Here is a 144,179-nt window from a genome sequence, read left to right on the forward strand (position 1 = left end):
GGACAGACTCATAGCTCCCTTCTGTGTGTGTCACCCTGCAGTGGGAGGGACAGACTCATAGCTCCCTTCTGTCTATGTCACCCTGCAGTGGGAGGGACAGACTCATAGCTCCCTTCTGTCTGTGTCACCCTGTAGTGGGAGGGACAGACTTATAGCTCCATTCTGTGTGTGTCACCCTGCAGTAGGAGGGACAGACTTATAGCTCCCTTCTGTCTGTGTCACCCTGCAGTAGGAGGGACAGACTTATAGCTCCCTTCTGTCTGTATCACCCTGCAGTGGGAGGGATAGACTTATAGCTCCCTTCTGTCTTTGTCACCCTGCAGTGGGAGGGGCAGACTTATAGCTCCCTTCTGTCTGTGTCACCCTGCAGTGGGAGGGACAGACTTATACTTCCCTTCTGTCTGTGTCACCCTGCAGTGGGAGGGACAGACTCATAGCTCCCTTCTGTCTGTGTCACCCTACGGTAGAAGGGACAGACTCATAACTCCCTTCTGTGTGTGTCACCCTGTAGTGCGAGGGACAGACTTATACTTCCCTTCTGTCTGTGTCACCCTGCAGTGGGAGGGACAGACTTATAGTTCCCTTCTGTCTGTGTCACCCTGCAATGGGAGGGACAGACTTATAGCTCCCTTCTGTCTGTGTCACCCTGCAATGGGAGGGACAGACTTATAGTTCCCTTCTGTGTGTCACCCTGCAGTGGGAGGGGCAGACTTATAGCTCCCTTCTGTCTGTGTCACCCTGCAGTGGGAGGGACAGACTTATACTTCCCTTCTGTCTGTGTCACCCTGCAGTGGGAGGGACAGACTCATAGCTCCCTTCTGTCTGTGTCACCCTACGGTAGAAGGGACAGACTCATAACTCCCTTCTGTGTGTGTCACCCTGTAGTGCGAGGGACAGACTTATACTTCCCTTCTGTCTGTGTCACCCTGCAGTGGGAGGGACAGACTTATACTTCCCTTCTGTCTGTGTCACCCTGCAATGGGAGGGACAGACTTATAGCTCCCTTCTGTCTGTGTCACCCTGCAATGGGAGGGACAGACTTATACTTCCCTTCTGTCTGTGTCACCCTGCAGTGGGAGGGACAGACTTATAGTTCCCTTCTGTCTGTGTCACCCTGCAATGGGAGGGACAGACTTATAGCTCCCTTCTGTCTGTGTCACCCTGCAATGGGAGGGACAGACTTATAGTTCCCTTCTGTGTGTCACCCTGCAGTGGGAGGGGCAGACTTATAGCTCCCTTCTGTCTGTGTCACCCTGCAGTGGGAGGGACAGACTTATACTTCCCTTCTGTCTGTGTCACCCTGCAGTGGGAGGGACAGACTCATAGCTCCCTTCTGTCTGTGTCACCCTACGGTAGAAGGGACAGACTCATAACTCCCTTCTGTGTGTGTCACCCTGTAGTGCGAGGGACAGACTTATACTTCCCTTCTGTCTGTGTCACCCTGCAGTGGGAGGGACAGACTTATACTTCCCTTCTGTCTGTGTCACCCTGCAATGGGAGGGACAGACTTATAGCTCCCTTCTGTCTGTGTCACCCTGCAATGGGAGGGACAGACTTATAGGTCCCTTCTGTGTGTCACCCTGCAGTGGGAGGGACAGACTTATATCTCCCTTCTGTTTGTGTCACCCTGCAGTAGGAGGGACAGACTTATAGTTCCCTTCTGTCTGTGTCACCCTGCAGTGGGAGGGACAGACTTATAGTTCCCTTCTGTCTGTGTCACCCTGCAGTGGGAGGGACAGACTCATAGCTCCCTTCTGTGTGTGTCACCCTGCAGTGGGAGGGACAGACTCATAGCTCCCTTCTGTCTGTGTCACCCTGCAGTGGGAGGGACAGACTCATAGCTCCCTTCTGTCTGTGTCACCCTGCAGTGGGAGGGACAGACTTATAGCTCCCTTCTGTCTGTGTCACCCTGCAGTGGGAGGGACAGACTTATAGCTCCCTTTATTATTATTATTGGTTATTTGTAGAGCGCCAACAGATTCCGCAGGGCTAAGCTGTCTGTGTTACTGTGCAGAGGGACAGACAGACAAACAGGACCTGATAATTAAAGCATCATATAAAGTTTCTTCAGCAGCACTGACGCACCGCACTATTATCTGTCTGAATGAGTCTCTCTCTTCTCTTCAGTGTCAGATCCCTCCCCTGCCTCACTCCCCCTTCTCTCCTTCTGCCTGTCTCTCAGATGGGGAAGTAATACGCGCTTCCTGAGGGAGGGACAGTCACTGCACTGACACAGACTGTCTCTTCTGTCACAGAGGGAGGGACAGGGAGTGCAGGGGGAGTCTGAAGTCTCAGGGGGAGAGAAAAACTCTGATAAAGGGGGAGATAGAAAGTGAAAGTCTGAGAGTAGAGGGGAGTTACTGGCAGCCTGTGTGCTGGTCTCCCTCCCTGCACTAATCCCAGTGTATGACCCCAGGGGAGGGAGGCGAAACGCTGACACTGTGACACAGCTGGAATGGAAGAGGAACATCCTGCAGGTGAGAGGTACAAGGGGTGTGTACACAGCAGCAGTAGTAGCCTAGGCAGTGAGTTGTAGGAATTACAGAGTGATTTGCCTGTGTGAGTAGGGAGAGCAGAGTAATGGGGCTGAGTGTGCAGGAATAATAGTGGTGTGCAGGAATAGGAGAGTGATGGGGCTGAGTGTGCAGGAATAGTAGAGTGATCGCACTGAGTGTGCAGGAATAGCAGTGGTGTGCATGAATAATAGAGTAATAGAGCTGAGTGTGCAGGAATAGTAGTGTGATGGGGCTGAGTGTGCAGGAATAGTAGAGTGATCGCACTAAGTGTGCAGGAATAGTAGTGGTGTGCATGAATAATAGAGTAATAGAGCTGAGTGTGCAGGAATAGTAGTGTGATGGGTCTGAGTGTGCAAGAATAGTAGTGAGATGGGTCTGAGTGTGCAGGAATAGTAGAGTAATACGGCTGAGTGTGCAGGAATAGTAGAGTGATCGCACTGAGTGTGCAGGAATAGTAGTGGTGTGCAGGAATAATAGAGTAATAGAGCTGAGTGTGCAGGGATAGTAGAGTGAGGGGACAGAGTGTGCAGGAATAGTAGTGTGAGGGGGCTGAGTGTGCAGGAATAGTAGAGTGAAGGGACTGAGTGTGCAGGAATAGTAGTGTGATGGGTCTGAGTGTGCAGGAATAGTAGAGTAATATGGCTGAGTGTGCAGGAATAGTAGAGTGATGGGGCTGAGTGTACAGGAATAGTAGTGTGATGGGTCTGAGTGTGCAGGAATAGTAAAGTAATACGACTGAGTGTGCAGGAATAGTAGAGTGAAGGGACTGAGTGTGCAGGAATAGTAGAGTGATGGGACTGAGTGTGCAGGAATAGTAGAGTGATGGGACTGTGTGTGCAGGAAGAGCAGAGTAATACGGCTGAGTATGCAGGAATAGTAGAGTGAAGGGACTGAGTGTGCAGGAATAGTAGAGTGATGGGACTGAGTGTGCAGGAATAGTAGAGTGATGGGTCTGAGTGTGCAGGAATAGCAGTGATATGTAGGAATAATAGAGTAATAGGGCTGAGTGTGCAGGAATAGTAGAGTTAGGGGGCTGACTGCAGGGATAGTAGAGTGATGGGGCTGAGTGTGCAGGAATAGCAGAGTAATATGGCTGAGAATGCAGGAATAGTAGAGTGAGGGGGCTGAGTGTGCAGGAATAGTAGTGTGAGGGGGCTGAGTGTGCAGGAATAGTAGAGTGAAGGGACTGAGTGTGCAGGAATAGTAGTGTGATTGGTCTGAGTGTGCAGGAATAGTAGAGTGATGGGGCTGAGTGTACAGGAATAGTAGAGTGATGGGACTGAGTGTGCAGGAATAGTAGAGTGATGGGACTGAGTGTGCAGGAAGAGCAGAGTAATACGGCTGAGTATGCAGGAATAGTAGAGTGATGGGACTGAGTGTGCAGGAATAGTAGAGTGATGGGACTGAGTGTGCAGGAATAGTAGAGTGATGGGACTGAGTGTGCAGGAAGAGCAGAATAATACGGCTGAGTATGCAGGAATAGTAGAGTGATGGGACTCAGTGTGCAGGAATAGTAGAGTGATGGGTCTGAGTGTGCAGGAATAGTAGAGTAATACGGCTGAGTGTGCAGGAATAGTAGAGTGATGGGACTGAGTGTGCAGGAATAGTAGCTTGATGGGACTGAGTGTGCAGGAATAGTAGATTGATGGGACTGAGTGTGCAGGAATAGTAGAGTGATGGGGCTGAGTGTGCAGGAATAGTACAGTGATGGGACTGAGTGTGCAGGAATAGTAGAGTAATAAGGATGAGTGTGCAGGAATAGTAGAGTGATGGGACTGAGTATGCAGGAATAGTAGAGTGATGGGGCTGAGTGTGCAGGAATAGTAGAGTGATGGGGCTGAGTGTGCAGGAATAGTAGAGTGATGGGACTGAGTGTGCAGGAAGAGCAGAGTAATACTGTTGAATGTGCCTGAATAGTAGTGGTGTGCAGGAATAGTAGAGTGATGGGGCTGAGTGTGCAGGAATAGTAGTGTGATTGTATTACGTGTACAGGAATAGTAGTGTGATTGTATTACGTGTGTAGGAATATTAGTGTGATTGTATTACGTGTGCAGGAATAGTAGTGTGATTGTATTAAGTGTGTAGGAATATTAGTGTGATTGTATTACGTGTGTAGGAATATTAGTGTGATTGTATTAAGTGTGTAGGAATAGTAGTGTGATTGTATTACGTGTGTAGGAATATTAGTGTGATTGTATTACGTGTGTAGGAATATTAGTGTGATTGTATTACGTGTGTAGGAATAGTAGTGTGATTGTATTACGTGTGTAGGAATAGTAGTGTGATTGTATTACGTGTGCAGGAATAGTAGTGTGATTGTATTACGTGTGTAGGAATATTAGTGTGATTGTATTACGTGTGTAGGAATATTAGTGTGATTGTATTACGTGTGTAGGAATATTAGTGTGATTGTATTAAGTGTGCAGGAATAGCAGATGATGGGACTGAGTGTGCAGGAATAGTAGTGTGATTGTATTAAGTGTGCAGGAATAGCAGATGATGGGACTGAGTGTGCAGGAATAGTAGTGTGATTGTATTAAGTGTGCAGGAATAGCAGATGATGGGACTGAGTGTGCAGGAATAGTAGTGTGATTGTATTAAGTGTGCAGGAATAGCAGATGATGGGACTGAGTGTGCAGGAATAGTAGTGTGATTGTATTAAGTGTGCAGGAATAGCAGATTGATGGGACTGAGTGTGTAGGAATAGTAGTGTGATTGTATTAAGTGTGCAGGAATAGCAGATTGATGGGACTGAGTGTGCAGGAATAGTAGAGGGATGGGGCTGAGTGTGCAGGAATAGCAGTGTGATTGTATTAAGTGTGCAGGAATAGTAGTGTGATTGTATTAAGTGTGCAGGAATAGTAGAGGGATGGGAATGAGTGTGCAGGAATAGCGGTGTGATTGTATTAAGTGTGCAGGAACAGCAGGGGGATGATGCTGAGTGTGCGTGCAGGAATAGTAGTGTGATTGTATTAAGTGTGCAGGAATAGCAGATTGATGGGACTGAGTGTGCAGGAATAGTAGTGTGATTGTATTAAGTGTGCAGGAATAGCAGATTGATGGGACTGAGTGTGCAGGAATAGTAGAGGGATGGGGCTGAGTGTGCAGGAATAGCAGTGTGATTGTATTAAGTGTGCAGGAATAGCGGTGTGATTGTATTAAGTGTGCAGGAACAGCAGGGGGATGATGCTGAGTGTGCAGGAATAGTAGTGTGATTGTATTAAGTGTGCAGGAACAACGGGGGGATGATGCTGAATGTGCAGGAATAGTAGTGATAATAATGTGGGTGCAATAATAACACAGAGTTTTGCTGCCCTCCCTATGCCAGGCCTAGGCCCTTCTCCCAGGTTGGAGGGCCAGTTAAAAGCGCAACAGGAGGAGATAATGCTGATAAAGTCAGCTCTGTGCGACATTCTGCAGAGGATCAGCCTGCTGGAGCAGAGACCACCTCCTGAATGCCGGTCATGTGAGTCTTGTCTTGACCTCTGACATTTGTCATGTGACCATGACTGCTAACATTTTGTAGCCCTGTCCATTTCTTTGTTTGCAACCTCTGTTGTGTGACCTTTGACCCAGACATCAGAACCCTATGACTTATATGAATCTTAAGGTGACCACTGGCCTCTGACCTTCAGTGTTCTCTGTCAGGCTTTGATCCAAAATGATTTTGTCCTCATTTCTTATAAGAGCTCCTTTTTTTTACATGACCTCTGACCTTTCACATAGTGTACTTAATAATGTACTTGTCTGTTTCAGCAGGTGACCAATCCTCTGTGGTGCCTATTGTGAGCAAAGTCGATGCGGGAACTGATGCCATCAAATACAGGTACTAGAACCACAGATAATCTGCATACGAGTTTTATACGCAACAGGTGTCTGGAAATTATTAAATAGGTCTGAAAGAATATACAACCATGTGATCAGTTTCAGGAATTTAAATTAATGTTGCTGCTCTTTCTGGCATACAAGAGGTTAACCCAAACACTAAAGGGAAAACTTTGCCAGACCCACCTAATGTGGCGAATTTGTTACTATGGCAGCCGGCGGTCTCACAGTTGAGAAAATGCATCCATATACCTTTCATACCTGTAAGAATGTTGTCCCTCGGTGTGTCTGAATCTCTCACAATCTCATTATACTGTTTAAGGATTTTACACCTGCAGGTTTCAATGATTTATTGAATTTGCATTTTTAAATGAAGACTACAATCGAACAAAACTGTAAATCGGTTCACACTGTATAGCAAAGGTTTACTTCTAATATTGAGGTTGAACGTTTGGTACAGTGCAATTGTAGTGGTTGAATAAATTCAATGTTAAAATAAAACACTCTTCTTTTAAAAACGTGATTTTTATATTGCTATGTTAAAAAAAAAAACACTATTGTAATTCGAAAAAATCCACTTTCTTCAGTGCAATTTTAAGATTATTAAAAATAAAAAAAATACCAAAATTAAAAACTAAATATATATAATGAAATATAAAATGAATCAACTGTATTTACAGTCATCCATTGGGGCCACTGAACGCCCTGCAATCGTCTCGCCCTTCCCAGGCCAGCATTGGAACTCAGACAGAATGGCCCTTGACGCACGCAATATCTGGGGACAGTATTGACCAATCAGATAGTCTTTCAGCTCGTGAGACTGAGTCACTGAATGGAGGAAGCACAGAGGGAATTCCAGATTGCGGGGAGATAAAGGAGGTGGAGCAGGAATTGCAATGCCCAGCACAAGAAGAGGGCGGAGCTAATGTGCGTTCAGTGCAGGCTCTGAGGCAGAGCAAGAAGGAGCTGTGAGTATATTTAAAGGGACAAAGTAATTTCAGTTTAGTTGAAACTCTTGGTTGACAATATACAAGGGCTCGATTTATCAATCAAGTGCGGACAGGGGCATACATATTCGCCCCTGTCCACCGAACACTCCACTGGCGGGCAGCAAAACGCTGCCGGAATTTAACATTGCACACAAGCGCTATTTTGCGCTCACATGCAGTCCTGCCCAATCACAGCCAATCACCCGTAGGCAGGAACTGTCAATCCCCCCGGTCGGGAGAGGGGTTGGGAAGCTGATGACCGCTGCTTGATAAATCGTGACTGCAGTCAAGGAAGGAGAAGCCTTGATAAATCGAAACGCAAAGTGAGGTGAGAGGCTCTGTATATTTCACAGTGATTAAACGTTCTTCTGGGCTGTGCCAGGAACAGAATCTATTTAACAGATGAAATGGTTTGGTATTTGTTTGTGAACGAGATACAAATACAGAGAGCGAAGCAGTCTCAGTACTTGTTCTATGGGCCGGTTACCACCTGGTTCTTTTTAGCCCAATTGTGCTTTCTCCTGAACTTTCCTGAAGTCTATCAGTCTGATCCCACATAGTAAGGTCAGTCCAGCCCTGAAACACCAGGCAAGGGAAATGGCAGCCTCAGTCAGAGAGATGCAATGTTCTGTAGTGTTACTAAGGGATGCAACACTCTGCAGGTCAGTGGTAAAAAACAAAGCACCAATATTGTTTTTCTTTTTTTTCCAGATTCCGCAGAAACAGCTCTTCTGATAAACTGGTGAAAGACGCAAAGGAAAAGGGCAAGAAACTGGAGAGGAAAACAGTGTCGTCTGTTAACCTACTGAGCGGTGAGTGAGGGGAGGCCTGGGAGGAAGAGAGAGTGCAGGGATTATAGATATAAAGTGTGAGCAAGAGGACAAGGCTGTGATAGCTGAAAGGGACAACAAGAGAGGAGAATCTCTTGGCCCAGAATTTGTACATTTTATAATATATCATTTCTAGTAATTTAACCCCTTTGTTGCCAGTAACACATGCAGTGATTTAACCCACTGATTGCCAGGAACATCAATGCAAGATTGATTTAGCACACACATCTCGGCTATAAAGTCAAAACATTGCTCAAATCAAAAATACATTTTAACTCCAATAACTGTGATTTCACAATATATAGATTTTGGTATTGCGTTATCTTCAGGTATAGAACTAATTGCTATGTAGCATGTTGCAGTGAGTCATTCACCCTGTTTTTTATTTATTTAAATATTTTATTGAAAATAGTAATTGAAAATACAGGTATTGAATGAGAGTTTCAATGACAAGACAATGGCATATACATGCTAACAGTATTGAAATACCTAGAACCCAACAAACATACGGACAACAACACAAAAACTTGGTAACCTGTGATATATCTTGCCCGTCATAGCCGGGTGTCATACTTGTGCCTCGAACTAAGGTAGTGGGAGTGAAAAGAGATATTGATCGAGGTGCCAGGACCCCCTACGAGGCCTTACTTATGGGGCTCAGGATTAGCCTTATGGGTTTAGAGTAAAGGGATTTGAAGGTAATTCGAAGGTACATTCCCTCTTAGGTTCACATATATTTATATTTATGGGAGGGAGGGGGATGGGAACATGAAGGTTGAGAGAGGGGGAATAAAGAGAGTGGGAGGGTGAATGGGGCTTAAACTAAGTTCCTTTGTGTAGGTCATTATTATCTACCAGGGCAAGGTCAATAGTTAGATATCATGAGAAGTTGTGTTGGGCTTCCAGTCAGTATCGTTTTGTTCCTTCCAGTCTGCCCAAACCAGCTCAAACATGTCAGAATTGTTTAATTTATAAAAGATGTCCTTCTCCATGGTATATATGTATGCCATGGTGTTGCAGACTGTAGACCAGCTAGGGGAAAATTCCTTTTTCCATGAACAAGCTATGGCGTGTTTGATAGTCATAAATAGGTATATGGAGATGTAGGAGTGGTGTTTAAGCAAAGCGTGAAGGTGTAGGTGTTGGAGATCTGAAGCAGGTGACTTAGGTAGGGGGACTCCGATGCGAGATAGGGTTGTGAAGCATTGCTGCCACAAAGGTTGAATCACAGGACACTCCCACCAGATATGGAACGCATTACCTCTATAACCACATTTCCTCCAACACTCGGGAGACACACTCGGGAACATCGTCTAGTAGGTACGTAGTACCAGTGGGATAAAAGTTTGAAGTATACTTCATACAGCGTTGTGCAGTGTATTGCCTTCTGAGTCAAAGAAAAGGCACGCTCCCACACTTCGGGAAGAACTTGCGTACTTAATAGTGTCTCCCAACGGGCCAGATGAGCGGGTGTTTCAGGGCCTTGCGAACCACTCAACAGCACATAATGTAGGGTGAGGGGCCTACACAACCTGGCCCCCTGGTCCCAAATGGATTCCCATAGGGTTAGCGGGCGGATAAGATTCAGTTTAAATCCCCAGCTATTTAGAAAGCTCTTAATTCTGTGGAACTCCTAGGGCAAGTAGGAAGGCACTCCAGTACCACCACTGATTTTGGAGAGCTGCTTGAAAGAATTCCGGGAGGTTGTGGACCACAAGTCCGACACTAGATTAACCCCCAGTTCCACCCATTTATTAGGGTGGGAGTCCTGTAGTCCCGAAAGTAGACCCGGAATGGAAGTGATAGGGGAGGGGTGTGGAGCGATATTAGGGTGGTGTCTAATTTTGTCCAAAAAGTCTAGGCATCCTGAGATAACTAGATTTATTAACTCTAACTCTCTACGACAGTGCAGTGGAGTCCAAATCAGGTCTCGTAGGCTAGTATGGTGAGGTAGGGAGGCTTGCTCAATTGACCTCCATTTGGAGTGGGATAATTTAACTCCCCATTGGGACACATGGGTGAGCATAGCACCTTCATAATATCGGGAGACCGATGGAGAGGCAATACCACCAGAAGTTCTAGAGAGTTGAAGCAGTTTGTGTGCTACTCTGGGAGGTTTGTCCTGCCAGATGAATTTCGTGAAACCGCTCTGAAATTGGAGCAGGAGATATTTGGGAATCTTGATGGGAAGGCAACGGAACAGGTAGGTGAGTCTAGGGAGGAAAGACATTTTCAAAGCGGTAATCCTGGCAAGCCAGGATACATGCTGCATGTTCCAATCCCTCCTCAAGGAGCGGAGCGAGGCGAGGAGGGGAAGGTAGTTGTCTTTGATAGTTTGGGGGAGGCTACTAGATAGTCTAACTCCTAAATGCAAGACAGAGTGATCTGTCCAAGTGAAATGAAAGCTTTTTTTCAAGGAGGCCAATTGCACACTTGTGAAGTCTTGTGTGTACACTTCCGTCTTTGAAAGGTTTAATTTGTAGTAAGAATGTGCGCCAAAGTAGGCAAGCGAATCCAATAGTCTGGGAATATTCTGCATGGGCTGAGCCAAAAATAGTGTGACATCATCTGAGTCGTATAGAGGGCTTTGATAGCCCCTATAAAATCCCTAGGGAGGAGGAAACGTTCAAGGACCGCCCAGAGGTACTGCCATCTGACTCGGTCAAAGGCCTTCTCAGCATCAAGAGAGATGACCGACAGTGGCTTCCGGAGCTGAGAAGAGAGAGTAAGAATGTTAAGGAGTCTTCTCGTGTTATCAGGGCCCTCTCGTTGGGGTACGAAGCCCACCTGGTCTGGGTCAATTAGGGAGGGTAGTAGCTTAGCAAGCCTGTTGGCCAAAATCTTGGAGTAAAATTTTATGTCAGTATTTATCAAAGAGATGGGCCTATAGCTGGCGCAAAGAGTTGGATCCTTGTTTGGTTTTAGATTGGTTACTATTCTGGCTTCTAGAAATTCTTTTTGAAAATGGCCTTCTTTTCTAGCTAAGTTGTAGAACTTGAGCAGTAAAGGGGAGAGCTCCCGAGCAAAAATTTTATAGAAATAAACCGGATAACCGTCTGGACCAGGTGACTTGAAAGATTTCGCATTTCTAATAACCGTCAGGATTTCCGAAAGTGAAAAAAGGGAACTCAAAAGCTTGCGCTGTTCGAGGGAGAGTGTGGGGAGTGACAGGGTCCCAAGGTAGGTTCGCAACACCTCTTGAGGAGTGGACCTAGGTGATTCAGATGTGGCTATATTATATCATTTAGCATAATAATCAGCAAATGCCTCCCCTATTTGGGATGGGACTTGAAGAAGGGATTCTGAGGTTCGTATGCAGTGGATTCGCGAAGCCCCTGCCCTATTTCTAATTTTATTAGCTAGTAAGGAGTCAGCCTTATTGCTTTTGTAATAGAACAGGTGTTTCAGTTTTGTGAGATTAATCTGAGTTCTGCGAAGCTCAAGCTGAGAAATGTGGTTCTTAACTGCAGTGATTTGAGATGAGATGTCTCTATTAATTGTGTTCCTATTTTGTTCTTCTAGCTGTCTCAATTTGATATGGGCCTGGGAGAGGGTGAGGCCAGCTTGCTTTCTGAGATGTGCTTGTTTAGTGATCAAAAGATTGTGGCTTTAGCTGCTCCCCACAAGGTGTCATCCCTAACAGAGGCATTGTCTTTGGTTTGTATGTAATGAGTAATATCCCTGCGGAGATCTTCCCTAAAGGGCACATCCTCAAGGATATGATGGGGTAGTCACCAGTTGGGCCTTGAGCGAGTAGCGTTGGTCGAGTTTATATCGGCCTGCACCAAATCATGATCAGACCAGGCGCAGAGGGAAATTCTGACCTGCGTAACTAGGTTGACAGAGTCTGCTGTAGAGAATATGTAGTCTAGTCTGGAGTACAGTCTGTGAGGATGTGAAAAGTGTGTGTAGTCGTAATCTTGTGGGTGAATGGCTCTCCAGATGTCGTAAAGGCCTGAGCAAGACAAGTGTCGAAACCTGCTGGATAATTGTTTGGCTGGAGAAGGCGCTATAGTCATAGAAGTGGTTTTTCTGTCGACTGTGTGATCCCAGACCATATTAAAGTCCCCGCTATAAGGACCCTACCCTGTTGGACCTGTGCGAGTACATGGAGAATGTGTTTGAGGTATCTTGGTTGGTTAGTATTTGGAAGATATATAGAGGCCAGGGTATAGATAACATGATTGAACTTACAGATTAGGATAATATATCTCGCTTGAGAGTCCTTAATGACTTGTATTGACTCAAAGGCGAGCCGCTTATGTAATAGGATCACCACCCCTCTGGCTTTTTTGGTGAAAGAGACTGTTTCAATGTGCGTATAAATCTTGGAAATAAGTTTGAGGGGTTCGCTATCTAACCAGTGGGTTTCTTGGACAAAGACCACATCAGGGTTGTGGTGTTTTAGGGATCTTAGTAACAGACTACGCTTATGAGGGGAATTGAGACCTCTAACATTATGAGTTAAAAGCCTAATAGTGGACATAGCAGGTAGTGGGAAAAGGAGAGTGAAGCTATGTCTATGGGGATAGGGCACGTAATGTAGAAGCAGAAGGGGGAATAAGGGTATAGGGAAAAAGATGGGGGTGTAGGACGGACACTAAGTTAGTGTCCCAAAATGTGGTGGAAATAATCCGCCTATCGGAGTCCTAGCACGGACTTCTAAGTGGGGACGGAGAATATTAAGTGACAAACCTAAATGTGTGAGGCTGAGAACATCATCAGCCCCGCTCTGTAACATACACATAGTGAACTACAAGTAAATAACAGTTAAAGGGACACTGAACCCAAATTTTTTATTTTGTGATTCAGATAGAGCATGCAATTTTAAGCAACTTTCTAATTTACTCCTATTATCAATTTTTCTTTGTTCTCTTGCTATCATTATTTGAAAAAGAAGGCATCTAAGCTTTTTTTTAGTTTCAGAACTCTGGTGTAATGTGATTTATTGTGTTGGATCTCAACTGCCGTAATATTAGTAGTATGAATGTTTCACTCTAAAATACAGACTATTATTTCAGCATAGGCTGTGATGATTCAGAGTGAGTTTTATTTTATGATGAATTGAAGTGTAGAAATATATATGTAAATATGGCTACTATTAATATGTAGCAATATTCCGCTCAGTAACTGCAAAGGAAGTTCAATAACTTTGAATTAGGAATCAGAATTGGCAATCAGTGGGTTTCAGTAAGGATACTTAGGTTTAGACAGACAGCATGTGAAATGTGGACTAGCCACTGTAAAGGCTGACAGCTATAGTATCCGTCTTGGATGTAGTGAGAGAGAACGCAGAACCAAGCAGCTGCTGACAGGGGCGTGTCAGATACACAGGAGTTTCCCCAGCTGGTGACGTCAGAGCTGTTCCGTAGCGTTATACTGAAACCGGCTTGTTACACTTATAAAATGAAACAAAAGTAGCGATATGCTAGTAATGCAGAAAATAGACCTGTTATCAGTATGGAAGTAACTTTAGATTTTATTTTACTTGTGGTTGCTCCTTGGTTGTTCCGGTTTGTCCTGGTTTGTAGCTGTCTAATAAAACAGATCCAATCCTCAGGGTAAGAGCTTGTGCTGGCTGTAGAGTAACAAATATGTAACTTAGATGATTTAACTCAGTTACACTGGAAAAGTTGTTTATAGGACCAGCTCCAGCTGGTATTTGTAAATCCAATAACTTTGGGTATCATATAACTTCAAATTCTTGATATAATACACAGAATCAGAAATGGATGCGTAGAGCTTAGCTGATATGAACTTAATAACTAAGCACTTGTTTGGGGCGGAGACATGACTTAAATACAGGTGGGAAGGTAAGCTGCAGTAAAAAAAAGGAAAACCAGGAGCGGATTCCTTACACGTCCCCCCCCTCAAGCAAGCCGACCACGGCTGGATGTTTAGGTCTGTGTGGAAAACGTCTATGGAAACGTGCAACAAGCCTCGTAGCATCAATATGGGTATGAGGTTCCCAGGAGTCTTCGTCAGATGAAAACCCTTTCCATCTCACAAGATACTGAAGTTCACCATTACAATATCTCGAATCCAGGAGATCCTGAACTTCATACATGTCTGTGTCCAGGCATACCGGATCAGGAGGAAGGAGAGGTGTAGGAGGGTGTTGACCTGTATAAGGCTTGAGCAAAGAGACGTGGAAGGTGGGGTGTATTATCAAAGAATCAGGTAGATCCAAGGTAACTGCATTCTCATTTACTACGTGAGTGATCTTGAATGGACCGATGAATAAACTAGCCAATTTCTTCTTGGGAAGATGTAGCTTGATATTTTTTGTTGACAACCACACTAAGTCCCCTATTTTATACTTTGGAGCAACTCTTCGTCGTAAGTCATAGTACTTTTTCTGAGTTGCTTGTGCATGCTGTATGTTTGTACATAGATGATGGAAGTTTTCTGCTAGGCGTTGTATCAATTCGTCAACAGATGGTGTATTTTCAGAAGAGGACTGGTGAAAATTGAATCTAGGATTGAAACCGTAGTTAGCAAATAAGGGAGAGTAATTGGTGGTACTGTTGATCGTGTTATTGTAGGAAAATTCGGCCATAGCAAGAAAGGATGACCATTTGTTTTGATGGTATGAACAGTAACAACGTAAGTATTGTTCGAGCCATTGGTTCAATCTTTCAGTTTGTCCGTTCGTTTGTGGGTGGAAGGCAGTACTTAGCCGTTGTTCAATTTGTAGAGTTGTAGTGAGTGTTTTCCAAAACCTTGAGGTAAATTGGCTACCTCTGTCAGTGAACAAAACAGTCGGTAAACCATGATACCGTACTACGTTGTTTAGAAACAAATGTGTGGTTTCCGAGGAAGTAGGTAACTTGTGGTAAGCAATGAAATGTGCCATTTTAGTAAAGTGGTCTGTAACGACTAATATGGTGATGAAACCAGAGCTTGGTGGTAGGTCTACAATAAAGTCCATGCCAATGTGAGCCCAGGGTGAATTGGGTATGTCCAAAGGCATGAGGAGTCCGTACGGAGGTCTTCTCTCGGGTTTGGATACTGAGCAAGTATTACACTGCTGGATATAATCCTTGATATAATTTTCCATGGATGGCCACCAGTAAGTTCTGCTTACTAATTCCTTGGTGCGTCTGATACCTACATGACCAAGTAAAGGAGGGTCATGGTGTTCTTTGATTATTTGTGCTCTGAGTGGTTCAGGTACATATATCTGAGAACCATGAAAATATAAGCCGTCTTTCTTAATCAGGGAGTTCAATAGTGTTTGTTTTTCCAAACCTAAGGCGGCTTCATAGTCTGGAACTGAGATAGAGAGTGAACCGAGAAATTTAGTAGGTGGGAGAATACAACTAGGAGTATATTCCGGAATGGGTCTAGGATCTCTGCGGGAGAGGGCATCTGCCTTTCCATTTTTTGATCCAGGTCTATACAAAATCTGGAAGTCAAAACGACTGAAGAAGAGGCTCCATCTAACCTGTCTTCCAGATAAAGTTTTGTTGTTTTGTAAAAATTCGAGGTTACGATGGTCTGTATATATTATGATGGGATGAGATGTACTTTCCAGGAGATGTCTCCAGAATTCCAAAGCTCTTTTGATGGCCAGTAATTCTTTATCCCCTATGGAGTAATTCATTTCTGCAGAGGAAATAATCTTTGAGAAGAACCCGATAGGGAATAGAGGTTCTTTGAGTGTCTTACGTTGTGATAAAACTGCACCGAGTGCATAGTCTGAAGAATCCACTTCCAATATATACTGCAGGTCGGGATCAGGATACCTTAGGATAGGAGCTGAGGAAAACGACTCCTTCAGGAAACTGAAGGCATCAGCAGCTTCTTTCGACCACCGGAACACGCAATTGGAGCTAGTAAGTTTGGTAAGGGGTTTCGAAATACTCAAAAAGTTTCGGATGAATTTCCTGTAATAATTACTGAATCCGAGGAATTTTTGTAGATCCTTTCTGTTCAGAGGAGTTGGCCATGATTTTACTGCCTCGACTTTGCCCTCTTGCATTTGAATGCCTTCAGGGCTGATGGAATAACCCAGGAATTCTATCGTTGTAGTATGAAAAATGCATTTTTCCAGTTTGGCATAGAGTCGGTGAACCTGGAGACGAGATAAAACCCAACTAACGTGTTTGATGTGGTCTGTTGTATTGGAGGAATATATCAAAATGTCATCTAAATAAACTATGACACAGATATCGAGTAAATCATGGAAAATGTCATTTATAAAGAATTGGAAGGTTGCTGGTGCGTTGGTGAGTCCGAAAGGCATAACTAGGTATTCATACAACCCATATCTTGTTCTAAAAGCAGTGAGCCATTCATCACCCTCTCTGATGCGTACAAGGTTGTATGCTCCCCTCAGATCCAGTTTAGTATAAATAGTAGCATGTCGTAGTCTCTCAATGAGTTCCGGAATGAGTGGAAGTGGGTAGCGATTTTTTATGGTGATCTTATTTAGTTGTCTAAAATCGATGATAGGGCGTAAAGAGTTGTCCTTGTTTCGGACAAAAAACATACCAGCACCGGCTGGTGAGACAGAAGGACGAATGAATCCTTTCTTCAAGTTCTCATCTAAGTAGCTTTTCAGGTGGTCTAATTCGGATTGACATAGAGGATATAAGTGTCCTATGGGTGGAGTTGTACCTGGTTTTAACTCTATGGGGCAGTCATAGGAACGATGGGGAGGAAGTGTTTCTGCCTCTTTTTTGCTGAAAACCTCAGCGAAGTGACTGTATTCAATTGGTACAAGAATGTCAGATGTGGGGGTCAGAGAAAGTAATGACTGCCTAATACAGGTTTGTTGGCAATATTGTGAGTTTAAATGTATGTTTAGAGATTTCCAACTGATCTGAGGTTCATGTAGTTGTAGCCAAGCCAACCCAAGAACAATTGGAAATAGGGGAGATGTAATCACATCAAAAGAGAGATGTTCATGGTGATTATTTAATGTAGTGACAGAAAGAGGGATGGTATGATGTGTAATAGGTCCAGAAGAAATCTCAGAGCCATCAACAACACGAAGTGAAATCGGAGACAATTTCTTAATCAGAGGTATTTTATTGATAGACACTAATGAGCTGTCAATGTAGTTCCCTTGAGCTCCGGTGTCAACGATAGCAGGGACGGACATCTGTTTACTTGCCCACTGTAAAGACAAAAGTAGAGAACAGTGAAGTGGTTTGTTAAGTACTACCTGAGAGGTGAAGTTAGTGCTACACTAACTGTTCTTTTTCTGAGGTATGGTAGGGCAGTCCTTAAGACTGTGAGCTGGGTCACCACAATACATGCAAAGGCCCCGGGTCTTTCTTCTCATACGTTCATCCGGCGATAGAGGCCCCCTGAAGATACTTATATCCATAGCTTCAGCTCCACTGGGACTAGGACTATTAGACCTACGAGTAGGTTGATTAGGACTGGAAACCTTTTTGTATGGCTGGTCTGAGTATTGTCGTTCGGATCTTCTCTCCCTTAATCTTCTATCAATATGGCTACTTAATTTCATAAGAGCCTCAAGTGTCTCTGGCAATTCTGTTCTGGCTAATTCATCCTTGACTGCATCAGAAAGGCCAAGCCTGAATTGATTTCTGAGGGCTATGGCATTCCATTGGGAGTCAATGGAGTACTGTTTGAACTCCGTTATGTAATATTCCACAGGTCTGGATCCTTGTTTCAATTTCCTCATTTTGCTCTCAGCGGTAATCTGGAGGTTGGCATCATTGTACAATTCATCCATGACGTCAAGAAATGCCGAGAAGGAGGATAGGACAGGATTGTTAGTCTCGAATAGTGTGTCAGCCCATATACGGGGTTCTCCCCTTAAGTAACTTATCATGGTGAGAACTTTCACCCTATCATTTGGATAGGTCCTAGGCTTGAGAGAGAAATTGAGAAGGCAAGCATTCTTAAAGTGGCGGTATTGATTTCTGTCTCCTTGAAAAAAATCTGGAGGGGCAACAAAGGGTTCAGGAGAGGTCTCTTGGGCTGGCAGTTTAGGAGTGATGGAATCTTTTATGACGTTTCTCAAAGTCTCATTCTCCAATTGTAATTCTCTTAGACCCTGGCTGAGTTGGTCTACCCTTTGTGACAAGTTAAAGACAATTTGTGGGAGCTCGGCTGGATCCATAATAATGGCTTAGTTATTCTGTAATGTGATTTATTGTGTTGGATCTCAACTGCCGTAATATTAGTAGTATGAATGTTTCACTCTAAAATACAGACTATTATTTCAGCATAGGCTGTGATGATTCAGAGTGAGTTTTATTTTATGATGAATTGAAGTGTAGAAATATATATGTAAATATGGCTACTATTAATATGTAGCAATATTCCGCTCAGTAACTGCAAAGGAAGTTCAATAACTTTGAATTAGGAATCAGAATTGGCAATCAGTGGGTTTCAGTAAGGATACTTAGGTTTAGACAGACAGCATGTGAAATGTGGACTAGCCACTGTAAAGGCTGACAGCTATAGTATCCGTCTTGGATGTAGTGAGAGAGAACGCAGAACCAAGCAGCTGCTGACAGGGGTGTGTCAGATACACAGGAGTTTCCCCAGCTGGTGACGTCAGAGCTGTTCCGTAGCGTTATACTGAAACCGGCTTGTTACACTTATAAAATGAAACAAAAGTAGCGATATGCTAGTAATGCAGAAAATAGACCTGTTATCAGTATGGAAGTAACTTTAGATTTTATTTTACTTGCGGTTGCTCCTTGGTTGTTCCGGTTTGTCCTGGTTTGTAGCTGTCTAATAAAACAGATCCAATCCTCAGGGTAAGAGCTTGTGCTGGCTGTAGAGTAACAAATATGTAACTTAGATGATTTAACTCAGTTACACTGGAAAAGTTGTTTATAGGACCAGCTCCAGCTGGTATTTGTAAATCCAATAACTTTGGGTATCATATAACTTCAAATTCTTGATATAATACACAGAATCAGAAATGGATGCGTAGAGCTTAGCTGATATGAACTTAATAACTAAGCACTTGTTTGGGGCGGAGACATGACTTAAATACAGGTGGGAAGGTAAGCTGCAGTAAAAAAAAGGAAAACCAGGAGCGGATTCCTTACATCTGGACAGCACTTTTTTATTGGTGGATGAATTTATACACCAATCAAAAAGGACAACCCAGGTTGTTCACCAAAAATGGGCCGGCATCTAAACTTACATTCTTGCATTTCAAATAAAGATACCAAGAGAATGAAGAAAATTTGATAATAGGAGTAAATTAGAAAGTTGCTTAAAATTTCATGCTCAATCTGAATCACAAAAGATTTTTTTTGGGTACAGTGTCCCTTTAACTTTAACTTAATCAGCGAAACATCAAGAAAAAATACAAACAGAATACATAGTGCAAATTTAGACCTATACCGGTATTGCAAATAGGGCAGACCTCCAGAAGAAGGTAGACGGTGGAGTTCCACTAAATTAACTAGTGTCTGTGAGTTGGAGCCATTCACCCTGTTTTACTGTATAAATGCATCTGTTTATAAGTTGTAAAATTCACGCCAATTAATCATAATTGTTGTGCAACACGTTTCGTGCAGGTTTTACATTTCAGACCATTTTAATTAATTACTTAAATCAGTGTCAATACAGTAATGGGAGGTGTCAGTGGAGAGTTAGGATCATTATGTTGTTTTTTTATTTCAGCTGAATGTCAATAAAGGTCATGGTGCCATATTATAGTAAAATATGTATTTATACATAATACACATTTTATTGGGCATTAATATTATCCTGTGGTGGTAGCAAACAATACTGTGGTGTTAATTGACAAATGAATGTACCATTCTATGTGATTATACCTGATGAAACAACCGTATGCAACTCCAGACCAAGAAATGTGTTGTATTTTTTTATGTAGCTTAATACTAGTTTATTCATATTTGAATGTAATAAATGAATTGGTATCAAACAAGTGGCTGAAATTGTTGTGTATGTTGGATATAAAGAGTTAAATTCTAGTTATTATTATTTATTATTATCAGGTATTTGTAGAGCGCCAACAGATTCCGCAGTGCTGTAAACATAGTCGGTGTACAGGATAGCTTTTGTAGGGGTCAAGTGGGTAGAGGGCCCTGCCGAGAGTTTCACTGTTGTAGTCGGCTCTTATGAAGCGATCTGTAAACAGCTGGGCCCATAGGCTTACATTCTAAGGGGTTCAAGGGGAAAGCAATGGAGTTAGGAAAGGTTAGTGTTGGTTGTATGCATCCCTGAATAGTAGAGTTTTTAGGGAGTGCTTGAAGCTGTTAAAACTAGGGGAGAGTCTTGTGGAGCGAGATGGGGGCCAGTCTGGAGAAGTCCTGTAAACGGGAATGTGAGGAAGTAACAAGAGAGGAGGAGAGGAGGAGACCCTGAGCTAATCGAAGGGGACGGGAGGGAGAGTATCTAGAGACAAGTTCTGAGATGTAGGGGGGAGCAGTGCAATTGAGAGCTTTATATGTCAGGGTGAGGATTTTAGGTTTAATCCTAGAGGCAAGAGGAAGCCAGTGAAGGGATTGGCAGAGAGGTGCAGCAGATGAAGAGCGACGTGTAAGGAAGATGAGCCTGGCAGAGGCATTCATAATGGATTGTAAAGGAGCTATGCGGCAGCTAGGTAGACCAGAGAGGACAGAGTTGCAGTAGTCAAGGCGGGAAAGGATGAGAGAGTGGATTAAAATCTTGGTTGTATCTTGTGTAAGGAAATATCTAATTTTAGCAATGTTTTTAAGTTGGAAGCGGCAGGCTTTAGCCAAGGACTGAATATGAGGAGTGAAGGAAAGAGTCAAGTGTGACCCCAAGACATCGGGCGTGCGGGGTAGGGGTAATGATGGAATTATCAACAGTTACAGAAATTTTGGGGGTGGAAACATTGGAAGAAGGGGGAAAAATAAGGAGTTCAGTTTTGGAGAGATTTAGCTTAAGGTAGTGAGAGGACATCCAAGATGAGATGTGAGAAAGACAGTTAGTGACACGGGTTAGTAAGGAAGGAGGTAAGTCTGGTGCAGAGAGGTATATGTGGGTGTCATCGGCATACAAATGGTATTGAAACCCATGGGACTTTATTAAGGAACCTAGTGATGACGTGTAGATTGAAAAGAGAAGGGGACCAAGGACAGAGCCTTGAGGTACCCCAACAGAAAGTGGTAACGGGGCAGAGGATGCTCCGGAGAAGGCTACACTAAATGTATGGTTAGTCAGGTAGGAAGAGAACCATGAGAGAGCTGTGTCACAGATGCCGAAGGATTAGAGGGTTTGGAGCAGAAGAGGGTGGTCAACAGTGTCAAAGGCTGCAGACAGGTCAAGGAGGATAAGCAGAGAGAAGTGGCCTTTGTATTTTGCTGTAAGTAGGTCATTGGTAACCTTGACAATTGCTGTCTCTGTAGAGTGATGGGAACGAAATCCATATTGCAGTGGGTCAAGAAGAGAGTTTTGTGTAAGGAAATGGGATAGACGTGCATAAACTAGCTTTTCGAGGAGCTTTGAGGCAAGAGGGAGTAGGGAAATAGGGCGGTAGTTGGAAGGGGAGGTTGGATCGAGGGAACGTTTTTGAGGATAGGTGTGACCAGTGCATGTTTTAGAGATGAGGGAAATATATCAGTGCTGAGGGAGAGGTTGAAAATGTGTGTGAGTATGGGGGTGAGGGTAGAAGAGAGGGAGGGGAGTAGCTGTGAGGGGATGGGGTCGAGGGGACAGGTAGTGAGGTGGGAGGACAGTATAATGGCAGAAACTTCATCCTCGTTAACAGGGGCAAAATAGCTGCATTTTTTGATATTTGGGTTTTGGGTGATCGTGAGTTTTTGAGGGGGTGGGAGATTGGAAGTATTTTGAGAGCTGATTTCACTTCTGATGGAGTCCATTTTGTTGTTGAAATGGCTTGCAAAATCTTGAGCTGAGAGAGAGGTTACAAAAAGAGCTCTTGTCACGGTTAAAAGGGACAGTCAACACCAAAATTGTTATTGTATAAAAAGATAGACAACACCTTTATTTCCCATTCCCCAACTTTGTACAACCAACACTGTTATATTAATATACTTTATAACATTTAAACCTCTACATTTCTGCCTGTTTCTAAGCCACTACAGACAGCCTCTTATCACATGCTTTTTTTTTTATACTGCTAGTTCATGTGTGCCATATAGATATCATTGTGCTCACTCCTGTGGAGTTGTGGCTGACACTGTACTTATTAGCTAAAATATCAATAGATAAAAAATAAATAAATATGTGATCATGGGGCTGTCAGAAGTTTATTAGATACAAGGTAACCACAGAGGTAAAAAGTATATTAATATAACTGTGTTGGTTATGCAAAACTAGGGAATGTGTAATAAAGGGATTATCTATCTTTTTAATTTATAAACATTTTGCAGTAGACCGTCCCTTTTAAATGAAAAAAAAAACGCTACATAAGTTAAAAATAATGATAGCATATTTATTTATGATTTAATTAAAGTGTTTACATGGTTTAAAAAATGTTAATGATAAATGATTCAAATTAATATGAAACTGTTAATCGTGCAAATGCTGTGATTTGATATTATTGGTTACGTAAAAATACTTTCACGCACACATATTAGCCAATCATCATAAATATTGAAATAATCAACACACAGGAATTCTGTCGACGTATCTATACCACTATGTGTCTGCAAGTTACTCACTGCTTTTTTATTTTTATTTGTTTCAGGCTCTTCTGGATCAAGACGGGGAAATTATAACGTAGGTTAGTAATTAGTATTTTGCAATGAGATTAACTGAGAAACTTGTAGCTTGTTATTCATTTGCCAGTTGGCAGCCATATGATATCTAGAGGGTCATGTGACAAAGTATGGTATCTAGAGGATCATGTGACAACTGTATGATATCTAGAGGGTCATGTGACAACTGTATATCTAGAGAGTCATGTGACACAGTATGGTATCTAGAGAGTCATGTGACACAGTATGATATCTAGAGGGTCATGTGACACAGTATGGTATCTAGAGGGTCATGTGACAACTGTATGATATCTAGAGGGTCATGTGACAAAGTATGGTATCTAGAGGATCATGTGACAACTGTATGATATCTAGAGGGTCATGTGACAACTGTATATCTAGAGAGTCATGTGACACAGTATGGTATCTAGAGAGTCATGTGACACAGTATGGTATCTAGAGAGTCATGTGACACAGTATGATATCTAGAGGGTCATGTGACACAGTATGGTATCTAGAGGGTCATGTGACAACTGTATATCTAGAGGGTCATGTGACAACTGTATATCTAGAGGGTCATGTGACAATTGTATGATATCTAGAGGGTCAAGTGACACAGTATGGTATTTAGAGGGTCATGTGACACAGTATGATATCTAGAGGGTCATGTGACACAGTATGGTATCTAGAGGGTCATGTGACAACTGTATGATATCTAGAGGGTCATGTGACAACTGTATGATATCTAGAGGGTCAAGTGACACAGTATGGTATCTAGAGGGTCAAGTGACAACCGTATGATATCTAGAAGGTCATGTGACACAGTATGGTATCTAGAGGGTCATGTGACAACTGCATGATATCTAGAGGGTCAAGTGACAACTGTATGATATCTAGAGGGTCAAGTGACAACTGTATGATATTAAGAGGGTCATGTGACAACTGTATGATATCTAGAGGGTCATGTGATAACTGTATGATATCTAAAGGGTGAAGTAACAACTGTATGATATCTAGATGGTCATGTGACACACTATGGTATCTAGAGAGTCAAGTGACAACCATATAATATCTAAAGGGTCAAGTGACAACTGCATGATATCTAGAGGGTCATATGACAACCGTATGATATCTAGAGGGTCATGTGATAACTGCATGATATCTAGATGGTCATGTAATAACTGTATGATATCTAGAGGGTCAAGTGACAACTGCATAATATCTAGAGGGTCATGTGATAACTGTATGATATCTAAAGGATGAAGTGACAACTGTATGATATCTTGAGGGTCAAGTGACAACCGTATGATATCTAGTGGGTCATGTGACACAGTATGATTTCTAGAGAGTCATGTGACAACCGTATGATATCTAGAGATTCATGTGACAACCGTATGATATCTAGAGGGTCAAGTGACAACCGTATGATATCTAGTGGGTCATGTGACACAGTATGATTTCTAGAGAGTCATGTGACAACCGTATGATATCTAGAGTCATGTGACAACCGTATGATATCTAGAGTCATGTGACAACCGTATGATATCTAGAGGGTCAAGTGACAACTGTATGATATCTAGAGGGTCAAGTGACAACTGCATAATATCTAGAGGGTCAAGTGACAACTGCATAATATCTAGAGGGTCAAGTGACAACTGCATGATATCTAGAGGGTCATGTGATAACTGCATGGTATATAGAGGGTCAAGTGACAACTGCATGATATCTAGAGGGTCAAGTGACAACTGTATGATATCTAGAGGGTCAAGTGACAACTGTATGATATCTAGAGGGTCATGTGATAACTGTATGATATCTAGAGGACCATGTGATAACTGTATGATATCTAGAGGACCATGTGATAACTGTATGATATCTAGAGGACCATGTGATAACTGTATGATATCTAGAGGGTCATGTGATAACTGCATGATATCTAGAGGGTGAAGTGACAACTGTATGATATCTAAAGGGTGAAGTGACAACTGTATGATATCTAGAGGGTGAAGTGACAACTGTATGATATCTAGAGGGTGAAGTGACAACTGTATGATATCTAAAGGGTCCTGTGACAACCGTATGATATCTAGAGGGTCCTGTGACAACCGCATGATATCTAGAGGGTCAAGTGACAACTGTATGATATCTAGAGGGTCCTGTGACAACTGTATGATATCTAGAGGGTCCTGTGACAACCGCATGATATCTAGAGGGTGAAGTGACAACTGTATGATATCTAGAGGGTGAAGTGACAACTGTATGATATCTAGATGGTCATGTGATAACTGCATGATATCTAGAGGGTGAAGTGACAACTGTATGATATCTAAAGGGTGAAGTAACAACTGTATGATATCTAGATGGTCATGTGACACACTATGGTATCTAGAGAGTCAAGTGACAACCATATAATATCTAAAGGGTCAAGTGACAACTGCATGATATCTAGAGGGTCATGTGACAACCGTATGATATCTAGAGGGTCATGTGATAACTGCATGATATCTAGATGGTCATGTAATAACTGTATGATATCTAGAGGGTCAAGTGACAACTGTATGATATCTAGAGGGTCATGTGATAACTGTATGATATCTAAAGGGTGAAGTAACAACTGTATGATATCTAGATGGTCATGTGACACACTATGGTATCTAGAGAGTCAAGTGACAACCATATAATATCTAAAGGGTCAAGTGACAACTGCATGATATCTAGAGGGTCATGTGACAACCGTATGATATCTAGAGGGTCATGTGATAACTGCATGATATCTAGATGGTCATGTAATAACTGTATGATATCTAGAGGGTCAAGTGACAACTGCATAATATCTAGAGGGTCATGTGATAACTGTATGATATCTAAAGGGTGAAGTGACAACTGTATGATATCTTGAGGGTCAAGTGACAACCGTATGATATCTAGTGGGTCATGTGACACAGTATGATTTCTAGAGAGTCATGTGACAACCGTATGATATCTAGAGAGTCATGTGACAACCGTATGATATCTAGAGGGTCAAGTGACAACCGTATGATATCTAGTGGGTCATGTGACACAGTATGATTTCTAGAGAGTCATGTGACAACCGTATGATATCTAGAGTCATGTGACAACCGTATGATATCTAGAGGGTCAAGTGACAACTGTATGATATCTAGAGGGTCAAGTGACAACTGCATAATATCTAGAGGGTCAAGTGACAACTGCATGATATCTAGAGGGTCATGTGATAACTGTATGATATCTAGAGGGTCATGTGATAACTGCATGGTATATAGAGGGTCAAGTGACAACTGTATGATATCTAGAGGGTCAAGTGACAACTGCATGATATCTAGAGGGACAAGTGACAACTGTATGATATCTAGAGGGTCACGTGACAACTGTATGATATCTAGAGGGTCAAGTGACAACTGTATGATATCTAGAGGGTCATGTGATAACTGTATGATATCTAGAGGACCATGTGATAACTGTATGATATCTAGAGGACCATGTGATAACTGTATGATATCTAGAGGGTCATGTGATAACTGCATGATATCTAGAGGGTGAAGTGACAACTGTATGATATCTAAAGGGTGAAGTGACAACTGTATGATATCTAGAGGGTGAAGTGACAACTGTATGATATCTAGAGGGTGAAGTGACAACTGTATGATATATAGAGGGTGAAGTGACAACTGTATGACATCTAAAGGGTCCTGTGACAACCGTATGATATCTAGAGGGTCCTGTGACAACCGCATGATATCTAGAGGGTCAAGTGACAACTGTATGATATCTAGAGGGTCCTGTGACAACCGTATGATATCTAGAGGGTCCTGTGACAACCGCATGATATCTAGAGGGTGAAGTGACAACTGTATGATATCTAGAGGGTGAAGTGACAACTGTATGATATCTAGATGGTCATGTGATAACTGCATGATATCTAGAGGGTGAAGTGACAACTGTATGATATCTAAAGGGTGAAGTGACAACTGTATGATATCTAAAGGGTCAAGTGACAACTGTATGATATCTAGAGGGTCAAGTGACAACTGTATGATATCTAAAGGGTCCTGTGACAACCGTATGATATCTAGAGGGTCCTGTGACAACCGCATGATATCTAGAGGGTCAAGTGACAACTGTATGATATCTAGAGGGTCCTGTGACAACCGTATGATATCTAGAGGGTCCTGTGACAACCGCATGATATCTAGAGGGTCAAGTGACAACTGTATGATATCTAGAGGGTCCTGTGACAACCGTATGATATCTAGAGGGTCCTGTGACAACCGCATGATATCTAGAGGGTCAAGTGACAACTGTATGATATCTAGAGGGTCCTGTGACAACCGTATGATATCTAGAGGGTCATGTGATAACCGCATGATATCTAGAGGGTCAAGTGACAACTGTATGATATCTAAAGGGTGAAGTGACAACTGTATGATATCTAGAGGGTCCTGTGACAACCGTGTGATATCTAGAGGGTCCTGTGACAACCGTATGATATCTAGTGGGTCATGTGACACAGTATGATATCTAGAGAGTCATGTGACAACCATATGATATCTAGAGGGTCAAGTGACAACCGTATGATATCTAGAGGATCATGTGACAACCAGATAATATATATAGAGGGTCATGTGACAAATGCATGATGTCATCCAACTATCAACGAATTAGAAAAAAGGGTGACGCTCTGATCACGTTGTTGAAGTGAGAAACACTGTACTTTTTCCTTTTTTGAGTTTGCACATGTTGAAGTACAGTTACCAAGAATCACTTTGGGTCCCATTTAAGTCAACATTAAATTTTGTGATTCAGATAGAGCGCACACTTTTAAACAACCTTTCAATTCACTTCCATTATCTAAATATGCACCATCTCTTTATATGCACACTTCTTAAAACACCAGCTCCTACTGAGCATGTGAAAGAATCCACAGGATATATGCATATGCATTTTGTGATTGGCTGATGGCTGTCACATGATGCAATAGGAAGGAAAATGTACCTAACTTTGTCAGAAAAAAATCTACTACTCATTTGAAATTCAAACTTAATGATTTTGCATTGTCTTTTTATTATGTATTTATTGATTATGCTTTTCTACTGTGGTCCTTTAACTATTCAATTTCATTCATCTCATGACTTTTGGTTACCCTAATGCAGAGGTTAATATGCAAGCAAATTACATCTACCTCGGCTCAAGGGAAATAATGCCCTTTACAACTAGTATTAACATATATATAAAAACCAGTTTATAAAACATGTAAAATACACACGTATGCAATACAATTCCTATGTATGTGTAAGAATGGTATTCACTGTAATATTTTATATTTCAAATGTACCTATAAATTTATATGCAAACTATATCAAATCCTAAAAATGAAAATAATAAAGATATTATATAAAACCACAAAGAAAGGGATATAAATTAAATACAGGAGTCTGACAGATTTAAATGGAATAGTTTATTATATTTATGTGGCTATTGTGTCTGAGCCAATCACAAGTGCAACATCAAATCTAGGCTATAAAGTTATTGTTGCTTAGCAACATTCTCGCAGATGCTAATTTTCCTCTTAAAGCTACTATGTTGCTGAATATTAAATGTAATGGTGGCTGGGTAACATTTAACATCTGATAAACATTGTTATGTGTTTGTAAAACAAATGACAACCAGTTAAGACAAAACCAGAAACGCGTTTCGACTCCATTTTAGCGTTTGTAATGTAAGCTCACCATTTCTCAGCTGAACCCTGTTTACTTATTGTATCTCTTTCCACAGATGGAGTCAGCGTGAAGGTTTTTCTCCGCGGCCGTCCCATTACTATGTATATTCCGTCCAATATGCAAAATCACGAGGACCAGAAACCGGAGCTGCCCAGTGAGAAATTGCACCTAGAATGGGTGTATCCTTTGCCATTATATATTACAGCTTGTGAACCCTCTCTTCTGTTTTTGTAAAAGTGTCATATTTTACCCCAAACTCTCTCATACTGACCGTTCCTTGACCACGCCTACAGTTACGGTTGCCGTGGGCGAGACTCCCGTTGTTTTCTTAGCGTGTTGCAGTCTGGTGAGGTCATTTACTTTACTGCCTGTGTCATCGTGCTCTATCATGTGACCAGCGGATCTCAGCGCCACTTTTTGCGTCACACGGATTGCGTGCGCTGGTGAGAGGGATGGAGGAAGAAGCTGAGGGTTTGAGGGACCTTTAGAACGTTAGGGGAACATATTATGTTGTGGGAGACTGTTTAGAGATTTCACGGGTGTAGATAATTAACTAGCTATATTTTCTTTTTTTTTATCGACCGTGCTTCACACTCACAGTTTAGCTGTCCATCCTGATGGTGTTCGAGTGGCGTCAGGACAAACGGCTGGCGTGGAAAAGGACGGTAAGGTGAGAAACGGACATGTTTATTTAAAATAAATAAGCCCATAAAACATGAAACCCAAAAATGTTTATTCATGAGTCAGATAGAACATACAATTTTAAACAATTTTCCAATTTACTTTTACTATCTCATTTGTTTAGTTCTATTTGTATCTTTTGATGAAAAGTATACCTAGGTAGGCTTAGGAGTTGGCTGCTGATTGGTGGCTGCACACATACGCCTCTTGTCATTGGCCTGCGAATGCATACAGCTAGCACCAAGTAGTGCACTGCTGCTCCTGCAGAGAATACCAAGGAAATGACGCAAAATTGATAATAGAAGTAAATTAGAAAGTTCTTTTAAAAGGTCTCTCTGAATCATGCTAGAAAAAATGGTTTCATATCCCTTTAATATTATCAGAACAATAGAGGTTTGTCCTAATGAGCCAATAAACAGTCAGTCCTTATGAATTCTAGACACACGTACTTGTTCTATATGAATTTAATACATTTAACTTTGTTTAAAGGGACATGAAACACAATTTTCTTTCATGATTCAGACAGAAAATACAATTTTAAATCACTTCCCAATTTACTTTCAAATGTGTTTCATATTCTTGGCATCCTTTGTTGAAGGAGCAGCAATGCGCTACTGGGCACTAGCTAAAACAAGAGGCAGATATGTGCAGCCACCAATCACCATATAGCTCCCAGTGGTGTATAGCAGCTTCTCAGCCTATTTAGATATGCTTTTTAACAAAGGATAGCAAGAAAATGAAGTAAATCGGAAAGCTGTTTAAATGATTTGCTCTGTCACAAATTTGGGGTTTTGTGTCTCTTTCTCTTTCAAATGCAGAGCAGATTTTTATTTTGTGTTTAATAAAATATTAGTATTAAATATGAAGGTTTGTCTGTATGAGTCGCAGGCAAATATAAAATGCATCATCTGTGCTAATAGCAAAAAATCTGAAGACAATTAGTGAATGTTTTTTCTGAGTAAATGATTAATTAATGCTGATAATCTCTCCCCTCCCCTGTAGCCCATGGTGTATATTTGGGACTCGAGCTCTCTGCACACGTTACATCAGATCGGTCTCGGCTTCTTTGAGAGAGGTGTGGGCTGTCTCGCCTTCTCTACCGCGGTAAGTCTCTCCCTGCGCTCATGTATCTATCTATATGTGTCTATCTATCTAATCTATCTATATGTGTCTATCTATCTAATCTATCTATATGTGTCTATCTATATATCTATCTGTCTATATCTATCTATCTATCTATCTATCTATATGTGTCTATCTATCTAATCTATCTATATGTGTCTATCTATCTAATCTATCTATATGTGTCTATCTATATATCTATCTGTCTATATCTATCTATCTATCTATATGTGTCTATCTATCTAATCTATCTATATGTGTCTATCTATATATCTATCTGTCTGTATCTATCTATCTATCTATCTATCTATCTATCTGTCTGTCTGTATCTGTCTATCTACCTGTCTGTCTGTCTGTCTGTCTGTGTCTGTCTGTGTCTGTCTGTCTATCTAATCTATCTATATGTGTCTATCTATATATCTATCTGTCTGTATCTGTCTGTCTGTCTCTATCTATTTATCTATCTGTCTGTCTGTCTGTCTGTATCTGTCTATCTACCTGTCTGTCTGCATCTGTCTGTCTGTGTCTGTCTGTCTGTCTGTCTATCTATATGTGTCTATCTATCTATATATCTATCTGTCTGTATCTGTCTGTCTGTATCTGTCTATCTACCTGTCTGTCTGTCTGTCTGTCTGTCTGTGTCTGTCTGTCTGTCTATCTATGTCTATCTATCTGTCTGTCTGTCTGTGTCTGCCTGTGTCTGCCTGTGTATCTATCTATGTCTATCTATATATCTATCTATCTGTCTGTATCTGTCTGTATCTATCTATCTATCTATCTGTGTGTCTGTATCTGTCTATCTGTATCTGTCTATCTATATATCTATCTAATCTATCTATATGTGTCTATCTATCTATCTGCCTATCTGTTTATCTGACTGTCTGTCTGTATCTATCTATTATATATTCATCGATACATCTGCATATCTGTCTGTCTATCTATATCTCTGTTTATCTGACTGTCTGTATCTATCTATCTATCTATCTGTATCTGTCTGTCTATCTATATCTCTATATGTTTGTCTATCTCACTGTCTGTCTGTATCTATCTATCTATACATTTGTATGTCTGTCTATCTGTATCTGTCTGTCTGTCTGTCTATATCTCTATCTGTTTGTCTAACTGACTGTCTGTCTGTCTGTATCTATCTACAGTATATATCTATCTATCATCTGTCTGCCTGTCTATCTATATTTCTATCAGTTTGTCTATCTATCCATCTATCTATCTATTTATCTATCTGTCTATCTGTCTGTATCTATCTATCTATCTATTTATCTGTGTCTATCACTCTAACACTCTGATGTTCTCTATCACCCTCTTCTCTCAACCTCTTTATGATCTCTTTTTATATTGTTCAAATCTGTCTGTCTGTATCTATCTATTATCTATTCATCTATCTATCTATACATCTGTCTAGCTATATCTCTATCTGTTTGTCTATCTGACTGTCTGTCTGTATCTGTCTGACTGTATCTATTTATTATCTATTCATCTGCCTATTGCTCTGTCTGTCTAGCTATATCTCTATCTGTTTGTCTATCTGACTCTCTGTATCTATCTATCGATCTGTCTGTCTGTCTGCCTGTCTGTATCTGTCTGCAGTGTCTATCTGTCTGTCTGTATCTGTCTGTCTATCTATATTTCTATCAGTTTGTCTATCTGTCTGTCTATCTATCTGTTTGTCTGTATTTGTCTATCTATATTTATATCAGTTTATCTGTCTGTATCTATCTATCTATACATCTGTCTATCTGTCTGTATATCTATATCTGTCTGCCTGTATCTATCTATCTATGTGTCTGTCTGTATCTGTCTATATGTCTGTCTATCTATCTATCTATCTATCTATCTATCTATCTATCTATCAGTTTGTCTGTCTGTCTATCTATCTATCTTTCTATCAGTTTGTCTATCTGTGTATCTATCTATCTATCTATCTATCTATCTATCTATCTATATATATATATATATATATGTCTATCTCTCTCTCTGTCTATCTGTCTGTCTATTTGTCTGTCTGACTGTCTATATCTATCTCTATCTCTTTGTTTATCTGTCTATCTATATCTGTGTGTCTTTTTCTTTCAATTCTCCTTCCTGGTTTCCTTTACTCCCTTAAAGTGCATTAAAGTGCATTTAAATAAAGTGATGGTTGTGTCCTGTAAAAAACACTTTTTTGTTACTAAGCTGGTGGATTTATACCCACCAATAGAGCTAAGCGACTTTTCCTTATCAGCCAATGAGCAACTGATCCCTAGAGACTAGGGTTCTGCCCTCCCCCTCTCATACTGCGCTTTTCCCATCTGCCCATCTCTTTCTTCTCAGGACTCTGGCTCGTTCCTCTGTGTGGTGGATGATTCAAATGAGCACGTTATGTCCGTCTGGGACACATCAAGAGGCAACAAAATAGCAGAAATCAAGGTAAAAGAGGAAACGCAGAGGTTGCAGCTTAGCATGCCAGCATCAGAGTAGTTTAGGAAGCAGCATGTGCTCTGAATAGTATTGGGTCTACTGGAATAGTAGTGTATGTAGTGTGGGAGTAGGTATTAGACGTGCTCTGAATAGTATTGGGTCTACTGGAATAGTAGTGGGTGTAGTGTGGGTGTAGGTATTAGACATGTGCTCTGAATAGTATTGGGTCTACAGGAATAGTAGTGGGTGTAGGCATTAGACATGTGCTCTGAATAGTATTGAGTCTACAGGAATAGCAGTGGGTGTAGGCATTAGACATGTGCTCTGAATAGTATTGAGTCTACTGGAATAGTAGTGGGTGTAGGCATTAGACATGTGCTCTGAATAGTATTGAGTCTACTGGAATAGTAGTGGGTGTAGGCATTAGACATGTGCTCTGAATAGTATTGGGTCTACTGGAATAGTAGTGGGTGTAGGCATTAGACATGTGCTCTGAATAGTATTGAGTCTACTGGAATAGCAGTGGGTGTAGGCATTAGACATGTGCTCTGAATAGTATTGCGTCTACTGGAATAGAAGTGGGTGTAGGCATTAGACATGTGCTCTGAATAGTATTGAGTCTACTGGAATAGTAGTGGGTGTAGGCATTAGACATGTGCTCTGAATAGTATTGAGTCTACTGGAATAGTAGTGGGTGTAGGCATTAGACATGTGCTCTGAATAGTATTGAGTCTACTGGAATAGTAGTGGGTGTAGGCATTAGACATGTGCTCTGAATAGTATTGAGTCTACTGGAATAGCAGTGGGTGTAGGCATTAGACATGTGCTCTGAATAGTATTGCGTCTACTGGAATAGAAGTGGGTGTAGGCATTAGACATGTGCTCTGAATAGTATTGAGTCTACTGGAATAGTAGTGGGTGTAGGCATTAGACATGTGCTCTGAATAGTATTGAGTCTACTGGAATAGTAGTGGGTGTAGGCATTAGACATGTGCTCTGAATAGTATTGAGTCTACTGGAATAGCAGTGGGTGTAGGCATTAGACATGTGCTCTGAATAGTATTGCGTCTACTGGAATAGAAGTGGGTGTAGGCATTAGACATGTGCTCTGAATAGTATTGAGTCTACTGGAATAGTAGTGGGTGTAGGCATTAGACATGTGCTCTGAATAGTATTGAGTCTACTGGAATAGTAGTGGATGTAGGCATTAGACATGTGCTCTGAATAGTATTGAGTCTACTGGAATAGTAGTGGGTGTAGGCATTAGACATGTGCTCTGAATAGTATTGAGTCTACTGGAATAGTAGTGGGTGTAGGCATTAGACATGTGCTCTGAATAGTATTGAGTCTACTGGAATAGTAGTGGGTGTAGGCATTAGACATGTGCTCTGAATAGTATTGAGTCTACTGGAATAGCAGTGGGTGTAGGCATTAGACATGTGCTCTGAATAGTATTGAGTCTACTGGAATAGTAGTGGGTGTAGGCATTAGACATGTGCTCTGAATAGTATTGAGTCTACTGGAATAGCAGTGGGTGTAGGCATTAGACATGTGCTCTGAATAGTATTGAGTCTACTGGAATAGTAGTGGGTGTAGGCATTAGACAGGTGCTCTAAATAGTATTGAGTCTACTGGAATAGCAGTGAGTGTAGGCATTAGACATGTGCTCTGAATAGTATTGAGTCTACTGGAATAGTAGTGGGTGTAGGCATTAGACATGTGCTCTGAATAGTATTGAGTCTACTGAAATAGTAGTGTATGTAGTGTAGGTGTAGGCATTAGACATGTATTATGAATAGTATTGAGTCTACTGGAATAGTATTATTATTATTATTATTATTGGTTATTTGTAGAGCGCCAACAGATTCCGCAGCGCTATTAACAAAGGCGGAGTACAACAAAACAATTATAGTGATCAAATGGGTAGAGGGCCCTGTCAAGAGTTGCACTGTTGTAGTCAGCTCTTGAGAAGGTGATCAACAAACAGCTGGACTCTTAAGCTTACATGCTAGGGGGGTTTAGGGGATAGCGATGGAGGAGAGGAACTGGTATAAAGTAAGGTTAGCATAGGTTGTACGCATCCCTAAACAGTAGAGTCTTTAGGGAGCACTTGAAGCTTTTAAAACTAGAAGAGAGTCTTGTGGAGCGAGGCAGAGAGTTCCACAAAATGGGAGCCAGTCTGGAGAAGTCCTGTAAACGGTAGTGTGATGAGGTGACAAGAGAGGGGGAAAGTAGGAGGTCATGAGCAGGGCGAGGGGACGGGAGGGAGAGTATCTGGAGACAAGATCTGAGATATAGGGGGGAGCAGTGCAGTTGAGGGCTTTGTATGTCAGAGTGAGAATTTTGTGTTTGATCCTAGAGGCAAGAGGAAGCCAGTGAAGAGATTGGCAGAGAGGTGCAGCAGATGAGTCTGGCAGAGGCATTCATTAAGGATTGTAAAGGAGCTAGGCGGTAGGTGGGGAGACCAGAGAGGACAGAGTTGCAGTAATCGAGGTGGGAGAGGATGAGAGAGTGGATTAAAATCTTAGTTGTGTCTTGTGTAAGGAAGTGTCTAATTTTAGAGATGTTTTTAAGGTGGAAGCGGCAGGCTTTAGCCAAAGACTGAATGTGAGGAGTGAAAGAAAGATCTGAGTCAAATGTGACCCCGAGACATCGGGCATGCAGGGTAGGGGTAATGATGGAGTTGTCGACAGTTATAGAGAGATTGGGGGTGGAGAGTTTTGAAGAAGGGGTGAAAATAAGGAGCTCAGTTTTGGAGAGATTTAGCTTGAGGTAGTGAGAGGACATCCAGTTGGAGATGTGAGAAAGACAGTTAGTGACACGGCTTAGCAAGGAAGGAGAAAGGTCTGGTGCAGAGAAGTAGATTTGGGTGTCGTCGGCATACAAATGATATTGTAAACCATGGGACTTTATTAGGGAACCTAGTGATGACGTGTAGATTGAGAAGAGAAGGGGACCGAGGACAGAGCCTTGCGGTACTCCGACAGAAAGTGGTGACGGGGCAGAGGAGGCCCCAGAGAAGGCTACACTAAAGGTACGGTTTGACAGGTAGGAAGAGAGCCACGAGAGGGCTGTGTCACATATGCCGAAGGATTGGAGGGTTTGGAGCAAGAGAGGGTGGTCAACAGTGTCAAAGGCTGCGGACAGATCAAGGAGAATAAGCAGAGAGAAGTGGCCTTTTGATTTTTCTGTAAGTAGGTCGTTGGTAACCTTAACAATTGCTGTTTCTGTGGAGTGATGGGGACGAAATCCAGATTGCAATGGGTCAAGGAGGAAGTTTATTTTAAGGAAATGGGATAGGTGTGCATAAGCTAGTTTTTCGAGAAGCTTTGATGCTAGAGGGAGGAGAGAAATAGGGCGGTAGTTGGATGGGGAGGTAGGATCAAGGGAAGGTTTTTTGAGGATAGGTGTGACCAGTGCATGTTTCAGCGATGAAGGAAATATACCGGTGCTGAAGGAGAGGTTGAAAGTGTGTGTGAGTATAGGGGTAAGGATGGCAGAGAGGGAGGGGAGTAGCTGTGAGGGGATAGGGTCAAGGGAACAGGTAGTGAGGTGAGAGTGCAGTATAAGTGCCGAAACTTCTTCCTCAGTAACAGGGGAGAATAAGCTAAGTTTAAGGTTATGTCGGTTGTGGTTGATTGAGAGCATTTGAGGGGGTGAGAGAATAGAATTATATTGAGAGCTGATTTAATTTCTGATGGAGTTGATTTTGTTATTGAAGTGGTTGGCAAAGTCTTGAGCTGACAGAGAAGTTGTATTAGGAGGTGGGGGAGGGCGAAGAAGAGTATTGAAAGTGGAGAACAAACGTTTTGGGTTTGAACAAAGATTAGAGATAAGAGTAGAGAAGTAGTGTTGCTTATGGAGATTAAGGGCAGAGTAGTAGGAGTTCAAGATAAATTTGTAGTGTTGAAAATCAGCTGAACTCCTAGATTTTCTCTAGTGCCGCTCATCAGTACGGGAACATCTGCGTAGGTATCGTGTCAGAAGAGTATGCCAGGGCTGAGGATGAGTGTTTGATTTCCGAGCTATGGTAAGAGGGGCGAGATTGTCAAGGACGGATGTAAGGGTGGAATTGTAGTGGCAGATAGATTGGTCAGGGCATGAAAGGAGGAGAAGGATGAGAGGAGAGGTTTGAGGGAATTAGAAAGCTGTTGTTGATCTAATGACGTAATGCTTCTGTGAAGTTTGGTGTGAGGAGCAGAAGGAGGGAAAGTTGTAGGGAGGGATGATATGTTGCAAGTAAGGAGATGGTGGTCAGAAAGAGGAAAGGGGGAGTTTGTGAAGTTTGAGAGGATGCATCGATAGCTAAAGATCAGGTCAAGGGAGTGACCATCTTTGTGAGTGGGAGAATCAGTCCATTGTGACAAACCAAAAGAGGAAGTGAGTTGCAGAAGTTGTTTTGCAGAGGAGGCAGTGGGATTGTCAAGAGGGATGTTGAAGTCACCAAGAATGAGGGCAGGGGTGTCTGAGGAAAGGAAATAAGGTAGCCATGCAGCCAAATGATCTAGAAATTGAGTTGAGGAGCCAGGAGGATGGTATATGACTGCGACACGTATAGAGGAGAGAATAAGCAAATCATGTGGGTTTTGAATGAGTAAAATGTGAGGGATGTATTTGTTGAAAGGTGCAATGAGAGGAAAGTAAAATACCTACACCACCTCCTTGTCTATTACCAGACCTAGTAGTGTGGCTGAAGTGAAGACCCCCATGTGACAGAGTAGCAGTGGATGCTGTGTCTAGGGGAGAGAGCCAGGTTTCTGTTAGGGCCAGAAGGTTGAGGGAGTGGGAGATAAAGAGGTCATGTATAGAACTGAGTTTGTTGCAAACAGAGCGAGAGTTCCAGAGTGCACAAGTGAAAGGGGTAGTGGCTTTTGATGCAAGAGGAATGTGAGTAAGGTGTGCAGAGTCTATGGGATGGTACACATGGATGTGCACGGCTAGGCAGTTTTTGGGGACCAGGATTAGGGGAGATGTCACCAGCAGTTAGTAGAAGCAAGAGGGAGAGTGACATGAGATGAGATACAGATTTGCAGTAGTGAGACTGCTTTTGAGACAAGGTGCAGGGAGGAGAGAGAGTGTTTAGGAATATGTAAAGTTCATGAGTACAAAATGTGGCAAACCTAGCCACTTCTGGACTATAATGTAAGAAAGGTTGTCTATAGGCTGTATTGTGTGCTATGTAGATGTGACAGACCCTTCTGCCAGTACTGAAGGAGTTAACTGTGTTCCACTTTAAGAAGCTATTGTGTACTGTCATTAAAGTTAGTGATAAACAGTCCATTGTTTAATCACCCTCAGAGAGAAGACCCTAGGTGATAAGACAAGCCAAATTGTGTTTAAGTTGTTATCTGCCTAAGTAAAGTATGTGATTCTATTGTGGTCTGTCCAAGGGTGTGGGCCCTCCATCTAATGTACAACATTCTTTCAACCCCCCCCCATCTGGGGGGTCAGACCTGCATAAATACTAGGCATAGCCTTTTAATAAATGTCATTCTGTTTTAAACCTGAAAACTGGCTGGGTTGTGAGTTATTGACTCCCAAACTGTGTTTCGTCCGGTTATTGGGAGTATTTTAATATTGCTCTCCGCTACAATTGGTGGCAAGCTTTGGGATCCGACCTTACAGCCGAAAAGCGCAATTCGTGCAATTGTAACTGCCGAATAAGAAAAGGGAATGGCAAGCAGAATACAGTGAAAGAACCGACTACCGAAGTGAATGGAGACGGATTATTTTAAGCTAAAGAGACAAACGTTAAAGGAACTGCTAGAAGCCAGGGGAAAGATAGCCAGCAGCAAACCCAAGGCTATATTAATTGGCGAGCTGATGGAGGGAGACAGAGCTCGCAGCGCTACGCCTCCAGCAGCCATGGAGGAGACCCTATACCAGAGGGAAATGAGGACCAGGATGGAGTTTTTACCCCAACCTGTACCACGGGACATGCTATCCGTGGTAATGGCAGATGTGCAGGAGTACGTGATGGCACACCCTCCCGAGCAGAATCCATTTTGGAAGCACTCAGTAAGACCCAAAATCCCATACCATGCCTTTAAAATGTTTTGTGAGGAGAAGGATGAGATCGATGGATATTTACAGGATTTTGAGAGACTGTGCGAGTTACATGATTTGGAGCAGTCCGTATGGGTGCCGGTGCTAGCAGGCAAGCTAGCCGGTAGGGCAGCGGAAGCGTATCGCGCTGTACCCAGGGAGGACAGCAAGGATTACGCTAAAGTGAAGAGAGCGATCTTGGAAAGATATGCCATTACCCCAGAGGCATACCGGCGCAAGTTTAGAGGCCTGCGCAAGCCAGAAAGAGATTCCCATGCAGAGTGGGCCCACAAGCTGGATCAAGCATCTCAGAGGTGGATACAGGCCAGCCAAGCTACCACCATGGAAGAATTGCGACAACTGATGCTGTTGGAGCAATTCTTTAACGGCTTGTCCCCAGAAGCCCAAGAATGGGTGAGAGATCGAAAACCCCTCACCTTAACCGAAGCAGCCAGATTAGCAGACCAGCATTTTGATGCCAGGAGGCACCATGGACTACTACCCAAGATGTACGCTCGACCCACGGGACAACCCAGTCCTCTACAGCCTAACAACCCCACAGTGGCACCGTTTCGCCCAGCCCCAGGGAATCCACCACCCCCCTCACGATACAATGGACGGGCGAATATACAATGCCACACCTGCAAGCAGTGGGGACATATGGCACGTGAGTGCACCCAAAATCGGAGCAGACAAGCTTGGAACCAGGTCAGACAGAACCTGGCCCCAAGGGCGGCTGCTCACCATTACCAAACGGAGCCAGCCGCTCATGAGGTGTTGAGCACCCCAGCCGGGGAACCCCTGGGAATTCTGCATGAGGTGATGTCGGTCCGGGCCACCGATAACCGGCAACATCATTGTCAGCTGGTGACCGTGGAGGGGAAGGAGGTCCAGGGACTTCGGGATTCGGGAGCTACTTTAACCCTGATAGCTCCCCATTTGGTGCCAGATACAGCACACACTGGCGGATCCGTGGCAGTACGAGTGGCAGGGGGAGCAGTATACCGATTGCCCACTGCTAAGATTCATTTGGATTGGGGTGCGGGGGAGGGCATGGTAGAGGTGGGCTTAATGCAAAACCTACCAGCGGATGTTGTACTGGGGAATGACCTGGGTCAGATGACCTCTGCTTTTGTACCTCAGGCTCCACATCAGGAGGCCCACCCAGTAACCACCCGGCAGCAGGCACGCACTACGGCCCCACCAGCTCACAACGAGGCTCAGGTAAGAGACCATGACACCCCCTTGACACGTATGACCTGGGATACCCCCACCCAATTTGAGGCAGAGTGAAAGCTGACCCCATGCTGCAGGTATACCGGGATAAAGGGAACACCGATCAGGCTGGGTTAGAAGGGGAACGGTACATCTGGGAGAAAGGGTTATTGTACCGCATAGCCGACGGGGGGTAGGCAGAGCAGTCACCGTGACCACTAAGCAACTGGTAGTACCCCAGAAGTATAGGCAGGAGCTGCTCAGGATAGCTCACGACATTCCCCTGTCAGGCCACCTGGGAATGACACGCACCCGCTACAGATTGATCCACGCCTTTTTCTGGCCTGGGATCTCTAAAGATGAACGGCAATATTGCACCACCTGTGACGTGTGCCAACGAGTAGGCAAACGAGGTGACCGCCATAAGGCTAAATTATGCCCGTTACCCATTATTGAGGAACCCTTTAGCAGGGTAGCAGTAGATATCGTAGGGCCTCTACCCAAGCCCAGTCCCTCCGGGAAGAGGTACATTTTAACCGTAGTGGACTACGCCACTAGGTACCCCGAGGCCATTGCTCTCTCCAACATCCATGCAGAGACGGTAGCTGAAGCCTTAATAAAAATATTTTCCCGGGTAGGGTTCCCCCAGGAGATAATATCAGATAGGGGCACCCAGTTTACCGCAGAGGTGACCCAACAACTTTGGAGGGTATGTGGTGTTAGACCCATAATTAACTCAGCCTACCATCCCCAGTCCAATGGGTTATGTGAGAGATTTAATGGGACGCTAAAACAGATGCTCCGTACATTTGGCGAGACTCATAAGGACTGGGAGCGCTACCTACCCCATCTGCTTTTCGCATATAGGGAGGTACCCCAAGAGTCGACAGGTTTTTCCCCCTTCGAATTGCTATTTGGGAGAAGGGTGCGGGGGCCATTAAACCTCATTAGGGAGCATTGGGAGGGAGAGAGTAGCCCCGATGGTAACCCCATTGTATCTTACGTGCTGGAGTTAAGGGACCGACTGAAGGCATTAACCCAGGCTGTACGCACCAACCTCCAGGCGGCTCAACAACGCCAGCGCCGCTGGTACGATAGGGGAGCCAGGGACTGCAGCTTTCAAGTGGGGCAGAAAGTTTTAATTTTAAAACCTGTACGCACCGACAAGCTGCAGGCCGTCTGGCAAGGCCCATACCGGGTAGTAGAGCAGCGATGCAACACTACCTATGTGATTGGCCCCTGCTCAGGGATAGGGAAGCGACGCATGCTTCATGTGAACATGCTCAAACCCTACCATGAGAGGATAGAGGACGTGGCGGCAATATGCGCCTCGGCCTCTGAGGATCAGGAGAATCTGCCTCTACCTGACCTATTAGAATCAGAGGACCAGATAGAGCCCTCCAGGGGCGTTCAGCTGGGGGAGCGGCTAAGCCCTTCGGAGCGTGCCCAAGTACAGGAGTTGATAGTAGCTAAAGGGGCTATCTTCTCCCATTTACCTGGGTACACTCCGCTGGCCACTCACCGAGTTGAAACCCCAGGACAGCTACCTATGCGGCAGACCCTGTATCGTGTCCCTGAAGCAGTCAAGGCACATATGAAGGCAGAAATTGACGAGATGTTGCAACTAGGGGTTATCGAACCTTCAGACAGCCCCTGGGCATCGCCGGTAGTGTTGGTACCCAAGAAAGACGGCACCACACGCTTCTGCGTCGACTACCGGAGGCTAAATGACAAAACGGTGTCTGATGCCTATCCGATGCCCCGGATAGACGAGTTGCTTGATAAAATGGCTAGGGGGCAGTATCTTACGACCATAGACTTATGCAAGGGATACTGGCAAATTCTGCTAGCCGATGACGCCATCCCCAAGTCGGCGTTTGTCACCCCGTTTGGCCTGTACCAATTTCGGGTCATGCCTTTCGGGATGAAGAACGCTCCTGCAACCTTTCAAAGGATGGTAGATCGGCTACTGGACGGGTTCCAGGAGTATGCCTGTGCATACCTGGACGATATTGCCATATATAGCCAGAACTGGGCAGAACACCTACAGCATATAGGAGCGGTTATTGACCGTATAGGGGAGGCAGGGCTGACCCTGAAACCTAGTAAATGCCATATCGGGATGGCAGAGGTGCAGGATTTATGTCACCGGGTGGGGAGCGTGCACCAGAAACCCGAACCGGCCAAAATTGAAGCTGTTGCCAAGTGGCCCACCCCTAGGACCAAGACCCAAGTACTGGCATTTCTAGGTACGGCGGGGTACTACAGAAAGTTTGTGCCCAATTATAGTGCTCTAGCCAAACCCCTGACTGACTTGACACGTAAGAACCTTCCCCGACAGGTTACTTGGGCCCCAGAGTGTGAGCAGGCATTCCAACAACTAAAGATGGCTCTAACTAATGCGCCTGTACTTGCTGCACCCGATCCAACTAAAAGATTTCTTGTTCACACAGATGCTTCGATGTTTGGAGTGGGGGCAGTGCTGAGCCAAGTTGGAGCAGATGGCAGAGAACACCCCGTAAATCGAAAAAGAATGCCTGGCCGTGGTGTGGGCCCTCAAAAAGTTGCAGCTGTACCTGTATGGACAACCTTTTTCCTTACTCACAGATCACAACCCGTTGGTGTGGCTGAACCGTGTGGCCGGGGACAATGCCAGGCTGCTGCGCTGGAGTTTGGCGCTGCAGCCCTTCGACTTTACCATCCATTACCGCCCAGGGAAACAAAACGGTAACGCTGACGGGTTGTCCAGACAAACTGAACTTGAAAAGTGATCTGTGAGTTCTTCCCCGGACATCCCCAAGCCGATCCGTTGGGATCAGACTGTGTATGCCGGCTTGGTTCTGGGGGAGCATTGTGGCAAACCTAGCCACTTCTGGACTATAATGTAAGAAAGGTTGTCTATAGGCTGTATTGTGTGCTATGTAGATGTGACAGACCCTTCTGCCAGTACTGAAGGAGTTAACTGTGTTCCACTTTAAGAAGCTATTGTGTACTGTCATTAAAATTAGTGATAAACAGTCCATTGTTTAATCACCCTCAGAGAGAAGACCCTAGGTGATAAGACAAGCCAAATGTGTTTTGTGTTTAAGTTGTTATCTGCCTAAGTAAAGTATGTGATTCTATTGTGGTCTGTCCAAGGGTGTGGGCCCTCCATCTAATGTACAACATTCTTTCAACCCCCCCCCCCATCTGGGGGGTCAGACCTGCATAAATACTAGGCATAGCCTTTTAATAAATGTCATTCTGTTTTAAACCTGAAAACTGGCTGGGTTGTGAGTTATTGACTCCCAAACTGTGTTTCGTCCGGTTATTGGGAGTATTTTAATATTGCTCTCCGCTACACAAAAGTAATGTGAGTTTAAGAGAGATGTGCTAATGAACAGTACAGGTGGAGAGGGAGAAGGAGTAATTGAATAATGTAGTTTGTTATAGAGACAAAAGGCAGCAAAAAGGAATAAGAAGATATTAGGCATTTTTACAAAAGAGGGAACCGGTTAAACACATAAGACACAGTATTACAGTAGCAATTGCATTTGAAAACAGTAAGGTATATCAAACATAATATTACAAAAGTACTTGCCTTGTGTCTTGCCCCATCCTTGTTCAATTCTTGTATAATTATATTGCTAGTGAATCACTTATAAAATGTTCACTTTGAAAATGTGAACATATGTTGTTATAGCAATGCACATCTCAGACTGGTGTGAAATATATGCAGGGAGGGCAGTCACCTGAGTCCACTAAATTTAGTTGATTGCTAATCAAAGACAATTGGAAAGGCCAATTGGAAAGTTAGATTCTGGTCTGGTCAGGGTGAGTAGTAGTATGTAGTGTATAGTAGTGTAGTATATGTAGTGTGGGTGTAGGCATTAGACATGTGCTCTGAATAATTTTGAGTAGTGTGGGTGTAGGTATTAGACATGTGTAATGAATAGTATTGAATTTACTGGAATAGTCTAGTCAGTGGAATAGTAAAGGATGCAGTGCAGGTGTGTGCAGAGGGTGCAGTGTCAGGACTGGTCAGTGGGTGTAGTGTCTGGTATTGTCAGTTGAATAGTAAAGGATACACTGCAGGTGTGTGCAGAGAGTGAAGTGTCAGGACTGGTCAGTGGGTGTAGTGTCTGGTATTGTCAGTAGAATAGTAAAGGATACAGTGTAGGTGTGCGTAGAGGGTGCAGTGTCAGAACTGGTCAGTGGGTGTAGTGTCTGGTATTGTCAGTAGAATAGTTAAGGATCAGTGCAGGTGTGTGCAGAGAGTGAAGTGTCAGGACTGGTCAGTGGGTGTAGTGTCTGGTATTGTCAGTTGAATAGTAAAGGATACAGTGCAGGTGTGCGCAAAGGGTGCAGTGTCAGGACTGGTCAGTGGGTGTAGTGTCTGGTATTGTCAGTAGAATAGTGAAGGATGTAGTGTAGGTGTGCGTAGAGGGTAGGTGTCAGGACTGTTCAGTGGGTGTAGTGTCTGGTATTGTCAGTATAATAGTAAAGGATACAGTGCAGGTGTGCGCAGAGGGTGCAGTGTCAGGACTGGTCAGTGGGGTGTAGTGTCTGGTATTGTCAGTAGAATAGTAAAGGATACAGTGCAGGTGTGCACAGAGAGTAAAGTGTCAGGACTGGTCAGTGGGTGTAGTGTCTGGTATTGTCAGTAGAATAGTGAAGGATGTAGTGTAGGTGTGCGCAGAGGGTGCAGTGTCAGGACTGGTCAGTGGGGTGTAGTGTCTGGCATTGTCTTTTGAATAGTAAAGGATACAGTGCAGGTGTGCGCAGAGGGTGCAGTGTCAGGACTGGTCAGTGGGGTGTAGTGTCTGGTATTGTCTTTTGAATAGTAAAGGATACAGTGCAGGTGTGCGCAGAGGGTGCAGTGTCAGGACTGGTCAGTGGGTGTAGTGTCTGGTATTGTCAGTTGAATAGTAAAGGATACAGTGCAGGTGTGCACAGAGGGTGCAGTGTCAGGACTGGTCAGTGGGTGTAGTGTCTGGTATTGTCAGTATAATAGTAAAGGATACAGTGCAGGTGTGCGCAGAGGGTGCAGTGTCAGGACTGGTCAGTGGGGTGTAGTGTCTGGTATTGTCAGTAGAATAGTAAAGGATACAGTGCAGGTGTGCACAGAGAGTGAAGTGTCAGGACTGGTCAGTGGGTGTAGTGTCTGGTATTGTCAGTTGAATAGTAAAGGATACAGTGCAGGTGTGCACAGAGGGTGCAGTGTCAGGACTGGTCAGTGGGTGTAGTGTCTGGTATTGTCAGTATAATAGTAAAGGATACAGTGCAGGTGTGCACAGAGAGTGAAGTGTCAGGACTGGTCAGTGGGTGTAGTGTCTGGTATTGTCAGTAGAATAGTAAAGGATACAGTGCAGGTGTGCGCAGAGAGTGAAGTGTCAGGACTGGTCAGTGGGTGTAGTGTCTGGTATTGTCAGTAGAATAGTGAAGGATGTAGTGTAGGTGTGCGCAGAGGGTGCAGTGTCAGGACTGGTCAGTGGGGTGTAGTGTCTGGTATTGTCTTTTGAATAGTAAAGGATACAGTGCAGGTGTGCGCAGAGGGTGCAGTGTCAGGACTGGTCAGTGGGTGTAGTGTCTGGTATTGTCAGTATAATAGTAAAGGATACAGTGCAGGTGTGCGCAGAGGGTGCAGTGTCAGGACTGGTCAGTGGGGTGTAGTGTCTGGTATTGTCAGTAGAATAGTAAAGGATACAGTGCAGGTGTGCACAGAGAGTGAAGTGTCAGGACTGGTCAGTGGGTGTAGTGTCTGGTATTGTCAGTTGAATAGTAAAGGATACAGTGCAGGTGTGCACAGAGGGTGCAGTGTCAGGACTGGTCAGTGGGTGTAGTGTCTGGTATTGTCAGTAGAATAGTAAAGGATACAGTGCAGGTGTGCGCAGAGAGTGAAGTGTCAGGACTGGTCAGTGGGTGTAGTGTCTGGTATTGTCAGTAGAATAGTGAAGGATGTAGTGTAGGTGTGCGCAGAGGGTGCAGTGTCAGGACTGGTCAGTGGGGTGTAGTGTCTGGTATTGTCTTTTGAATAGTAAAGGATACAGTGCAGGTGTGCGCAGAGGGTGCAGTGTCAGGACTGGTCAGTGGGTGTAGTGTCTGGTATTGTCAGTTGAATAGTAAAGGATACAGTGCAGGTGTGCGCAGAGGGTGCAGTGTCAGGACTGGTCAGTGGGTGTAGTGTCTGGTATTGTCAGTTGAATAGTAAAGGATACAGTGCAGGTGTGCGCAGAGAGTGAAGTGTCAGGACTGGTCAGTGGGTGTAGTGTCTGGTATTGTCAGTTGAATAGTAAAGGATACAGTGCAGGTGTGCGCAGAGGGTGCAGTGTCAGGACTGGTCAGTGGGTGTAGTGTCTGGTATTGTCTTTTGAATAGTAAAGGATACAGTGCAGGTGTGCGCAGAGGGTGCAGTGTCAGGACTGGTCAGTGGGTGTAGTGTCTGGTATTGTCTTTTGAATAGTAAAGGATACAGTGCAGGTGTGCGCAGAGGGTGCAGTGTCAGGACTGGTCAGTGGGTGTAGTGTCTGGTATTGTCAGTAGAATAGTAAAGGATACAGTGCAGGTGTGCGTAGAGGGTGCAGTGTCAGGACTGGTCAGTGGGTGTAGTGTCTGGTATTGTCAGTAGAATAGTTAAGGATACAGTGCAGGTGTGTGCAGAGAGTGAAGTGTCAGGACTGGTCAGTGGATGTAGTGTCTGGTATTGTCAGTTGAATAGTAAAGGATACAGTGCAGGTGTGCGCAGAGGGTGCAGTGTCAGGACTGGTCAGTGGGTGTAGTGTCTGGTATTGTCAGTAGAATAGTAAAGGATACAGTGCAGGTGTGTGCAGAGAGTGAAGTGTCAGGACTGGTCAGTGGGTGTAGTGTCTGGTATTGTCAGTTGAATAGTAAAGGATACAGTGCAGGTGTGCGCAGAGGGTGCAGTGTCAGGACTGGTCAGTGGGTGTAATGTCTGGTATTGTCAGTTGAATAGTAAAGGATACAGTGCAGGTGTGCGCAGAGGGTGCAGTGTCAGGACTTGTCAGTGGGTGTAGTGTCTGGTATTGTCAGTAGAATAGTAAAGGATACAGTGCAGGTGTGCGCAGAGGGTGCAGTGTCAGGACTGGTCAGTGGGTGTAGTGTCTGGTATTGTCTTTTGAATAGTAAAGGATACAGTGCAGGTGTGCGCAGAGGGTGCAGTGTCAGGACTGGTCAGTGGGTGTAGTGTCTGGTATTGTCAGTAGAATAGTTAAGGATACAGTGCAGGTGTGTGCAGAGAGTGAAGTGTCAGGACTGGTCAGTGGGTGTAGTGTCTGGTATTGTCAGTAGAATAGTAAAGGATACAGTGCAGGTGTGCGCAGAGGGTGCAGTATCAGGACTGGTCAGTGGGTGTAGTGTCTGGTATTGTCAGTTGAATAGTAAAGGATACAGTGCAGGTGTGCGCAAAGGGTGCAGTGTCAGGACTGGTCAGTGGGGTTAGTGTCTGGTATTGTCAGTAGAATAGTAAAGGATACAGTGCAGGTGTGCGCAGAGGGTGCAGTGTCAGGACTGGTCAGTGGGTGTAGTGTCTGGTATTGTCAGTTGAATAGTTAAGGATACAGTGCAGGTGTGCGCATAGGGTGCAGTGTCAGAACTGGTCAGTGGGTGTAGTGTCTGGTATTGTCAGTTGAATAGTAAAGGATACAGTGCAGGTGTGCACAGAGGGTGCAGTGTCAGGACTGGTCAGTGGGTGTAGTGTCTGGTATTGTCAGTAGAATAGTAAAGGATACAGTGCAGGTGTGTGCAGAGAGTGAAGTGTCAGGACTGGTCAGTGGGTGTAGTGTCTGGTATTGTCAGTAGAATAGTAAAGGGTACAGTGCAGGTGTGCGCAGAGGGTGCAGTGTCAGAACTGGTCAGTGGGTGTAGTGTCTGGTATTGTCAGTTGAATAGTAAAGGATACAGTGCAGGTGTGCGCAGAGGGTGCAGTGTCAGGACTGGTCAGTGGGTGTAGTGTCTGGTATTGTCAGTAGAATAGTAAAGGATACAGTGCAGGTGTGCGCAGAGGGTGCAGTGTCAGAACTGGTCAGTGGGTGTAGTGTCTGGTATTGTCAGTTGAATAGTAAAGGATACAGTGCAGGTGTGTGCAGAGAGTGAAGTGTCAGGATCGGTCAGTGGGTGTAGTGTCTGGTATTGTCAGTTGAATAGTAAAGGATACAGTGCAGGTGTGCGCAGAGGGTGCAGTGTCAGGACTGGTCAGTGGGTGTAGTGTCTGGTAATGTCAGTTGAATAGTAAAGGATACAGTGCAGGTGTGCGCAGAGGGTGCAGTGTCAGGACTGGTCAGTGGGGTTAGTGTCTGGTATTGTCAGTTGAATAGTAAAGGATACAGTGCAGGTGTGCGCAGAGGGTGCAGTGTCAGGACTGGTCAGTGGGTGTAGTGTCTGGTATTGTCAGTAGAATAGTTAAGGATCAGTGCAGGTGTGTGCAGAGGGTGCAGTGTCAGGACTGGTCAGTGGGGTGTAGTGTCTGGTATTGTCAGTTGAATAGTAAAGGATACAGTGCAGGTGTGCGCAGAGGGTGCAGTGTCAGGACTGGTCAGTGGGTGTAGTGTCTGGTATTGTCAGTTGAATAGTAAAGGATACAGTGTAGGTGTGCATAGAGGGTGCAGTGTCAGGACTGGTCAGTGGGTGTAGTGTCTGGTATTGTCAGTAGATTAGTAAAGGATACTGTGCAGGTGTGCGCAGAGGGTGCAGTGTCAGGACTGGTCAGTGGGTGTAGTGTCTGGTATTGTCAGTTGAATAGTAAAGGATACAGTGCAGGTGTGCGCAGAGGGTGCAGTGTCAGGACTGGTCAGTGGGTGTAGTGTCTGGTATTGTCAGTTGAATAGTAAAGGATACAGTGCAGGTGTGCGCAGAGGGTGCAGTGTCAGGACTGTGCAGAGTATCACTATCTCTTTCTCCCATTGGCAGTGCACTAATGAGCCGGTGCTGTGCGTGGCCTTTAACCCCATGGACAGCGGTAACATTGTCACCGTGGGGAAGTCACACGTGCACTTCTGGAGCTGGAGTGGGACCTCGCTCACTAAAAAGCAGGGGATCTTCGGGGTGAGAAACGGCAATGAACTTAAACCTTTGGCCTTTACAGGAATTGTAATATCCTTTGCCCCCTGACCTTCTAGCCTTTGACCTCTCACCTGTGTGCCCTCTGCAGAAATACAAGAAGCCGCGCTACGTGCAGTGTTTGCTGTTTGATCAGACGGGTGACGTCTTGACCGGAGACTCTGAGGGTCAGATCTTGACCTGGGGCCGAAGTGCACCCGATACACGGACTTTAGGGAAAGGGGCAAAGGGTGAGATGTCTATAGATGCCAGACGGTTAGTCTGGATCTGTGCAACACATGCGTGCCTTATATAGTCCATTTAACATATTACAGGTCATAGGGGCCTTATATAGTCCATTTAACATATTACAGGTCATAGGGGCCTATATATAAAGCTCCGTAAGGACACCAGTTATGAAGCAGCGGTCTAAAGACCGTTGCTCCATAACCTGTCCGCCTGCTCTGAGCAGGCGGACAGACATCACCGCAATTCAACCCGATAGAGTACGATCGGGTTGATTGACACCTCCCTGCTGGCGGCGTTGCACCAGCAGCTCTTGTGAGCCGCTGGTGCAATGCTGAATACGGCGAGCGTATTGCTCTCCGTATTCAGCGAGGTCTGGCGGACCTGATCCGCACTGTCGGATCAGGTCCGCCAGACTTTGATAAATAGAGGCCATAGTATTTACACAAACAGTTGTGTTAATGTAAAGTTTTAGTCGGAAGTTGATATTTATAGCACTCAGTATGTGGCTTTTATTTTAAATATAAGATTATTTTTAGTCGAAAAAATGATTGGCCGATTAATCATTATGAAAATAATCGTTAGTTGCAGCCCTAGTAGCTAGATAACTATATTATCTCCTTTGCTGTAGCCAATTACAGACAGGTATAAATACGAAGAAAACCATTTGGCTAAAACACCTTTCTATTGAATTTTCTACATATAAAGCACATATGCTAACACTTAAATATTACTCTTTAACTGTCCATGCCCCCACTTTGCCTCTAGACATGCCAGGCCTATTGGTTTAGCTCTCACTCCAGTATTTTGTTAACTCTCCTCCTTGTCTTCTCAGATACCTATCAGATTGTCCGTCACACTCGTGCCCATGATGGTAGCGTGTCTGCTCTTTGCTTATTACGTGATGGTTCTGTGCTCAGCGCAGGTGGTAAGGACAGGAAGATGATATTGTGGAGTTCAACTCTAAACCAGATAAAGGAGCGCGAGGTGAGAAGTGAGAACAGATCTGCAGACCCTAAAATTAACAGAGGTTTTTAATAAATATAATCTCTTTGCAAAACCCTGTAATGTAAAGTGTTTCAGAGTTAGCTCCCTCCTTTGTTCTTCTGTAGATTCCTGAACTGTTTGGCATAATTCGCTCTATTGCCGAGGGCAGCAGTGGAGAACTACTGCTTGGTACAACAAGAAATTCCCTCCTGAAAGGGTCCCTAGAGAACGGATTCAGCCCTATTATACAGGTCTGTACACCTACGTGTTTATGTGTTTACATCTTGTTGAGACATTGATAAATGGTACTTAGAATGTGACTGTCATTACCACACACCATATTCTGGACTCTTGACCAACCACAGACTAAAACAAGAGTCTGCTACCCAAACAATCCCTCAAACCTTTTATGCAAGCACCCAACATGCTGAGGCAAATGCAGGCGGACATGTGGTATCGAAACACATCCGATCCAAGGTCCTCCTTCTGTAGCTTCAGTGGTCTATACCTCTTTCTATGTTACTGTTTTACTTCATACTTCTACCTCTTCAGGTCTCTCTTCCCTATTTAAACCTACTCATCTTATTCTTCTCTACTTCTCTTCATTTCTCCTTCATTTATCTCCTCATCTACCCTGTTATTTCCATGATCTTTTCTCCTCATATAGGCCTAGATTTAGAGTTCGGCGGTAGCCGTCAAAACCAGCGTTAGAGGCTCCTAACGCTGGTTTTGGGCGCCCGCTGGTATTTGGAGTCAGTGATTAAAGGGTCTAACGCTCACTTTTCAGCCGCGACTTTTCCATACCGCAGATCCCCCTACGCCATTTGCGTAGCCTATCTTTTCAATGGGATCTTTCTAACGCTGGTATTTAGAGTCGTTTCTGCAGTGAGCGTTAGAGCTCTAACGACAAGATTCCAGCCGCCTGAAAATAGCAGGAGTTAAGAGCTTTCTGGCTAACGCCGGTTTATAAAGCTCTTAACTACTGTACCCTAAAGTACACTAACACCCATAAACTACCTATGTACCCCTAAACCGAGGTCCCCCCACATCGCCGCCACTCGATTAAAATTTTTAACCCCTAATCTGCCGACCGCCACCTACGTTATACTTATGTACCCCTAATCTGCTGCCCCTAACACCGCCGACCCCTGTATTATATCTATTAACCCCTAACTTGCCCCCCACAACGTCGCCGACACCTACCTACACTTATTAACCCCTAATCTGCCGAGCGGACCTGAGCGCTACTATAATAAAGTTATTAACCCCTAATCCGCCTCACTAACCCTATCATAAATAGTATTAACCCCTAATCTGCCCTCCCTAACATCGCCGACACCTACCTTCAATTATTAACCCCTAATCTGCCGACCGGAGCTCACCGCTATTCTAATAAATGTATTAACCCCTAAAGCTAAGTCTAACCCTAACACTAACACCCCCCTAAGTTAAATATAATTTTTATCTAACGAAATAAATTAACTCTTATTAAATAAATAATTCCTATTTAAAGCTAAATACTTACCTGTAAAATACATCCTAATATAGCTACAATATAAATTATAATTATATTATAGCTATTTTAGGATTAATATTTATTTTACAGGCAACTTTGTAATTATTTTAACCAGGTACAATAGCTATTAAATAGTTAAGAACTATTTAATAGTTACCTAGTTAAAATAATTACAAATTTACCTGTAAAATAAATCCTAACCTAAGATATAATTAAACCTAACACTACCCTATCAATAAAATAATTAAATAAACTACCTACAATTACCTACAATTAACCTAACACTACACTATCAATAAATTAATTAAACACAATTGCTACAAATAAATAACATTAAATAAACTATCTAAAGTACAAAAAATAAAAAAGAACTAAGTTACAGAAAATAATAAAATATTTACAAACATAAGAAAAATATTACAACAATTTTAAACTAATTACACCTACTATAAGCCCCCTAATAAAATAACAAAGCCCCCCAAAATAAAAAATTCCCTACCCTATTCTAAAATACAAATATTACAAGCTCTTTTACCTTACCAGCCCTGAACAGGGCCCTTTGCGGGGCATGCCCCAAGAATTTCAGCTCTTTTGCCTATAAAAGAATAAATACAATACCCCCCCCCCCCCCCAACATTACAACCCACCACCCACATACCCCTAATCTAACCCAAACCCCCCTTAAATAAACCTAACACTACCCCCCTGATGATCTTCCTACCTTGTCTTCACCATGCCAGGTTCACCGATCCGTCCTGGCTCCAAGATCTTCATCCAACCCAAGCGGGGGCTAGACATCCACTGAAGAAGTCCAGAAGAGGGTCCAAAGTCTTCCTCCTATCCGGCAAGAAGAGGACATCCGGACCGGCAAACATCTTCTCCAAGCGGCATCTTCTATCTTCTTCCATCCGATGACGACCGGCTCCATCTTGAAGACCTCCAGCGCGGATCCATCCTCTTCTTCCGACGACTAGACGACGAATGACGGTTCCTTTAAGGGACGTCATCCAAGATGGCGTCCCTCGAATTCCGATTGGCTGATAGGATTCTATCAGCCAATCGGAATTAAGGTAGGAATTTTCTGATTGGCTGATGGAATCAGCCAATCAGAATATAGTTCAATCCGATTGGCTGATCCAATCAGCCAATCAGATTGAGCTCGCATTCTATTGGCTGTTCCGATCAGCCAATAGAATGCGAGCTCAATCTGATTGGCTGATTGGATCAGCCAATCGGATTGAACTATATTCTGATTGGCTGATTCCATCAGCCAATCAGAAAATTCCTACCTTAATTCCGATTGGCTGATAGAATCCTATCAGCCAATCGGAATTCGAGGGACGCCATCTTGGATGACGTCCCTTAAAGGAACCGTCATTCGTCGTCTAGTCGTCGGAAGAAGAGGATGGATCCGCGCTGGAGGTCTTCAAGATGGAGCCGGTCGTCATCGGATGGAAGAAGATAGAAGATGCCGCTTGGAGAAGATGTTTGCCGGTCCGGATGTCCTCTTCTTGCCGGATAGGAGGAAGACTTTGGACCCTCTTCTGGACTTCTTCAGTGGATGTCTAGCCCCCGCTTGGGTTGGATGAAGATCTTGGAGCCAGGACGGATCGGTGAACCTGGCATGGTGAAGACAAGGTAGGAAGATCATCAGGGGGGTAGTGTTAGGTTTATTTAAGGGGGGTTTGGGTTAGATTAGGGGTATGTGGGTGGTGGGTTGTAATGTTGGGGGGGGGGTATAGTATGTTTTTTTTTACAGGCAAAAGAGCTGAAATTCTTGGGGCATGCCCCGCAAAGGGCCCTGTTCAGGGCTGGTAAGGTAAAAGAGCTTGTAATATTTGTATTTTAGAATAGGGTAGGGAATTTTTTATTTTGGGGGGCTTTGTTATTTTATTAGGGGGCTTATAGTAGGTGTAATTAGTTTAAAATTGTTGTAATATTTTTCTTATGTTTGTAAATATTTTATTATTTTCTGTAACTTAGTTCTTTTTTATTTTTTGTACTTTAGATAGTTTATTTAATGTTATTTATTTGTAGCAATTGTGTTTAATTAATTTATTGATAGTGTAGTGTTAGGTTAATTGTAGGTAATTGTAGGTAGTTTATTTAATTATTTTATTGATAGGGTAGTGTTAGGTTTAATTATATCTTAGGTTAGGATTTATTTTACAGGTAAATTTGTAATTATTTTAACTAGGTAACTATTAAATAGTTCTTAACTATTTAATAGCTATTGTACCTGGTTAAAATAATTACAAAGTTGCCTGTAAAATAAATATTAATCCTAAAATAGCTATAATATAATTATAATTTATATTGTAGCTATAATAGGATGTATTTTACAGGTAAGTATTTAGCTTTAAATAGGAATTATTTATTTAATAAGAGTTAATTAATTTCGTTAGATAAAAATTATATTTAACTTAGGGGGGTGTTAGTGTTAGGGTTAGACTTAGCTTTAGGGGTTAATACATTTATTAGAATAGCGGTGAGCTCCGGTCGGCAGATTAGGGGTTAATAATTGAAGGTAGGTGTCGGCGATGTTAGGGAGGGCAGATTAGGGGTTAATAAGTGTAAGGTTAGGGGTGTTTAGACTCGGGGTACATGTTAGGGTGTTAGGTGCAGACTTAGGAGGTGTTTCCCCATAGGAAACAATGGGGCTGCGTTAGGAGCTGAACGCTGCTTTTTTGCAGGTGTTAGGTTTTTTTTCAGCTCAAACAGCCCCATTGTTTCCTATGGGAGAATCGTGCACGAGCACGTTTTTGATGCCGGCCGCGTCCGTAAGCAACTCTGGTATCGAGAGTTGCATTTGCGGTAAAAATGCTCTACGCTCCTTTTTTGGAGCCTAACGCAGCATTTGTTTGAACTCTCGATACCAGAGTTAAATTTATGGTGCGGCCAGAAAAAAACCCGCGGAGCGTTAACAGCCCTTTTACCGCCGAACTCTAAATCTAGGCCATAGTCTTTTATTTAGCTTTTCTTTTTTCTCATTGCTTCATTAAACCCCCCATTGCCCTGACACCAGCGTTGTCTTCTCTTTATCCTTACTAATTGTATTCGATTTGTCTCCTTTACTCCCCTGTTCTACTCTTGTCTCTTTTTGCCCATCATTTAAAAGAGGAGATTCTCCACTTTCCAATGAGGTACCTTTCTTCTTTTTCAACCTCACCTTTTCTCTTTTTACTTTTTTCTCTTTTCTATTTTTCCATTGTTCTAACTATTTTTCATTTTTGTATGTTTTTCCCTATCTTTTTCTGATTTATTCATTTTATTTGGTTTGTTTGCTTCTCTAATACTTCTCTCTTTTTATTTTATTAGTCTTTTACCTCTTTTGTACATTTTCTTTCATCTCGTTTCTTTTTTATCTTTTCAATTTTTCCCCACTTCTTTTTGTTTTTCTTCCTTTCCTTTGTATGTGCACATTTGCATGTGTTGTGTTGATTGTATTTGTCATATTGTGTTGGTTGTATTGATGGTATTGTTTTGTTAATATTGTATTGTTGTGTTGCTTTGTTCTGATACTATTTGTTTGCTGTAGGGACACACAGATGAGCTGTGGGGTTTGGCCACGCATCCTTCACAAAACATCTTCCTGACGTGTGGGCACGATAAGCAGTTGTGTGTCTGGAATGGAATTGAGCACACCCTGAGCTGGTCATGTGCGCTGGAGGTGAGACACTGTCACACTGTAGCGGAGTAAGGATTCATCATTTTTTCTTTGAAAATCTGTTACAGTCACCACCCTTATTTCATGGAGGAGCCACACTTCCTTCAAATTAGAGGTCCAATTGGTGATTTATTTTTGGCTGAGAGACAAATTTAGAACCTTACTCTTTATCACAGTAAACCTGAGGTATAGTAGTTAAAGACAGTGTCACTTTGACATCATGTTATATTCACAGAGTCATGTAAGCCCTTATTTAAAAGAGGACGTTCTCCTCTTTTGTATGAGGTGTCTTATGCCTTTATTCATGAAAAGCAACAGCTTCAGAGTCTTTTCACATTTAATGCAATAAACCTGGTGTCTAATATGTTTGCATTTTTATATAAATCGTGATAATCAGTCATGTGAGCTCTTTTAAAGGATTGTTAAATATAGTAGATTTGCATTAACAACAATGCACTTACGCTAAATTTCAAATGAGTAGTAGATTATTTTTTTACTAATTTTCCTTCCCCTTGCATCATGTGACAGCCATCAGCCAATCACAAAATGCATATATGTATGCACTGTGCTCTTATGTGCATGCTCAGTAGTGAGCAAATACAAAGATTGTACAGATTTTGATAATGGAGGTGAATTTAAAAGATGTTTACAACTGCTGCTCTATCTGAATCATAAAGTTTAATTTTGACTTTAGTGTTCTTTTTAAATATGGGTCGCTAGACACTTAAAGGGACACTAAACACAAATTTTTTCTTTCATGATTCAGATAGAGCATGCAATTTTAAGCAACTTTCTAATTTACTCCTATTATTATTATTTTTTTTATTCAGTACCCTGGACAGCACTTGCTTATTGCTGGGTGCATTTAGCCACCAATCAACAAGCACCACCCAGGTTGTGAACCAAAAATGGTCCGGGTTCTAAACTTACATTCTTGCTTTTCAAATAAAGATAGCAAGAGAATGAAGAAACGTTGATAATAGGAGTAAATTAGAATGTTGCTTAAAATTGCATGCTCTATCTGAATCATTAAATAAAAAATTTGGGTTCAGTGTCCCTTTAAGGTTTCAAATGATCTTGTGAAATTCTTTTGTCACTGGTCGACGCATGTGAGATCCTTCTGTCATTGGTGCATGTGTGTGAGATTCTTTTGTCATTGGTGGACACGTGTGGGATGCTTTTGGCATTGGTGGACACATGTGGGATGCTTTTGGCGTTGGTGGACACGTGTGGGATTCTTTTGTCGTTGGTGGACACGTGGGTGATTCTTTTGTCACTGGTGGACGTGCCTGGGATTCTTTTGTCATTGGTGGATGCCTGTGAGATTATTTTGCCATTGATGACACAGAGATGTCATCAATATAACGTTGCCACCTTCATGTGTTGCAGGATCCCGGTTTGTGCGCTGATTTCCACCCGAGTGGAAGGGAGGCCTGTGTAGGGCTTAGTACTGGCAGGTGAGGAGCAGATGGGGAAACACTGTAACTGAATATTATTTCTTTGTCTAGTTGTCTTTTTTGTAAACATTGTTTATCTGTACTTCCTCCTTTCCCTTTATGATTTTCTTTTGTTTGTGTGCCAAGGCTTCTTTGTGTCTCTTTCACTTATCATAAATGTCCATGTACCTAAATACCCTCCATGGTGTCTTCTGTACCTCTCTACCTTCCCTCTCTTTGAGTCTCCCTCAGTTGATGTTCATCATCTATTCTTTTTCTTTCTACTTTGTCATCTTGGTCCTTGTCACATCTATCTGCCTGATTGCTTTCTGATTTTAAGCAGCATACAATAATGTTTTCAGGTGAGAGTAAAGCATTTTGTCGTCATAAAAACTCAAGGTGGGGCGCAGACTGTATAGGATTGGTGTTTCCACACTTCAAACAACAACAAACAAAAAGAGCCAAGTTATCTATTTAATGGACTTTCATTTCATTAGCATGGACCTATTGAAATGACTGTCGTTTAGGGCTATAGTACATACAGTTCATGTACATATAGCCCATGCTGCAATCCATTCTATGGACCAATGTAAATGGTATGAAGCTTCATTTAATACTCATGTTCTTTGTATTCCAACATATCAGTAATTTGCTGTGAATTCAAGGGGATCTTTCTTTTCTTTTTTTGCTTTATTTTATTTAAGAGATTCCAATTCATTAGAAGAAGCGCTGTTTGTATTACTGAAATTGTTTAATTATGTGAACAGGAAATTGAACTTAACCCCTTCCTGCCATTAGTACATTCCATGCCGTCCTAACTGCCCTGGGCTTTAGTGCCGTTAGGACGGCATGGTACGTCCTAGTCATTTGGATGTCCTGAAACCATAGCTGCTTCCTAAATGGAATCACGGGCTGGAGGGCGTGCCTAGCGTAATAAGCACTGCCCCCTGACCCAATCCCATTATTGAAATCATGCTAATGCCTGAATGATCGTGTTATTTCAACTTTTACTTATTTGTTCCGATGTAGACAAATAAGTCCCAGCAGGAAAGGGTTAAACATACAAAAACTACAACAAACAGCGGTTCCATAAGCTAACATAGTAGATCAGGTTGAAAAAAGACAGAAGTCCATTGAGTTAAACTTAGGTTTTTCAAAGATATTTTTCTCAGGGATTTTAATACCCGTTCACAAACGCAAAAGATGCACAGTAAAAGCGACAGTAAACAAGAGAATGATGATTTGATGATAACTAATGTATTTAAATGCTTCTTTTTTTTGCGTAACTAACAATATCAGCTCATGATGCTGTTTGCAGATACGTTTCTTTCATGTAATTGGCAAGAGTCCATGAGCTAGTGACGTATGGGATATACAATCCTACCAGGAGGGGCAAAGTTTCCCAAACCTCAAAATGCCTATAAATACACCCCTCACCACACCCACAATTCAGTTTTACAAACTTTGCCTCCTATGGAGGTGGTGAAGTAAGTTTGTGCTAAGATTTCTACGTTGATATGCGCTTCTCAGCATTTTGAAGCCCGTTTCCTCTCAGAGTACAGCGAATGTCAGAGGGACGTGAAGGGAGTATCACTTATTTGAATACAATGATTTCCCTAACGGGGGTCTATTTCATAGGTTCTCTGTTATCAGTCGTAGAGATTCATCTCCTACCTCCCTTTTCAGATCGACGATATACTCTCATATTCCATTATCTCTACTGATAACTGTTTCAGTACTGGTTTGGCTATCTGCTATATGTGGATGGGTGTCTTCTGGTAAGTATGTTTTTATTACTTAAGACACTCTCAGCTATGGTCCGGCACTTTATGTATTTATATAAAGTTCTAAATATATGTATTGTACTTATACTTGCCATGATTCAGGTTTCAGTATATTTCCTTTTGCAGACTGTCAGTTTCATATCTGGGAAATGTATTTATTAGGAAAATGTATTTCTTACCTGGGGTATAGTCTTTTTTCAATTGACTGTCATTTTCAAATTCACGGGCAGAATTAGACTCGCGAGGGCGCAAAATGCTGAAGTTTATTGCGTCATTCTTGGCACGAGATTTTTTTGGCGCGAAGTTACGTTCGTTGATGCAAATTCATCATTTCCGGCGTCTTAGTTGACGCCGGGTCCTTTCACAAGGTTGCGTCATCGTTTCCGGACATTTTTGGCGCCAAAAAATATTTTTTTCTGTTTGTTGTGCATCATACTTGGTGCCAAATATTTTCATTTTTTAAGACCACATTCTTTTTTGCCTCCTGCCTTTTTTCTATGTCAGAGGGCTATGCTGTTTGCATTTCTTCCCATTCCTAAAACTGCCATATAAGGAAATTGATCATTTTGCTTTATATGTTGGTTTTTTCTCTTACATTTGCAAGATGTCTCAATTTGAACCTGTCTCAGAAATCACTGTTGGAACCCTGCGGCCTGATAACAGTTCTACCAAAGCTAAGTGCATTTGTTGTAAACTTGTGGAGGTTATACCTCCAGCTGTGGTTTGTAATAGTTGTCCTGATAAACTTTTATATGCAGAGTATGTATCCATCAGTAGTAGTTCATTACCTGTTGCTGTTCCCTCAACATCTAATGCACAAGATATACCTGTAAATTTAAAAGAATTTATTTCTGATTCTATTCAGAACGCTTTGTCTGCCAATCCCGCCTTCTAATAAACGTAAAAGGTCTTTTAAAACTCCTCATAAGGGTGATAAAATTTCAAATGACCAGCAACATACTGTATTATCCTTCTCTGATGAGGATCTATCTGATTCAGAAGATCCTGCCTCAGATATTGACACTGACAAATCCTCTTATTTAAAATGGAGTATATTCGTTCTTTGTTAAAAGAAGTGTTGCTTACATTAGATATGGAGGAAACTAGTCCTCTTGATATTAAAACTAGTATATGTTTAAATTATGTTTATAAACCTCCTGTGGTTATTCCAGAGGTTTTTCCAGTTCCTGATGCTATTTCTGATATGATTTCTAAGGAATGGAATAGGCCTGGTACTTCTTTTATCCCTTCTTCAAAGTTTAAAAAATTGTATCCTTTGCCAGCAGTTATATTGGAGTTTTGGGAAAAGATCTCCAAAGTTGATGGGGCTATCTCTACTCTTGCATAATGTACTACTATTCCTACTTAAGATAGTACTTCTTTTAAAGATCCTTTAGATAGGAAACTTGAATCCTATCTAAGGAAAGCTTATTTATATTCAGGTCATCTTCTTTGGCCTGCAATTTCTTTGGCTGATGTTGCAGCTGCTTCAACTTTTTGGTTGGAAACTTTAGCGCAACAAGTATCGGATCATGATTTGTCTAGCATTGGTAAGTTGATTCAACATGCTAATAATTTCATTTGTGATGCCATTTTTGATATTATCAATATTGATTTTAAATCTATGTCTTTAGCTATTTTAGCTAGAAGAGCTTTGTGGCTCAAATCTTGGAATGCTGATATGACTTCTAAGTCCAGATTGCTATCTCTTTCTTTCCAAGGTAATATATTATTTGGTTCTCAGTTGGATTCAATAATTTCAACTGTCACTGGGGGAAGGGAGTTTTTTTGCCTCAGGATAAAAGACCTAAGGGTAAATCTAAAGCTTCTTACCATTTTTGTTCCTTTCGACAAAATAAGGAACAGAAACCTAATCCTTACCCCAAGGAATCTACTTCCAATTGGAAGCCTTCTTCAAATTGGAATAAATCCAAGCCATTTAAGTGATCAAAACCAGCCCCCAAGTCCGCATGAAGGTGAGGCCCTCATTCCAGCTCAGCTGGTAGGGAGCAGATTAAAATTTTTCAAAGATGTGTGGATCAATTCGGTCCAAAATCATTGGGTTCAGAGTATTGTCTCTCAGGGGTACAGAATAGGATTCAGAATAAGACCGCCTGTGAGAAGATTTTTTCTCTCACGCATTCCGGCAACCCAGTAAAGGCTCAGGCTTTCCTGAAGTGTGTTTCAGACCTGGAGTTACCAGTTCCGTTTCAGGGTCTGGGGTTTTTTTCAAATCTATTCATTGTCCCAAAGAAAGAAAATTAATTGAGAACAGTTTTGGATCTAAAGATTTTGAATCGATATGTAAGAGTACCAACTTTCAAAATGGTTACTATAAGGACTATGCTGCCTTTTGTTCAGCAAGGGCATTATATGTCTACAATAGACTTACAGGATGCATATCTTCATATTCCGATTCATCAAGATCACTATCAGTTCCTGAGATTCTCTTTTCTAGACAAGCATTACCAGTTTGTTGCTCTTCCTTTTGGCCTAGAGACAGCTCCAAGAATCTTTTCATAGGTTCTAGGTGCCCTACTCTCTGTAATCAGAGAGCGGGGTATTGCGGCATTTCCTTATTTGGACGATATCTTGGTACTCGCTCAGCTAGTGTTGTTTCTTCGAAGACATGGTTGGAGGATCAATTTACCAAAAAGTTCTTTGATTCCTCAGACAAAGGTAACCTTTTTAGGTTTCCAGATAGATTCAGTGTCCATGACGTTGTCTCTAACAGACAAGAGACGTTTGAAATTGGTTGCAGCCTGCCAGAACCTTCAGTCTCAGTCATTCCCTTCAGTAGCTATGTGCATGGAAGTTTTAGATCTCATGACTGCAGCATCGGACGCGATCCCCTTTGCTCGTTTTCATATGAGACCTCTCCAGCTTTGTATGCTGAACCAATGGTGCAGGAATTATACAAGGATATCACAATTAATATCCTTAAATCCCAATGTTCGACTTTCTCTGACTTGTTGGTTAGATCACCATCGTATAATTTTAGGGGCCTCTTTTGTTCGTCCAACCTGGACTGTGATCACAACAGATGCAAGTCTTTCAGGTTGAGGAGCTGTTTGGGGATCTCTGACAGCACAAGGGGTTTGGAAATCTCAAGAGGCGAGATTGCCAATCAATATTTTGGAACTCTGTGCGATTATCAGGGCTCTTCAGTTTTGGCCTCTGTTGAAGAGAGAACCATTCATTTGTTTTCAGACAGACAATATCACAACTGTGGCATATGTCAATCATCAGGGTGGGACTCACAGTCTTCAAGCTATGAAAGAAGTATCTCGGATACTTGTTTGGGCGGAATCCAGCTCCTGTCTAATTTCTGCGGTTCATACCCCAGGTATAGACAATTGGGAAGCGGATTACCTCAGTCGTCAGACTTTACATCCGGGAGAATGGTCTCTCCACCCAGATGTGTTTTCTCAAATTGTTCAGATGTGGGGACTTCCATAAATAGATCTGATGGCATCTCATCTAAACAGAAAACTTTCCAGGTACCTGTCTAGGTCCAGGGATCCTCAGGCTGAAGCAGTGGATGCATTGACACTTCCTTGGTGTTATCAACCTGCTTATATTTTCCCGCCTGTAGTTCTTTTTCCAAGAGTGATCTCCAAAATCAACATGGAGCAATCGTTTGTGCTGCTGGTAGCTCCAGCATGGCCCCACAGGTTTTAGTATGAGGATCTTGTTCGGATGACGAGTTGCCAACCTTGGCCACTTCCATTAAGGCCAGACCTTCTATCTCAAGGTCCGTTTTATCATCAGGATCTCAAATCATTAAATTTGAAGGTATGGAAATTGAACGCTTAGTGCTTAGTCATAGAGGTTTCTCTTACTCAGTGATTAATACTATGTTGCAGGCTCGTAAATCTGTTTCTAGAAAGATTTATTATCGAGTTTGGAAGACTAACATTTCATGGTGTTCTTCTCATAAATTCTCTTGGCATTCTTTTAGAATTCCTATAATTTTACAGTTTCTTCAGGATGGTTTGGATAAAGGTTTGTCTGCAAGTTCCTTGAAAGGACAAATCTCTGCTCTTTCTGTTTTATTTCACAGAAAGATTGCTATACTTCCTGATATTCACTGTTTTGTACAGGCTTTAGTTTGTATTAAGCCTGTCATTAAATCAGTCTCTCCTCCTTGGAGTCTTAATTTAGTTTTGAAGGCTTTACAGGCTCCTCTGTTTGAGCCTATGCATTCTTTGGACATTAAACTACTTTCTTGGAAAGTGTTTCTTTTGGCCATCTCTTCTGCTAGAAGAGTTTCTGAATGATCCGCTCTTTCTTGTGAATCTCCTTTTCTGATTTTTCACCAGGATAAGGCAGTTTTGCGGACTTCATTTAAATTCTTACCTAAGGTTGTGAATTCTAACAACATTAATAGAGAAATTGTTGTCCCTTCCTTGTGTCCTAATCCTAAGAATTCTTTGGAAAGATCCTTACATTCTTTGGATGTGGTAAGAGCTTTGAAATATTATGTTGAAGCTACTAAAGATTTCAGAAAGACTTCTAGTCTATTTGTTATATTTTCTGGTTCTAGGAAAGGTCAGAAGGCTTCTGCTATTTCCTTGGCTTCTTGGTTAAAGCTTTTGATTCTTCAAGCTTATTTAGAGTTGGGTCAGGCCCCGCCTCAGAGAATTACAGCTCATTCTACTAGATCAGTCTCTACTTCATGGGCTTTTAAGAATGAAGCTTCAGTTGATCAGATTTGCAAAGCGACGACTTGGTCTTCTTTGCACACATTTACTAAATTCTACCGTTTTGATGTATTTGCTTCTTCGGAAGCAGTTTTTGGTAGAAAAGTTCTTCAGGCAACTGTTTCAGTTTGATTCTTCTGCTTATGTTTTAAGTTTTTCTTTTCATTTATGAGAATAAACTTATATTTTGGGTTGTGGATTATTATTTTTTCAGCGAGAAATGGCTGTTTTTGTTTTATCGCTCCCTCTCTAGTGACTCTTGCGTGGAGTTCCACATCTTGGGTATTGCTATCCCATACGTCACTAGCTCATGGACTCTTGCCAATTTCATGAAAGAAAACATAATTTATGTAAGAACTTACCTGATAAATTAATTTCTTTCATATTGGCAAGAGTCCATGAGGCCCACCCTTTTTTATGGTGTTTATGATTTTTTTGTATAAAGCACAATTGTTTCCAAATTTGTTGATGCTTTTTGCTCCTTTCTTTATCACCACACTACTTGGCTATTCGTTAAACTGAATTGTGGGTGTGGTGAGGGGTGTATTTATAGGTATTTTGAGGTTTGGGAAACTTTGCCCCTCCTGGTAGGATTGTATATCCCATACGTCACTAGCTCATGGACTCTTGCCAATTACATGAAAGAAATGAATTTATCAGGTAAGTTCTTACATAAATTAGGTTTTTTGATTTCTAAAGGTTTGTTTTTTTCTCTTGGAGGTGGCTTGTCCTGGACATGCAGTCTTGCGGAACTCTCTCTGTGCACTCTGATGGTAATGAGCAGCTCTCGGTAGTCAGATACTCTCCAGGTAAGAGAAAGTCTATAGATAGAAAACAACATTTTTAAAAAGTTTTCAATTTATTTCTGTTATCAAATTTGCTTTGTTACCATGATATTCTGTGTTGAAGAGATACCTAGGTAGGGGTCTGGAGCAGTGCATGGCAGAAAATAGTGCTGCCCTCTAGTGCGCTTGCAAATGGATAACATTTCTTTCCTATGGTATGGAGAGTCCACAATTTCATTCTAATTACTAGTGGGATATTCAACTCCTGGCCAGCAGGAGGAGGCAAAGAGCACCCCAGCAAAGCTGTTAAGTGTAACTTCCTTTACCCATAATCCCCAGTCATTCTCTTTTCCTTTGTCAATGGAGAATGTGCGAAGATGGTGTCTGAGATTTTAATCCATTTATGGGTACGTTTTCCTGCAAGCAAGGATTAGGGGCTATGCTGTGTCCATGTCAATCTCTTTAGTGAGAGTAATGGTGGCTTTTAGCAGTTAGAAAGCGGCGAGGTTGTCTTTGCTTTATTTCTAACATTATTGCTACCCCTTTACAGAAAGCCAGGGTTGGTTACTCTGTTCTTTCTTTTTCTGAAGGTCCATGATAGAGAGTGGAGTGTCTATCACACCTAAGAAGTTGTTCCTGCCCTTCAGCTGGATCCACAGGTAAGTGCTATTGCCTTCTAGGTTTGAAGGACAGCACTTCAAGGGTTAATACTCAGTGGATTTTTTTTGAGACATAATAATCTATCATTTATTCAGGAATTTAGTCCTTGGCAACCTGGCAGGCACTTAATCTATAGGAGGTATTATGGGGCTAATTTTATTCCCCTGTTTTAGAGGCTGGCTAGAGAGAATACGGTTCTATGTTGTGTTATTCATTTTTTATACTTAAAATGAAGGTGTAATATGCCCTAGAGAGGATTTTGTATTTAGTGCACGTTGAGATCGTTTACATTTAACAGTTAGACATCGGAAAGCGGAGTACTTGTAAGAACGGAGCTGTCTGGTTTGTCTTCTACCGAATGTTCTCTGTGTCTACAGTTGCTAGTCTACAGTGTCCTCCGGTCATCAGTGGGGTAAACCCTCAGCAGAAGCTGAGGTTATAGCGGTGCCACTTTATCAAAATTGTTTTGCTTTTAAAATTCAAAGGTACAGAACATTGTTTCTGTAAATTAGATTTTTATCGCTAAGATATTTTTGTTAGTTACTTGTGGGCTCCTATTTCAAGATTATGGACTCTGATAATAATCTAGAAATATCTTTTGCTAATTGTTTATATTGCTTGGAGGCTCACATTGTTCCTCCTATACAGTTATGTTCCACATGCCTAAATAAGATATTATCTAAGGATAAGAAACCCCTCTCAGGGCCGTCAATCTCTTAGGATACTATTGTCTGTGCCATGCCTCAGCTTTCTCCTCAAATGTCCCAAGCTTTAGCTGTTTCACATGCAGTGCCCTGCAGCTCCTCTCAGCAACATCCTGGGGGTGTTTATTTACCAGGAGACTTGGCTGCACAGATAACTTCTGTGGTGTCTGCAGCTTTATCTGCTTTCCCTACATTCGGGTAATCATAAGAGGAAATCTAGACATATTTCTACTAGTAAGGTTTCTGACCCCTCTAATTCGGAGCTGGTGAACCTTTCCCAAATGTCTGATGAGGAGGATATTTCAGTAGCTTCTGAAGGTGAGATCTCAGACTCTGACACTATAGGGGAAAAACTTTCAGAATCTGAAGAAGTTAATTTCAGGTTTAAGCTTGAACATCTCCGGTTACTTCTGAAGGAGGTTCTAGCTACCTTGGACGACTCTGAACCTTCAGTTGCTATCAACCCTAAGAAGTCTACTAAACTTAATAGAGTTTATGATTCTCCCTCTTCTGTAGATGTTTTTCCTGTTCCAGACAAGATGTCTGAAATTATAGCCCAGGAATGGGATAAGCCAGGGGTTCCTTCCCCTGTTTTTAAAAAGATGTTTCCTGTTGCTGACTCCATTCAGGACTCATGGCGCACTGTGCCTAAAGTAGAAGGAGCTATCTCTAATCTAGCTAAAAGAACTACAATTCCTATAGAGGATAGTTGTTCCTTTAGGATCCCATGGATAAGAAGCTAGAGGCTTACTTAAAAAAGATGTACATACATCAAGGATTACAATGGCAACCTGCGGCAAGTATTGCTACGGTTGCGGGAGCAGCATCTTATTAGTGCAATGCCCTGTCTGATCTGATATTAGAGAAGACTACGATTGAGGAGATCCATGATAGGATCAAGGCTCTTAAATTAGCCAATACCTTTATCTGCAATGCCAAAATGCAGGTAATTAGACTGGGAGCTAAGATGTCTAGCTTCACTAGCTCGTAGAGCTCTCTGGTTAAAATCTTGGTTGGCTGATGTATCTTTAAAGGCCAAGCTTTTAGCTTTACCTTATAAAGGTAAAACCCTGTTCTGTCCCGGTCTGCGGGAAATAATTTCTGAGATTACGGGTGGAAAGGGATCTTTCCTACCCCAAGACAAGAAGAATTGACCTAAGGGTCGTCAGATTTCTAATTTTCGTTCCTTTTGCAACTTTAAGGGACAGAAGTCTTCCTCCTCTTCTTCCAAACCTGACCAATCCAGGTCATCTTTAAAGTCCAGCCAGCCTTGGAATAAGGAAAAACAAAACAAAAAGCCTTCTGCTGACTCTAAATCAGCATGAAGGATCTGCCTCCGATCTGATTTTGGATCAAGTGGGGGGCAGGTTTTCCTTTTTTTGAAAACTTCTATACGCGATGTCCCAGATCCATGGACTGTGAACATAGTATCCCAGGGTTACAAAATAGGATTCAAGACTTGCCCTTCAAGGGGCAGATTTCTCTTGTCAAGACTATCCTCAAACCAGGTAAAAAGGAAGACCTTCTTAAATTGCGTAGAGGACCTTACCTCCCTGGGAGTTATTGAACCAGTCCTTCTAGAGGAACAAAGTCAAGGATTTTATTCAAATCTATTTGTAGTTCCCAAAAAGGAGGGAACTTTTTGTCCAATCCTAGACTTAAAGTGCCTCAATGAGTTCCGTACTTCAAAATGGAAACTATTCGTTCCATTCTTCCATTGGTTCAGGAAGGCAAGTTCATGACGACTATAGACCTGAAGAATGCGTATTTACATGTTCCCATTAATAGGGATCATTATCAGTTTCTCAGATTTGCTTTTCTGGAAAAGCATTTCCAGTTTGTTGCACTTCCGTTTGGTCTTGCCACGGCTTACAGAATATTCACAAAGGTTCTGGGGACTCTATTGGCAGTGATCAGATCCCAGGGTATTGCTGTGGCGCCTTATCTAGACAACATCTTGATTGATTCAGGCATCATCTTTCAACTAGCAGAATCTCCAACGGATGGAAAGTGAATCAGGAAAAGGAGTTCCCTTGTTCCAGCTACAAGGGTGTGTTTTCTAGGGACAATCATAGATTCCCTGTCCATGACAATTTTCCTGACACATGTCAGGAAATCCAAACTTCTTTAATTGTGCCTTTCTCTCCAGTCTGCTATTTGTTCATCAGTGGCTCAATGCATGGAGGTGATTGGTCTGATGGTGGCTTCCATGGTCATCATCCTTTTTGCTCGGTTCCATCTGAGACCTCTACAACTGTGCATGCCCAGTCAGAGGAACATAGACCATTCAGATTTATCACAGAGGATAGATCTGGATCCCCTAACAAGAGTCTTCCTCTCGTGGTGAATTTCACAGAAAAACCTGGCTCAGGACACTTGCTTCTTGAGACCTTCCAGGGTGATTGTGACTATGGATTCCAGCCTTTAAGCTTGGGAACAGTTTGGGGCTCTCTAAAAGCTCAGGGCCTGTGGACTCGAGAGGAGTCTTCTCTTCCCAGAAACAGAGTTGAGAGCAATCTTCAATGCCTTGGTAGCTTGGCCTCAATTATCTTTAGTCCGGTTTATCAGATTCCAATCGGACAACATCACCTCAGTGGCTTACATCAACAACCAGGGAGGAACTCGGAGTTCCTTGGCTATGAAGGAGGTGACTTGCATTCTGCAGTGAGTGGAAGCTCACAATTGTCTCCTATCTGCTATCCACGTTCCAGGAGTGGACAACTGGGAGGCGGATTTTCTGAGCAGACAGACTTTTCATCCGGGGAGTGGGCTCTCCATCCGGAAGTGTTCTTTCAGATAATCCTCAGGTGGGGGGTTCCAGAATTGGATCTGATTGTGTTCCGTCAAAATGCCAAGGTTCCAAAGTATGGTTCAATGTCAAGAGATCCTCAGGCCGCTCTGTTAGATGCTCTAGCGTTTCCTTGGATATTCTCTCTGGCATACCTGTTTCCTCCGTTTGCTCTGCTTCCACGAGTCTTTGCTCGTATCAAACAGGAGAGAGCATCTGTAATTCTAATACCTCCTGCATGGCCTCGCAGGGGTTCACCGATCTGGTAAGGATGTCATCTCTTCCTCCTTGGAGGTTTTCCTCGGAGGAAGGACCTTCTAATTCAGGATCCTTTTCTTCATCCAAACCTGGATTCTCTGAAACTGACTGCTTGGAGATTGAATGTCTAATTCTATCTAGACGTGGGTTTTCTGAAGCGGCCATTGATACTATGCTTCAGGCTCACAAACCTGTTACTCGCAAGATTTACCATAAGGCATGGCCTAAATATCTTTATTGGTGTGAATCTAAGGGTTTCTCCTGGAGCCGGGTGAGGATTGCCCGTATTTTATCTTTTCCTCAGGATGGCCTGGAGAAAGGTTTGTTAGTCAGTACTCTGAAGGGTCTATTCTTTTGCACAAACGTCTGGCAGATTTGCCAGATGTTCAAGCTTTTGTTCAGGTCCTGGTCAGAATCAGGCCTGTGTTTATACCTGTTGCTTCTCCTTGGAGCCTTAATCTTGTTCTTAAAGTTTTGCAACAGGCTCAGTTTGAGCCGATGCATGTTGTTGATATTAAATTGTTATCTTTGAAGGTTTTGTTTCTTCTTGCTATTTCTTCCAGCAGTGTAATTTCCCTGTACCTTTTTTTTTCATGCAGATAAGGCGGTCCTTCATACTAAATTGGAGTTTCTTCCTAAGGTGGTGTCGGATTGAAACATTAATCAGGAAATTGTTCCTTCTTTGTCTCCTAATCCTTCCTCTCATAAGGAATGTCTTTTGCATAACTTGAATGTTGTGCATGCTCTAAAATTTTACCTTCAAGCTACTAAAGATTTTCGGCAATCTTCTGCCCTGTCTGTTATTTTCTCTGGAAAGCGTAAGGGTCAGAAGGCCACTTCTACTACCCTTTCCCTCTGGTTAAGAAGTATGATTTGTTTTGCTTATGAGTCAGCTGGACAGCAGCCTCCTGAGAGAATTACAGCTCATTCCACTAGGGCTGTCTCTTCATCTTGGGCTTTAAAAAAATGAAGCTTCTGTGGAACAGATTTGCAAGGTGGCAACATGGTCCTCTCTGCATACTTTTTTCCAAATTCTACAAATTTGATACTTTTGCCTCTGCTAAGGCTTCTTTTGGGAGAAAGGATCTGCAAGCTATGGTGCTTTCTGTTTAGATCCTCCTTCCTTTGTCTCCCTCCCTATTCATTCTGTGTCCTCTAGCTTGGGTATTGGTTCCCACTTGTAATTGTAATGAAGTCATATGTGTGCACTGGTATTACTACGTGGAGTGCAATTATGCGCTCCACTTATAATCTAGCCCTTATTGTGTGTGCAGACCTTTTGTAATGCAGCGGTTAATTACTGATATATACTGTGCATATATAAACATTTATTGTGTGTGCAGACCTTAAGTAATGTAGCCCTTAATTACTGATATATACTGTGCATATATAAACATTTATTGTGTGTGCAGACCTTATGTAATGTAGCACTTAAATACTGATATATACTGTGCATATATAAACATTTATTGTGTGTGCAGACCTTATGTAATGCAGCACTTAATTACTGATATATACTGTGCATATATAAATATTTATTGTGTGTGCAGACCTTTGTAATGCGGCACTTAATTACTGATATATACTGTGCATATATAAACATTTATTGTGTGTGCAGACCTTATGTAATGCAGCACTTAATTACTGATATATACTGTGCATATATAAACATTTATTGTGTGTGCTGACCTTATGTAATGTGGCACTTAATTACTGATATATACTGTGCATATATAAACATTTATTGTGGGTGCAGACCTTATGTAATGCTGCACTTAATTACTGATATATACTGTGCATATATAAACATTTATTGTGTGTGCAGACCTTATGTAATGTAGCACTTAAATACTGATATATACTGTGCATATATAAACATTTATTGTGTGTGCAGACCTTATGTAATGTGGCACTTAATTACTGATATATACTGTGCATATATAAACATTTATTGTGGGTGCAGACCTTATGTAATGCTGCACTTAATAACTGATATATACTGTACATATATAAACATGTATTGTGTGTGCAGACCTTATGTAATGCGGCACTTAATTACTGATATATACTGTGCATATATAAACATTTATTGTGTGTGCAGACTTTATGTAATGCAACACTTAATTACTGATATATACTGTGCATATATAAACATTTATTGTGTGTGCAGACCTTTTGTAATGCAGCACTTAATTACTGATATATACTGTGCATATATAAACATTTATTGTGTGTACAGACCTTATGTAATGCAGCACTTAATTACAGATATATACTGTGCATATATAAACAATTATTGTGTGCAGATCTTTTGTAATGCAGTGCTTAATTCTTTCTCTTTCCTGTAGATGGTAATTTCCTGGCAATTGGGTCCCACGATAATGTCATCTACATATATAGCACAGGACAGCGAGACTACAGGAGGCAGAAAGACCACTCTCTGAACAGCTCTCAGGAGGAGCTAGACAGCTCACAAGAGGAAGGGGACAGCTCTGTGTGTGACAGAGGGCAGCGTTACACTCGCTATGGGAAATGCGTGGTGAGTATCCAGCTCTTAAGGAAAACTTTCTTACTTCTGGACTTCACTTGCCATTTCCCTCTCTTCCACCTATTTTATGTCTTATATTCTCTCTTTCTGTTTCTATCTCCACCTTTCCCTCTTTCTCTCTCACTCTTTCTCTTCCCCTTACTCTCTCACCCTTCCTACCCCCCATTCCTCTCTCACTCACCCTTTCTTTTTCTCCTTTCTCTCTCACTTACCCTCTCTCCCCCTTACTCTCTTACTCACCCTGCCCCCCCCCCCCTTACTCTCTCTTTCACCCTTACTTTTTCCCCTTTCTCTCTCACCCTCTGTCACGGATACCAGATTGCCAAGGCTACCCCCCACCCCCCTACTGCCCAGCCTACTCCCTTTTACAATGGATTTGGCCTTCTCAGGGCTTACAGGATATCCCAGACTCTTAATATTGCTACTTTATTGTTTGTACCTCCTCACAAAAGAGCTGATTCCTGACCAGGAAAACCCTTCATGGCTGGCCGGGCTCCTGGAACTGCTGATCGGCCACATCACCCCTGACACCCGCCTATCACCTCTCCGGCTGGCCAGGCTCCTGGAACTGCTGATCGGCCGCATCACGCCAGACACCCGCTAACTTTACCCCAGGTTGCTCCAGCAGCCCTTTGCCCCAGAGCTCAGCTCTTTTGGGTATTGGTAGCCCCAATGGAGGACCAGAGTTTGGGTGATTGCCGGAAGGGAGCTCCCTTGGGAACCAGGGATTTTGGACACCCCCAGCTCCATATCTTTTCCAGGCTGTGACTCCGGTCCCCAGTAACAGATCATGCCACTTTTTGGACTGTGGCATCTGGGGACTGAGAGCTTTCCAATGATCAGCCGAAACCGCCACATGTACTGTGAGGAATCTATGGGACTGTGGCTCCTAATGACACCATGGAAGTGCCATCGTTTCCCTGGGATCACCCCGAAACTGCGACCTAAGTACTGTATGGGACTGTGGCTCCTATGGAGGCATTGGACTGTCTGGAGGGGCGGGAATGGAGGGAGATCTGGGAGTCAGATAAGACCCTTTCTGTGTGTATATAAGTAGAGTGTGTTTCCCAATAAAGTCAGTTCTTGTTTCACCTGAATACTGGTCTTGTCTGGTTATTTGGGTGGGCTCTGGCTATAATCACTTTCCAGCTATACAGCTGCAGGATCCAAGGAGGAAGCAGGACCCTTTGGCGGAGCTACCCTGTCGGGGTAGCCGGTATCCGTCACAATTGACTGACAGAGGAGAAGTGCCACAGTAGCCTGCAACTATGGAAGCCGAGTTCTTATGGAGAGTACAAGAGGTGCTGGCCCAGCTGGACAGTCCTGGTTCTGAACAGGACGAGCTGAGCTGGAGAAACATTATCCACCAGCAACTATGGAGGGAGGCTCTTTAACAAGAACAGGACTGTTATGAAAAGATCCTCCCCACCACAGAGGAAAGGTACTGGCTCCAGCTGAACTCACCATAGCTTTTCCTGGGAGAGCAGGGGGGGGGGGGAATGGCTATATGAATAATATGGACTGGTCCAGACAGAGATGGAGGTAGAAGAAGGGTAATGGGCACTACGGTGGTATGCGGCCCAGGTATGTCCAGATATGGAGACGGATGATCCTACAGAGGGCTTTTGCTTTGGTGGCCCTGGATTACTATTTATAAAGCTGGCAGAGGACCCAGACTTGGGAAGTGAAGCGGAGTGAAGATTGACGGACATTAGTGGGTACCGAGAGAGACTGTTAAATCTCTTGGGGGTACCCTGGCTGCAAGACAATCTGGATTACCTAGCTGCCCACGAATAGGTGCTGGAAAATGCATACAAAAGGCTGCTAGATCTCATTCAGCAGCCTGCCACAGAGTCTGCAGGGAGCTATGGTACAGCAATCAGAATGTATTGGACTTTTCCTCAGACGAGTGGCGACCGGGAATGAGCTACCAAGAGCTTATGGTCTTGGACAAGGGAGCCACCCCAGCAGAAGCACTGGCAACAGGGCAGATAGCTGCTGACATCTGCCCTACATCTGTGACATCTCTGGAGTCCCAGGGAGAGGAGGTAGTCATCCTCTCTCCCCAGACCCAGGACTCAGAGATTGTGGATTTAATTGACTTTATCTGAGGAGGGACAGACAGGGAGCCTCCAGCCGAAGAGATGGAGCCTCCAGCCGAAGAGATGGCAACAGGGCAGAGCACCACTGGCCTTAGCCCAGCACCTGCAGCAGCCCCGGAAAACAAGGGAGAGGAGGGGTTCTACGCAGCTACAGAAGAAGAACTCCTATGGCGTAGGCAGCAAATACTGGAACATCTCGGCAAACCTAGTTCTGCACAGGTCGAGATGGGATGAAGGGATGCATCTACCCGGCAGCTGGATGAGGATTCAAGGGATGAAGAAATCATCTCATCCCCCAAGCGGAAGAGGCAGTTCCAGGGAGAGGAGACAGCCGGTCTCTCTCCCCAGCGGCAGAGCCATCCCCAGGGAGCGGAGGTAGCCGACCTCCCTCCCCAGCAACAGAACCCCTTCCTGGGAGAGGAGACAGCTGGTCTCTCTCCCCAGAGGCTTGGTGTGATCCAGGAAAAAAGGGTCAGCATCCTCACCCCCAGGCGGCAGTGGCCAACAACCAAAGTGGAAGGGAGTTTGGGGCTGGGCCATCCAGCTAACTCAAAGCCATACCAGTGGGGGAGATGTTACAGAAGCCGCTGTTATTTTCGGAGAGGAACGCAGGCCAGCCTCCTCCCCACTGACTATGGACCCTGGAACTTGAAATAATTTTCTCTTTTGGGAGGCGGGTTCCCCGGGAATGTGTGAAGGGCTTTTGCCCTGGAGGCTGAGTTGCCCCGTTTCCCCGAAATCCCAGAGACTCTGGGAGGTGGAGGACCCTGGGGCAGAATTAGGGTTCCGGTGGCTGGGGAGGCAACCAAGGGTGCCCCTGACATCCCCACAGCAGAAGGGCCGGAGCTGAGCCCTTAAAAGGAGATTGATCACTGCCCACCACCACTGGATTATCCTGGAGGAGCGGTGGATACTGCAGGGCCGGAGTTTATCCCTGTGGTCCTGGAAGAGGCTGAGGTGGTCCCCTGTGTTCACCCAGCAGTGGAGTTGGCAACCGGGCAGGTGGGTGTTAATCATTGCCCTCTCACCATCCAGGAGGATTTTCCAGTGGGGGGAGTGAGACAACAGCCCCCACCTGTATACCCCAGAAATGCAGAGCAGTCTGGCTCGGCCCCCAACCTTGGGCTACAGCAGCCCCAGCTACCCTGCCTTCTCTCCAGCAGCCAATGCCTTTCATGGAAAAGTCAGGAGTCCACTCTGTTAGTAATGCTTGTAAGTGGACACCTGTTCTGGGGCACAAGCTGGAACCCTGTTTTGGGGAGTGATGAGACTAGGCCTTATGTGGATATTCCTGTGCCCCAGGGTGCAGGGGATGAATACCAGCAGGGAGCGACAGTGATCCCACGAAACCAGGGAGGGGGTAAAGTACTGTATGGTTTATGTGTTTTGGTGTTTTCTAGTGGGAGATATTGTAAGCGGTGGGATGACCTCTCCCGGCAACCTACAAATGGAAGGCCACCACCGGACAGCCACAAGCCGACCCGTTGGGGTCTAGCTGGGTCTGCCGGACTAGAAGGGGGGAGCACTGCCACGAATACCAGATTGCCAAGGCTACCCCACACACCCCTACTGCCCAGCTCACTCCCTTTTACAATGGCTCTTAATATTGCTACTTTATTGTTTGTACCTCCTCCCAAAAGAGCTAATCCCTGACAGGGAAAACCCGGTCGGCCGCATCACCCCGGACACCCGCCTAACTCCCCTCCGGCTGGCCGGGCTACTGGAACTGCCGGTCAGCCGCATCACGCCGGACATCCGCTAACTTTACCCCTGGTCGCTCCAGAGGTCCTTTGACCCAGAGCTCCGCTCTTTTGGGTATTGGTAGCCCCTAGGGAGGACCACAGTTGGGGGATCACTGGAAGGAAGCTCCCTTGGGAACCGGGAGTTTTGGACACCCCCACCTCCATATCTTTACCAGGCTGTAACTCCGGTCTTCCAATGGAAGTGCTGCCGCTCCCCCGGGATCACCTCGAAACCGCAACCTGAGTACTGTGGGTCCTATGGAGGCACTGGACTGTCTGGAAGGGCGGGAATGGTGGGAGATCTGGGAGTCAGATAAGACCCTTTCTGTGTGTATAAATAAAGTCAGTTCTTGTTTCACCTGAATACTGGTCTTGTCTGGGTATTTGGGTGGGCTCTGGCTATAATCACTTTCCAGCTATACAGCTGCAGGCTCCAGGGAGGAAGCAGGACCCTTTGGTAGAGCTACCCAGTCGGGGTAGCCGGTATCCGTCACCCTGTCTTTCCCCCTTCCTCTCTCACTCACCCTGTCTCTCCCTCTTCCTCTCTGTCACTCTTTCTCTTCCCCTTTCCTCTCTCAGTCACTCTTTCTCTTCCTCCTTCCTCTCTTATTCATTTTCTCACTTTCACCTTCATCTCTTCCTTACTTTTCCTAACTCACTTGTCCTCTCTTTCCCCCTTCCTCTATTACCTTCTCTCCCTCTTCCTTTCTCTCTTCCCGTTCCACACTCATTCATCTTCTCCTTCCTCTCTTATTCATCCTCTCTAGCCCTTCTTCTCTGTTTTCCTATTCCTCTCTCACATCTCTCTCTCTCTCCTCATTGCTCAATCACTCTTTCTCCCCCTCCTCTCTCACTCTCCCTACCCTTTTCTCACTCATCTTCTCTACCGCTCCCTTTCCTCTCTCCTCCACCCTCTTGCCCCAGTTCCTCTCTCACCACCCATTTTTCACACATTTTCTGTTTCTCCCTCTCCTTTCTAATTCCTCTTCCCCTTCTCTCTTTTTGATTCTACAAAGTTAGTAATATTGTTGCTTCACGTCACCTGCATAGATTTGACACAATCTTGGCCAGTTTGTGGACCTTAGGCACTATGTTTCTGTGCTACTTCTCTATTAACCTCTCCTCAGTCATTTCCTTCCTCCTTGTTCTCTTTATTTATTCTCTCTTTTCTTTACTCACTTCTGCCTTTTTACTCTTTCTCTGCATCTTAGGGCCACTCCAGCTTCATCACACACTTTGACTGGTCAAGGGATGGAAAATACATTATGTCAAACTCTGGAGACTATGAAATACTGTACTGTGAGTATTAGTGAGTACTAATCAAGGTATCACCCAACTTTGCTGCAGATGAATATTAAAATATAGGGGGGTAGTTATCAACGTGTCAACTTTCCTGCCTTCGCTGGCCCAATACGCCCGCCTAAGCTCGCCTACCATCGCCGCCGCGGACCTGAAAAAATTCGCCTACGTTATCAATAAATCTGTCAAAAAGCTGCGCACCAAGTACGGGGCGATGAGCAGCGGACTGTGAGAGTTATCACTCATCCGATTTCGCTGCTCTTCTGCTTTTTGACAGCTTTATTGCTAGCCTGTCACTAAGCACCCACACTAACTACACTGTTCTACCCACTATACCGGCACCCCCGGAGCCCCCCGCAACTCAATAAAGTTACTAACCCCTAAACCGCCGCTCCTAGACCCCGCCGCAACTCTTATAAATGTATTAACCCCTAAACCGCCGATCCCGGACACCGCCGCAACCTACATTATACCTAGTAACCCCTATCCTGCCCCCCCTATACCGCCGCCCTCTATAATAAAGTTATTAACCCCTATCCTGCTGATCCCGCACCTCGCCGCAACTAGATAAATAGTTTAACCCATAAACCGCTGCTCCCAGACCCTGCCGCAACCTATATTAAATTTATTAACCCCTAATCTGCCCCCCCTACACCGTCGCCACCTATAATACATTTATTAACCCCTATCCTGCCCCCCACTACACCGCCACTGTAATAAATTTATTATCCCCTAAGTCTAACACTAACCCTAACACCCCCCTAACTTAAATATTAATTAAATACATCTAAATAATATTTCTCTTATTAACTAAATTAATCCTATTTAAAACTAAATACTTACCTTTAAAATAAACCCTAATATAGCTACAATATAAATAATAATTATATTGTAGCGATCTTAGGATTTATTTTTATTTTACAGGTAACTTTCAATTTATTTTAACTAGGTACAATAGCTATTAAATAGTTATTAACTATTTAATAGCTACCTAGCTAAAATAAAGAGAAATTTACCTGTAAAATAAAAACTAACCTAAGTTACAATTACACCTAACACTACACTATACTTAAATAAATTATTCCTATTTAAAACTAAATACCTGAAAAATAAACCCTAAGATATCTACAATATAATTAATAATTACATTGTAGCTATTTTAGGATTTATATTTATTTTACAGGTAACTTTGTATTTATTTTAGCTAGTTAGAATAGTTATTAAATAGTTATTAACTATTTAATAACTACCTAGCTAAAAGAAATACAAAATTACCTGTAAAATAAATCCTAACCTAAGTTACAATTTAACCTAACACTACACTATCATTAAATAAATTAAATAAATTAACTACAAATAACTACAATTAAATACAATTACATAAACTAACTAAAGTACAAAAAATAAAAAAATAGGTTACAAACATTTAAAAAATATTACAACAATTTTAAGCTAATTACACCTAATCTAAGCCCCCTAATAAAATAACAAAGCCCCCCAAAATAAAAAAATTCCCTACCCTATTCTACATTAAAAAAGTTCAAAGCTCTTTTACCTTACCAGCCCTTAAAAGGGCCTTTTGTGGGGCATGCCCCAAAGAAAACTGCTCTTTTGCCTTTAAAAGAAAAATACAACCCCCCCAACATTAAAACCCACCACCCACATACCCCTAATCTAACCCAAACCCCCCTTAAAATAACCTAACACTAATCCCCTGAAGATCATCCTACCTTGAGTCGTCTTCACTCAGCCGAGCGAGCCACCGATGGAACTGAAGAGGAGATCCGGAGCGGCAGAAGTGATCCTCCAAGGGGCGCTGAAGAAATCTTTCATCCGATGAAGTGATCCTCCAGTCGGCGCTGAAGAAGTCTTCCATCTGGGCGATGTCATCTTCCAAGAGGCGCTGAAGAAGTCTTCTATCCGGGCGATGTCATCTTTCAAGCGGGATCTTCAATCTTCATCCCGCCGACGCGGAACATCCTTCTTTCCAGACGGACTACCAACAAATGAAGGCTCCTTTAAGGGACGTCATCCAAGATGGCGTCCCTTCAATTCCGATTGGCTGATAGGATTCTATCAGCCAATCGGAATTAAGGTAGGAAAAATCTGATTGGCTGATTGAATCAGCCAATCAGATTGAGCTCACATTCTATTGGCTGATTGGATCAGCCAATAGAATGCGAGTTCAATCTGATTGGCTGATTGGATCAGCCAATCGGATTGAACTTCAATCTGATTGGCTGATTCAATCAGCCAATCAGATTTTTCCTACCTTAATTCCGATTGGCTGATAGAATCCTATCAGCCAATCGGAATTGAAGGGACGCCATCTTGGATGACGTCCCTTAAAGGAGCCTTCATTCGTCGGTAGTCCGTCGGGAAAGAAGGATGTTCCGCGTCGACGGGATGAAGATTGAAGATTGAAGACCCAGCTTAGAAGATGACATCGCCCGGATAGAAGACTTCTTCAGTGCCGCTTGGAAGATGACATCGCCTGGATGGAAGACTTCTTCAGCGCCGACTGGAGGATCACTTCATCGGATGGAAGATTTCTTCAGCGCCCCTTGGAGGATCACTTCTGCCGCTCCGGATCTCCTCTTCAGTTCCATCGGTGGCTCGCTCGGCTGAGTGAAGACGACTCAAGGTAGGATGATCTTCAGGGGATTAGTGTTAGGTTATTTTAAGGGGGGTTTGGGTTAGATTAGGGGTATGTGGGTGGTGGGTTTTAATGTTGGGGGGGGTTGTATTTTTCTTTTACAGGCAAAAGAGCAGTTTTCTTTGGGGCATGCCCCACAAAAGGCTCTTTTAAGGGCTGGTAAGGTAAAAGAGCTTTGAACTTTTTTAATGTAGAATAGGGTAGGGAATTTTTTTATTTTGGGGGGCTTTGTTATTTTATTAGGGGGCTTAGATGAGGTGTAATTAGCTTAAAATTGTTGTAATATTTTTTAAATGTTTGTAACCTATTTTTTTATTTTTTGTAACTTAGCTTTTTTTATTTTTTGTACTTTAGTTAGTTTATGTAATTGTATTTAATTGTAGTTATTTGTAGTTAATTTATTTAATTTATTTAATGATAGTGTAGTGTTAGGTTTAATTGTAACTTAGGTTAGGATTTATTTTACAGGTAATTTTGTATTTCTTTTAGCTAGGTAGTTATTAAATAGTTAATAACTATTTAATAACTATTCTAACTAGCTAAAATAAATACAAAGTTACCTGTAAAATAAATATAAATCCTAAAATAGCTACAATGTAATTATTAATTATATTGTAGCTATCTTAGGGTTTATTTTACAGGTAAGTATTATTTTTAAATAGGAATAATTTATTAAAGTATAGTGTAGTGTTAGATGTAATTGTAACTTAGGTTAGTTTTTATTTTGCAGGTACATTTCTCTTTATTTTAGCTAGGTAGCTATTAAATAGTTAATAACTATTTAATAGCTATTGTACCTAGTTAAAATAAATTGAAATTTACCTATAAAATAAAAATAAATCCTAAGATAGCTACAATATAATTATTATTTATATTGTAGCTATATTAGGGTTTATTTTAAATGTAATTATTTAGTTTTAAATAGGATTAATTTAGTTAATAAGAGAAATATTATTTAGATGTATTTAATTAATATTTAAGTTAGGGGGGTGTTAGGGTTAGTGTTAGACTTAGGTTTAGGGGTTAATAAATTTATTACAGTGGCGGCGGTGTAGTGGGGGGCAGTTTAGGGGTTAATAAATGTATTATAGGTGGCGATGGTGTAGGGGGGGCAGATTAGGGGTTAATAAATTTAATATAGGTTGCGGCAGGGTCCGGGAGCGGCGGTTTAGGGGTTAAACTATTTATTTAGTTGCGGCTAGGTGCGGGATCAGCAGGATAGGGGTTAATAACTTTATTATAGAGGGCGGCGGTATAGGGGGGGCAGGATAGGGGTTAATAGGTATCATGTAGGTGGCGTCGGGGTCTGGGAGCGGCGGGTTAGGGGTTAATACATATATTATAGTTGCGGCGGGTCAAGGAGCGGCGGTTTAGGGGTTAATATGTATAGAGTAGCTTGCGGTGGGCTCCGGGAGAGGCGGTTTAGGGGTTAATATGTATAGAGTAGCTTGTGGTGGGCTCCGGGAGAGGCGGTTTAGGGGTTAATATGTATAGAGTAGCTTGCGGTGGGCTCCGGGAGCGGCGGTTTAGGGGTTAATATGTATAGAGTAGCTTGCGGTGGGCTCCGGGAGCGGCAGTTTAGGGGTTAACATATTTATTATAGCTTGCGGTGGGCTCCGGGAGCGGCGGTTTAGGGGGTAATAACTTTATTTAGTTGCGGCGGTGTAGGGGGGACAGATTAGGGGTGTTTAGACTCGGGGTACATGTTAGGGTGTTATGTGCAGACATCTCCCATAGTAATCAATGGGATGTCTGGCAGCAGCGAACTTGTACTTTCGTTATGGTCAGACTCCCATTGATTCCTATGGGATCCGGCGGCGGATTGAAAACCAGATATGCTGGGCTGGAAAAGTGCCGAGTGTACCTGCTAGTTTTTTGATAACTAGCAAAAGTAGTCAGATTGTGCCGAACTTGTTTGCGGAACATCTGGAGTGACGTAAGAATCGATCTGTGTCGGACTGAGTCCGGCGGATCGAAGCTTACGTCACAAAATTCTACTTTTGCCGGTCTCTAGCCTTTGATAACTAAGGCGAATCAGCCTCGCCACAAATACGCTGCGGAATTCCAGCGTATTTGAGGTTGACGGCTTGATAACTAGGCCCCATAGTATTACTGAATGTATTTATTTCAGTACCCACTGAGTATTACCCTTTACAAGAGACGTTTACAAACTATTCTATAATAGTGTGTAAGCTAGAGCAACAAAATGTGTGTTGTGTTATCATTCATGCCAACAACTGGGTAAATTAATCTGGGACTAACTTAAAGGGGTGTGACCTTGGTTATTCAGGGGTGGAGTCTGGCTAGTGCAGGGGAGTTCATATTATTTTAGTAAAGAGTTTGTGTTTTCAGGGGTGTCCAAGTGATTCAGGAATATTTAGGGATTTGATCATTTAACTATTCTTTCATAAAAAAAAATTACAAATAGAGGTAAGGGGAGGCTCCGACATCCCAATTCAGGACAATCTAAATCTTCTGTACTAACCGTTATAGCTTTAAGCATATGCAGATAGATCTTAATTTTGTGAGGATGCGTAGATGTTTTCAGTTAGGCTTAATTTTATATTGAATTTGGAAGTTATGTTAATGTGAAGTATTTATTGGTTTAGGGAATTCTGATTAGAAGACGTGTGATGTACTAAACAGACCAGACAGGCAATCTACACAGCATTTAAAATAAATCAACCCAGTTGATGCATATCTATCTATCTATCTATCTATCTATCTATCTATCTATTGGGTACTTATAGAGCGCGAACTAATCATCCGTGAGGGTCTCAAGGCGCTAAGGGAAAGCAGATAGGAGGGGAGGGGGGAGGGGATGGGCGTTCAGTCGAAGAGCCAGGTTTTGAGGTCCTTTCTGAACTTTGTAAGGGAGGTGGATTGTCTGAGGTGCAGCGGGAGGGTGTTCCATGTCTTTGCTGTTATGTGGGAGAAGGATCTTCCACCTTATGACTTCTAAAAGTGTATTTATTAACACTTGAGAGAGCCATGGACATTATATTTAATACAAACATCAAGTTAAAATCTAGAAGTTTGCAGATTGAGATAGCTAATTTGATTTGGTACGATTTAAGAACAACATAATCTCTGTTTGAGATACTTTTTATACAGAGCTTGTTTGTTAACATATTTTGCCTGTGTCTATAATGGACCAAGAGCCCACTTCTCTATATGATTTCATTATAAGATGTATATCTGAAAAGGTGGCTGCCAAGTGTGCAAATGATGCCGGGAGTGGAGCACCTTGCTACTGTATTGACCTTCAGACGTTAAAATATAATTCCACACAGTTAGTTCTATATCAAAGCTTAGATTTAAAGGGATATAAACAGTCTGTTTCATTGTTGTAATAAAAAAGTACTAAGTAGTGATTTATACTTAAAGGGCCATGAAACACTAAAATTTCTTTCATGATTCAGGTAGATGGCTAGATTACAAGTGGAGTGCTATATATCACTTTTATGAAAGCGATATTAGCGCTCCACTTTGTAATACTAGTGCCCAATAATGCGCTGGTATTAAAAGTTAGCCGCAACACATTGCTGGGAAGCATTGCGCTCATGAGAGAGTGCTTCCATTGGCTCCTATGGGAAACTTGTTCTGACTGCGGGGAGCGCAGTAATTTAGCACTCCACTTGTAATCTAGCTCAGAGCAGCAATTTAAAAAAACTTTCTAATTTACTTCTATTATCAAACTTTCTTTGTTCTCTTGGTATTTTGTTGAAAAAAAGCTCAGGAGCGTGCACGTGTCTGCAGCACTATATGGCAGCAGTTTTGCAAGAATGTTAGCCATTTGCAAGATCACTATATGGCAGCACTATTTCCTGTCATGTAGTCCTCCCGACCCCTACCTAGGTATCTCTTCAACAAAGAATACAATGGAACAAAGCTAATTTGACAATAGAAGTAAATTGGAATTAAAATTGTCTGTTCTGTCTGTATCACAAAATAATGTTTTGGGTTTTATATCCCTTTAATAGAAATCACTGCAACATATATTATTCATCAATTTAAAAGGATTTTCCCTTTTATTTCTATTTATTTTAATTTCTGCAGAGTCCATTACTTTCCGTTACAGCTGCACAAGTGAGCTGGGGTCTCTACAGGAAGGCATATCTAGCTTGAAGTCATAAATCTTCTAGAGTAACATGAGCTGGTTTACTAGTCAGTGAAAGCAGGAAGTCAGGTTGCCCATGCTTAGAATAGGCAGAATGCAACCTAAGTTCTCAGCATGTCTACTCCCTTATCTCACTGCAGGCAAAGGCTTCACTGACAATGAGAAGTGCTCATTTTGCAATGAAAAAAATACGTTGTTTGCTGTCTTTAACACGCTCTCACCTAGATTGTAATTTTTAGCGTTAAAACAGCACCGCAGTCATTACAAGTCTTGTTGGTATAGCTTTACCGCAAATTACGTTTCTTCATGGGACTTCCATAGCACTGCCATTACGAGTTTTGTGGTGAGGCTAAAAAACTTGCATTCCAGCCTGAACCGACAAGATCCATTTTGCAATCTAAAAGCAGTAGTTATGAGTTTTATGCTACAAAACTGTTACATAAAACTCATAACTAAACTGTCACAAAGTGCACTAAACACCCATAAACTACCTATTAACCCCTAAACCGAGGCCCTTCCGCATCGCAAACACTAAATTAAAGTTATTAACCCCTAATCTGCCGCTCCTGACATCGCCAACACTATACTAAAGTTTTTAACCCCTAAACCGCCACCCTCCTGCATCGCAAACACTATTTAAATATTATTAACCCCTAATCTGCCGTCCGCCCACATCGCCCCCACTATACTAAAGTTATTAACCCCCCCTAATTCTGCCGCCACTATAATAAACCTATTAACCCCGAAATCGAAAGCCCCCACATCACAATAAACTAATTTAAGCTAGTAACCCCTAAACCTAACGCCCCCTAACTTTACATTAAAATGACAATTTCCCTATCTTAAATTAAATTAAAACTTACCTGTCAAATTAAAAAAACTAAGTTTAAACTGACAATTAAACTAATATAACTATTAAACTAAAATTAAACTAACTACCAATTAAATAAACTAAATTACACATTACAAAAATCCTAACACATAAAAATTACAAAGTATCTAATTACAAAAATAAAAAATACTAAATTACGAAAAATAACGAACGAAATTATCAAAAATAAAAAAGAATTACACTTAATCTAATAGCCCTATAAAAATAAAAAATCCCCCCCCCAAAAAAACAAAAAAAACTAGCCTACAATAAACTACCAAGGGCCTTTTGTAGGGCATTGCCCTAAGTTAAACAGCTCTTTTACCTGTAAAAAAAATACAAAGACCCCCCCAACTGTAAAACCCACCACCCAACCAATCCCCCAAAATAAAAAATCTAACTCTAACAAAAACCTAAGCTACCCATTGCTCTGAATAGGGCATCTGTATGGGCATTTACCTTAAAAGGGCATTTAGCTCTTTTGCATTGCCCTTAAAAGGGCATTTAGCTAGTTTACGAATAGCCCAAACCCTAAACTAAAAAAAAAAAACACCCAAAAACCCTGTAAAAAAACCTATCAATAACCCCCGAAGATCCACTTACAGTTTTTGAAGTCCCGCTTGAACGATCTTCATCCAGGCGGCGAGAAGTCTTCATCCAGGCGGCCTCTTCTATCTTCATCCAGGTGGCGAAGTCCTCATCCAGGCGACGAGAAGTCTTCATCCAGGCGGCCTCTTCTATCTTCATCCTGGCATCGAAGTCCTCATCCAGGCGGCGAGAAGTCTTCATCCAGGCAGCCTCTTCTATCTTCATCCCGGCGGCATCTATCTTCATCCCGGCGGCGCGGAGTGGGCCCACCCTAAAGACATCCGGCACGGAGCATCCTCTTCATACGGTCACCGCCGTAAACTGAATCTTCAATGCAAGGTACGCAATTCAAAATGGTGTCCCTTGCATTCCTATTGGCTGATTTGATTTCGGATGAGAGCTACTAAAATACTATTGGCTGTTCAAAACAACCAATAGGATGAGAGCTTCTGAAATTCTATTGGCTGTTCAAATCAGCCAATAGAATTTCAGTAGCTCTCCTCCTGAATGCTGAATGGGTAGATTAGGTTTTATTTTATTTTTAGTTTGGGGTGTGGGGGTTTATGTACTGTTAGGGGGTGTTTGTTTTGTAGCAAAAGAGCTGTTAACTTTTGGGCAATGCCCTACAAAAGGCCCTTTTAAGGGCCCTTGGTAGTTTATTCTAGATTAGGCTTTTTTATTTTGGGGTGTTTTTTTTTTTTTAAAGGGTATTTGAATAGAAATAGTTTTTATTGTTTTAGACAATTTGGTTTGTTATTTTTTGTAATGGTAGTTTTTTTATTTTTTGTAATTTTAGTGTTTTTTATTTTGCGTAATTTTAGTGTTTTTTATTTTTTGTAATGTTAGGTTTTAGTGTAAGGCAGCTTAGGTTTTATTTCACAGGTAACTTTGTATTTATTTTAACAAGGTAGTTAGTAAATAGTTAATAACTAATTACTAACTACTCTACCTAGTTAAAATAAATACAAACTTACCTGTGAAATAAAAATAAAACCTAAGCTAGTTACAATATAACTATTAGTTATATTGTAGCTAGCTTAGGTTTTATTTCACAGGTAAGTATTTAGTTTTAAATAGGAATTATTTAGTTAATAATTGTAAGTTTAATATGTTAAAGTTAGGGGGGTTAGGGTTTAATATAGTTTAATTTAGTTTTTTTGCGATGTGGGGGGCTGGCGGTTTAGGGGTTAATAAGTTTATTTAGTGGCAGTGATGTGGTAGGCCAGAGGTTTAGGGGTTTATAACTTTATTTAGTGGCGGCGATGTCGGGGAGCGGCAGAATAGGGGTTAATAGATTTATTATAGTGTGGGCGATGTTGGGGTGCAGGGGAATAGGGGTTAATAACTATAAAGTATAGTGGCGGCGATATTGGGAGTGGCAGATTAGGGGTTAATAGCTTTATTTCGGTGGTGGCGATATCAGGAGCGGCTGATATGGGGTTAATAACATTATGTAGGTGGCGGCGATGTCGGGGGCAGCAGATTAGGGGTGTTTAGACTCCCTGGTTTATGTTAGGGTGTTAGGTTTAAACGTTAGTTTTTTTTCCCCTATAGACATCAATGGGGCTGCGTTACGGAGCTTTTCATTCCGCGATCGCAGGTGTTAGTTCTTTTTTCTGACCCGCTCTCCCCATTAATGTCTATAGGGAAAGCGTGCATAAGCACGTCAAAACAGCGCTTGAATTGTGTGCAGTATGGAGCTTAAAACCACCATATCGCAAGCCAGCTGTTTGAAAACTTGTAATGGCTGCGCTATAGAGGGTTAAAACACACAACTTTAGCGCGCATAACTCGTAATCTAGCTGTCTGTTTCTTTTTATGTTTATTTGCAGTGGGCTAGATTACAAGTGGAGCGCTACTTATTAATAACCAGCCAATACAAGTGACTGGTTATTGCTACCGCAGGCTTGTGGTAGCAATTAGCGCACGGAAAATTAACCAGATGTCAGACTTCTGGTTCATTTTCTAAATGTCCCCCAAATTTCAGTGTATTCATCTTTATTAAAAAAATTAAAAATATTATTTTTAATTTTTAATAAAGTAACTGTACTAGGCAGTTATAAGGGGTTAAAGATTGGCGGGTGTTGGGTGTTTGAAAAGTGCTTTTACATTGCGGTCTATGTGAACTGTGTGTTCCCTGTAAATATATATGTATATGTGTTACTATGTGTATATACATATATATTTATGTGTTACTATGTGTATATACATATATATTTATGTGTTACTATGTGTATATACATGTATATTTATGTGTTACTATGTGTATATACATGTATATTTATGTGTTAGTATGTGTATATACATATATATTTATGTGTTATTATGTGTATATACATATATATTTATGTGTTACTGTGTGTATATACATATATAGTTATGTGTTAGTATGTGTATATACATATATATTTATGTGTTATGTGTATATACATATATATTTATGTGTTATTATGTGTATATACATATATATTTATGTGTTAGTATGTGTATATACATATATATTTATGTGTAACTATGTGTATATACATATATATTTATGTGTTAGTATGTGTATATACATATATATTTATGTGTTACTAGGTGTATATACATATATATTTATGTGTTACTATGTGTATATACATATATATTTATGTGTTACTATGTGTATATACATGTATATTTATGTGTTAGTATGTGTATATACATATATATTTATGTGTTATTATGTGTATATACATATATATTTATGTGTTACTGTGTGTATATACATATATAGTTATGTGTTAGTATGTGTATATACATATATATTTATGTGTTACTATGTGTATATACATATATATTTATGTGTTACTATGTGTATATACATATATATTTATGTGTTATGTGTATATACATATATATTTATGTGTTATTATGTGTATATACATATATATTTATGTGTTAGTATGTGTATATACATATATATTTATGTGTAACTATGTGTATATACATATATATTTATGTGTTAGTATGTGTATATACATATATATTTATGTGTTACTATGTGTATATACATATATATTTATGTGTTACTATGTGTATATACATATTTATTTATGTGTTACTATGTGTATATACATATATATTTATGTGTTACTATGTGTATATACATATATATTCATGTGTTACTATGTGTATATACATATATATTTATGTGTTACTATGTGTATATACATATTTATTTATGTGTTACTATGTGTATATACATATATATTTATGTGTTATTATGTGTATATACATATATATTTATGTGTTACTATGTGTATATACATATATATTTATGTGTTGTTATGTGTATATACATATATATTTATGTGTTATGTGTATATACATATATATTTATGTGTTACTATGTGTATATACATATATATTTATGTGTTAGTATGTGTATATACATATATATATTTATGTGTTACTATGTGTATATACATATATATTTATGTGTTAGTATGTGTATATACATATATATTTATGTGTTAGTATGTGTATATACATATATATTTATGTGTTACTATGTGTATATACATATATATTTATGTGTTAGTATGTGTATATACATATATATATTTATGTGTTATTATGTGTATATACATATATATTTATGTGTTACTATGTGTATATACATATATATTTATGTGTTACTATGTGTATATACATATATATTTATGTGTTACTATGTGTATATAGATATATATTTATGTGTTATTATGTGTATATACATATATATTTATGTGTTACTATGTGTATATACATATATATTTATGTGTTACTATGTGTATATACATATATATTTATGTGTTACTATTTGTATATACATATATATTTATGTGTTACTATGTGTATATACATATATATTTATGTTACTATGTGTATATACATATATATTTATGTGTTACTATGTGTATATACATATATATTTATGTGTTATGTGTGTATATACATATATATTTATGTGTTACTATGTGTATATACAGATATATTTATGTGTTACTGTGTGTATATACATATATATTTATGTGTTACTATGTGTATATACATATATATTTATGTGTTACTATGTGTATATACATATATATTTATGTGTTAGTATGTGTATATACATATATAGTTATGTGTTACTATGTGTATATACATATATAGTTATGTGTTACTATGTGTATATACATATATATATTTATGTGTTACTATGTGTATATACATATATATTTATCTGTTACTATGTGTATATACATATATATTTATGTGTTACTATGTGTATATAAATATATATTTATGTGTTACTATGTGTATATACATATATATTTATGTGTTAGTATGTGTATATACATATATATTTATGTGTTAGTATGTGTATATACATATATATTTATGTGTTATTATGTGTATATACATATATATTTATGTGTTAGTATGTGTATATACATATATATTTATGTGTTAGTATGTGTATATACATATATATTTATGTGTTACTGTGTGTATATACATATATATTTATGTGTTAGTATGTGTATATACATATATATTTATGTGTTAGTATGTATATATATTTATGTGTTACTATGTGTATATACATATATATTTATGTGTTAGTATGTGTATATACATATATATTTATGTGTTAGTATGTATATATATTTATGTGTTACTATGTGTATATACATATATATTTATGTGTTAGTATGTGTATATACATATATATTTATGTGTTAGTATGTATATATATTTATGTGTTACTATGTGTATATACATATATATTTATGTGTTAGTATGTGTATATACATATATATTTATGTGTTACTGTGTGTATATACATATATATTTATGTGTTAGTATGTGTATATACATACATATTTAACCCTTTAAGGACACAGCTTTCAGCTTGCTCAATTGTTTTATGACGGAAAAATTCCGTCATATGTCCTTAAGAGGTTAAATTTGCTGCACATTGCTGGCGACTTACCCCCTCCGCTGCGCTAGTTCTCATCCGATCTCTGATGGTATAAGAACAAGGCTCCCATTGGAGCCTATGATAGGGACATGAACCCCCTAACAAGTCAGATTTTCAGGCTATCTGAGATAGAGCACAGGTGAAATAATCATCTGATTAGTAAACATGGTTATTTACCTGCTCTAACCCAAGGTAATCCTGAAAATCTGGCCTGTTAGGGAGGCCTTAGGACAGGTTTGAAAACCCCTATAATAAAGCATATGCTTCAAGTAAACTGGAACTTTTTTATTGTAAAATGTGTTTTGTTTTCATGGTAGTCTTTATTGAAGAGCATACCTAGGTAGGTAGCGTGTCTGAAGCACTTTATAGTAGCAATTTTACAATAATGCTTTTAACAATGCTATATACTTGTAAGCAATAAATAGCAGCAGTGTTTACACAGTGTATAACATTGTTTAAAGTATGCTTGCAGAACGGCTGCCGTATAGTGATCCAGACATGTGCACACTAGCTACCTAGGTATGCTCATCAACAAACGATTCAAAGATAAGTAAACAGGTTTGAAAATATGGAGTTTGTGTCCTTTTAAGGTAACACATTCTGCTTTAAACATTTAGCAAGTATAAAGGAATGTATTTGTGTCCTTACGCACCTATCTATACACAAATAAATAAGTTGTTAGATAAAATTATACACAATAATGTATAATCTACCAGTTTATCGTTACTTAGGTTCTATTGTACAGCAATACAGTAAATACTGCCATATTGTGTCGGAGTGCCACGTATTTAATATATTTATGTCTTCTCTTATGTCACCCTCCAATTGGTGTCACATATCAGGGGACATTGCTGGCGGCTGTAAGCTCCTCCGGAACAGATATGAAAGCAGAGATCGGGAATGGGCCACGTACACATGTGTGCTGGGTTATCACGTGTTTGGTGAGTGTCTCCCTTATACTATATGTGTGTAACTATTGCATTCTTGCTCATGTTGGTCCATTTCTAACAAACACATTTATGGGACATTTCTACCTGTGTGCATCATGTCCGGTCTCATAGCTATAAGTCTGGCCCTCTGGTGAGATATCACGTGGCACCTTGTCTTTTTGTCTGTCACTTTTACCAGTTTTCATTCAATCTAGGGATGTGTCTAATGCTGGGTTTATCTTTCACAGGAGTCTGGCCTGAGGGGTCTGATGGGACAGACATTAACGCTCTTGCACGTTCCCGTGGGATGACTATGGTCTCAGTAGCAGATGATTTCTGTAAAGTCCATCTGTTTCGCTATCCATGCAATAGACCAAAGGTAACAAGACGGCAGACTGATGACCTAGTGCGATAGATATAACATCATAAATAACTTCACATCCTAAAATCATTGTAAAATATAGTTGTTCTTTGAAATCACTTTACTTGTAATCTTCCACCAGGCACCCAGCCATGTGTACTCGGGCCATGGAAGTCACGTGACGAATGTGCGTTTTACCCATGATGACAGTCACCTGATCTCACTTGGTGGTAAAGATGCCAGCATCTTCCAGTGGAGGGTGGTGAGAGGAACCAGTACGCCACGCAGCCATTCACTCTCCTCTTCTTCATCTCTAGAAGCTGCCCCCTAACAGATTATACGATGTCTACATCCTACTCAATGCCTTAAAAATAGCCTTTTACTGCCTATGCCTTCTGGTTCACAGCTATATTCCATAATATAAGGCCAGACTCCGTGGTATAAAGTGAAGAGTGAATCATGCTTCATAATAATGAGCTACATCTACTAACAGCAAGCCACACCTTCTAACAGTGAGCCACACCTCCTAACAGTGAGCCACACCTCCTAACAGTGAGCCACACCTTCTAACAGTGAGCCACACCTCCTAACAGTGAGCCACACCTCCTAACAGTGAGCCACACATCTTAACAATGAGCCACACATCTTAACAATGAGCCACACATCTTAACAATGAGCCACACCTCCTAACACAAAACTATATCTTTTTACAATGTGATGTCCCTAAAGCAGAGTTAAAACTACTGATAAAACTAGATTCCTTAATACCTGGCCATAACAAATAACAAAAAGACACATATTTATGACCAGAGTCTCTTAACTGAGAAAGCTCCTAAATGGTTGTGTGCCCTAACTCTGAGCAAACCTTGAGAGAGTTATTCCTAACATACTTACCCTATCATACAAACCACAAACCGTATTAAAACACCAAACAATACTTCCTGTAGATTCCTATTTACTAACATACAGCCACGTACTGTCACACAGTGCCACATCTCTAGAAAGGATGACATCTTCTCTAATACTGAGCCACTACTCAGCACAGAGCCAAAACCACCACTACTAAACAGCCAACGTCTCCTGGTGTTCTCATACTTCTATCAAAGTGACGTCTTCTCATTCTGACAATCTTCTCCCTAAATCCCAAGGTGTATATATATATTTTTGTTTAAAATATTTCTTTTAAATTTATATGAATTTTTATTAAAGGTTTATGAGAAAAAGAACAAATAAGATGGCTTCTTAATGTATATGTATGCATTGATTATTAACACCTTGAAGAAATACTGCTCTGTGTTGAGTGACCTTTGCTAGTGGTTTTAATAGGTGATATCTCTGCAACAGTTTTTGTGCTTCTCCTGGGAAATGAAAAATCTGTTGCCCACTAAACCACTCTGTGTAGGGGTCATGCCACGAGATGATTTGCAATAATAATAAAAAAACATTTGGGTCTATATTACAAGTGGCACACTATTTATAACTTTCGCTTGAGCATAAACACTATTGGAAGTAAACTAAACTGCGCGTATTACAAGTTGAAAGTAAACCGTTTGCGTGCTAGCGAAACCCAACGCAATCTGCAGGACTTCTGATTCTTTTTAGATAGTTTATATATGAATGTAACACTTTATTTTATTGTATTTATGTTGTGTTTAGTGCAACTTTTTATTTAGCCCTAAACGTTTACGTGAGGTCTTCAGTTGTGCTAACCCGACAAAGGCAAATTTAGATTGCGCTCAGTGTTTTGCATTCACTTTCAACTTGTAATACCCATGCAAGTTAGCGTGGTTGCGATATTGCTATATCACGACTATGCTAACGTTAGTGCGCCAATTGTAATCTAGTCCTAGGACAGCATAGGAGTGGGACAACATCATACTATAGAGGTAGAGATACCCCTCAAAATCTGCTGCTCCCACAAAGAGAAACAAAAATGTTCTGCCTGTGACAATGTTGTAGAAAATGTCACAGTAAAAATACTGCCATATAACAGTGTCTGTGTCATATCAATATAATATACAATATAAGGTGACAATAAGACATTATGTTGTATCAGTATAAGGTGACAATAAGACATTATTTTGTACCAGTATAAGGTAACAATAAGACATTATTTAGTATCAGTATAAGGTGACAATAAGACATTATGTTGTATCAGTATAAGGTGACAATAAGACATTACGCTGTATCAATATAAGGTGACAATACAACATTATGTTGTATCAGTATAAGGTGACAATAAGACATTATGTTGTATCAGTATAAGGTGACAATAAGACATTATTTTGTATCAGTATAAGGTGACAATAAGACATTATGTTGTATCAGTATAAGGTGACAATAAGACATTATTTTGTATCAGTATAAGGTGACAATAAGACATTACGTTGTATAAGTATAAGGTGACAATAAGACATTACGTTGTATCAATATAAGGTGACAATAAGACATTATGTTGTATCAATATAAGGTGACAATAAGACATTATGTTGTATCAATATAAGGTGACAATAAGACATTATGTTGTATCAGTATAAGGTGACGATAAGACATTATGTTGTATCAGTATAAGGTGACAATAAGACATTATGTTGTATCAATATAAGGTGACAATAAGACATTATGTTGTATCAGTATAAGGTGACAATAAGACAGTATGTTGTACCAATATAAGGTGACAATAAGACATTATGTTGTATCAATATAAGGTGACAATAAGACATTTTGTTGTATCAGTATAAGGTGACAATAAGACATTACGTTGTATCAATATAAGGTGACAATAAGACATTATGTTGCTCCCACAAAGAGAAACAAAAATGTTCTGCCTGTGACAATGTTGTAGAAAATGTCACAGTAAAAATACTGCCATATAACAGTGTCTGTGTCATATCAATATAATATACAATATAAGGTGACAATAAGACATTATGTTGTATCAGTATAAGGTGACAATAAGACATTATTTTGTACCAGTATAAGGTAACAATAAGACATTATTTAGTATCAGTATAAGGTGACAATAAGACATTATGTTGTATCAGTATAAGGTGACAATAAGACATTACGCTGTATCAATATAAGGTGACAATACAACATTATGTTGTATCAGTATAAGGTGACAATAAGACATTATGTTGTATCAATATAAGGTGACAATAAGACATTATTTTGTATCAGTATAAGGTGACAATAAGACATTATGTTGTATCAGTATAAGGTGACAATAAGACATTACGTTGTATAAGTATAAGGTGACAATAAGACATTACGTTGTACCAATATAAGGTGACAATAAGACATTATGTTGTATCAATATAAGGTGACAATAAGACATTATGTTGTATCAATATAAGGTGACAATAAGACATTATGTTGTATCAATATAGGGTGACAATAAGACATTATGTTGTATCAATATAAGGTGACGATAAGACATTATGTTGTATCAGTATAAGGTGACAATAAGACATTATGTTGTATCAATATAAGGTGACAATAAGACATTATGTTGTATCAGTATAAGGTGACAATAAGACAGTATGTTGTACCAATATAAGGTGACAATAAGACATTATGTTGTATCAATATAAGGTGACAATAAGACATTTTGTTGTATCAGTATAAGGTGACAATAAGACATTACGTTGTATCAATATAAGGTGACAATAAGACATTATGTTGTATCAATATAAGGTGACAATAAGACATTATGTTGTATCAATATAAGGTGACAATAAGACATTATGTTGTATCAATATAAGGTGACAATAAGACATTATGTTGTATCAGTATAAGGTCACAATAAGACATTATGTTGTATCAGTATAAGGTCACAATAAGACATTATGTTGTATCAGTATAAGGTCACAATAAGACATTATGTTGTATCAATATAAGGTCACAATAAGACATTATTTTGTATCAGTATAAGGTGACAATAAGATATTATGTTGTATCAGTATAAGGTGACAATAAGACATTATGTTGTATCAATATAAGGTGACAATAAGACATTATGTTGTATCAATATAAGGTGACAATAAGGCATTATGTTGTATCAATATAAGGTGACAATAAGACATTATGTTGTATCAGTATAAGGTGACAATAAGACATTACGTTGTATCAATATAAGGTGACAATACGACATTATGTTGTATCAGTATAAGGTGACAATAAGACATTATGTTGTATAAGTATAAGGTGACAATAAGACATTATGTTGTACCAGTATAAGGTGACAATAACAGAATTTATGCTTACCTGATAAATTACTTTCTCCAACGGTGTGTCCGGTCCACGGCGTCATCCTTACTTGTGGGATATTCTCTTCCCCAACAGGAAATGGCAAAGAGTCCCAGCAAAGCTGGTCACATGATCCCTCCTAGGCTCCGCCCACCCCAGTCATTCGACCGACGGACAGGAGGAAATATATATAGGAGAAACCATATGATACCGTGGTGACTGTAGTTAGAGAAAATAATTCATCAGACCTGATTAAAAAACCAGGGCGGGCCATGGACCGGACACACCGTTGGAGAAAGTAATTTATCAGGTAAGCATAAATTCTGTTTTCTCCAACATTGGTGTGTCCGGTCCACGGCGTCATCCTTACTTGTGGGAACCAATACCAAAGCTTTAGGACACGGATGAAGGGAGGGAGCAAATCAGGTCACCTAAATGGAAGGCACCACGGCTTGCAAAACCTTTCTCCCAAAAATAGCCTCCGAAGAAGCAAAAGTATCAAATTTGTAAAATTTGGCAAAAGTGTGCAGTGAAGACCAAGTCGCTGCCTTACATATCTGGTCAACAGAAGCCTCGTTCTTGAAGGCCCATGTGGAAGCCACAGCCCTAGTGGAGTGAGCTGTGATTCTTTCAGGAGGCTGCCGTCCGGTAGTCTCATAAGCCAATCGGATAATGCTTTTAAGCCAAAAGGAAAGAGAGGTAGAAGTCGCTTTTTGACCTCTCCTTTTACCAGAATAAACAACAAACAAGGAAGATGTTTGTCTGAAATCTTTAGTAGCCTCTAAATAGAATTTTAGAGCACGGACTACGTCCAAATTATGTAACAAACGTTCCTTCTTTGAAACTGGATTCGGACACAAAGAAGGTACAACTATCTCCTGGTTAATATTTTTGTTGGAAACAACTTTCGGAAGAAAACCAGGCTTAGTACGCAAAACCACCTTATCTGCATGGAACACCAGATAGGGCGGAGAACACTGCAGAGCAGATAACTCTGAAACTCTTCTAGCAGAAGAAATTGCAACTAAAAACAAAACTTTCCAAGATAGTAACTTAATATCTATGGAATGTAAAGGTTCAAACGGAACCCCTTGAAGAACTGAAAGAACTAGATTTAGACTCCAGGGAGGAGTCAAAGGTCTGTAAACAGGCTTGATCCTAACCAGAGCCTGAACAAATGCTTGAACATCTGGCACGGCTGCCAGTCTTTTGTGAAGTAAAACAGATAAAGCAGAGATCTGTCCCTTTAGAGAACTTGCAGATAATCCGTTCTCCAAACCTTCTTGTAGAAAGGATAGAATCTTAGGAATTTTTATCTTGTTCCATGGGAATCCTTTAGATTCACACCAACAGATATATTTTTTCCATATTTTATGGTAAATTTTTCTAGTTACAGGCTTTCTAGCCTGAATCAGAGTATCTATTACCGAATCTGAAAACCCACGCTTTGATAAAATCAAGCGTTCAATCTCCAAGCCGTCAGTTGGAGGGAAACCAGATTCGGATGTTCGAATGGACCCTGAACAAGAAGGTCCTGTCTCAAAGGTAGCTTCCATGGTGGAGCCGATGACATATTCACCAGGTCTGCATACCAAGTCCTGCGTGGCCACGCAGGAGCTATCAAGATCACCGAGGCCCTCTCCTGATTGATCCTGGCTACCAGCCTGGGAATGAGAGGAAACGGTGGGAATACATAAGCTAGGTTGAAGGTCCAAGGTGCTACTAGTGCATCTACTAGAGTCGCCTTGGGATCCCTGGATCTGGACCCGTAGCAAGGAACCTTGAAGTTCTGACGAGACGCCATCAGATCCATATCTGGAATGCCCCATAACTGAGTTATTTGGGCAAAGATTTCCGGATGGAGTTCCCACTCCCCCGGATGGAATGTCTGATGACTCAGAAAATCCGCTTCCCAATTTTCCACTCCTGGGATGTGGATCGCAGACAAGTGGCAGGAGTGATCCTCCGCCCATTGAATTATCTTGGTCACTTCTTTCATCGCCAGGGAACTCCTTGTTCCCCCCTGATGATTGATATATGCAACGGTCGTCATGTTGTCTGACTGAAACCTTATGAATTTGGCCTTTGCTAGTTGAGGCCAAGCTCTGAGAGCATTGAATATCGCTCTCAGTTCCAGAATGTTTATCGGTAGAAGAGACTCTTCCCGAGACCATAGACCCTGAGCTTTCAGGGATTCCCAGACCGCGCCCCAGCCCACTAGACTGGCGTCGGTCGTGACAATGACCCACTCTGGTCTGCGGAAGCTCATTCCCTGTGACAGATTGTCCAGGGTCAGCCACCAACGGAGTGAATCTCTGGTCTTTTGATCTACTTGAATCATCGGAGACAAGTCTGTATAATCCCCATTCCACTGTCTGAGCATGCACAGTTGTAATGGTCTTAGATGAATTCGTGCAAACGGAACTATGTCCATTGTTGCAACCATCAATCCTATTACTTCCATGCACTGCGCTATGGAAGGACGAGGAACAGAATGAAGTACTTGACAAGAGCTTAGAAGTTTTGATTTTCTGACCTCTGTCAGAGAAATCCTCATTTCTAAGGAATCTATTATTGTTCCCAAGAAGGGAACTCTTGTTGACGGGGACAGATAACTTTTTTCTTTGTTCACCTTCCATCCATGAGATCTGAGAAAGGCTAGGACGATGTCCGTATGAGCCTTTGCTTTTGACAGGGACGACGCTTGAATCAGGATGTCGTCCAAGTAAGGTACTACTGCAATGCCCCTTGGTCTTAGAACCGCTAGAAGGGACCCTAGTACCTTTGTGAAAATCCTTGGAGCAGTGGCTAATCCGAATGGAAGTGCCACAAACTGGTAATGCTTGTCCAGAAAAGCGAACCTTAGGAACTGATGATGTTCCTTGTGGATAGGAATATGTAGGTACGCATCCTTTAAATCCACGGTAGTCAAATTGATTTTCCTGGATAGTAGGTAGGATCGTTCGAATAGTTTCCATTTTGAACGATGGTACCCTGAGAAATTTGTTTAGGATCTTTAGATCCAAAATTGGTCTGAATGTTCCCTCTTTTTTGGGAACTATGAACAGATTGGAATAAAATCCCATTCCTTGCTCTCTTATAGGAACTGGATGTATCACTCCCATCTTTAACAGGTCTTCTACACAATGTAAGAATTCCTGTCTCTTTATTTGGTTTGAAGATAATTGAGACCTGTGGAACCTTCCCCTTGGGGGTAGTTCCTTGAATTCCAGGAGATAACCTTGAGAAACTATTTCTAGCGCCCAAGGATCCTGAACATCTCTTGCCCAAGCCTGAGCAAAGAGAGAAAGTCTGCCCCCCACTAGATCCGGTCCCGGAACGGGGGCTATCCCTTCATGCTGTTTTGGTAGCAGTGGTAGGCTTCTTGGCCTGCTTACCCTTGTTCCAGCCTTGCATTGGTTTCCAGGCTGGTTTGGGTTGTGAAGTATTACCCTCTTGCTTAGAGGATGCAGAATTAGAGGCTGGTCCGTTTCTGCGAAAGGGAGGAAAATTAGGCTTATTTTTAGCCTTAAAAGACCTATCCTGTGGGAGGGCGTGGCCCTTTCCCCCAGTGATGTCTGAAATAATCTCTTTCAAATCAGGTCCAAATAATGTTTTACCTTTGAAAGGAATGTTAAGCAATTTTGTCTTGGAAGACACGTCCGCTGACCAAGACTTTAGCCAAAGCGCTCTGCGCGCCACGATAGCAAACCCTGAATTTTTCGCCGCTAATCTAGCTAATTGCAAAGCGGCATCTAAAACAAAAGAGTTAGCCAAGAGTTAAGTGCTTGAACTCTGTCCATAACCTCCTCATACGAAGATTCTTTACTGAGCGACTTTTCTAGTTCCTCGAACCAGAAACACGCTGCCGTAGTGACAGGAACAATGCATGAAATTGGTTGTAGAAGGTAACCTTGCTGTACAAAAATCTTTTTAAGCAAACCCTCTAATTTTTTATCCATAGGATCTTTGAAAGCACAACTATCTTCTATAGGAATAGTAGTGCGTTTGTTTAGAGTAGAAACCGCCCCCTCGACCTTGGGGACTGTCTGCCATAAGTCCTTTCTGGGGTCGACTATAGGAAATAATTTCTTAAATATAGGGGGGGAACAAAAGGTATGCCGGGCCTCTCCCACTCTTTATTTACTATGTCCGCCACCCGCTTGGGTATAGGAAAAGCGTCGGGGGGCACCGGAACCTCTAGGAACTTGTCCATCTTACATAATTTCTCTGGAATGACCAAATTGTCACAATCATCCAGAGTAAATAACACCTCCTTAAGCAGTGCGCGGAGATGTTCTAATTTAAATTTAAATGTCACAACATCAGGTTCAGCTTGATGAGAAATTTTTCCTGAATCTGAGATTTCTCCATCAGACAAAACCTCCCTCATGGCCCCTTGAGATTGGTGTGAGGGTATGTCAGAACAGTTATCATCAGCGTCCTCTTGCTCTTCAGTGTTTAAAACAGAGCAATCGCGCTTTCTCTGATAAGTAGGCATTTTGGATAAAAGATTTGCTATGGAGTTATCCATTACAGCCGTTAATTGTTGCATGGTAATAAGTATTGGCGCACTAGATGTACTAGGGGCCTCCTGTGTGGGCATAACTGGTGTAGACACAGTAGGGGATGATGTAGTATCATGTTTACTCCCCTCATTTGAGGAATCATCTTGGGCAATATCATTATCTGTGGCATTACTGTCCTTACTTTGTTTGGACACTATGGCACAATTATCACATAAATTTAAATGGGGAGACACATTGGCTTTCATACATATAGAACATAGCTTATCTGATGGTACAGACATGTTAAACAGGCTTAAACTTGTCAACAAAGCACAAAAAACGTTTCAAAATAAAACCGTTACTGTCACTTTAAATTTCAAACTGAAAACACTTTATTACTGAATATGTGAAAAAGTATGAAGGAATTGTTCAAAAATCACCAAAATTTCACCACAGTGTCTTAAAGCATTAAAAGTATTGCACACCAAATTTCAGAGCTTTAACCCTTAAATTAACGGAACCGGAGCCGTTTTCAAATTTAACCCCTATACAGTCCCAGCTATATGCTTTGCTGAGACCCAACCAAGCCCAGAGGGGAATACAATACCAAATGACGCCTTCTAGAAGCTTTTTTAGTGATTCTTAGATCCTCACACATGCATCTGCATGCCTTGCTCTCCAAAAACAACTGCGCAGTAATGGCGCGAAAATGAGGCTCAGTCTATAACTAGAAAGGCCCCCAGACTAAAAAAGGTGTCCAACACAGTGCCTGTCGTTTTTTAAACGTTCCCCAAGATTATAATGCCAATTATTAGCTAGAATCTGCATAATATGCCCCAATAAAGCAATCGTTTTAGCCCATAAAAATGTCTACCAGTTTTTAAGCCCTTTTTTAAGCCCTTTATTCTTTTATGTTTGTCTAAGAAAATGGCTTACCGGTCCCCATGAGGGGAAATGACAGCCTTCCAGCATTACATGGTCTTGTTAGAAATATGGCTAGTCATACCTTAAGCAGAAAAGTCTGCTAACTGTTTCCCCCAACTGAAGTTACTTCATCTCAACAGTCCTGTGTGGAAACAGCAATCGATTTTAGTTACTGTCTGCTAAAATCATCTTCCTCTTACAAACAGAAATCTTCATCCTTTTCTGTTTCAGAGTAAATAGTACATACCAGCACTATTTTAAAATAACAAACACTTGATAGAAGAATAAAAACTACATTTAAACACCAAAAAACTCTTAACCATCTCCGTGGAGATGTTGCCTGTGCAACGGCAAAGAGAATGACTGGGGTGGGCGGAGCCTAGGAGGGATCATGTGACCAGCTTTGCTGGGACTCTTTGCCATTTCCTGTTGGGGAAGAGAATATCCCACAAGTAAGGATGACGCTGTGGACCGGACACACCAATGTTGGAGAAAAGACATTATTTTGTATCAGTATAAGGTGACAATAATACATTATGTTGTATCAATATAAGGTGACAATAAGACATTACGTTGTATCACTATAAGGTGACAATAAGACATTATGTTGTATCAATATAAGGTGACAATAAGACATTATGTTGTATCAGTATAAGGTGACAATAAGACATTATGTTGTATCAATATAAGGTGACAATAAGACATTATGTTGTATCAATATAAGGTGACAATAAGACATTATGTTGTACCAGTATAAGGTGACAATAAGACATTATGTTGTATCAGTATAAGGTGACAATAAGACATTATGTCATATCAATATAAGGTGACAATAAGACATTATATCATATCAGTATAAGGGGACAATAAGACATTATGTTTTATCAATATAAGGTGACAATAAGACATTATTTTGTATCAATATAAGGTGACAATAAGGCATTATGTTGTACCAGTATAAGGTGACAATAAGACATTATGTTGTATCAATATAAGGTGACAATAAGACATTATGTTGTATCAGTATAAGGTGACAATAAGACATTACGCTGTATCAATATAAGGTGACAATACAACATTATGTTGTATCAGTATAAGGTGACAATAAGACATTATGTTGTATCAATATAAGGTGACAATAAGACATTATGTTGTATCAATATAAGGTGACAATAAGACATTATTTTGTATCAGTATAAGGTGACAATAAGACATTATGTTGTATCAGTATAAGGTGACAATAAGACATTACGTTGTATAAGTATAAGGTGACAATAAGACATTATGTCATATCAATATAAGGTGACAATAAAACATTGTCATATCAGTATAAGGTGACAATAAGACATTATGTTGTATCAGTATAAGGTGACAATAAGACATTATTTTGTATCAATATAAGGTGACAATAAGACATTATGTTGTATCAGTATAAGGTGACAATAAGACATTATGTTGTATAAGTATAAGGTAACAATAAGACATTATGTCATATCAATATAAGGTGACAATAAGACATTATGTCATATCAGTATAAGGTGACAATAAGACATTATGTTGTATCAGTATAAGGTGACAATAAGACATTATGTCATATCAATATAAGGTGACAATAAAACATTATGTCATATCAATATAAGGTGACTATAAGACATTATGTCATATCAGTATAAGGTGACAATAAGACATTATGTTGTATAAGTATAAGGTAACAATAAGACATTATGTTGTATCAATATAAGGTGACAATAAGACATTATGTTGTATCAGTATAAGGTAACAATAAGAAATTATGTCATATCAATATAAGGTGACAATAAGACATTATGTCATATCAATATAAGGTGACTATAAGACATTATGTCATATCAGTATAAGGTGACAATAAGACATTATTTTGTATCAATATAAGGTGACAATAAGACATTATGTTGTATCAGTATAAGGTGACAATAAGACATTATGTTGTATCAATATAAGGGGACAATAGGACATTATGTTGTATCAATATAAGGGGACAATAAGACATTATGTTGTATCAAGGTGACAATAAGACATTATGTTGTATCAATATAAGGTGACAATAATAAGACATTATTTTGTATCAAGGTGACAATAAGACATTACGTTGTATCAATATAAGGTGACAATAAGACATTATGTTGTATCAATATAAGTGGCAATAAGACATTATGTTGTATCAATATAAGGTGACAATAAGACATTATGTTGTATCAATATAAGGTGACAATAAGACATTATGTTGTATCAGTATAAGGTGACAATAAGACATTACGTTGTATCAATATGACAATAAGACATTATGTTGTATCAATATAAGGTGACAATAAGACATTATGTTGTATCAGTATAAGGTGACAATAAGACATTATGTTGTATCAATATAAGGTGACAATAAGACATTATGTTGTATCAGTATAAGGTGACAATAAGACATTATGTTGTATCAATATAAGGTGACAATAAGACATTATGTTGTATCAGTATAAGGTGACAATAAGACATTATGTTGTACCAGTATAAGGTGACAATAAGACATTACGTTGTATCAATATAAGGTGACAATAATAAGACATTATTTTGTATCAAGGTGACAATAAGACATTACGTTGTATCAATATAAGGTGACAATAAGACATTATGTTGTATCAATATAAGTGGCAATAAGACATTATGTTGTATCAATATAAGGTGACAATAAGACATTATGTTGTATCAATATAAGGTGACAATAAGACATTATGTTGTATCAGTATAAGGTGACAATAAGACATTACGTTGTATCGATATAAGGTGACAATAAGACATTATGTTGTATCAGTATAAGGTGACAATAAGACATTATGTTGTATCAATATAAGGTGACAATAAGACATTATGTTGTATCAGTATAAGGTGACAATAAGACATTATTTTGTATCAGTATAAGGTGACAATAAGACATTATGTTGTATAAGTATAAGGTGACAATAAGACATTATGTTGTATCAATATAAGGTGACAATAAGACATTATGTTGTATCAGTATAAGGTGACAATAAGACATTATGTTGTACCAGTATAAGGTGACAATAAGACATTATGTTGTATCAATATAAGGTGACAATAAGACATTATGTTGTATCAATATAAGGTGACAATAATAAGACATTATTTTGTATCAAGGTGACAATAAGACATTACGTTGTATCAAGGTGACAATAAGACATTACGTTGTATCAATATAAGGTGACAATAAGACATTATGTTGTATCAGTATAAGGTGACAATAAGACATTATGTTTTATCAAGGTGACAATAAGACATTACGTTGTATCAATATAAGGTGACAATAAGACATTATGTTGTATCAGTATAAGGTGACAATAAGACTTTATGTTGTATCAATATAAGGTGACAATAAGACATTATGTCATATCAATATAAGGTGGCAATAAGACATTACGTTGTATCAATATAAGGTGACAATAAGACATTATGTTGTATCAGTATAAGGTGACAATAAGACATTATGTTGTATCAATATAAGGTGACAATAAGACATTATGTTGTATCAGTATAAGGTGACAATAAGACATTATGTTGTATCAGTATAAGGTGACAATAAGACATTATGTTTTATCAAGGTGACAATAAGACATTATGTTTTATCAAGGTGACAATAAGACATTATGTTGTATCAGTATTGCCTCCTTCGGTTTGGGCTAGCTGGGCTAGCTATAGAAGTTAGCCCAGGGTTAGGGTCAGGCCAAACAATAGGTTTATCTTTTTCTCTTTTGAGTTTTGTTCTGTAGAGACGCACAATCATTCAGTGGCAGTTCTAGTTGTGCTCCTGTGCCACCCCATAAAAGGGTATAGCTGTTGAGCCAATCAGGAGCAGACTACATGCGTATCCTCTAATCACTGGCCATATCCTCATCTGGAGATGAATGAGGTTCCCCAGCAGTGTAATGTTGACTATGGGGCTCCGTATGGAGCTGGAGGGCCTGTGTCCTGGCAAGCCTGAAGGCTCACCAGAAACACCAGTTATGAAGCAGCGGTCTAAAGACCGCTGCTCCCTAAACTGTCTGTCTGCTCTGAGGAGGCGGACAGACTTCCCCGCAATTCAACCCGATCGAATACGATCGGGTTGATTGACACTCCCCTGCTAGCGGCCGTGCAATGCTAATGCAATGCTGAATGCGGAGAGCGTATTGCTCTCCGCATTCAGAGAGGTCTGTCGGACATGATCCGCACTGTCAGATTATGTCAGACAGGCCTGTCATAAATAGGCCCCTTTGTATTTAATTCTTTTGAAGCAAATAAACTGATAGTAAAAGAAGGAAATATGTTTAAAAATAAAATATTGTAATAACATAGAGCATATATTGTTACACTAAAAGGTCCTAAAACTGCCTAAATAATGCAGTTCAGAAGATGGCTTCACAGGGAGTATAAAATGTCACCTCACACCAATGCATCAGCTTATTTAAACCTGGTCTCTGATTGTCTACAGCAAAGAGGTGCAGATAAACATACTTGATTTTTTAAAGGGGTGTATTCCTAGACTGTTTTGAATTAGCAAAACCCTAGAAATGTTGCTAACAAAATAGTTTTACACCTTTTACATAAAGATCTTTGTCATGCAATAATTGTCCCAGGAACACCAAAGCAATATAGGGCCTCACCCCACAGATCTGTTGTATGGGGACCGAATAGAGCAGCAGGAGTGCATGCTACTATTTACAGTGCTAGCCAGGAGGGAAGGCATCAAATACAGACGGGTAATGTAGGTGAATGGCCGACACCAGGCTAAACCTACAGAGGAGCCGGTGCATATAACACCATAGGCAGAATACAGACAGGTAACGTAGGTGAATGGCAGAAACCAGGCTGAACCTACAGAGGAACCGGTGCATATCACACCATAGGCAGAATACAGACCGGTAACGTAGGTGAATGGCAGACACCAGGCTGAACCTACAGAGGAGCCGGTGCATATCACACCATAGGCAGAATACAGACAGGTAACGTAGGTGAATGGCAGAAACCAGGCTGAACCTACAAAGGAGCCGGTGCATATCACACCATAGGCAGAATACAGACCGGTAACGTAGGTGAATGGCAGACACCAGGCTGAACCTACAGAGGAGCCGGTTCATATCACACCATAGGCAGAATACAGGCAGGTAACGTAGGTGAATGGCAGACACCAGGCTAAACCTACAGAAGAACCGGTGCATAAAACACCATAAACAGAATACAGACAGGTAACGTAGGTGAATGGCAGACACCAGGCTGAAACTACAGAGAAGCCAGTGCATATCACACCATAGGCAGAATATAGACAGGTAACGTAGGTGAATGGCAGACACCAGGCTAAACCTACAGAGGAACCGGTGCATATCACACCATAGGCAGAATACAGACAGGTAACGTAGGTGAATGGCAGACACCAGGCTGAACCTTCAGAGGAACCGGTGCATATCACACCATAGGCAGAATACAGACAGGTAACGTAGGTGAATGGCAGACACCAGGCTGAACCTACAAAGGAGCCAGTGCATATCACACCATAGGCAGAATACAGACAGGTAACGTAGGTTAATGGCAGACACCAGGCTAAACCTACAGAGGAACCGGTGCATATCACACCATAGGCAGAATACAGACAGGTAACGTAGGTGAATGGCAGACACCAGGCTGAAACTACAGAGGAACCGGTGCATATCACTCCATAGGCAGAATACAGACAGGTAACGTAGGTGAATGGCAGACACCAGGCTGAAACTACAGAGGAACCGGTGCATATCACTCCATAGGCAGAATACAGACAGGTAACGTAGGTGAATGGCAGACACCAGGCTGAACTTACAGAGGAGCCGGTGCATATGACACCATAGGCAGAATAGAGACAGGTAAGGTGAATGGCAGACACCAGGCTAAACCTACAGATGAACCGGTGCATAAAACACCATAAACAGAATACAGACAGGTAACGTAGGTGAATGGCAGACACCAGGCTGAAACTACAGAGGAACCGGTGCATATCACACCATAGGCAGAATACAGACAGGTAACGTAGGTGAATGGCAGACACCAGGCTAAACCTACAGAGGAACCGGTGCATATCACACCATAGGCAGAATACAGACAGGTAACGTAGGTGAATGGCAGACACCAGGCTGAACCTACAGAAGAGCCGGTGCATATCACACCATAGGCAGAATACAGACAGGTAACGTAGGTGAATGGCAGACACCAGGCTGAAACTACAGAGGAGCCGGTGCATATGACACCATAGGCAGAATACAGACAGGTAACGTAGGTGAATGGCAGACACCAGGCTGAACCTACAGAGGAACCGGTGCATATCACACCATAGGCAGAATACAGACAGGTAATGTAGGTGAATGGCAGACACCAGGCTAAACCTACAGAGGAACCGGTGCATATCACACCATAGGCAGAATACAGACAGGTAACGTAGGTGAATGGCAGACACCAGGCTGAAACTACAGAGGAACCAGTGCATATCACACCATAGGCAGAATGCAAACAGGTAGCGTAGGTGAATGGCAGACACCAGGCTGAACCTACAGAGGAACCGGTGCATATCACACCATAGGCAGAATACTGACAGGTAACGTAGGTGAATGGCAGACACCAGGCTGAACCTACAGAGGAACCGGTGCATATCACACCATAGGCAGAATACAGACAGGTAACGTAGGTGAATGTCAGAGACCAGGCTAAACCTACAGAGGAACCGGTGCATATCACACAATAGGCAGAATACAGACAGGTAACGTAGGTGAATGGCAGACACCAGGCTGAACCTACAGAGGAGCCAGTGCATATCACACCATAGGCAGAATACAGACAGGTAACTTAGGTGAATGGCAGACAACAGGCTGAACTTACAGAGGAACCGGTGCATATCACACCATAGGCAGAACACAGACAGGTAACGTAGGTGAATGGCAGACACCAGGCTGAACCTACAGAGGAGCCGGTGCATATCACACCATAGGCAGAATACAGACAGGTAACGTAGGTGAATGGCAGACATCAGGCTAAACCTACAGAGGAACCGGTGCATATCACACCATAGGTAGAATACAGACAGGTAACGTAGGTGAATGGCAGACACCAGGCTGAACCTACAGAGGAGCCGGTGCATATATGTCAGGGTTTTTTCCCTGTTGTGTTTGCCTTGTGCTGCTGGCAGCCATTTTACTCACTTCTCTTCCTGACTTTGGTGCATTGTGGGGGATGCTGCTCACTCCCTGCACTTCCTTTTATGGCCAGACTGGTGTGCATCATCCATGTGAGACAGGATGCAGTCTCAGAATTGTGATGTCTTCACTTATTATTTAAAGGGCCTCGGTTCAGTATTCTTTGCATTGTCTCAGAACAGTTTGTGAGATTTCCTGTGTATTACCTGGCTGCCTGACGTCCTTCCTGGTTCCTGATCAGTGGCTTGTTCCTGATTCTGCTGTTTTCCTTGTTCCTGATTCCGGCTCGTCTGATTATTCGCTTTGGCTCCTGACTCGGCTCGTCTGACTACCAGCTCTGGTTTTGACTCCTGGCTTGTTATTTGACTTGTGGACTTTTTATTATTTTTTTGCTATTAATAAAGGTGTGATTATTTTTGCACTTCTCGTCTCAGTCTGATTCCTGGCACCCTGACAATATCACACTATAGGCAGAATACAGACAGGTAACGTAGGTGAATGGCAGACACCAGGCTGAACCTACAGAGGAGCCGGTGCATATCACACCATAGGCAGAACACAGACAGGTAACGTAGGTGAATGGCAGACACCAGGCTGAACCTACAGAGGAGCCGGTGCATATCACACCATAGGCAGAATACAGACAGGTAACGTAGGTGAATGGCAGACACCAGGCTGAAACTACAGAGGGACCGGTGCATATCACACCATAGGCAGAACACAGACAGGTAACGTAGGTGAATGGCAGACACCAGGCTGAACCTACAGAGGAACCGGTGCATATCACACCATAGGCAGAACACAGACAGGTAACGTAGGTGAATGGCAGACACCAGGCTGAACCTACAGAGGAGCCGGTGCATATCACACCATAGGCAGAACACAGACAGGTAACGTAGGTGAATGGCAGACACCAGGCTGAACCTACAGAGGAGCCGGTGCATATCACACCATAGGCAGAATACAGACAGGTAACGTAGGTGAATGGCAGACACCAGGCTGAACATACAGAGGAACCGGTGCATATCACACCATATGCAGAAAACAGACAGGTAACGTAGGTGAATGGCAGACACCAGGCTGAACTAACAGAGGAACCGGTGCATATCACACCATAGGCAGAATACAGACAGGTAACGTAGGGTGAATGGAAGACACCAGGCTGAACCTACAGAGGAGCCGGTGCATATCACACCATAGGCAGAATACAGACAGGCAACGTAGGTGAATGGCAGACATCATGCTGTACCTACAGAGGAGCCAGTGCAAATCACACCATAGGCAGAATACAGACAGGTAACGTAGGTGAATGGCAGACACCAGGCTGAACCTACAGAGGAACCGGTGCATATCACACCATAGGCAGAATACAGACAGGTAACGTAGGTGAATGGCAGACACTAGGCTAAACCTACAGAGGAACCGGTGCATATCACACAATAAGCAGAATACAGACAGGTAACGTAGGTGAATGGCAGACACCAGGCTGAACCTACAAAGGAGCCGGTGCATATCACACCATAGGCAGAATACAGACAGGTAACGTAGGTGAATGGCAGACACCAGGCTGAACCTACAGAGGAGCCGGTTCATATCACACCATAGGCAGAATACAGGCAGGTAACGTAGGTGAATGGCAGACACCAGGCTAAACCTACAGAAGAACCGGTGCATAAAACACCATAAACAGAATACAGACAGGTAACGTAGGTGAATGGCAGACACCAGGCTGAAACTACAGAGAAGCCAGTGCATATCACACCATAGGCAGAATATAGACAGGTAACGTAGGTGAATGGCAGACACCAGGCTAAACCTACAGAGGAACCGGTGCATATCACACCATAGGCAGAATACAGACAGGTAACGTAGGTGAATGGCAGACACCAGGCTGAACCTTCAGAGGAACCGGTGCATATCACACCATAGGCAGAATACAGACAGGTAACGTAGGTGAATGGCAGACACCAGGCTGAACCTACAAAGGAGCCAGTGCATATCACACCATAGGCAGAATACAGACAGGTAACGTAGGTTAATGGCAGACACCAGGCTAAACCTACAGAGGAACCGGTGCATATCACACCATAGGCAGAATACAGACAGGTAACGTAGGTGAATGGCAGACACCAGGCTGAAACTACAGAGGAACCGGTGCATATCACTCCATAGGCAGAATACAGACAGGTAACGTAGGTGAATGGCAGACACCAGGCTGAAACTACAGAGGAACCGGTGCATATCACTCCATAGGCAGAATACAGACAGGTAACGTAGGTGAATGGCAGACACCAGGCTGAACTTACAGAGGAGCCGGTGCATATGACACCATAGGCAGAATAGAGACAGGTAAGGTGAATGGCAGACACCAGGCTAAACCTACAGATGAACCGGTGCATAAAACACCATAAACAGAATACAGACAGGTAACGTAGGTGAATGGCAGACACCAGGCTGAAACTACAGAGGAACCGGTGCATATCACACCATAGGCAGAATACAGACAGGTAACGTAGGTGAATGGCAGACACCAGGCTAAACCTACAGAGGAACCGGTGCATATCACACCATAGGCAGAATACAGACAGGTAACGTAGGTGAATGGCAGACACCAGGCTGAACCTACAGAAGAGCCGGTGCATATCACACCATAGGCAGAATACAGACAGGTAACGTAGGTGAATGGCAGACACCAGGCTAAACCTACAGAGGAACCGGTGCATATCACACCATAGGCAGAATACAGACAGGTAACGTAGGTGAATGGCAGACACCAGGCTGAACCTACACAGGAACCGGTGCATATCACTCCATAGGCAGAATACAGACAGGTAACGTAGGTGAATGGCAGACACCAGGCTGAACTTACAGAGGAGCCGGTGCATATGACACCATAGGCAGAATAGAGACAGGTAAGGTGAATGGCAGACACCAGGCTAAACCTACAGAGGAACCGGTGCATATCACACCAAAGGCAGAATACAGACAGGTAACGTAGGTGAATGGCAGACAGCAGGCTGAACCTACAGAGGAGCCGGTGCATATCACACCATAGGCAGAAAACAGACAGGTAACGTAGGTAAATGGCAGACACCAGGCTAAACCTACAGAGGAACCGGTGCATATCACACAATAGGCAGAATACAGACAGGTAACGTAGGTGAATGGCAGACACCAGGCAAAACCTACAGAGGAACCGGTGCATATCACACCATAAACAGAATACAGTCACGTAACGTAGGTAAATGGCAGACACCAGGCTGAACCTACAGAGGAGCCGGTGCATATCACACCATAGGCAAAATACAGACAGGTAACGTAGGTGAATGGCAGACACCAGGCTGAACCTACAGAGGAGCCGGTGCATATCACACCATAGGCAGAATACAGACAGGTAACGTAGGTGAATATCAGACACCAGGCTAAACCTACAGAGGAACCGGTGCATATCACACCATAGGCAGAATACAGACAGGTAATGTAGGTGAATGGCAGACACCAGGCTAAACCTACAAAGGAACCGGTGCATATAACACCATAGGCAGAATACAGACAGGTAATGTAGGTGAATGGCAGACACCAGGCTAAACCTACAGAGGAACCGGTGCATATCACACCATAGGCAGAATACAGACAGGTAACGTAGGTGAATGGCAGACACCAGGCTAAACCTACAGAGGAACAGGTGCATATCACACCATAGGCAGAATACAGAGAGGTAATGTAGGTGAATGGCAGACATCAGGCTAAACCTACAGAGGAGCCGGTGCATATCACACCATAGGCAGAACACAGACAGGTAATGTAGGTGAATGGCAGACACCAGGCTGAACTTACAGAGGAACCGGTGCATATCACACCATAGGCAGAATACAGACAGGTAACGTAGGTGAATGGCAGACATCAGGCTAAACCTACAGAGGAGCCGGTGCATATCACACCATAGGCAGAATACAGACCCGTAACGTAGGTAAATGGCAGACACCAGGCTGAACCTACAGAGGAGCCGGTGCATATCACACCATAGGCAGAATACAGACAGGTGACGTAGGTGAATTGCAGACACCAGGCTGAACCTGCAGAGGAACCGGTGCATATCACACCATAGGCAGAATACAGACAGGTAACGTAGGTGAATGGCAGACACCAGGCTGAACCTACAGAGGAGCCGCTGCATATTTCACAATAGGCAGAATAAAGACAGGTAATGTAGGTGAATGGCAGACACCAGGCTAAACCTACAGAGAAACCGGTGCATATCACACCAGAAACAGAATACAGACAGGTAACATAGGTGAATGGCAGACACGAGGCTGAACCTACAGAGAAGCCTGTGCATATAAAACCATAGGCAGAATACAGACAGGTAACGTAGGTGAATGGCAGACACCAGGCTAAACCTACAGAGGAACCGGTGCATATCACACCATAAACAGAATACAGACACGTAACGTAGGTGAATGGCAGACACCAGGCTGAACCTACAGAGGAGCCGGTGCATATCACACCATAGGCAGAATACAGACAGGTAACGTAGGTGAATGGCAGACACCAGGCTGAACCTACAGAGGAGCCGGTGCATATCACACCATAGGCAGAATACAGACAGGTAATGTAGGTGAATGGCAGACACCAGGCTAAATCTACAGAGGAACCGGTGCATATCTGTCAGGGTTTTTTCCCTGTTGTGTTTGCCATGTGCTGCTGGCAGCAATTTTACTCACCTCTCTTCCTGACTTTGGTGCATTGTGGGGGATGCTGCTCACTTCCTGCACTTCCTTTTATGGCCAGACTGGTGTGCATCATCCATGTGAGACAGGATGCAGTCTCAGAATTGTGATGTCTTCACTTATTATTTAAAGGGCCTCTGTTCAGTATGCTTTGCGTTTGCATTGTCTCAGAACAGTTTGTGAGAGTTCCTGTGTATTACCTAGCTGCCTGACGTCCTTCCTGGTTCCTGATCCCTGGCTTGTTCCTGATTCTGCTGTTTTCCTTGTTCCTGATTCCGGCTCGTCTGACTATTCGCTTTGGCTCCTGACTCGGATCGTCTAACTACCAGCTCTGGTTTTGACTCCTGGCTTGTTATTTGACTTGTGGACTTTTTATTATTTTTTTGCTATTAATAAAGGTGTGATTATTTTTGCACTTCTCGTCTCAGTCTGATTCCTGGCACCCTGACAATATCACACTATAAGCAGAATACAGACAGGTAACGTAGGTGAATGGCAGACACCAGGCTGAACCTACAGAGGAGCCTGTGCATATCACACCATAGGCAGGATAAAGACAGGTAACGTAGGTGAATGACAGAGACCAGGCTGAAACTACAGAGGAACTGGTGCATATCACACCATAGGCAGAATACAGACAGGTAACGTAGGTGAATGGCAGACACCAGGCTGAACTTACAGAGGAACCGGTGCATATCACACCATATGCAGAAAACAGACAGGTAACGTAGGTGAATGGCAGACACCAGGCTGAACTTACAGAGGAACCGGTGCATATCAAACCATAGGCAGAATACAGACAGGTAACGTAGGGTGAATGGAAGAAACCAGGCTGAACCTACAGAGGAGCCGGTGCATATCACACCATAGGCAGAATACAGACAGGTAACGTAGGGTGAATGGCAGACACCAGGCTGAACCTACAGAGGAGCCGGTGCATATCACACCATAGGCAGAACAATGACAGGTAACGTAGGTGAATGGCAGACACCAGGCTGAACCTACAGAGGAGCCGGTGCATATCACACCATAGGCAGAATACAGACAGGTAACGTAGGTTAATGACAGAGACCAGGCTGAACCTACAGAGGAACTGGTGCATATCACACCATAGGCAGAATACAGACAGGTAACGTAGGTGAATGGCAGACACCAGGCTGAACTTACAGAGGAACCGGTGCATATCACACCATAGGCAGAATACAGACAGGTAACGTAGGTGAATGGCAGACACCAGGCTAAACCTACAGAGGAGCCTATGCATTTCACACCATAATCAGAATACAGACAGGTAACGTAGGTGAATGGCAGACACCAGGTGGAACCTACAGAGGACCCGGTGCATATCACACCATAGGCAGAATGCAAACAGGTAGCGTAGGTGAATGGCAGACACCAGGCTGAACTTACAGAGGAACCGGTGCATATCACACCATAAGCAGAAAACAGACAGGTAACGTAGGTGAATGGCAGACACCAGGCTGAACTTACAGAGGAACCGGTGCATATCACACCATAAGCAGAAAACAGACAGGTAACGTAGGTGAATGGCAGACACCAGGCTGAACCTACAGAGGAGCCGGTGCATATCACACCATAGGCAGAATACAGACAGGTAACGTAGGTGAATTGCAGACACCAGGCTAAACCTACAGAGGAACCGGTGCATATCAAACCATAGGCAGAATACAGACAGGTAACGTAGGTGAATTGCAGACACCAGGCTGAACCTACAGAGGAGCCGGTGCATATCACACCATAGGCAGAATACAGACAGGTAACGTAGGTGAATGGCAGACACTAGGCTAAATCTACAGAGGAACCGGTGCATATCACACAATAGGCAGAATACAGACAGGTAACGTAGGTAAATGGCAGACACCAGGCTAAACCTACAGAGGAACCGGTGCATATCACACCATAGGCAGAATACAGACAGGTAACATAGGTGAATGGTAGACACCAGGCTGAAACTACAGAGGAACCAGTGCATATCACACCATAGGCAGAATGCAAACAGGTAGCGTAGGTGAATGGCAGACACCAGGGTTAACCTACAGAGGAACCGGTGCATATCACACAATAGGCAGAATACAGACAGGTAACTAAGGTGAATGGCAGACACCAGGCTAAACCTACAGAGGAACTGGTGCATATCACACCATAGGCAGAATACTGACAGGTTACTTAGGTGAATGGCAGACACCAGGCTGAACCTACAGAGGAGCCAGTGCATATCACACTATAGGCAGAATACAGACAGGTAACGTAGGTTAATGGCAGAGAACAGGCTGAACTTACAGAGGAACCGGTGCATATCACACCATAGACAGAACACAGACAGGTAACGTAGGTGAATGGCAGACACCAGGCTGAACCTACAGAGGAGCCGGTGCATATCACACCATAGGCAGAATACAGACAGGTAATGTAGGTGAATGGCAGACATCATGCTGTACCTACAGAGGAACCGGTGCATATCACACCATAGGCAGAATACAGACAGGTAACGTAGGTGAATGGCAGACACCAGGCTAAACCTACAGAGGAGCCTATGCATTTCACACCATAATCAGAATACAGACAGGTAACGTAGGTGAATGGCAGACACCAGGTGGAACCTACAGAGGACCCGGTGCATATCACACCATAGGCAGAATACAGACAGGTAACGTAAGTGAATGGCAGACACCAGGTGGAACCTACAGAGGACCCGGTGCATATCACACCATAGGCAGAATGCAAACAGGTAGCGTAGGTGAATGGCAGACACCAGGCTAAACCTACAGGGGAACCGGTGCATATCACACCATAGGCAGAATACAGACAGGTAATGTAGGTGAATGGCAGACACCAGGCTGAACCTACAGAGGAGCCGGTGCATATCACACCATAGGCAGAATACAGACAGGTAACGTAGGTGAATGGCAGACACCAGGCTGAACCTACAGAGGAACCGGTGCATATCACACCATAGGCAGAATACAGACAGGTAACGTAGGTGAATGGCAGACACCAGGCTAAACCTACAGAGGAGCCGGTGCATATCACACCATAGGCAGAATACAGACAGGTAACGTAGGTGAATGGCAGACACCAGGCTAAACCTACAGAGGAACCGGTGCATATCACATCATAGGCAGAATACAGACAGGTAACGTAGGTGAATGGCAGACACCAGGCTGAAACTACAGAGGAACCGGTGCATAAAACACCATAGGCAGAATACAGACAGTTAACGTAGGTGAATGGCAGACATCAGGCTGAACCTACAGAGGAGCCGGTGCATATCACACCATAGGCAGAATACAGACAGGTAACGTAGGTGAATGGCAGACACCAGGCTGAGCCTACAGAGGAGCCGGTGCATATCACACCATAGGCAGAATACAGACAGGTAACGTAGGTGAATGGCAGACACCAGGCTGAACCTACAGAGGAGCCGGTGCATATCACACCATAGGCAGAATACAGACAGGTAATGTAGGTGAATGGCAGACACCAGGCTAAACCTACAGAGAAGCCGGTGCATATCACAATATAGGCAGAATACAGACAGGTAACGTAGGTGAATGGCAGACACCAGGCTGAACCTACAGAGGAGCCGGTGCATATCACACCATAGGTAGAATACAGGGAGTGCAGAATTATTAGGCAAGTTGTATTTTTGAGGATTAATTTTATTATTGAACAACAACCATGTTCTCAATGAACCCAAAAAACTCATTAATATCAAAGCTGAATATTTTTGGAAGTAGTTTTTAGTTTGTTTTTAGTTATAGCTATTTTAGGGGGATATCTGTGTGTGCAGGTGACTATTACTGTGCATAATTATTAGGCAACTTAACAAAAAACAAATATATACCCATTTCAATTATTTATTTTTACCAGTGAAACCAATATAACATCTCAACATTCACAAATATACATTTCTGACATTCAAAAACAAAACAAAAACAAATCAGTGACCAATATAGCTACCTTTCTTTGCAAGGACACTCAAAAGCCTGCCATCCATGGATTCTGTCAGTGTTTTGATCTGTTCACCATCAACATTGCGTGCAGCAGCAACCACAGCCTCCCAGACACTGTTCAGAGAGGTGTACTGTTTTCCCTCCTTGTAAATCTCACATTTGATGATGGACTACAGGTTCTCAATGGGGTTCAGATCAGGTGAACAAGGAGGCCATGTCATTAGATTTTCTTCTTTTATACCCTTTCTTGCCAGCCACGCTGTGGAGTACTTGGACGCGTGTGATGGAGCATTGTCCTGCATGAAAATCATGTTTTTCTTGAAGGATGCAGACTTCTTCCTGTACCACTGCTTGAAGAAGGTGTCATCCAGAAACTGGCAGTAGGACTGGGAGTTGAGCTTGACTCCATCCTCAACCCGAAAAGGCCCCACAAGCTCATCTTTGATGATACCAGCCCAAACCAGTACTCCACCTCCACCTTGCTGGCATCTGAGTCGGACTGGAGCTCTCTGCCCTTTACCAATCCAGCCACGGGCCCATCCATCTGGCCCATCAAGACTCACTCTCATTTCATCAGTCCATAAAACCTTAGAAAAATCAGTCTTGAGATATTTCTTGGCCCAGTCTTGACGTTTCAGCTTGTGTGTCTTGTTCAGTGGTGGTCGTCTTTCAGCCTTTCTTACCTTGGCCATGTCTCTGAGTATTGTACACCTTGTGCTTTTGGGCACTCCAGTGATGTTGCAGCTCTGAAATATGGCCAAACTGGTGGCAAGTGGCATCTTGGCAGCTGCACGCTTGACTTTTCTCAGTTCATGGGCAGTTATTTTGCACCTTGGTTTTTCCACACGCTTCTTGCGACCCTGTTGACTATTTTGAATGAAACGCTTGATTGTTCGATGATCACGCTTCAGAAGCTTTGCAATTTTAAGAGTGCTGCATCCCTCTGCAAGACATCTCACTATTTTTGACTTTTCTGAGCCTGTCAAGTCCTTCTTTTGACCCATTTTGCCAAAGGAAAGGAAGTTGCCTAATAATTATGCACACCTGATATAGGGTGTTGATGTCATTAGATCACACCCCTTCTCATTACAGAGATGCACATCACCTAATATGCTTAATTGGTAGTAGGCTTTCGAGCCCATACAGCTTGGAGTAAGACAACATGCATAAAGAGGATGATGTGGTCAAAATACTCATTTGCCTAATAATTCTACACTCCCTGTACAGACAGGTAACGTAGGTGAATGGCAGACATGGGCTAAACCTACAGAGGAGCCGGTGCATATCTGTCAGGGTTTTTTCCCTGTTGTGTTTGCCTTGTGCTGCTGGCAGCCATTTTACTCACCTCTCTTCCTGACTTTGGTGCATTGTGGGGGATGCTGCTCACTCCCTGCACTTCCTTTTATGGCCAGACTGGTGTGCATCATCCATGTGAGACAGGATGCAGTCTCAGAATTGTGATGTCTTCACTTTTTATTTAAAGGGCCTCTGTTCAGTATGCTTTGCCTTTGCATTGTCTCAGAACAGTTTGTGAGAGTTCCTGTGTATTACCTGGCTGCCTGACGTCCTTCCTGGTTCCTGATCCCTGGCTTGTTCCTGATTCTGCTGTTTTCCTTGTTCCTGATTCCGGCTCGTCTGACTATTCGCTTTGGCTCCTGACTCGGCTCGTCTGACTACCAGCTCTGGTTTTGACTCCTGGCTTGTTATTTGACTTGTGGACTTTTTATTATTTTTTTACTATTAATAAAGGTGTGATTATTTTTGCACTTCTCGTCTCAGTCTGATTCCTGGCACCCTGACAATATCACACTATAGGCAGAATACAGACAGGTAACGTAGGTGAATGGCAGACACCAGGCTGAACCTACAGAGGAGCCGGTGCATATCACACCATAGGCAGAACACAGACAGGTAACGTAGGTGAATGGCAGACACCAGGCTGAACCTACAGAGGAGCCGGTGCATATCACACCATAGGCAGAATACAGACAGGTAACGTAGGTGATTGACAGAGACCAGGCTGAACCTACAGAGGAACCGGTGCATATCAAATCATAGGCAGAATACAGACAGGTAACGTAGGTGAATGGCAGACACCAGGCTGAACTTACAGAGGAACCGGTGCATATCACACCATAGGCAGAAAACAGACAGGTAACGTAGGTGAATGTCAGACACCAGGCTGAACTTACAGAGGAACCGGTGCATATCACACCATAGGCAGAATACAGACAGGTAACGTAGGGTGAATGGAAGACACCAGGCTGAACCTACAGAGGAGCCGGTACATATCACACCATAGGCAGAATACAGACAGGTAACGTAGGTGAATGGCAGACACCAGGCTAAACCTACAGAGGAACCGGTGCATATCACACCATAGGCAGAATACAGACAGGTAACGTAGGTGAATTGCAGACACCAGGCTGAACCTACAGAGGAGCCGGTGCATATCACACCATAGGCAGAATACAGACAGGTAACGCAGATAAATGGCAGACACCAGGCTAAACCTACAGAGGAACCGGTGCATATCACACAATAGGCAGAATACAGACAGGTAACGTAGGTGAATGGCAGACACCAGGCTAAACCTACAGAGGAACCGGAGCATATCACACCATAGGCAGAATACAGACAGGTAACGTAGGTGAATGGTAGACACCAGGGTGAACCTACAGAGGAACCGGTGCATATCACTCCATAGGCAGAATACAGACAGGTAACGTAGGTGAATGGCAGACACCAGGCTGAACTTACAGAGGAGCCGGTGCATATGACACCATAGGCAGAATACAAACAGATAAGGTGAATGGCAGACACCAGGCTAAACCTACAGAGGAACCGGTGCATATCACACCATAGGCAGAATACAGACAGGTAACGTAGGTGAATGGCATACACCAGGCTGAACCTAGAGAGGAGCCGGTGCATATCACACCATAGGCAGAATACAGACAGGTAACGTAGGTGAATGGCAGACACCAGGCTGAACCTATAGAGGAGCCGGTGCATATCACACCATAGGCAAAATACAGACAGGTAACGTAGGTGAATGGCAGACACCAGGCTGAACCTACAGAGGAGCCGGTGCATATCACACCATAGGCAGAATACAGACAGGTAACGTAGGTGAATGGCAGACACCAGGCTAAACCTACAGAGGAACCGGTGCATATCACACCATAAACAGAATACAGTCACGTAACGTAGGTGAATGGCAGACACCAGGATGAACCTACAGAGGAGCCGGTGCATATCACACCATAGGCAGAATATGCAAATCACACCATAGGCAGAATACAGACAGGTAACGTAGGTGAATGGCAGACACCAGGCTGAACCTACAGAGGAGCCGGTGCATATCACACCATAGGCAGAATACAGACAGGTAACGTAAGTGAATGGCAGACACCAGGCTGAAACTACAGAGGAGCTGGTGCATATCACACCATAGGCAGAATACAGACAGGTAACGTAGGTGAATGGCAGACATCAGGCTGTACCTACAGAGGAACTGGTGCATATCACACCATAGGCAGAACACAGACAGGTAACGTAGGTGAATTACAGAGACCAGGCTGATCCTACAGAGGAACCGGTGCATATCACACCATAGGCAGAATACAGACAGGTAACGTAGGTGAATGGAAGACACCAGGCTGAACTTACAGAGGAACCGGTGCATATCACACCATAAGCAGAAAACAGACAGGTAACGTAGGTGAATGGCAGACACCAGGCTGAACTTACAGAGGAGCCGGTGCATATCACACCATAGGCAGAACACAGACAGGTAATGTAGGTGAATGGCAGACACCAGGCTAAACCTACAGAGGAACCGGTGCATATCACACCATAGGCAGAATACAGACAGGTAACGTAGGTGAATGGCAGACACTAGGCTGAAACTACAGAGGAACCGGTGCATATCACACCATAGGCAGAATACAGACAGGTAACGTAGGTGAATGGCAGACACTAGGCTGAACCTACAGAGGAACCGGTGCATATCACACCATAGGCAGAATACAGACAGGTAACGTAGGTGAATGGCAGACACCAGGCTGAACCTACAGAGGAGCCGGTGCATATCACACCATAGGCAGAATACAGACCGGTAACGTAGGTAAATGGCAGACACCAGGCTGAACCTACAGAGAAGCCGGTGCATATCACACTATAGGCAGAATAGAGACAGGTAACGTAGGTGAATGGCAAACACCAGGCTGAACCTGCAGAGGAACCGGTGCATATCACACCATAGGCAGAATACAGACAGGTAACGTAGGTGAATGGCAGACACCAGGCTAAACCTACAGAGGAACCGGTGCATATCACACCATAAACAGAATACAGTCACGTAACGTAGGTGAATGGCAGACACCAGGCTGAACCTACAGAGGAGCCGGTGCATATCACACCATAGGCAAAATACAGACAGGTAACGTAGGTGAATGGCAGACACCAGGCTGAACCTACAGAGGAGCCGGTGCATATCACACCATAGGCAGAATACAGACAGGTAACGTAGGTGAATATCAGACACCAGGCTAAACCTACAGAGGAACCGGTGCATATCACACCATAGGCAGAATACAGACAGGTAATGTAGGTGAATGGCAGACACCAGGCTAAACCTACAGAGGAACCGGTGCATATCACACCATAGGCAGAATACAGACAGGTAACGTAGGTGAATGGCAGACACCAGGCTGAAACTACAGAGGAACCGGTGCATATCACACCATAGGCAGAACACAGACAGGTAATGTAGGTGAATGGCAGACACCAGGCTGAACTTACAGAGGAACTGGTGCATATCACACCATAGGCAGAATACAGACAGGTAACGTAGGTGAATGGCCGACACCAGGCTGAACCTGCAGAGGAACCGGTGCATATCACACCATAGGCAGAATACAGACAGGTAACGTAGGTGAATGGCAGACACCAGGCTGAACCTACAGAGGAGCCAGTGCATATCACACAATAGGCAGAATACAGACAGGTAATGTAGGTGAATGGCAGACACCAGGCTAAACCTACAGAGGAGCCGGTGCATATCACACCATAGGCAGAATACAGACAGGTAACGTAGGTGAATGGCAGACACCAGGCTGAACCTACAGAGGAGCCAGTGCATATCACACCATAGGCAGAATACAGACAGGTAACGTAGGTGACTGGCAGACATCAGGCTAAACCTAAAGAGGAGCCGGTGCATATCACACCATAGGCAGAATACACACAGGTAACGTAGGTGAATGGCAGACACCAGGCTGAAACTACAGAGGAACCGGTGCATATCACACCATAGGCAGAATACAGACCGGTAACGTAGGTAAATGGCAGACACCAGGCTGAACCTACAGAGGAGCCGGTGCATATCACACCATAGGCAGAATACAGACAGGTAACGTAGGTGAATGGCAGACACCAGGCTGAACCTACAGAGGAGCCGGTGCATATCACACCATAGGCAGAATACAGACAGGTAACGTAGGTGAATGGCAGACACCAGGCTAAACCTACAGAGGAACCGGTGCATATCACACCATAGGCAGAATACAGACAGGTAACGTAGGTGAATGGCAGACACCAGGCTGAGCCTACAGAGGAACCGGTGCATATCACACCATAGGCAGAATACAGACCGGTAACGTAGGTAAATGGCAGACACCAGGCTGAACCTACAGAGGAGCCGGTGCATATCACACCATAGGCAGAATACAGACAGTTAACGTAGGTGAATGGCAGACACCAGGCTGAACCTACAGAGAAACCGGTGCATATCACTCCATAGGCAGAATACAGACAGGTAACGTAGGTGAATGGCAGACACCAGGCTGAACTTACAGAGGAGCCGGTGCATATGAAACCATAGGCAGAATACAGACAGGTAAGGTGAATGGCAGACACCAGGCTAAACCTACAGAGGAACCGGTGCATATCACACCATAGGCAGAATACAGACAGGTAACGTAGGTGAATGGCAGACACCAGGCTGAGCCTACAGAGGAACCGGTGCATATCACACAATAGGCAGAATACAGACAGGTAACGTAGGTGAATGGCAGACACCAGGCTAAACCTACAGAGGAAGCGGTGCATATCACACCATAAACAGAATACAGTCACGTAACGTAGGTGAATGGCAGACACCAGGCTGAACCTACAGAGGAGCCGGTGCATATCACACAATAGGCAGAATACAGACAGGTAATGTAGGTGAATGGCAGACACCAGGCTAAACCTACAGAGGAGCCGGTGCATATCACACCATAGGCAGAATACAGACAGGTAACGTAGGTGAATGGCAGACACCAGGCTGAACCTACAGAGGAGCCAGTGCATATCACACCATAGGCAGAATACAGACAGGTAACGTAGGTGAATGGCAGACATCAGGCTAAACCTACAGAGGAGCCGGTGCATATCACACCATAGGCAGAATACACACAGGTAACGTAGGTGAATGGCAGACACCAGGCTGAACCTACAGAGAAACCGGTGCATATCACTCCATAGGAAGAATACAGACAGGTAAGGTGAATGGCAGACACCAGGCTGAAACTACAGAGGAACCGGTGCATATCACACCATAGGCAGAATACAGACCGGTAACGTAGGTAAATGGCAGACACCAGGCTGAACCTACAGAGGAGCCGGTGCATATCACACCATAGGCAGAATACAGACAGGTAACGTAGGTGAATGGCAGACACCAGGCTGAACCTACAGAGAAACCGGTGCATATCACTCCATAGGCAGAATACAGACAGGTAAGGTAGGTGAATGGCAGACACCAGGCTGAACTTACAGAGGAGCCGGTGCATATGACACCATAGGCAGAATACAGACAGGTAAGGTGAATGGCAGACACCAGGCTAAACCTACAGAGGAACCGGTGCATATCACACCATAGGCAGAATACAGACAGGTAACGTAGGTGAATGGCAGACACCAGGCTGAGCCTACAGAGGAGCCGGTGCATATCACACCATAGGCAGAATACAGACAGGTAACGTAGGTGAATGGCAGACACCAGGCTAAACCTACAGAGGAACCGGTGCATATCACACAATAGGCAGAATACAGACAGGTAACGTAGGTGAATGGCAGACACCAGGCTAAACCTACAGAGGAAGCGGTGCATATCACACCATAAACAGAATACAGTCACGTAACGTAGGTGAATGGCAGACACCAGGCTGAACCTACAGAGGAGCCGGTGCATATCACACCATAGGCAGAATACAGACAGGTAACGTAGGTGAATGGCAGACACCAGGCTAAACCTACAGAGGAACCGGTGCATATCACACCATAGGCAGAATACAGACGGGTAACGTAGGTGAATGGCAGACACCAGGCTGAAACTACAGAGGAACCGGTGCATATCACACCATAGACACAACACAGACAGGTAATGTAGGTGAATGGCAGACACCAGGATGAACTTACAGAGGAGCCGGTGCATATAACACCATAGGCAGAATACAGACCGGTAACGTAGGTAAATGGCAGACACCAGGCTTAACCTACAGAGAAACCGGTGCATATCACACTATAGGCAGAATAGAGACAGGTAACGTAGGTGAATGGCAGACACCAGGCTGAACCTGCAGAGGAACCGGTGCATATCAGACCATAGGCAGAATACAGACAGGTAACGTAGGTGAGTGGCAGACACCAGGCTAAACCTACAGAGGAACCGGTGCATATCACACAATAGGCAGAATACAGACAGGTAACGTAGGGGAATGGCAGACACCAGGCTAAACCTACAGAGGAACCGGTGCATATCACACCATAAACAGAATACAGTCACGTAACGTAGGTGAATGGCAGACACCAGGCTGAACCTACAGAGGAGCCGGTGCATATCACACCATAGGCAAAATACAGACAGGTAACGTAGGTGAATGGCAGACACCAGGCTGAACCTACAGAGGAGCCGGTGCATATCACACCATAGGCAGAATACAGACAGGTAACGTAGGTGAATATCAGACACCAGGCTAAACCTACAGAGGAACCGGTGCATATCACACCATAGGCAGAATACAGACAGGTAACGTAGGTGAATGGCAGACACCAGGCTGAGACTACAGAGGAACCAGTGCATATCACACCATAGGCAGAACACAGACAGGTAATGTAGGTGAATGGCAGACACCAGGCTGAACTTACAGAGGAACCGGTGCATATCACACCATAGGCAGAATACAGACAGGTAACGTAGGTGAATGGCAGACATCAGGCTAAATCTACAGAGGAACCGGTGCATATCACACCATAGGCAGAATACAGATAGGTAACGTAGGTGAATGGCAGACACCAGGCTGAACCTACAGAGGAGCCGGTGCATATCACACCATAGGCAGAATACAGACAGGTAACGTAAGTGAATGGCAGACACCAGGCTGAACCTACAGAGGAACCGGTGCATATCACACCATAGGCAGAATACAGACCGGTAACGTAGGTGAATGGCAGACACCAGGCTGAGCCTACAGAGAAGCCGGTGCATATCACAATATAGGCAGAATACAGACAGGTAACGTAGGTGAATGGCAGACACCAGGCTGAACCTACAGAGGTACCGGTGCATATCACACCATAAACAGAATACAGACACGTAACGTAGGTGAATGGCAGACACCAGGCTGAACCTAAAGAGAAACCGGTGCATATCACTCCATAGGCAGAATACAGACAGGTAACGTAGGTGAATGGCAGACACCAGGCTGAACTTACAGAGGAGCCGGTGCATATGACACCATAGGCAGAATACAGACAGGTAAGGTGAATGGCAGACACCAGGCTAAACCTACAGAGGAACCGGTGCATATCACACCATAGGCAGAATACAGACAGGTAACGTAGGTGAATGGCAGACACCAGGCTGAGCCTACAGAGGAGCCGGTGCATATCACACCATAGGCAGAATACAGACAGGTAACGTAGGTGAATGGCAGACACCAGGCTAAACCTACAGAGGAACCGGTGCATATCACACAATAGGCAGAATACAGACAGGTAACGTAGGTGAATGGCAGACACCAGGCTAAACCTACAGAGGAAGCGGTGCATATCACACCATAAACAGAATACAGTCACGTAATGTAGGTGAATGGCAGACACCAGGCTGAACCTACAGAGGAGCCGGTGCATATCACACCATAGGCAGAATACAGACAGGTAACGTAGGTGAATGTCAGAGACCAGGCTGAACCTACAGAGGAACCGGTGCATATCACACCATAGGCAGAATACAGACAGGTAACGTAGGTGAATGGCAGACACCAGGCTGAAACTACAGAGGAACCGGTGCATATCACACCATAGGCAGAATACAGACAGGTAATGTAGGTGAATGGCAGACACCAGGCTAAACCTACAGAGGAACCGGTGCATATCACACCATAGGCAGAATACAGTCACGTAACGTAGGTGAATGGCAGACACCAGGCTGAACCTACAGAGGAGCCGGTGCATATCACACCATAGGCAGAATACAGACAGGTAACGTAGGTGAATATCAGACACCAGGCTGAACCTACAGAGGAACCGGTGCATATCACACCATAGGCAGAATACAGACAGGTAATGTAGGTGAATATCAGACACCAGGCTAAACCTACAGAGGAACCGGTGCATATCACACCATAGGCAGAATACAGACAGGTAATGTAGGTGAATGGCAGACACCAGGCTAAACCTACAGAGGGACCGGTGCATATCACACCATAAACAGAATACAGTCACGTAACGTAGGTGAATGGCAGACACCAGGCTGAACCTACAGAGGAGCCGGTGCATATCACACCATAGGCAAAATACAGACAGGTAACGTAGGTGAATGGCAGACACCAGGCTGAACCTACAGAGGAGCCGGTGCATATCACACCATAGGCAGAATACAGACAGGTAACGTAGGTGAATATCAGACACCAGGCTAAACCTACAGAGGAACCGGTGCATATCACACCATAGGCAGAATACAGACAGGTAATGTAGGTGAATGGCAGACACCAGGCTAAACCTACAGAGGAACCGGTGCATATCACACCATAGGCAGAATACAGACAGGTAACGTAGGTGAATGGCAGACACCAGGCTGAAACTACAGAGGAACCGGTGCATATCACACCATAGGCAGAACACAGACAGGTAATGTAGGTGAATGGCAGACACCAGGCTGAACTTACAGAGGAACCGGTGCATATCACACCATAGGCAGAATACAGACAGGTAACGTAGGTGAATGGCAGACACCAGGCTGAACCTACAGAGGAGCCAGTGCATATCACACTATATGCAGAATACAGACAGGTAACGTAGGTGAATGGCAGACATCAGGCTAAACCTACAGAGGAACCGGTGCATATCACACCATAGGCAGAATACAGATAGGTAACGTAGGTGAATGGCAGACACCAGGCTGAACCTACAGAGGAGCCGGTGCATATCACACCATAGGCAGAATACAGACAGGTAACGTAAGTGAATGGCAGACACCAGGCTGAACCTACAGAGGAACCGGTGCATATCACACCATAGGCAGAATACAGACCGGTAACGTAGGTGAATGGCAGACACCAGGCTGAGCCTACAGAGAAGCCGGTGCATATCACAATATAGGCAGAATACAGACAGGTAACGTAGGTGAATGGCAGACACCAGGCTGAACCTACAGAGGTACCGGTGCATATCACACCATAAACAGAATACAGACACGTAACTTAGGTGAATGGCAGACACCAGGCTGAACCTAAAGAGAAACCGGTGCATATCACTCCATAGGCAGAATACAGACAGGTAACGTAGGTGAATGGCAGACACCAGGCTGAACTTACAGAGGAGCCGGTGCATATGACACCATAGGCAGAATACAGACAGGTAAGGTGAATGGCAGACACCAGGCTAAACCTACAGAGGAACCGGTGCATATCACACCATAGGCAGAATACAGACAGGTAACGTAGGTGAATGGCAGACACCAGGCTGAGCCTACAGAGGAGCCGGTGCATATCACACCATAGGCAGAATACAGACAGGTAACGTAGGTGAATGGCAGACACCAGGCTAAACCTACAGAGGAACCGGTGCATATCACACTATAGACAGAATAGAGACAGGTAACGTAGGTGAATGGCAGACACCAGGCTGAACCTACAGAGGAGCCGGTGCATATCACACCATAGGCAGAATACAGACAGGTAACGTAGGTGAATATCAGACACCAGGCTAAACCTACAGAGGAACCGGTGAATATCACACCATAGGCAGAATACAGACAGGTAATGTAGGTGAATGGCAGACACCAGGCTAAACCTACAGAGGAACCGGTGCATATCACACCATAGGCAGAATACAGACAGGTAACGTAGGTGAATGTCAGAGACCAGGCTGAAACTACAGAGGAACCGGTGCATATCACACCATAGGCAGAACACAGACAGGTAATGTAGGTGAATGGCAGACACCAGGCTGAACTTAAAGAGGAACCGGTGCATATCACACCATAAGCAGAATACAGACAGGTAACGTAGGTGAATGGCAGACACCAGGCTGAACCTACAGAGGAGCCGGGGCATATCACACCATAGGCAGAATACAGACCGGTAACGTAGGTGAATTGCAGACACCAGGCTGAACCTACAGAGGAACCGGTGCATATCACACCATAGGCAGAATACAGACAGGTAACGTAGGTGAATGGCAGACACCAGGCTAAACCTACAGAGGAACTGGTGCATATCACACCATAGGCAGAATACAGACAGGTAACGTAAGTGAATGGCAGACACCAGGCTGAAACTACAGAGGAACCGGTGCATATCACACCATAAACAGAATACAGACAGGTAACGTAGGTGAATGGCAGACACCAGGCTGAACCTACAGAGGAGCCAGTGCATATCACACCATATGCAGAATACAGACAGGTAACGTAGGTGAATGGCAGACATCAGGCTAAACCTACAGAGGAACCGGTGCATATCACACCATAGGCAGAATACAGACAGGTAACGTAGGTGAATGGCAGACACCAGGCTGAACCTACAGAGGAGCCGGTGCATATCACACCATAGGCAGAATACAGACAGGTAATGTAGGTGAATGGCAGACACCAGGCTAAACCTACAGAGGAACCGGTGCATATCACATCATAGGCAGAATACAGACAGGTAACGTAAGTGAATGGCAGACACCAGGCTGAACCTACAGAGGAACCGGTGCATATCACACCATAGGCAGAATACAGACCGGTAACATAGGTGAATGGCAGACACCAGGCTGAGCCTACAGAGAAGCCGGTGCATATCACAATATAGGCAGAATACAGACAGGTAACGTAGGTGAATGGCAGACACCAGGCTGAACCTACAGAGGAGCCGGTGCATATCACACCATAGGCAAAATACAGACAGGAACGTAGGTGAATGGCAGACACCAGGCTGAACCTACAGAGGAGCCGGTGCATATCACACCATAGGCAGAATACAGACAGGTGACGTAGGTGAATATCAGACACCAGGCTAAACCTACAGAGGAACCGGTGCATATCACACCATAGGCAGAATACAGACAGGTAATGTAGGTGAATGGCAGACACCAGGCTAAACCTACAGAGGAACCGGTGCATATCACACCATAGGCAGAATACAGACAGGTAACGTAGGTGAATGGCAGACACCAGGCTGAAACTACAGAGGAACCGGTGCATATCACACCATAGGCAGAACACAGACAGGTAATGTAGGTGAATGGCAGACACCAGGCTGAAACTACAGAGGAACCGGTGCATATCACACCATAGGCAGAACACAGACAGGTAATGTAGGTGAATGGCAGACACCAGGCTGAACCTACAGAGGAACCGGTGCATATCACACCATAGGCAGAATACAGACAGGTAACGTAGGTGAATGGCAGACACCAGGCTGAACCTACAGAGGAGCCAGTGCATATCACACCATATGCAGAATACAGACAGGTAACGTAGGTGAATGGCAGACATCAGGCTAAACCTACAGAGGAACCGGTGCATATCACACCATAGGCAGAATACAGATAGGTAACGTAGGTGAATGGCAGACACCAGGCTGAACCTACAGAGGAGCCGGTGCATATCACACCATAGGCAGAATACAGACAGGTAATGTAGGTGAATGGCAGACACCAGGCTAAACCTACAGAGAAGCCGGTGCATATCACAATATAGGCAGAATACAGACAGGTAACGTAGGTGAATGGCAGACACCAGGCTGAGCCTACAGAGAAGCCGGTGCATATCACAATATAGGCAGAATACAGACAGGTAACGTAGGTGAATGGCAGACACCAGGCTGAACCTACAGAGGTACAGGTGCATATCACACCATAAACAGAATACAGACATGTAACGCAGGTGAATGGCAGACACCAGGCTGAACCTAAAGAGAAACCGGTGCATATCACTCCATAGGCAGAATACAGACAGGTAACGTAGGTGAATGGCAGACACCAGGCTGAACTTACAGAGGAGCCGGTGCATATGAGACCATAGGCAGAATACAGACAGGTAAGGTGAATGGCAGACACCAGGCTAAACCTACAGAGGAACCGGTGCATATCACACCATAGGCAGAATACAGACAGGTAACGTAGGTGAATGGCAGACACCAGGCTGAGCCTACAGAGGAGCCGGTGCATATCACACCATAGGCAGAATACAGACAGGTAACGTAGGTGAATGGCAGACACCAGGCTAAACCTACAGAGGAACCGGTGCATATCACACAATAGGCAGAATACAGACAGGTAACGTAGGTGAATGGCAGACACCAGGCTAAACCTACAGAGGAAGCGGTGCATATCACACCATAAACAGAATACAGTCACGTAACGTAGGTGAATGGCAGACACCAGGCTGAACCTACAGAGGAGCCGGTGCATATCACACCATAGGCAGAATACAGACAGGTAACGTAGGTGAATGTCAGAGACCAGGCTGAACCTACAGAGGAACCGGTGCATATCACACCATAAACAGAATACAGACAGGTAACGTAGGTGAATGGCAGACACCAGGCTAAACCTACAGAGGAACCGGTGCATATCACACCATAGGCAGAATACAGATAGGTAACGTAGGTGAATGGCAAACACCAGGCTGAACCTACAGAGGAGCCGGTGCATATCACACCATAAACAGAATACAGACACGTAACGTAGGTGAATGGCAGACACCAGGCTAAACCTACAGAGGAACTGGTGCATATCACACCATAGGCAGAATACAGACAGGTAACGTAGGTGAATATCAGACACCAGGCTAAACCTACAGAGGAACCGGTGTATATCACACCATAGGCAGAATACAGACAGGTAATGTAGGTGAATGGCAGACACCAGGCTAAACCTACAGAGGAACCGGTGCATATCACACCATAGGCAGAATACAGACAGGTAACGTAGGTGAATGGCAGACACCAGGCTGAAACTACAGAGGAACCGGTGCATATCACACCATAGACAGAACACAGACAGGTAATGTAGGTGAATGGCAGACACCAGGCTGAACTTACAGAGGAACCGGTGCATATCACACCATAGGCAGAATACAGACAGGTAACGTAGGTGAATGGCAGACACCAGGCTGAACCTACAGAGAAACCGGTGCATATCACTCCATAGGCAGAATACAGACAGGTAATGTAGGTGAATGGCAGACACCAGGCTGAACCTACAGAGAAGCCGGTTCATATCACACTATAGGCAGAATAGAGACAGGTAACGTAGGTGAATGGCAGACACCAGGCTGAACCTACAGAGGAGCCGGTGCATATCACACCATAGGCAAAATACAGACAGGTAACGTAGGTGAATGGCAGACACCAGGCTGAACCTACAGAGGAGCCGGTGCATATCACACCATAGGCAGAATACAGACAGGTAACGTAGGTGAATATCAGACACCAGGCTAAACCTACAGAGGAACCGGTGCATATCACACCATAGGCAGAATACAGACAGGTAATGTAGGTGAATGGCAGACACCAGGCTAAACCTACAGAGGAACCGGTGCATATCACACCATAGGCAGAATACAGACAGGTAACGTAGGTGAATGGCAGACACCAGGCTGAAACTACAGAGGAACCGGTGCATATCACACCATAGGCAGAACACAGACAGGTAATGTAGGTGAATGGCAGACACCAGGCTGAACTTAAAGAGGAACCGGTGCATATCACACCATAAGCAGAATACAGACAGGTAACGTAGGTGAATGGCAGACACCAGGCTGAACCTACAGAGGAGCCGGGGCATATCACACCATAGGCAGAATACAGACCGGTAACGTAGGTGAATTGCAGACACCAGGCTGAACCTACAGAGGAACCGGTGCATATCACACCATAGGCAGAATACAGACAGGTAACGTAGGTGAATGGCAGACACCAGGCTAAACCTACAGAGGAACTGGTGCATATCACACCATAGGCAGAATACAGACAGGTAACGTAAGTGAATGGCAGACACCAGGCTGAAACTGCAGAGGAACCGGTGCATATCACACCATAAACAGAATACAGACAGGTAACGTAGGTGAACGGCAGACACCAGGCTGAACCTACAGAGGAGCCAGTGCATATCACACCATATGCAGAATACAGACAGGTAACGTAGGTGAATGGCAGACATCAGGCTAAACCTACAGAGGAACCGGTGCATATCACACCATAGGCAGAATACAGATAGGTAACGTAGGTGAATGGCAGACACCAGGCTGAACCTACAGAGGAGCCGGTGCATATCACACCATAGGCAGAATACAGACAGGTAATGTAGGTGAATGGCAGACACCAGGCTAAACCTACAGAGGAACTGGTGCATATCACACCATAGGCAGAATACAGACAGGTAACGTAAGTGAATGGCAGACACCAGGCTGAACCTACAGAGGAACCGGTGCATATCACACCATAGGCAGAATACAGACCGGTAACGTAGGTGAATGGCAGACACCAGGCTGAGCCTACAGAGAAGCCGGTGCATATCACAATATAGGCAGAATACAGACAGGTAACGTAGGTGAATGGCAGACACCAGGCTGAACCTACAGAGGTACCGGTGCATATCACACCATAAACAGAATACAGACATGTAATGTAGGTGAATGGCAGACACCAGGCTGAACCTACAGAGGAGCCAGTGCATATCACACCATAGGCAGAACACAGACAGGTAACGTAGGTGAATGGCAGACACCAGGCTGAGCCTACAGAGGTACCGGTGCATATCACACTATAAACAGAATACAGACACGTAACGTAGGTGAATGGCAGACACCAGGCTGAACCTACAGAGGAGCCAGTACATATCACACCATAGGCAGAACACAGACAGGTAACGTAGGTGAATGGCAGACACCAGGCTGAACCTACAGAGGAAGCCGGTGCATATCACACCATAGGCAGAATACAGACCGGTAACGTAGGTGAATGGCAGACACCAGGCTGAGCCTACAGAGAAGCCGGTGCATATCACAATATAGGCAGAATACAGACAGGTAACGTAGGTGAATGGCAGACACCAGGCTGAACCTACAGAGGTAGCCGTGCATATCACACCATAAACAGAATACAGACACGTAACTTAGGTGAATGCAGACACCAGGCTGAACCTAAAGAGGAAACCGGTGCATATCACTCCATAGGCAGAATACAGACAGGTAACGTAGGTGAATGGCAGACACCAGGCTGAACTTACAGAGGAGCCGGTGCATATGACACCATAGGCAGAATACAGACAGGTAAGGTGAATGGCAGACACCAGGCTAAACCTACAGAGGAACCGGTGCATATCACACCATAGGCAGAATACAGACAGGTAACGTAGGTGAATGGCAGACACCAGGCTGAGCCTACAGAGGAGCCGGTGCATATCACACCATAGGCAGAATACAGACAGGTAACGTAGGTGAATGGCAGACACCAGGCTAAACCTACAGAGGAACCGGTGCATATCACACTATAGACAGAATAGAGACAGGTAACGTAGGTGAATGGCAGACACCAGGCTGAACCTACAGAGGAGCCGGTGCATATCACACCATAGGCAGAATACAGACAGGTAACGTAGGTGAATATCAGACACCAGGCCTAAACCTACAGAGGAACCGGTGAATATCACACCATAGGCAGAATACAGACAGGTAATGTAGGTGAATGGCAGACACCAGGCTAAACCTACAGAGGAACCGGTGCATATCACACCATAGGCAGAATACAGACAGGTAACGTAGGTGAATGTCAGAGACCAGGCTGAAACTACAGAGGAACCGGTGCATATCACACCATAGGCAGAACACAGACAGGTAATGTAGGTGAATGGCAGACACCAGGCTGAACTTAAAGAGGAACCGGTGCATATCACACCATAAGCAGAATACAGACAGGTAACGTAGGTGAATGGCAGACACCAGGCTGAACCTACAGAGGAGCCGGTGCATATCACACCATAGGCAGAATACAGACCGGTAACGTAGGTGAATTGCAGACACCAGGCTGAACCTACAGAGGAACCGGTGCATATCACACCATAGGCAGAATACAGACAGGTAACGTAGGTGAATGGCAGACACCAGGCTAAACCTACAGAGGAACTGGTGCATATCACACCATAGGCAGAATACAGACAGGTAACGTAAGTGAATGGCAGACACCAGGCTGAAACTACAGAGGAACCGGTGCATATCACACCATAAACAGAATACAGACAGGTAACGTAGGTGAATGGCAGACACCAGGCTGAACCTACAGAGGAGCCAGTGCATATCACACCATATGCAGAATACAGACAGGTAACGTAGGTGAATGGCAGACATCAGGCTAAACCTACAGAGGAACCGGTGCATATCACACCATAGGCAGAATACAGATAGGTAACGTAGGTGAATGGCAGACACCAGGCTGAACCTACAGAGGAGCCGGTGCATATCACACCATAGGCAGAATACAGACAGGTAATGTAGGTGAATGGCAGACACCAGGCTAAACCTACAGAGGAACCGGTGCATATCACATCATAGGCAGAATACAGACAGGTAACGTAAGTGAATGGCAGACACCAGGCTGAACCTACAGAGGAACCGGTGCATATCACACCATAGGCAGAATACAGACCGGTAACATAGGTGAATGGCAGACACCAGGCTGAGCCTACAGAGAAGCCGGTGCATATCACAATATAGGCAGAATACAGACAGGTAACGTAGGTGAATGGCAGACACCAGGCTGAACCTACAGAGGAGCCGGTGCATATCACACCATAGGCAAAATACAGACAGGAACGTAGGTGAATGGCAGACACCAGGCTGAACCTACAGAGGAGCCGGTGCATATCACACCATAGGCAGAATACAGACAGGTGACGTAGGTGAATATCAGACACCAGGCTAAACCTACAGAGGAACCGGTGCATATCACACCATAGGCAGAATACAGACAGGTAATGTAGGTGAATGGCAGACACCAGGCTAAACCTACAGAGGAACCGGTGCATATCACACCATAGGCAGAATACAGACAGGTAACGTAGGTGAATGGCAGACACCAGGCTGAAACTACAGAGGAACCGGTGCATATCACACCATAGGCAGAACACAGACAGGTAATGTAGGTGAATGGCAGACACCAGGCTGAAACTACAGAGGAACCGGTGCATATCACACCATAGGCAGAACACAGACAGGTAATGTAGGTGAATGGCAGACACCAGGCTGAACTTACAGAGGAACCGGTGCATATCACACCATAGGCAGAATACAGACAGGTAACGTAGGTGAATGGCAGACACCAGGCTGAACCTACAGAGGAGCCGGTGCATATCACACCATATGCAGAATACAGACAGGTAACGTAGGTGAATGGCAGACATCAGGCTAAACCTACAGAGGAACCGGTGCATATCACACCATAGGCAGAATACAGATAGGTAACGTAGGTGAATGGCAGACACCAGGCTGAACCTACAGAGGAGCCGGTGCATATCACACCATAGGCAGAATACAGACAGGTAATGTAGGTGAATGGCAGACACCAGGCTAAACCTACAGAGAAGCCGGTGCATATCACAATATAGGCAGAATACAGACAGGTAACGTAGGTGAATGGCAGACACCAGGCTGAGCCTACAGAGAAGCCGGTGCATATCACAATATAGGCAGAATACAGACAGGTAACGTAGGTGAATGGCAGACACCAGGCTGAACCTACAGAGGTACAGGTGCATATCACACCATAAACAGAATACAGACATGTAACGCAGGTGAATGGCAGACACCAGGCTGAACCTAAAGAGAAACCGGTGCATATCACTCCATAGGCAGAATACAGACAGGTAACGTAGGTGAATGGCAGACACCAGGCTGAACTTACAGAGGAGCCGGTGCATATGAGACCATAGGCAGAATACAGACAGGTAAGGTGAATGGCAGACACCAGGCTAAACCTACAGAGGAACCGGTGCATATCACACCATAGGCAGAATACAGACAGGTAACGTAGGTGAATGGCAGACACCAGGCTGAACCTACAGAGGAGCCGGTGCATATCACACCATAGGCAGAATACAGACAGGTAACGTAGGTGAATGGCAGACACCAGGCTAAACCTACAGAGGAACCGGTGCATATCACACAATAGGCAGAATACAGACAGGTAACGTAGGTGAATGGCAGACACCAGGCTAAACCTACAGAGGAAGCGGTGCATATCACACCATAAACAGAATACAGTCACGTAACGTAGGTGAATGGCAGACACCAGGCTGAACCTACAGAGGAGCCGGTGCATATCACACCATAGGCAGAATACAGACAGGTAACGTAGGTGAATGTCAGAGACCAGGCTGAACCTACAGAGGAACCGGTGCATATCACACCATAAACAGAATACAGACAGGTAACGTAGGTGAATGGCAGACACCAGGCTAAACCTACAGAGGAACCGGTGCATATCACACCATAGGCAGAATACAGATAGGTAACGTAGGTGAATGGCAAACACCAGGCTGAACCTACAGAGGAGCCGGTGCATATCACACCATAAACAGAATACAGACACGTAACGTAGGTGAATGGCAGACACCAGGCTAAACCTACAGAGGAACTGGTGCATATCACACCATAGGCAGAATACAGACAGGTAACGTAGGTGAATATCAGACACCAGGCTAAACCTACAGAGGAACCGGTGTATATCACACCATAGGCAGAATACAGACAGGTAATGTAGGTGAATGGCAGACACCAGGCTAAACCTACAGAGGAACCGGTGCATATCACACCATAGGCAGAATACAGACAGGTAACGTAGGTGAATGGCAGACACCAGGCTGAAACTACAGAGGAACCGGTGCATATCACACCATAGACAGAACACAGACAGGTAATGTAGGTGAATGGCAGACACCAGGCTGAACTTACAGAGGAACCGGTGCATATCACACCATAGGCAGAATACAGACAGGTAACGTAGGTGAATGGCAGACACCAGGCTGAACCTACAGAGAAACCGGTGCATATCACTCCATAGGCAGAATACAGACAGGTAATGTAGGTGAATGGCAGACACCAGGCTGAACCTACAGAGAAGCCGGTTCATATCACACTATAGGCAGAATAGAGACAGGTAACGTAGGTGAATGGCAGACACCAGGCTGAACCTACAGAGGAGCCGGTGCATATCACACCATAGGCAGAATACAGACAGGTAACGTAGGTGAATGGCAGACACCAGGCTGAACCTACAGAGGAGCCGGTGCATATCACACCATAGGCAGAATACAGACAGGTAACGTAGGTGAATATCAGACACCAGGCTAAACCTACAGAGGAACCGGTGCATATCACACCATAGGCAGAATACAGACAGGTAATGTAGGTGAATGGCAGACACCAGGCTAAACCTACAGAGGAACCGGTGCATATCACACCATAGGCAGAATACAGACAGGTAACGTAGGTGAATGGCAGACACCAGGCTGAAACTACAGAGGAACCGGTGCATATCACACCATAGGCAGAACACAGACAGGTAATGTAGGTGAATGGCAGACACCAGGCTGAACTTACAGAGGAACCGGTGCATATCACACCATAAGCAGAATACAGACAGGTAACGTAGGTGAATGGCAGACACCAGGCTGAACCTACAGAGGAGCCGGGGCATATCACACCATAGGCAGAATACAGACCGGTAACGTAGGTGAATTGCAGACACCAGGCTGAACCTACAGAGGAACCGGTGCATATCACACCATAGGCAGAATACAGACAGGTAACGTAGGTGAATGGCAGACACCAGGCTAAACCTACAGAGGAACTGGTGCATATCACACCATAGGCAGAATACAGACAGGTAACGTAAGTGAATGGCAGACACCAGGCTGAAACTGCAGAGGAACCGGTGCATATCACACCATAAACAGAATACAGACAGGTAACGTAGGTGAACGGCAGACACCAGGCTGAACCTACAGAGGAGCCAGTGCATATCACACCATATGCAGAATACAGACAGGTAACGTAGGTGAATGGCAGACACCAGGCTAAACCTACAGAGGAACCGGTGCATATCACACCATAGGCAGAATACAGACAGGTAACGTAGGTGAATGGCAGACACCAGGCTGAACCTACAGAGGAGCCGGTGCATATCACACCATAGGCAGAATACAGACAGGTAATGTAGGTGAATGGCAGACACCAGGCTAAACCTACAGAGGAACTGGTGCATATCACACCATAGGCAGAATACAGACAGGTAACGTAAGTGAATGGCAGACACCAGGCTGAACCTACAGAGGAACCGGTGCATATCACACCATAGGCAGAATACAGACCGGTAACGTAGGTGAATGGCAGACACCAGGCTGAGCCTACAGAGAAGCCGGTGCATATCACAATATAGGCAGAATACAGACAGGTAACGTAGGTGAATGGCAGACACCAGGCTGAACCTACAGAGGTACCGGTGCATATCACACCATAAACAGAATACAGACATGTAATGTAGGTGAATGGCAGACACCAGGCTGAACCTACAGAGGAGCCAGTGCATATCACACCATAGGCAGAACACAGACAGGTAACGTAGGTGAATGGCAGACACCAGGCTGAGCCTACAGAGGTACCGGTGCATATCACACTATAAACAGAATACAGACACGTAACGTAGGTGAATGGCAGACACCAGGCTGAACCTACAGAGGAGCCAGTACATATCACACCATAGGCAGAACACAGACAGGTAACGTAGGTGAATGGCAGACACCAGGATTAACCTACAGAGGAGCCGGTGCATATCACACCATAGGCAGAATACAGACAGGTAACGTAGGTGAATGGCAGACACCAGGATGAACCTACAGAGGAGCCGGTGCATATCGCACCATAGGCAGAATACAGACAGGTAACGTAGGTGAATGGCAGACATCAGGCTAAACCTACAGAGGAGCCAGTGCATATCACACCATAGGCAGAATACAGACAGGTAATGTAGGTGAATAGCAGACACCAGGCTAAACCTACAGAGGAACCGGTGCATATCACACCATAGGCAGAATACAGACAGGTAACGTAGGTGAATGGCAGACACCAGGCTGAACTTAAAGAGGAACCGGTGCATATCACACCATAGGCAGAACACAGACAGGTAATGTAGGTGAATGGCAGACACCAGGCTGAACTTAAAGAGGAACCGGTGCATATCACACCATAGGCAGAATACAGACAGGTAACGTAGGTGAATGGCAGACACCAGGCTGAAACTACAGAGGAGCCGGTGCATATCACACAATAGGCAGAATACAGACAGGTAATATAGGTGAATGGCAGACACCAGGCTGAACCTACAGAGGAACCGGTGCATATCACACTATAAACAGAATACAGACACGTAACGTAGGTGAATGGCAGACACCAGGCTGAACCTACAGAGGAGCCAGTGCATATCACACCATAGGCAGAACACAGACAGGTAACGTAGGTGAATGGCAGACACCAGGGTTAACCTACAGAGGAACCGGTGCATATCACACCATAGGCAGAATACAGACAGGTAATGTAGGTGAATGGCAGACACCAGGCTAAACCTACAGAGGAACCGGTGCATATCACACCATAGGCAGAATACAGACAGGTAACGTAAGTGAATGGCAGACACCAGGCTGAAACTACAGAGGAACCGGTGCATATCACACCATAGGCAGAACACAGACAGGTAACGTAGGTGAATGGCAGACACCAGGCTGAAACTACAGAGGAACCGGTGCATATCACACCATAGGCAGAACACAGACAGGTAACGTAGGTTAATGGCAGACACCAGGCTAAACCTACAGAGGAACCGGTGCATAAAACACCATAGACAGAATACAGACACGTAACGTAGGTGAATATGGCAGACATCAGGCTGTACCTACAGAGGAACCGGTGCATATCACACCATAGGCAGAATACAGACAGTTAACGTAGGTGAATGGCAGACATCAGGCTGAACCTACAGAGGAACCGGTGCATATCACACCATAGGCAGAATACAGACCGTTAACGTAGGTGAATGGCAGACATCAGGCTGAACCTACAGAGGAACCGGTGCATATCACACCATAGGCAGAATACAGACAGGTAACGTAGGTGAATGGCAGACATCAGGCTAAACCTACAGAGGAGCCGGTGCATATCACACCATAGGCAGAATACAGACCGGTAACGTAGGTGAATGGCAGACACCAGGCTGAAACTACAGAGGAACCGGTGCATATCACACCATAGGCAGAATGCAAACAGGTAGCGTAGGTGAATGGCAGACACCAGGCTAAACCTACAGAGGAACTGGTGCATATCACACCATAGGCAGAATACAGACAGGTAACGTAGGTGAATGGCAGACACCAGGCTGAACCTACAGAGGAACTGGTGCATATCTGTCATGTTCTTACCTGCATGTGTACACCTTTAAGCACTGCTTATATAAACCTACACCTCCCCCTTCCAGGTGCCAATTAATTTGTTAGTGTACATCGTGCTAACTTGCTAGTAGCTGCTTGTTCTAACCTCCTGGCTCAAATAAAGAATTTACACCTACTATTTGGATTACAACTAAACTACTAAACGTAGAATTTTCAGTTATTTGTCCTCTCCTGATTACAAAACCTAAGGACTTATCTTTCATCAAGTGCTATCTCATTTTGTTTACTTCAACTCATTTGTGGAGCAACAACCAGGGGCGCCTCCTGTGAAGCTACATTATTACTACCTCGGATCTACAGCCTTCTTTAGCCTTTATCATCCGGTGCTCACACACGCACCCTAAATCAACCGGAGATCCTGAAATCCCTCTACCGCAAACAGAGTCCGGCTCAGACGCCGCGCTGTGAACTCCTCACAAGCCTCTGCCTGTCAGCGTATTCCTGCTGCCGATTGGTCAGGCGCGACACACCCCTCTGTGCCTGTCAGCTCTTTGCAGCGGTAGCACCTCTCCGATCTCTCACGCTGACTCCGCTCCTATCTCAGCAGTGTACTATTTCAGCACTCCTCAAATACTCACACAGTTGAATAGACCAGCTTTATAACTTCAAGGATTGGGACTTTAACTTGTAAAGTAGGTTCCTGCTGAATATATGCTCATTGTCATCTAACAGTCAGCTAGAACTTTCTTGCTCATCTCTCTCCTGTAACCAGTTAACAGGAGTAAAACTACTCATATTCACTTCCTTTGCACTACGTTGTCTGCAGTTGAGATTCACAACAACAAAGTCAATCCATAGCTATCACATATTAATTGGCCTTAATAAGCATGGATCCAGCAGACCTCCCAAATGTGGTTTACAATCTCTCCCAAAGGGTAGACCAATTGTCACAAGCACTTAGAGAGCTGCAATTGCAGAATGACAGCCTTAGGGCAGCCGTTAGAGACAACACCCCTGAACCACAGGTATGTTTGCCAGAGAGATTCACTGGCGATAGGAAAATGTTCAGACAATTCAGAAACGCCTGCTACCTCTTATTTCAAATGAGGCCTAAGACATACCACACGGAGAGACTGAAGGTGATGACCGTCATCTCCTTCTTATCTAGTGAACCTAGGGTATGGGCTGACAACCTCTTCGAAAATAATGACCCTATCCTCACTTCTTTATCTGATTTCTTCGCACAAATGAGTTTATTATATGAAGACACACAGAAACAACTAACAGCTGAGCTTAAAATGCGCTCATTACGCCAGGGCCGTCGCCCAGTAGAGGAATATCTATCTGAATTCAAACTTTACATCAAGGATTCAGAATGGAGTGAGGTAGCCCTGCGCAATCAGTACAGGCTAGGGTTGTCCGATGCTCTAAAAGACGAACTTGCCCGTACGGATCTTCCTAGGACCCTGGAGGGACTTATGACCTTGTCTGTCCAGATCGACCGGAGAATCAGAGAACGCAGGTCAGAAAGACAACAATCCGATGCACCTCATAGGTATACACCTGGGTTGTCTAGCACTAAGGATTCATCAGTACCCATGGAGCTTGGCTTTACCAAGGGGCCATTAACATTGGATGAAAGACATCGCCGACAACAGAAGAATCTCTGTATGTACTGTGCTTCTCCAAATCATCCTGTTAAGGATTGTCCACTACTGCTACGTCAAAAAAGAAGTAAGTCGAAACATATATCTCATTGTTTGACAAATAAAGTGGTTGATGTCGCTTACTGTACCTTGTCTCTATCTCTACAGTGGGACCTCCAGATGTTCAGAGCGGAAGCAATCATTGACTCAGGAGCATTCTCCAATTTCATCGATCTCTCCCTTGTAAATAAAAATAAAATACCCTTGTGTGTCAAAGCAAAACCTGTCTCCCTTCGTGTAATTGATGGTACATATGTTAGTTCTGGGCCTGTTACACACCACACCATCCCACTCAAGGTAACTACAGGTAAGGGGCACGTTGAGTACTTGTCATTCGATGTTCTTCCTTCTCCTCTATACCCCATAGTATTGGGTTTATCCTGGCTGCAACAACATCAACCTACAATCTCATGGCAGTCATTACAAGTTGAACTGGATTCAACATACTGCAAGACTTCTTGCTATCCCCATCAACAGGTACTACAACTCTCCCAGACGACTTTACCACTGGAATATCAAGATTTCTCTGACATATTCGATAAAAAGCAAGCAGAGACTCTTCCTCCCCATCGTATATATGACTGTCCTATTGAGCTGTTGCCTGGTTCCAGCATACCTTACGGACATATATATCCACTCTCCCAACCTGAATTAATTCATCTCAAGGCATACTTAGATGAGAACCTACAGAAAGGGTTCATCAGACCATCTACCTCCCCAGCAGATGCCGGGATCTTTTTCGTTAAGAATAAGGATAACTCATTGAGGCCCATAATAGACTATCATGAGCTAAATAGAAGAACCAAAAAGAACAGGTACCCTCTTCCACTGATCCCAGAATTAGTGGAACGCCTTAGTAAAGCAACTATTTACACCAAGTTGGATTTGAGAGGCGCTTACAACCTCGTTAGGATCAGGGAAGGGGACGAGTGGCTCACCGCTTTTCGGACACGCTACGGACTCTATGAATACCTGGTTATGCCGTTTGGGCTATGCAACGCCCCGGCTACCTTCCAGTATTTTATAAATGATATATTCAGAGATCTACTGGACGTTTGCTTAGTAATATACTTAGACGACATCTTGATATATTCAAACAATATGGAAGACCATAAGAAACATGTCCGATGGGTGTTAGGTCGATTAAGAACACACCACTTGTACGCTAAATTAGAGAAGTGCTCTTTCCACACCGAGGAAATCACCTTCCTGGGATACAAAATCACCTCTACTGGAGTTGAAATGGAAGATGGAAAAATCGACACCATTCTTAAATGGCCTACCCCTACCAACAGGAAACAGGTTCAGCGTTTCCTAGGCTTTGCAAATTTTTATCGCAAGTTTATTAAAGGATTTTCAATGATTGCGAAACCTCTCTGCAGACTCACAGGTTCTCAAACTCGTTTTATTTGGACACCTGAAACCGAAAAAGCCTTCAACTTCCTCAAACAAAGCTTCACCACTGCTCCTATCCTCCGATTCCCAGATGCGAATCTCCAGTACATCCTAGAAGTTGATGCATCTGAGTACGCACTTGGTGCAATACTCTCACAGCGTAAAACTCCATCAGAACCTATCCATCCAGTAGCGTTCTTCTCCAGACTAATGAATACAGCCGAACAAAATTATGCTGTTGGAGAGAAGGAACTACTCGTGATTAAGTCAGCTCTTGAACACTGGAGACACCTCTTGGAAGGAACGATTTACCCTATACTCATTTTTACTGATCACAAGAACTTGGAATATCTTCAATCAAGCAAAACTCTCTCTGCTAGACAAGCTCGTTGGAGTTTGTTCTTTACTAGATTTAACTTCCTCATAACTTATCGGCCAGGCTCCCGGAATGGTAAGGCCGATTCCCTCTCTAGGCATCTAATACGGCAGGACCAGGAGATACAACCACAAGCTATCCTTCCACCTCAACATTTCCTCGGTCTCACTAAAAACTTCATTCATAATCTACGTACACAACAACAAGAGGATACAACAATCCCCAAGGACATACAACAAGCAGACACCAGAGGAATTTCTCATGTAAAGGGTAAAATATACATACCTCCCAACCTCAGAGAAGAGGTCCTTCGTGA

General features: G+C 43.1%; 1 protein-coding gene across 3 annotated transcripts; it reads left to right on the top strand.

Annotated features, from left to right (window-relative positions):
• The first annotated feature begins 2,212 nt into the window (after window positions 1–2,212).
• Window positions 2,213–92,021, top strand: EML3 (EMAP like 3). 3 transcript variants are annotated; one of them, XM_053719954.1, is made up of 23 exons: window positions 2,215–2,477; window positions 5,845–5,982; window positions 6,273–6,342; window positions 7,022–7,309; window positions 8,042–8,142; window positions 22,808–22,843; window positions 28,611–28,734; window positions 28,849–28,998; window positions 29,156–29,225; window positions 30,239–30,340; window positions 32,687–32,782; window positions 48,938–49,072; window positions 49,179–49,317; window positions 50,148–50,299; window positions 50,425–50,550; window positions 55,354–55,485; window positions 56,872–56,939; window positions 64,126–64,214; window positions 70,949–71,139; window positions 76,204–76,291; window positions 90,341–90,439; window positions 90,676–90,806; window positions 90,931–92,021. In XM_053719954.1, the coding sequence occupies exons 1-23, from the start codon at window positions 2,456–2,458 to the stop codon at window positions 91,117–91,119; spliced, it is 2,736 nt and encodes a 911-aa protein (XP_053575929.1). In that variant the 5' UTR covers window positions 2,215–2,455; the 3' UTR covers window positions 91,120–92,021. The 3 variants fall into 3 exon arrangements, with proteins under 3 accessions (XP_053575931.1, XP_053575929.1, XP_053575930.1); XM_053719955.1 differs by having other exon boundaries at window positions 6,276–6,342; XM_053719956.1 differs by lacking the exons at window positions 76,204–76,291; window positions 90,341–90,439; window positions 90,676–90,806; window positions 90,931–92,021 and adding an exon at window positions 71,601–72,245 and having other exon boundaries at window positions 2,213–2,477.
• The last annotated feature ends 52,158 nt before the right edge of the window (window positions 92,022–144,179 follow it).

Source organism: Bombina bombina, chromosome 7, assembly GCF_027579735.1.
Source record: "Bombina bombina isolate aBomBom1 chromosome 7, aBomBom1.pri, whole genome shotgun sequence".
Lineage (NCBI taxonomy): Eukaryota > Metazoa > Chordata > Amphibia > Anura > Bombinatoridae > Bombina > Bombina bombina.

Excerpts from the sequence above, each read along its gene's own strand:
- EML3 (XM_053719954.1), top strand. The coding sequence starts at position 2,456 with ATGGAAGAGGAACATCCTGCAG. Across the intron at positions 28,999-29,155 it reads CACACGGATTGCGTGCGCTG|TTTAGCTGTCCATCCTGATG; the intron begins GTGAGAGGGATG and ends TCACACTCACAG. Across the intron at positions 50,551-55,353 it reads GATTCAGCCCTATTATACAG|GGACACACAGATGAGCTGTG; the intron begins GTCTGTACACCT and ends TGTTTGCTGTAG.